This window comes from Telmatherina bonti (genome assembly GCF_933228915.1).
Source record: "Telmatherina bonti genome assembly, chromosome: 2".
NCBI classification, from domain to species: domain Eukaryota; kingdom Metazoa; phylum Chordata; class Actinopteri; order Atheriniformes; family Telmatherinidae; genus Telmatherina; species Telmatherina bonti.
Window position 1 is genome coordinate 27,118,220 of NC_136620.1, and position 144,179 is coordinate 27,262,398.

The following is a 144,179-nucleotide window of genomic DNA, read 5'->3' on the forward strand; positions in this document are numbered from 1 at the left end:
TTTGTTTTGTTTATAGCGGGTGGGTACACATGGCAGAGCACACTAGTCAGAAGGGTCATACAGCTGTATACCTTTTCTCTAAGGGCCTCTGGTGCTGTCCACTTCACAGGCAGCTTAGCTGTATCATCAGTGGAAGAAGCCTCTTTAGTCAAACCAAAGTCACTGACTTTGGCAATGTTGTCCTCCGACACAAGAACATTTCGGGCTGCTAAGTCTCTGTGCACAAAGTTGTTAGCCTCCAGATATGCCATGGCTTCACAGACATCTCTGTTAAACATGAATAAAAATAAGTGAGATCAGATGTGTGTGGAGCAAATGTTCTAATCAATATGAGCTTTACGTATTGTTTGCAAACCTGCATTAATTTCATCTTATTTATTGTTACAATACTGCGTTTTATCCTGAAATCAACCAAATATCAGATTAACATAACATGCTTCTTTTTGTCCCTCTACCCATGGGTGTTACATACTCCTTATTGGTCAAAATGTAAACTTAAATGCATAAAAACTTTAGGAATGGACAGTAGCTTGCAAGCTCTGCTTCAGCCTGTAACCACTGGATTCCTTAAACAAACATTTATAACAGGAATTTTAAGAATAACCATGCTGTAGTGATCTTTTTCTGCTGTACTACAACTGACACTGCACTGCTGGAATTACTGCCTCTGCACTAACTGCTAATGAGTATACTGAAACCAACATCTTCAAACTAAATGTATGCTACCCTTACTACAAACTATAAATGCATACATGTATACTCACAAGGTAAAATGAAGGAGAGCATCTCCACCAAGTACTGTACGGCCTCTGGAACGTAAGTAGTCTACCAAACATCCCTAAAGACAACAAAGGAGCAAACTCTTTATACATCCACAAGAGGATTCTGGGTGTTATATTTCCCGAGTCTTTGGTCTATCAGACAGTAAACCACCTACCTTGGCCATATACTCAGTAACTATAAAAAGACTTCCATTCTCCTCTACAATCACTCCAAGCAGCTGTACCAGGTTATTGTGCCGTAGCTGCCTGATGACAGAGAGAAATATGCAGGTTACTATGGAATCACTTGTGTTTTTCAAAATCCAATACCCCAAGATTTCCTTACGTCATGACAGAGGCCTCTGCGATGAAGGCTTGTGCTGTAGCATCATTTTTTATGCACTTCACAGCTACTTTAGTCCCATTGTAATCTCCCACCATGACATCTGGAATAGCCACAAACAATGAGCCCACAATGTACAATCAGTGAAATATGTAATAATAAATAAAAGGGGCAGGAACACATGTTCCTGATCCTGTTGGATGACGATAGTTTTTTGATTTTATGTGCTCGTACAAAGAAATAAAGGGTACAAGTTTTAATTCTAAAAAATATGATAAATAAAAATGTTATGTATAGGATGTGTTGACAAAGTCTGTTTTCAAGAAATGTGCTTTTAGATTTTAATGATAAGATGCTTCCACAAATCCTGCCTCTTTCAGCATCATTTTAAGATTCAGATTTTTTTTGTCTGTCAACATATTCACAGACACACACACACACACACACACACACACACACACATACACAGAAAGAATTATTAAACTACCTCCAAATTCTCCTTTTCCAATAACCTGCTGCAGCTTTAGGTCCTTTCTTTTTATTGCCCAGCCGCCTGTTGGCCAATAAAAGAGGAAACACATGCAGTTGAGACATAACAGCCACACAAACGCACACTGATGCAGAAGGTATTTAAAAAGAATACATATTAATAAGTAACAAATTAAGACTCACTCCTGGAGAACTCATCCTGCGCAGCCACTGTCCCCTCCTCCAACTTTGGCTTGATTAGTTTGGTACACAGGCCATCAGCATCTTTGGTGTAGTGCTGGAATGATGAATAAAACAAGTTAAGTGAAAATGTATTGAGTATGGAATTACAAAGTCAGGCAAAAAATGACACATAACATTTTTTCTTCCAGTCAAAGAGTACAATAATTCAAAGCATACCTGTATTTGTATTTAATAATTTACAACGTACGGACAGACAGAAATGTCTCTTGCTGATTTTATGTTCAGTTTTTAAATAAAAATATGTGCAAAATTTCCCATCGGGCAGAGACACCTGGTTCTGTTAAAAGATTAACCTGTTATAAAGAATTTTTCCTCCACATTGTTGCTAAAGTGATGTTTGCCTCGATGAATATCAGTGGGTTTCTTCATCACCATGTTTACTGGTGCTACACAGATTAATGTGAACTAAAATGTTTCACACGGTTGTTGTACTAGCTCAAAAAATGGACTGTCCGAAGAAGGAAGCCTTCTTCGTAGGGTTGTATATTAACAATATTTCTGTTGTCACACATCTCAAGTGTCAGTTGTTTTCCTGCTTGACAAGAAGAGAAAGAGGGGGAGGAGGCAAGTTGTTCTAAAGCATCTTATCATGATGGTCTTAACTATGCAGATTGTGATCTCTTGGTTTCCCACCAAACTGTGGTGATTTACTTAGTGCACAGTGTTGCACAGTTCAACCTCACTCCTTTTTCATTAGTTTTAAAGGTTTTTAATGCAACACTAGAATCAATTCTTAGATCAAAATACATAAAATCAGACATGATTTCTGCATTTCTGCAACTTAAAACTTCAGTTGTAATATTACAGTACGTATGTCCAATTAACTGAAATGAAAAAGTTGTGGACCATCTATAGCTTTATAAAAATGAATAACATTTTGCTTCAACAGTAGAAACCGCTTGCGCAACAAGGGGTTACTGTTCATTATATGTTCCAGAGCTATGTGGCTTGTCAGTCAGGCCCAATTAAAAAAGAATAAAGCTTTCAAGATTTTAAATTTGGCCTCCCCCCATCCTCTTTTTGAAGAGAATCTCAGTAATCTATCAGTGGATTACAAGATAATTCAGTGGGTCAGCTCTTTCTGGATTTAATTTTTTATAAAGTCATTGGTAAAGATCCTGATGTTTTTTTTAAATTATACAGAAACTCTTGTTTCTAAAACTGCAACATTTACTTGTGTCAACTCTGCAAATACTAACAAAGTTGCAATTGGAGCAAACAGGGCTGCAGCATGAGTTTGCAAACAGTAAGCAGTGTCAAAATTGGCCAACAGAGGGCTGTCTGGTTAAATAGTGAAAACAAAGAATTCACAAATTAAAAAAAAAAAAAAGAACTTGGTTATAATGAACTCATTTCCATGTTCTGCCTCTTTCTGTTCAAGCTGTAAGCTGCAGTTCAAAATAAGCTTCACACAGGAAAAGATGTCAGTTTGAGAGTAAAGCTCTCTTGTCTTTCTGAGGTTATAGCTCTGAAGTTCAGCATATTGTTCACTTCCTCTTTGACGCTTCCTGTTCATTATATGTTCCAGGAACTGCACATCATCTCTGAAGTTATACAGTTACACTGGGACTCAGAGGTCTGCACCCAGTGCACTTATGCTGTATATGGTACCTGATGAAACACCCCAAATGCTGTTTAATTTATAAAGCTAAGTTTAATGTTGTCTCACCTCAACCAGCTGCATCAGGTTCTCAAAAAACACATCATTATCTATGGAGAGCTTGCCGTTGTGGTAGATGATGCGGTAGTGCTCCACTTTGCCGTCGCAGCTAACACAGAGAGTGTAGTCACCAGGGAAGTTGGTGCTCTCTCGGACCAAAAACAGGCCTGTCTCTGGGGGGTTGAGTAGTCGCTCTGCCTGGTCCCGAGTTATCTTCCCATGAAACCATCTGGAAGTAGAAGAAAAAGAGGAAAACATCCTTTATAATATTAACATATATTTCTGTGGGATTTTTAACACTTTAATTCCATTTCACTGGGGAGTTATGGAGAGCTTAACAGGTTTTTTATTTCACAGGTTTCATATATGTATATATATATATATGTATATATATATATATATATATATATATATATATATATATATATATATATATATATATATATATATATATATATATAGATAGATAGATAGATAGATAGATAGATAGATAGATAGATCACTGATCATCCTGACAGTTCTATATTCGGAACTATTCAAGATGAGAGCAAAGGGTGAAGTATGGGACAGATACCATTTGTACCTTTCTAAAAGTGGAAAACAGGGCATAAGCCTTGGCAGATGATGGCCACTACAAGTGACATTTTGAACGTCTTTTGTGGGTTTTTTTTTTTAAAAAACTTTTTATATCAGATAAATGCAAATAATTGGAATGCATTGATTTCATGGGTTTTGGGGAAAAAAAGTCAATTTATTTCTACTCTCCAAACAAGTCTTCTTTATTTATTTACACCTTTGTAACTTCAAACAGCACAGAAAACCGTAGCTCTATATTCAGAAATCTTGACAATCATGGGGCTTTTTTCTGACATTCATAAAGTTACCCCTGATATTTTCAGCCAGTGCTGCTGGTTATTTCTAATAGCCTTTGAGAAATGAGAGTCTTTCCTTGTTTAATCCTCCTTATGATGTCATCATTAACCTTAAATTGGCCTTTGATGCAAATAATTCCAATAATACTTTCAGCATCCAGATGTATAGATAATTGTGATTTGCATATTCACTGACACCAGTTGTATTACCAAAGCTGCCACATATTCAAACGTAGCTTTCAGAATGTGCAGTAATACCATTTGCATGTGGCTCCATCAGAAATTTAAATATCACATAGAGAATCTTGTTGGAAAGCTGAGACAATGGCTTTTCGTCACAGAAACACAGGCCACTTCCTTCTGGCATGCAGGAAAAACTATGTGAAAAAGAGCTTTCCTTTCTCATCAAGATCATGGGAGGTCATTTTCTTCTAAACTCCCTTTAGTACAACCTTACATTCATTACAGGTGATACTTTGACTCACGTCTCTTCTTTAAACACAGCTTGACAGCTCAAATTTTGTTTCTGTAAAGGATATGGCTATGTTACCTGTAATGATGACTGAACTGGGCTACTGGGAGCAACAGTGGTGCATTTTCTATGGCAGATATGTTTTTTTTTAATTGATTTTCATATCACTTCACGTTGTGTGTGGGTATTGGTACTTGGCATGATAACTGCTTTATGCTCATGAAGTCTAACGAGACATAATTGCAATCAAAAGCACTAAAAATAAACTTGTCATTCATACACAAATATATTCATGCTCATGGAAAACCCATCACGTGTGCAAATGGGGAGATTTCTTTTAGATTACTTCAGTCTGAAATAGAAAAGAAACAACAGGAAACTCTGCTGAGTTCATGCAAAGCTGATGTGGCGGCAGACACAACTGCGCTGCAATTACAACACCGCCCGACTGAGCTGTGGTCTCATTCACACAGCCACAGCGCCAGTGCCATGACAAACAGGTCGTTGGCTTTCTACAACCACACAGTCCAAAGAAAAGGGAGTAGTTGAGCTATTTTAGTCATTGCAACAAATGCCACCCCTTGTGGTCGGGAGAGATACAGATCCATCAACCTGTCCCTGTTTGCATTGAAAGTGAAAGTTAAAATCTGTATTAACTTAAGAAACCTAGATTATCAGTCTACTTACGGCATGAGACTCAGCTTGCTGTCAAATTTCACACCCTCTCTTTTCTGCACATAGTTGGCTGGAATTGTTCCTTCACGGCCGGCAGCATTTTTAGCTTTGTACCAGTTTGGATCCTGAAACGCAAAATGGGAGCAATCGTTATAATAACAGATAAGTCGGTAAAAGATTACAATTTCCTACGCTCATATTTCCAAAATTCCCATGTTCTCATACTCTTATAATCTCACATATTCTCATATAGTAAATAAACATACTACATATAAAATATGAGCCTTGGTCCTCCCAGGACCCAAAGAATCAGTTTACCTTTGTGACAACAATGATGGTCAGCACATCGCCTTTGTTAAATGGCAGGTCCTGCTCTGATGTGCCTTTGAAGTTGTATCGGGCCACACACTCTGTGCCCTGTGGCCATGGACTCTGTAGCAATGTTAGCGAACACATATTAATATCTGAAAAATAAAAAAAAATTACACATAACAATAGTTGTACTCCAGAGGCCTTTCTTACCTGAACCTCTGTCATGGTGAGGTGCTTCTATCCTCTTATAGGGGTCGCTTTTTAGCTGCTACCATTAGAGCTTGTAAACAAATACACAGTACCTATAAAGAGAAACAGAACAGTCAATTGACTATGATTGCTGACAGCAAAATTAGCTTAATCGTAAACCAAATTCTCAGGAAGAGATCATATTTGTGGTTTTTCTCTGCACATGCAGGTGTGCAGTAAAGATATAGGTTAGTCATTAGCTGAGCGTACTAGAGTAACATCAGATCAGACAGTGCAAGTAAAAATAACTCACACATATAGAAAGCAGAACTAACAAGCCTTCCTTTTTTAATCACACTTTCACAACTTCTGCTGAATGTTTCCATGACGCAGGACATCAATGTGTACATACAGAGCAGCTTTCAGAGTGTAGATGGACCCAAAACACGCCAAGTTATTTCTATTTCAACACCCATTTTGGGAAATATAAACTAAAGAAAACTTGAACCATTTTGTATCTTGAATTACATATGGAAGGGCAGTTCCCTTAGGCCTTCATCGCAGCCCCATTTAGTAGCTCTATAGGAAGCAAGATGGTTCTCTTCCAATGCTGGAATGCAAACTTGTGGTCAGATCTGACCAGACTCAAGGGACTTGTCCAGCCCCGTGCTTCTTTATGCCAGCAAAGCAGCCACTACAACAATAACCTCAGGTTTGAATCACCCCAGGGACAGTATTTCCATGACACATACACAACAAATCAGAGCATAAGCGTCATGGTTAAATGATGACCTATCGATTAAGCCATGCTCACCCCCTCCTGCTGTCCTTCCTCAAAGAACCACTTCCTCTCTTCCTCTTTCAGTTCCCAGGGCGAGGTGGAAAGCCTCAATGGTCAGAACTCAGGGAAAATCCTGGCTCTGATAATCTGTCATTTTACATGAGGTCACATCCTTCACATGTCTATGTCTATTACAGCACAGCCAACTTCCTGTACGACATCCTAGATTTGGAATACTACAGTGATAACAGTGATAATGAAGGAAAACATATTTTCCTGAAACTAAAAAGCATAAACTAAAAAAACATAATTTCCATTGTTATCCATCTAAATTAAAGGGAAAAATGGCTTTTACAGACTTCAAACCAGAGACTAAAACACATGCGTGTCCAAGAGAAGGCTGTCATTACTCAGTATCGAAGAGATGTGACGGACGTTTCCCCTACGGACTTCTGCAGCTGTCTTCTGCATGAGGGACAAAAGTACAGTATCTGCTTGCATTTCCCACACCCATCAACTCCCTCTCTACTCGTCCCAGCCCATAAGAATTATACTTTAACATTTCTCACAGCACAGAGGGTCAAGAAGGAATATGAGAAAAAGTGTTTACAGACATGCTTGCAGGGCACTTTGGTTTTTTCAAACACTCTGAATGAATGCTTTTGAATATTCATATTCAATATGAATATCTGACCGACTTCTGTTGGAGACACTCCAACAGGTTTAAAATAAATAACGATCAGCTCAAAGATCATTACTTTATCTTCTCATGCGATTTTTTTCTAAAGAGAGGTTTAAGTGTAAGACACAAAGAAAAAGATACACATTAATTTTGTGTAAAGATACTGGATGCACGGCTCAAAAATTAGCACTTCATAGTCAGTCTGACTCAAGTGAACTAATCATTATTTGAGTAAATAAATAAATGGTGTTAAGTGAAAAAATTCTGAGCACTTTCTGTTACCCTCTGTCTTCCCCATTAGCTCTAACAACAAAAATAATTTTCTTGTAGTTCAGTAATATGATTAATAATTAAACATCTGCAACAAAAAAAATGCTGATAATTGCAGTTATCTTCAAGCACTGACACATATTAACAAACATTAACAGTGTAGTGCATGTGATTTAATGAGATCTAATAATGACACTGCAGACTGCACAAAATTAAATAGCATGTCCCTCTATGAGTGGGAGGGAAACTGTGGTGGTTACTAAAAAAATGCAACTCTATCTATAGAGCTACTGCTTAGTTTGTCCATTATGACTGTACAGCATGTAGGACTTGAAGGAAGATCTGCCCCTTCTGTAGATATAAAGGGTTTAATTTAAGGTAATGTGTACACAGTTTTTTTTTTTTATTATATATGATACTGCACAAATTAAAATATTTCCTGAAAAAAAAAAAAATAAATAAATTCATGAAAAAACATTTTCACACTACACTACAAGAAAAGTTTGGAGAGTTACAAATATTTAAAATACCTGCACTGAATAGTACCTGAATAGTACCATTCTAGCCAAACTCTGGAGGCATTTTATAGTGACCAGTGTGTAAACCTCCTTGTTAAGCAACAGGTTGAAGTCACTGTTTTACCAAAGTCTGCAAGTTTTCTCAAGTTTATATTGCTCACAGTTGTCAGAAATTACTGTTTTGTTGGCATTAAGATACTAAGCAGAATCAGTATTTGGATAGTTAGAGCCTTTCTGGTCTGTCATTTGACAAATATAATCTTAAATAGTTGGATGATAGCTGTTACAATTAAATGGCACATCTAAAGTAACTGTGAGTTTGTTGAAGTCATCATTAATGTAACTGTGAAACACATGGCGCATAAAAATGCTAAGTTTACAATTAATTTAAGGCAGCTATCAGAACGACTCTAATGGCTGCCTAGACAAAAAAATGAGGATTAGCTCTGATGAATCTGCTGATTGGTTAAAAACTATGGAACACAAGGAAAAAGGAAAATAAAGAACACTACACTGCACACCAAAAGGAGAGAAAAACTTAAAAGCATAACATAACCCATCCTCTTTAAAGGCCAAGAAGGTAACAAAACCTCTACAGGTTTGTCTGTGAACATTACTATGGGAAAGTTAAGTGTGGATCAGAAGCGAAGGAGGAACTCATTCTATTTCTGGTGCATTTGAAATGTTTTGGAAATATATCCACATGAATTATATGTTTGGATCAGGTAAATTTGGATTTCAATGATGGTTACATATTTTTGGCGCTGCAGAGGTCTGTGCTGCCAGTCTCTGCTTAGTTTCTTTTTTATATTAGTTAAGACTTAAAAGCGCTCTTAAACATTTGAGCGTGGAGAAAAACAACAGCTTCTGTGAAATGCATAAATGTTCACTGGAAAAAGCTGAATAATTTAAGCAATTCAGGGTAAATGTCTTTCAGCAAACTAATCTTCATGTACAACTGATCACATATTCTGACCACCTTTAAATAACCGACAGCCGACCCACACAGATGTCCTTAAAGCCACTACAAGGGGGAAAAAACATCACAACTTTGATCCATTACAATACAATTTACATCCTCAGACAGGAAGTCACGTTCACATTGCCAAAAAATGTTGAGTTTAACTGAAAGCGACTGCACAAATTTCATAATCAAGGATTTTGAATTTTGCCATTGTCTCTTGTGGGACACTGAATGCCTCTCAGCAACAGGCTCCTCAAAAGGGAGTGAATGGGACAGAATTCAGTCTGCCATGAAGTCACTGCTATTTTCAGAGAACTCTCCATAGAACCCCAGCTTTGCCACTTTCAGGGAGCACACAAGGCTGTCATTGTGACTTGTAACCCCTGTCTCGCTAAGACGCTCATCATCATCATCAGTCTCGTCAGTGAGCAGCTTTAAAGGCAACAACAATGCAGTCCAGCATGTCTGCAAATCAATAAAGGAATATTTCCTCTGACTATGTTCTGCAGGTGCAATAAATAATCTTGTTTATGCTCTATTATAAGAAAGCAGTTACAAAACATTTGCTTTCTGATTTTAGTCAGTGGCATCACACGGCATGTGAAAACTATTAAATGACACATCTAATTGAGACTTGATAGGGTGTGACAATAATTCCTGAAAGCAACAGAAAATCAATAAGCTCAAGAAAGCACAAAGTAATGCACGAAACCCAAAACTAACATTGCTGTGTCTCACAACTTCAAACAAAGCTCTGAATGTTTTGCGCTTTAGTTTTTGCGTTTCAAACAATAGTCGATCCTGTCATCAAGTCATCATTCCTAACAATTTTCGCTATTGAAACCAAACCTGGTAATTAGCAGCTGGCCTCCTGTTTAATGCAATCCAGTGGGGGTGTGATCTACAGGTTTCAGTGGAAGCTTGACTGCACAAAGCAAGACAGGACAGGAATGCAGAAATGTCTTCTCTGGTCTTTTGCGAGTCTGCCACTCCCTCATGTACCTGCAGAAAAAAGCCTGAAGTAAAGAATCCTGATAAGTGCCAAATGTGGCGAGACTAAATCAAGAAGTTTAGGTTGTGTGGAAGGATGTGGAAATTTCTATATCTTATATTTCAGTAAGGATCTAACATTACTTATTATAATGAAATGGTCATTAAGAGCGTCTTTATATGTAACTTTTAATTTAGGTAACCGTAACTATATTTTGGTGATAATTCCGTAAGTTTGCATTTTTCTGAGCTTTTTCTTGTAAGAAAATAAGTTAAAACACATTTACTAGTTTTATTAATTGCTTTCTGAGGAAGAGAAAATCCACATTTAATAGTAAATTTGCAAGAGTTTGTCAACTGCTACATCAGCAGTTCCTGGGAAGATTAAAAAATACTACAAACATAAAAATGAATCACTCATGCCCAGTGTCATTAAGAACTTGTTTTTTGGGAAATCACAGTTTAATACTGATATGTAGTCTTTTACTTACATGTACAAGACCAACCTTTTGGGTCATATGAAGCAAACAGCTTCATCAAATGACAAATGCTTATATAGGTGCAAGCTGGACAAATGGCTCAGCTTTACCAAGAGGGACCTGAGACTGATAACTGCAAGTAACTCTTCTCTTCCCTTCGCTTTCTGTCAGATTTTGGCTACGTATAAACAGCAAGGCTTCTTGGTTAGATTGAGAAAATATAATACCCTTAAAGCTTTTGAAAATGAAACTGGGCTAATGAAGTTAGGAAGTGAAATACCTTGTTGGGTTATGCCAGGAAAATTTTTTTGGTGTTAAACAGAGTTAAACACATCGGGCTCCTTTGACTGAGGAATGCACAAATGATACATAATTGTAGGACCCAGAAACATAAAATGGCAACATGATGCTTGAGACACTGGGCTTTAATTACTGACGGTGACACTAGTGCAGGTTTTCAGCAGCCTTTAACCAAGTCTTCAGACTATTTCAATAACTGAGAAACTCTCTAGTGTCTAATGTTTGTTGATATGGATTCCCATGAGATGGCAGATAGCCTAAAGGCAGTGCATGTTCATCCTCTGAGGGAAGTAGTATTAACCCTACAATGCCATATGTAGCATATTTGATACATACAGTTTTTAAATGTTTTGCATAATTTTATGGTAAAAATTTTGATAAAATAAAAACCTGTGATTCATTTCTTCTACCCCTTAGTACAATAATGAACTACAATAATTTTGACACATTACAAGGTAATAAATAATAAAAATAAAAAACGTATTTTTCTTTCTTTCTTCTTCTTTGCATTTTATTAATCGGTCAAACAAAGACATTAATTTTAAAGTTGGACTTTTCTCCTCATTTCTTTCTGGAGTAAAAATTTAAAGGTTTATATGAGGAAGAATTTTCAAAACTAATGCCAAATATGGTACTTTTTGTTGTTGTTGCTGGGATGCTTCTTGCAGTTACAGGAACTGGATATTTCTCCTAAAAAATTTATAAAACATCTATTGCTTTAAAGCTAAATCACCGGATGTGCAGCAATGGGGCTTAAGCTAATACAGTCCTCATCCTGACCTTTCAGGATGCTCAGCTATTATCAGTGGTACAGCAGCAGAGTAGTCCTAATAGATATGAAGAGGAGCAAACAGTCATTTATGAGTTTTCACCTGGGAGACACACACCAAGTATGAAATATGAATAATGTACAGATATGCAAGGGACACATGTCAACAGTTCAGGTTCAGGCTGAACACGTTTTTCGAAGGAAGTCGTCTTTGCCTCTGGCCTAACAGCTGGACTCTGTTGCAGGAGCTTAGCTCACTGAAACAACTGTCTGTAGGATCTGAGAGAGGAAGTATGAGTCCAGTACTTGGTCGTGCAATACAAGCCACCATTGTACCATTCTAATGCCCAACAGTTCATCATCTGTTATTCTATATTACAGTCAGAAAAGTAAATTATGGGTATACCCAAAATAGAGTCCAGTTTATCTTAAATAAACACAAAAACTAACCGTATGAAACAAGGTGGTTCTCTCAGTAACAGGAAGTGTAAAATCAATGATTGTTAGTCAGGGGCAATCCCCTTAAATTGACATACAGTCATTAGGCTGATCTTTGCATTTTACTGCTATCCAAAGTTCATATGGCATGCATGGTATTTTTTTTCTTTTCTTGGAACAAGTACACGTATCAGAAAATACCATATAAGTCAAAAAGATGGCATGCCTGAGCTGCAGACGGACACTTCCTTGCTACAGTGCTATGCACAAGCCATGCAGTGCAAACTGCTGTTGCTGCAGCTATGCTTTGCTGTGGTTTCTTGCACTCCCTTTTTTGTTTCACCAGCTTAATTTGTCTTCAGAGCTTGTCACACTCTTCTATAAAACAGGACTCTTTTGTGGAAAAGGCTCTGCAATGTATTTGGACACAGACTTCCGACTTTATCACGAGGAAGGGAATCCTTTCTCAAGCATGGGTCATCACTATTTGTTACCTTACTTCCACTCAACAAATGATCTGAACTGGTCTTAATTTCATTTGAGGCATTTAATTTGCTTAAGCACTTGCTTTTGCATACTAATCTTGCTTAAGTGCAAACAGGTTAAACAAACATCATACTCTATTAAGCATAACTATTTAATAATACTACATGTACACAATTCCAAATTTTGGCAAAATAAAAGTCTGCTAAACATGTTTTGAATGCTTACAAAGCAGATATTATTTATGTAATATAATGATAATAACAATAATAATAAAGTAACATGGGAGTATAAAATGGAGATGTGCGTGATAGTTTTTTTTCACCCCAGGAAGTCAGAGGTAGTGGCAGAACCCCTATATGTGTGTGTGTGTGTGTGTGTTTATATATATATATATATATATATATATATATATGTATATATATATATATATATATATATATATATATATATATATATATATATATATATACATATATATATATATGTATATATATATATATATATGTATATATATATATATATATATATATATATATATATATATATATATATATATATATATATATATATATATGAAGCATTTATACGATTAAAGAGCATTCCACATGCATTTATTGTATATCACAACTAAAACCGTACATGTTTGCACTTTAATTGATTCTGATTAATCTGCCTTTTCTAAAACTCACAAACTGAGATGCACAAATTTACAAACACACAAGCTGAAGGATATAACTCACCCTTTTGCAGGTAAAAGAAAAATAACAACAAAAAGAGGCTTTTGTAGCAACAGGTGATTGAACTACTTTGAGATGTCCGGTTTCATTTAAGCAACAGCACTTTCATTCACGCCATAAAAAAAGAGAGAAAAAATAACGTTGGGTGATTAAGAAGCAGAATAGTGCATTCCTGATTAAGAAAGCGTCAGATCGGTCTCAGGTAATCCTAAAATGTCATCAGTCCAACAGAGAATCAAACAGGACGGTCGCTGGTGCGCCTCCTGTCAACATTATTCACGCAGCGAGTTGAAAGTGTATTTTTCTGAAGTTTGATCCCAGCTTTCCCGGACGGCACTGCTTCTTCAAAACTCCCGCTATTATCGATGTTAAATTACCTAGACTAAAGTGTGTTAAAGGCAGAGAATAACTACGAGAGGCAGACTCATTTAGGAGCGCTCTGGGCTATCCTCCTACTTCTCTCCCCTCAGAAAAGTTCAAGTTTTTTGCCCCACCTTTCGGCAGCGCACATGCGCGTTACAGTCGTCTAGCTAAAAATACGCTTCAGTCTAGTTGGAGAAAGAACTTGATCAATGAGGCAATGTTTACAGGAAATCCAAACACACACACACACACACACACACACGCATATCCGTTTGGTGCATTTACCTTTATTGTTTTAATCTGAAGACAGGACACATGAAAACTGCACTTTCAGAACATGAGGCATGACAGTGAGCTGCAGTCTGCACATAAAACTGTCCTGTTCAGACAAAACTTCCATTGTCTATTTAATGCTGAACTGGGAGGTGATCTCAAACAACACCCACAGCTGATCAGGAATTTTTTTAAACTTACAAACTTGTTAAACGTGTTTCAAGAAATATTGCATGCCATTTTTAGAAACATATGTGCTTTACTGTAAAAAAAACAAAAAAACAAAAAAAAACCAAAACAAAACACGTTTTCTCCAACAATTACTTCCGAATAAGAAAGAATACAAAAAGCTGCCATCAGAGCAAAAGAAAAAATGTTTCATTGCCTCCTAGTGGCCAAAGACAAACAATTTGATTTCAAATTAAGTTACACTGGCTGAAGTTTCCAGGCCAAGCTTGTCTCAACAGATGTGACATTACACATCAGGCCAGAGGAATGTTGGAGAAAGGACAAAACCATTGCGCACAGTATAAACTTTCACTGAATATTCAAATAAATTCTGTACATACAACAAGTTTAAATGAATGTTTTGATTCTTAGATGATCAAATGTGGAATTAATACCATACTAAAAATATTTTTCAAAGAGTACGCGATTTTTAGCAAGACTGCATAAACATAGCATCCAAAATAAAAGCCCCCCCCCCCCCCCCAAAAAAAGGCACAGAAATCCAAACTAAAGGACATGTTAATGAGTATTATACAGGCCCATAAAATTAAACTCTGGACTTAGTTCAAATCTCCATGGTATTAAAGAACCAGCAGTTTGGATTTCATTATTAAACTGAAATTACAAGAGCTGTGCCAACATCCTGTCAAAGCCCCAAAAGGCAGCAGAATAAAGGCAGCTTTTCATGAGTCATTTTCACAGTCTATGCTTCAGTGTAATATGACATTTCCATTTCACACCCTTAAATACAGAAAAAGCCTGAATATGCAAACAGCAAAACAGTTATTTAAGGGCTATCAATTTGTATATGACCCAGCCTTAGTGATTCATAGAAACTACTCAGTGCTTTTAAGTGCAGCTTGTATATAGATCAGCACAAACCATTCAAAATGCAATGAAACATTCATCTTATTGTATTTGTCAAATGACACTCTTCATTAAACAAAAAAGGAAAACATCCTCTATAGTTAAAATTAAACTTAAACATTTAAAGGATTGTGGCAATGGTTTTAAAGGCCACACAATAAGCTGGACTTACTGTTCCAGAGATCTCTCTTTTATTGGCTTCAGTACAACACAAAAACTGTGAAACCTGCCACACTGATGTTATCAGATTCACAGCAATATTTCTTGTTAATCTGATGTAATGAAGACTCTGAAGTTGATATGTGCTTACAAATAACAATGCAACTATGAAAAAAAAAAAAATACAGGTTTGCTTGCCATCCTGAATTACAAGGTCTCAAAATCTGCTTCAACATCTTGCAGTATGAAAATTAATAGAAAAAAATATATATACATGTATATAGAGTTGCAGAAAAATGTAGAAAAAAAACATCTAAATTATACATGTGGCAGTCAACAGGCCAATGACTTTTAGTAGAACTGCAAGTTTTAAACACATTGGTATATTCGATCATCAAACACCATTTTACAAAAATAAAAGAGGAAAACACATTTTTCCCCAAATGAGCAATAAATGCAAGATTGGCTTCTGTGTGTTGAGTCACATTATCTGTCATCACAGCCCAATTTAGTACCAACAAACAAAACTGATGTCAATAGGAATTTTACCCATTAGCTGCCCCATTTAACATTTTGAAAGCATAGCATCATGTAAATGACTCCACATCTGCTTGGATGAAACATTGATCAAGCTTAAAAATCAGACATCAGCAACTATGTATTTAAAAATATACTAGGCTTTCAGCAAAACTAAGGCCAATTCACATTTCACACACATCCCAAGCAACTGGGATGTTGTGGGTGCACACAGGTCCCATCATCATATGGATCAAGCATATTGGGGAATTCCATGCATAAGTATTAGGCTGGAAGATGGTGACTTCACAACACCAAAAAGAACAGCTCCTCTGTTGCCAGAAAAACAAGAACCATCTAGAGGTAAATGTTATTTGCATGCTTTTGTACTGCTGCATTTTCAATAACAGACAACAAATGAATGTGCAGGTAATGGCTATAACGCAGCTCGAGTAATAACTGCACTTGTTTTTGTGGATCATGAGGATTCTGTGAGTTCTCAATCTAGTCCAAAAGGCAACGCTGCATCAAAGTCAAAGGAGGGTGTCTGCAGACCAACAATGACTGGTGGAGATAAATCCTACATTACGAGGATCTGTGCTTAAACCGTGAATTGTTCCTTAGAAGTGGTGGGGGAAAAAAAGTGAATGATGAATTTTTGTTTTCAAATCTTAATTTCTGTGATATTTAACAGATGGCTCAGGGACCAACAATACAATAACATTCAGATGATTTTTCTCTTTAGTCAGAGATTGCCCTTTTCATTTAAAACAAAACATAAGGTTCCACCATCTTTGACACTTTGGTGGCACTCATCTTAAACGATACTATCTACAACTTCAGATAGTTGAGATACATTTCTAAGTAAAGACTTAGAAATGTACATTTCTAAGACTTAGAAATGTAGACTTTTTCTTCTTCCATCTACATATTAATGCCTGCAGAACTAATGTATGCAACAGTATGCCTTCAGTATGAGGGAAAACACCAGTTCAAATGTCAAACTAGAAACTTCCCAGCTGAACGGAAAATCAGCTAAGACTCCGGAATATAAGGCGGCAAAAGCCAAATGGTCAAGTAAGGCGAAAGCTTTAATTTCATACTATGCAGAGTGCAAGGGGATGACAAACTTGCAGCCGAAGGGAGAATGGTATTTGATTCCCACTTCCTGGAAAACCTGGCGAGGAATACCTATGTCACACAGGTAAACCCTGCCAGCCCCTTCACCCAGAGGAAGTGGGAGGCAAAGCGAGAGGGACCACTTGGCCTCAACAGCATGCCCCTGCCCACTTACAGGGGGATCCAAGCTTAGCACTGGTGCTCTGTTCTGGTTTGCCCAGTCAGCAGCTGCACGGTACCAAGGCTGATCCATGAGGAATGTGTTCTCGTGGCAGTCAAGACAGTTTATGATTAGATCCACTGGGGTGTCAGGAAGCTCTGTGGAGTCAGACGGAAGCAATGAATAAGTATTTCTACGAATTATGTGATCATCTGAAAAATTGCACATACAACAACTTAGGAAAAAAATAACAATGAAGTTAGAAAGGAAGTGCACCTTTGATACTGGACACCTGTTTCCCACCAGTCTTGTTGAAAAGTGTAAGCTCACTAGTTACGGAGTCGAGCATCTTGACAAAATTTGGCAGAAACAAAATGACCTCCACTTCATGATTAGCCAGGTGACGTCCACAGCTGATGCCCTGAGCTCCTTGAACATGAGGACCACAGAGTACTGCCACTGTGGGATGCTGGTGTAAATTTTTGGGAGTGAATCTGAAAGAAATGTGATTTACAAATAAATTATATATTTTGCAGCCCAGATAAAAAATCCACTAGCTGTACTTGAAAACTCAAAATATTATATAAAATATTAAAGGAGAGATACACAGGAAAAGTGATGTTTTAACAGTGAGAATGAGTAATTAATTTGAGTCCATATATATTTGGATACTCTTTTACTATACTTTCTTTTTAACCAAAATGTATTCAGATTGCAGCTGTATTTAACAATATTATATGAGAAACATAGGCAGCTGTAGCTCAGGGGGAAGAGCAGTCAGCTTGTAACTGGGAAGTTGGGAGTTTGATTCCTGGCTTCCCCTGACTATGACTTAAGTGTCCTTGGGCAAGACACTGGACCCTAATACCCTAATAAAAGCATCAGCTAAATGACTGTAGAATAGAATAACTGCTGACTCTCTGCCTTAATTTGAGGATAGTAATATTCAAATTAAAGGAAATTTTGGAATTATAGCTCTTGAACATATTAAGGTGACTTTGCAAAAGAGTCATCAGAAGTGAGATAATTCATGGACAAGTGAAGACAATATGATTGTCAATTCTCCATCAGTAAAGCACATAAAAGATATTTTTTAAATGTATGCCTACATCATAATTACATGCTTACCTGTTTGGCCCTCCTAACAATGTAAGCGCCATCTGACTGGCACACACTCCAGTCATCTCAAGTCTTCGCTCCAGCGTGAGACCAATACGCTCAGCAACAGACAACAAACGCTTGTGCAGTTCATAGCAGATACTCGGCACAACAAGTCCGGAGTCTACATGGAGCAAAGAAAATAAGTATTAGCTAATGTTCTGTTGTTGTTTTTTTCCCCATTACAAATATGATCATGACAGTCACCCTTTACAATGTGAAACACGTACCAGTGCAGTATTCTTTGGCCCCAGGCTGTGGTACAATAATCTGTCTGTAGACAATAGGTTTGGCCTCTAGAATGTTCTCATCATGACGGTACCGTGAGGGTGTCTGGTCTTGAGGTGTCCCACGTGACCTTGCACCATTACGGCGCTCTGATGTGTCTATCTCTGAGAAAACAGCTGCCTTGTCAAAAAGCGCCAAGTTTCCTTCAAAATCAAAGTCTGTATCTAGGCTATCATCCACACCATCTCCAAAACACTCGTCATCTCTTTGTTTCATTTGACCATTCTTCATGCCATTCTTTTTTGGAGTCACTTGGTTCGCCCCTCGGCTACTAGATGACCCTGATGAAATAAGATTAGGTAAATGTTTGCTGCACCACTCTGATTTATACATGTCTGAATGTATATTGTCTTTTCAAGCAGCTGAACATCATAATACTTACAGGAATTGTGTCTTCTACGAAATCCTTTAGACGTACTGAGTGCCTCCAGATGACGCTCTCCATAACTTTTAGAGCATTGCTGTGGAGAGTTTAGTTTCTCCACAGATCTGGGGTCATTCCTTGGGACTGCAACTGGCGCACTGCTTACCTTTGTAGATGCATTAGAGTTTGTCTTTGCATTGCCATTTCTGATATCTAAAATCTTTAGGTCCTTTATGTCTATGGCACTGCAGACAAGAGGACCAAAAGGATAACTTAAGACCAAAATAAAAAGCCAAAGACCAGACCAAGGCTTGGGGGGTCTACAATGTAATTTTACCTGAATGTGACCTCGGGAACAGGGCACTTAATTCCGTTATGGAAAGGCTGTCTCAGGGAGATGGTTTGGCTGGACTGATCCACCGATGACACCTCTCCTTGATACACTCCTAGTGTTGGCCCACAGTTAATTGATACCAAACTACCCAACCAGTCTGCAGCCATATCTGGAAACAATTAAACATTTATTAACTATTACTTATTAGAAAAATAAGACTAACTCGCGACTTTGTCACAATGGCACTCAAGTTTTTATAAACATAACAGATATGTTACCCGGTGGATGTTAGCGCCACCGAAACAGCACACGTTAAGTTAGCCTCGGCCTGCTATCAGGCTAAGTAAGCATTTAAGGGGTAATTTTTTGAACGAAACACCTTTTGAGCAAGTACCTTGAAGAATTGAGACTATTCGGTATCAGGTTGACGCAGACCTTCTCAAACAACACAAGTGAATAACAGTCTGAATATAGGCTAAGAAAGATAGTCTTCTCGGTTAGCTTTTAGCCTTTTCACAGCTACTTCCTGTTTCCGTGAGATGGCGATTTTCAAAACAAGACGTTTGGGCTGATTTTTTTTTTTTGGTAGAAAACGGGGCTTTTATTTATGTAAATTTATTCTTTTCATTTTTTTTTAAAGCTCAAGTTCCAGTTTTATTTTCTGTTGAACATTTTAAAACATCCAGAGGTGGGTGACAGTATATAAATAAATTTAGAGAGAGAGAAGGAAAAACCAGTGTGGTTATAACCTCGTCAAATATCTAAATTTAGCGCAGAAATGATGGAAATTTGTGTCTACATAATTATTTACTTGTTGTAATAATGCTAATTGTCAATATATTCTGTGCCGTTGAAAGATTGTTTATTTGCCATTTAAACAAAGTCTCATTTGCAAGGAAAATTCATTTGGGGAACATAAGATAAATATAACGAGGCTGAAGTTAGCTTTCGATTCGTTGCTTCAGAGTCGCAATATGTGTAAAGGGCAATTCCACTGAATTTTTCGGAAACAACACCACATTAGACCAGGTCCTGACAAAAAAACTACAACACTTACACTCTTCAAACCTGGGCTAAAATATTCTAAATAATATGCAGATTCAATAAAACATAGTGTCTGATTTGTGAAACCTTTATTCTATTTGTGAAAATGCAAATAAGGCTCATTTCATGACATTTTTGGCATCTGGACCACATTAGACCAGGTCCTGACAAAAAACTACAACACTTAGACTCTTCAAACCTGGGCTAAAATATTCCACATACTATGCAGATTCAATGAAACATAGTGTCTGATTTGTGAAACCTTTATTCTATTTGTGAAAATGCAAATAAGGCTCATTTTATGTCATTTTTTGGCATCTGGACCACATTAGACCAGGTCCTGACAAAAAACTACAACACTTACACTCTTCAATCCTGGGCTAAAATATTCTAAATAATATGCAGATTCAATAAAACATAGTGTCTGATTTGTGAAACCTTTATTCTATTTGTGAAAATGCAAATAAGGCTCATTTCATGACATTTTTGGCATCTGGACCACATTAGACCAGGTCCTGACAAAAAACTACAACACTTAGGCTCTTCAAACCTGGGCTAAAATATTCCACATACTATGCAGATTCAATGAAACATAGTGTCTGATTTGTGAAACCTTTATTCTATTTGTGAAAATGCAAATAAGGCTCATTTTATGTCATTTTTTGGCATCTGGACCACATTAGACCAGGTCCTGACAAAAAACTACAACACTTACACTCTTCAAACCTGGGCTAAAATATTCTAAATAATATGCAGATTTATTAAGACATAGTTTCTGATTTGTGAAACATTTCTTTTTTCATTCATTTTGTGACAAGCGAAATTATGGAATTTTTTTATATCGTACAAACTTTAACCCATTTGATATTTTGTTTTGCAGATTATCATCTTGTATCCAATTACAGTTTTGTAATACAAGACAAAGTCATACTTTTCCTTTCTCATTTTTAAACAACAAAATTAAATGTAAATGTTTGCATTATGTGAATCTTGAAGCATGCTTTTAATATTTCCCCATTAGCCAGCATGTCATTTTTTATACAATAAGTAGTCTTTTTAATTCCACTGTGTAACACACAGTAGCTGTGTGAGGCAACTGATGTTATCACTCTCTTGCAGTACATTGAAGACACCAGTCTTTCTTGTAGTTAAATGTGTTTTAAAGTTATGACAAAATGATATGAGTCAAGTGTCATTCTTACTTGTTTGCCCCAGTATATCTGGAACCTAACATATTAAAACATCTCTTTTATTTATCTTTAGAGCTGCAGTTGGTGAGCCTATATGCTACTGGTTTATTAAATTTAAATTTAGATTTACACCTTTTCATTCCTGCCAAAATCCCACATTCTGACGTGACTTGAACTCCACCTGTAACGGGTCATATCCGTCAGTCACTGTGGCCTTCACAACGCAAACAACGGAGTCCTGGTTGAAGCTTAGTGGAGATGTGCAAAACAATTGCCATTGTTTTGCAAGGTTAAAGTTTAATGAACCAAACACAAATCAGAATGTGGGATTTGTAAGTGTTGTTGTTTTTTGTCAGGACCTGGTCTAATGTGGTGTTATTTCCGAAAAATTCAGTGGAATTGCCCTTTACGCATATTGCGAATCGGAAGCAACGAATCGGAAGCTAACTTCAGTCTCGTATAAATATATGGGTTTAGTGAAAAAGAATATGGGGGGAAATAATCCAATTTTGTCTGTCAGTTTGTTGTGTTATTGACTAGTTAGTTGTCTTTTATTGGTTTGGATGGTTGAAAAAAGTGACACAGCAATTCAGTTAACAAACAGTGGTTTCAGTGTGTGAAAGAACCATACACAGTCACAACAGCCTCTTTTCCTCATGTTGGTAACCAGCTTGGTCACACTGCTGTGGGTTGCAGTCTTTGACCAACATTTGTTGTTTTATTCAGTCAATGTGACAATGTAAGTCACTCTTCTTGTAGTGTCGTCTTCTTGGGATTTTAACTTTACTGCATGTCTCTCTAACATTCCTGATTACATGGATCTTGGGTGTGTGGAAGCCCCCAAAATAACAACTTTGAGCACTTTTAAATGCCGGAAACAAAAATTTGTTGACTGGTTTATTTCTACATAATTTGGATTACATTTGTTTTTCAGTTCTGCTTAAAACAATTCAAGTTTTAGGGGAAGCTGAAAAAAAGTTCAACATCACACATATCACAAAAAAAAAAATTAAACTTAGGTGGAGGACCATAGGAAAATTTAAGAAGTGAGGAAATATAAGTCTACACACTAGTAATAGCTTCCATAGCTAGTTTATACACCAGCAGTAAAAAAGTGACATTTCAGCCCAAGGCCTTTCTTCAGGCTTAAAGCACAGAGTGAAGCACATTCTTACAGTAAATAATTTCAGCCTGATCATTTGACTAGTAAGATGAAAGCAATCTCCAAAATTTATAATACCTATGTGTACATATATAGTCTTTCGCCCAAAGGCTCCAGCCTCCCTGCGACCATTAATCTGAATACGCGGTTAGGATAATGAATGAATGAGTGAATGAATGTGTACATTTACAAAAATAATACAACATACACATGAAAAACATTAAACATCCCTTAATTTGAGCATACATATTAAAAATGACTTAATTTATTAACTTCAGTATTATGTGTAAAAAAACATCAGGTGTAAAGCTTCATGATGAAATATAAAATAAGGATACAAATATACCGGTCAATCTAGATTAGAGGAGCCTCTGCGAATGTGATATGGTGTTTTCAACTCTTTTCTTACTTGGAGAAGCTGGAGCCTATTCCAGTAATTAGCAGGTGAGAGGCAGGGTACACTTTGGACAGGCCGGCAGTCCATCGCAATTTGTTATAGCTTCAATTACAGATTTGATCATTTATTTTCAATATTGCATAATAAAATAAACATTCTAAAGTCAGAGCATTTGTGGCTTTTAGATACACCTGTCAATGACAATACATTCTTAAAAAATACAAACAATGTATAAGTAGCTGCTTGGTGTTTTAAACACACAGTCCTTTATCTTGTATTGAAAGAAAGGTTTAAAACATTTCTTATTTTGAGGAATACAAACTGAATGACAAATCCACACATAGTCTTGTGTAGTCTGCTGAAATTCAGACTACACCATAACTCTTCAAGTCCTTTTCACACACTACTTAGACCTAACACGGGCTCTACTGAACAAACATTTGTTGTTCATTCAGAAAACATATATTTTTATATGATAGAAATATATGTAGCAATGGGACGCTCACTTTCCGCAAAGCTAATGATCTAGCTGTGGAATACCTTTGCATATTGACTACACCTGCTTATCTAGATACATAACTAGATTTAGTCAGTGACATGCAACATTTCACACTGACCTGGAGAATATTAACAAGTGTGCAGATGCTTTGTCATGATACTTATTCTTAGGATTGAAATAAAATTCTTGTGAGAAAACTTTTTTTTATGTATGCCAGCAAAGCCAGTAAATCACAACATACTTTCTATAATAAATCAATAAAATACAAAGCTATGTGTATTATGATCAGTGTTTGGAGGATCTTAATAACTCTTGTCAACAAACAAGCCCATCGGTGAGATCATGTAGAGACATTCCCAGAAGGGTGATCATGACACACTTACTCAACAATGTTTGTGTACTAAGGCTTCCATGGATACTCAGTTCAAGGTCTGATGACTGAAAAACTTCCTATCAAAGCTTTGCTAAGCTCACTGTAGGGTTGCAGCAATATGATGTGTACTTGAGAAAGGACTGCTGAAATCTCTTTTAATCTTTATCTGTACTACCATTCTATCAGGTAAAAAGCCAAAGAAAATGATATAATTAACAAATAAAGAGCTCAAACTGCGAGAGCTAAAGTGCTAAAACTAGCTGTTGACTTTGGAAATATTAATACGCATGATCCAAGAATAGCTGCACATCTCCAGCTACCACCTCTGTGTGAAAATCTGTCCTTGAAACTTGGGCTGAGGGGTTGGCAGATAACGTCGATCCTCTCCATTACAGAAGCATCTTGAATCAAGAAGACACTCCAAGATGTTTAGCTCTTCATGCAGACGTGTGGGTCCATTTCCTTTGACAGACCTTGACATGTGGGACACCAAATCTCACTACTCAGCCCAGGTAGGCTCCCTGAAATACTCTTCTCAACCTAGTAAATCAAAGAGTTGTCATTTTGGGAAAAAATTATTTTCTTTTTAGACCTCAGCATGGTGTGGTATGGCAGCTGTTTCTGGATCAGGGTTTCTATCAAAAGCCTCTGCTAGGTATGGGAGTCATTTGCAAGCAACAAAAGCAAGTGTAAGTTGTGTTTTTCAAGTCCAGCTAATTCTGGCTAATTTTTGTGTTGTCACACATCCTTCAGTCGCAGTGGCTTCAGACAGAGAGACACAGGCCTACGAAGGTGGCAGTCATGGTCCCATCTGGCACCTGAGAGAGCTTCACCATCCTTTTCTTCATCTGCAGCTGAATCAAGGCCTGGTCAAGCTGGAAGTAACTTTAGACAAAGTGAAGTGGTGCAGTGGCTACAGGATGCTCATGAGCAACTAGACACCCAGTTGGACTGGCTGGGTACCAGAGACATGCAGCTGGGCCGCAACACAGCTGCAGCAAAACTGTTTGACAATAAACTAAATGTAAGGGATTTTCATAGATAGTAAAAACACAGTTATGCTGCGTAATTTCTGTGCTTGTAGGTTTTGTATTTCTTTCTCCTGGTTGGCTTTGGTTTGTTTGTGGTATGTCTTTTGCTTGTACTGATCATTCTTCTTACCTGCACTTGTGTCACACAGCAGCTATCAAAAGCAACAAGTGTTCTTCAGCAGGATGCAGCTGAATTTCTACAATTCGAAAGAAGTCAACATTTTGAAGAGCTTCGTGAAAAGTAAGTGCACCAAATGACACTTAAATTAACTTAGATATTTTTGAAAGTATATAAGTTAATCATGTCTACTTCACTGGCAAGAGCCTTAAAGCTGGATAGTGACCTGTTGCAAATGAGATCTGCTTTGAACAAAGGAATCAATGAGCTCCCAAGCAGACTCCAAAGTCCTAGCTTGCTTGCCAGAACGTTACTGGAGAATCAAGATGACGTTAACAACAAGGTGTGTTAGCTTTTCATTTTTTTAATTTAAATATATTTTCATTCAAAATGATGTATTCCACTGTATTTAAGAAGTCAATTATTTAATTCAGGAGAAGTTGAAGGCTGAGTCAGAGCTGTGCAAGCTCAGAGAGGCTCTGAGAGAAGCCGAGGCAAGAGCTACAACCCATGAAGAAGAGCGAAACAAAGCCCTGCAGCTTCTCCAGACGTCTGCAGAGGTTGTCAAAATAAGTGATGGAAAATGAACTGTAAAAAGTCTTTCTGCTCTGTTGCACTGCTGTTTTATATCCCATTTAAAGTTTATAAATTAAATTTGCAATATGTTTTTTGTGTATGCAAACATAGAGGACGAAGCTGAACTAAATAATGGGGCCTTTACATGAACTCAGTCATGCCTTTTGCAGATTATGAAATTGAATTAAAATACTTTATTAACCTCCAATGAGGAGTTGGAAAATGTAACGCTGCAATGCTTTTGTTCAACAGACTCTCTGCTAGTGTTTCATCTGCCTAAAAAAGAATTTCTATAAATTGTAACCTTTCATGCCCGTATTTGCTGAGGTAATAAAACTGGTAATAAATTTCCTTCTCACATCAACTTAAGATTTATAAGATTGTAGGCCACACCTCTATTCATCATTGAAATACTTTTCATCTGACAATGATTACAGTGCAACAGCATTCAAGTTCATTTGAAAGTACATTTTACAGCTCTGCACCACATTACATGGTGCAGAGCTGTAAAATGTATCTGGAAATAAAGAAAAACTTAGAGCCTTTCAGAATACTCACTTAACAACAATGTCTTCTATCCCTGTGATGTCGGCTATAGTTGATAGATCGGACAGTAATGACGACTTTTAAATGAAATGTTTAATCTATGGCTATCAGGGGGAAATTAACTAACTATAGTTGACTTAACAACCATTTTCTAACTTTATAATATCAGTTATGTACCAATTATAAAAATCTAGCATATTGCATGTCCTTTTATTACACATTTTGTGTCACAAATAACTTATCTTAACATTAAAAAACATTTCTCCGTTCAGGATAAAACGGGCTTGTCGACACAAGTACTGAAATTGGAGGACAGTATTAAGGAACTGAAGGCTCAATTGACAGAAGTTTTATCTGACAAAGATCACCTGATGCAGGTATCATAAACCAGAATATGTCCTGAGTTTAAATTGCTATTTTAAATCATGTTTTTATTTTAATTTTAATTGTGGTTTGGTTTGTTTCATCTTGTCATATATAGGAGAAAAATGAGCTTCTCCAAACGGTCCTGGAGATGCAGCTGGAGAGAGCTACACATGACCCCCATGGCTGCCTTACTGATGGAGATTCTAATAACCATGACAAAGAAACTGTCTCGATGAAGGAGGAATTGAAATGTCTCCAACAGGTTTGATGTTTCAAGTCAATATACTGATTTTTTTCTTTAATGAGTTATTTGTTTGAGAATCCTTGCTGTGTCTTTGGATAAGGTAAATGAAAAGCTGAGAGAAGAACTGGATCGCATCAAACAGAGTCTTGACTTATCACAACATCAGCTACATGAGATAAAACAGGAAAGAACAACAAACTCCTCACAGATCAAAGATTTGGAGGCACAACGGTCTCAGCTGCTTAGAGAAAAAGAGGAACTGCTGAGTAGAATGAAGGAAAATTGCTGCCATCACAGGTGAGATTGTTGTCAGACCTGAGTCTGTAAAGATTATCTTTTTTTTCTTTTCAGCTGTGTGCAAATTTGTGTATTTAGTCTCTTTGCTTCTTTCTATTTTGCAGGGAATCAGTGCAAGTTCTGGAATTAGAAAAGCAGAAATTGCAAGAAGAGTGTTTGTGTTTTGAGGCTGAGACCAGAGCGAAGGAGGACATGCTGCACCTGCAAAAGGAGGAGTTTCAGAAACAAGATGCAATGAGAGTCCAGCACATAGAGGAACTACAAGCTGTGGTCTCACATTGGACTGACAAATGGCAAAAAGTGGCTTTGAGCCTGCAGTCTAAACATAACGAGCTTGAAGAATTAAAGAAAAACACCTTCATGAACAAAGTAAGATTTCCTTTCTGCTCTTTTAAAGATTGTCTGAAGAAATGTTTAATTTTCCTTTTTTTCCCCCTCAATACTAAATTTAAATATTAGATCAGCCATTATATTTCCTTCACAAAAACTCCAGCTTGTTCATGTTCATTTTTAAAATGCCAGACTTAGACACATCTGTTTCGTGGTAAATGCTGGAGGCCTCCTGTTTCCTATTTACCTGTGTGCAAAAGTTTCTTGCTGGAGCACAGCTGACTTTCAGACTAGCTATGTCACACAATCATGCATGGACACACAGGCTGTAAACTCAAGATGAGCAAAGAGAAGCTCCCTCCTTTCAAATGAAAATGTGATATCAGACTTCATTTGGAGCGAGAAAACAAATGAGTTTTTACTTAAAGGAAACTAAAATTTCACACAATTAATTTAGATATGTGATTTTAAAAGTTTAAAAAGTTTAAACTTTTTTTTTTTCATCAATCCAAAGTTGAAACAGAACTATAACAAACCAGCAGTATTTTGCACAATGATTAGCTTCATTTTGTCTTTTGTGTAATCACTGCTTCTTAAATTTGTACCTTAGAGACCCTCGATAAAAGATTATGAAGTTTTAGTTGATTTTGAAGAACCGTTTCTTCAAGATGAGCAAAAGCTTTCAATCTGGGGTTGTGAGTTAAATAGACAATTTTGTTTTAATTAGGTCATTTATCTTTAGGACAAAGTTGGTTAGAGCCAGATTAGTGCACACCTCAGTGACTTTTGTCTTACTGCATGCTGGCTGAAATAAATGTGGCTTGTAATGACAGATTTTTGTCATACAGAAGGATTGTGACTCTTTGCTAAGGCCTGAGCTGGATGTATGCAAACATGAGCTGGAGCAAGAAGGAGGCAGGAGTCGAGCTCTGTTTCAGAAACATAAAGACAAAGGTAAAAATGAATATGCCGATCAGAATTCTGTGACAACTTTTAATCTTCACATGGTGGCCATTGTTTTGGTACAATTAACCAAATTCAGAGAACAAGTGTTGTTACATTCTTTAAACACAAGAGGGCATCAAAATGCAGTGAGCTTGTACTTACAGGGGATGAAATGGAGCAGACTAATGACAGAGAGATGGAAAAAGAGTGAGTGGATTTTGAGGAGATTTTAATTTTCAGATTGCACGGTCAGAAATATAAAGTATGGGATTGAGTTATCTGACACTTCATTGGGTTTCTATTTATCAGCGCATCAGAATCCTCTTTCATATGTGAGTCTCCTTCAGACCCCCAGAGCCACCAAAACATATCCCCCAAGGTAACAAATTGATCCTGCTTCACTGAAAGAATTTTTATACATTTTTATAACATGTACAGGTACACTAAAGATTGATTAAAAAGAAAGTGATTATTTGTTTTAAATGGATGCCAAGTAATTATCAAATAATTGTTCAATTATGAGCAGGTTTTGAGACAAAGTCATGAGGTTGAACGACTGAGACAGAAACTTGCAGACAAAGAAAAAGAACTTAGTGAAAAGTAAGTTTTCTGAAAAAATAGCGAGGAAGTAATTACTCAACAGACTGGGAACTAAGTGTTTCTTTACCTTGTGTATTTAGCGAACATGCCTTGAGGAGTCTAGAAAGACTGAGACAGATGGAAAAAACTGAGGCTCAAGTAAAGATTGCTGCTCTGGAACTCAAGGTACAGAGACTAAAACTAATCCCTCTTGGAATAAAATACACACATTGGGCCAGACATGTTTTTAAATGGCCACCTCCTACATCTTCTTTGTCTTTATTGTTTTTTTGGGGTTTTTTTTTTTGTGAAAGTTAATGAAAAAGATGCCTGAAGATTGTCAAGATGACAGAGACCTGCATACAGACGTCTCAATCACTGACTCACCGAGAATTCAGCTGGATGGTATGAGCTTTCTTCTTCAGAAAGTTAGTTTCAGTAGAACAATGCATAGACTTTCCTCACTCATCTCTGCACCCTACATTTGTTTTCAGAGAGCAAAAGGAGGACAGAGCATCTGCAGCAAGAAAACATGTTGGCAGTCCAGAAGCTTCAAACACTGAGACAACAGCGTTTTCCAGTATAGTCAAATAAATAACTCCAGAAAAGCCTCGAATACACCAGTGAACACAATGAATGATGCACAGTTGTTTTTGCAGGTTAAAGATGAGAAACCATTTGTTGAAGACAGGAAGGATAAAACTTTCTGTACCGTTAATCCAGTGACAGAACAGCAAAGGAGAATGGTCACTGAGCAGGTAGAAAATGATGCCAACATGCATCAGTACAAATTTCCTTCCATGCTACAGCTGCAGAGCTTATACTGTCAACCTGGGAGTCTGCTGCTCAAGCCATATCAGCCGGATAGCCATTAGACTGTAGACAGTTTCCCGGTCAGCTCAAAATGAATTTCTTCAATGTTTTAAACATTGTATGGGCTTCTAGGAATCCATCAATACAATTCTTTTGTTTATACTCAGCCACACCTCAGGTCAAGCTATTATTTTCTCTATTTATGTAGTTTAAATTGTATGTCCAATCATGACATTCCCATCGGCCTTTGTCTGGTTTGTAATAATAAACAAATTTTGACAATGATACGACATATTTTCCTGTATATAGTTAAAAAGCCTGTTTAAGAAGCAAGAAGGAAAGGAAACAGGACAGGACACCAACACACCAGCAGCACATCAAACTGGATCCTCCTCAGTTCCTCCTCACACCCAGACTAACACATCTCTAATTGTAAGTATATATATATATATATATATATATATATATATATATATATATATATATATATATATATATATATATATATATATATATACATATATATATATATATATATATATACATATATATATATATATATATATATATATATATATATATATATATATATATATATATATATATATATATATATATATATATATATATATATATATATATATATATATATATCAAAGCATAGAAATGAATGTGAATATTTAATGATATATTCAACATAAATGAAAACTCTGCATTCTTTCAGGCCACAGTAGACAGAAGAAACTGGAAGCAGGTCTCAGGTTTGACTCCTGTCTTTGAAGAGGATGAGGATAACCCTGATTGGACAGGAGAGGAGGAGGAAGATCCAGCAGAGGAGTCTCAGGCTAAGGTAAAACCTTTGCAGTCAAAGACACATATGCATACCCTTCACAAAATCTTACCAAATAAAAAAATCTATAAAATAACCACCCAAAATGTGAAATGTGCCTGACCTGTGTTTTTGTTCAGTTGCAATTCCATCATACAAGATCAACTACATTTTTCTATATGCTTAAATGTTTAATTAATTATGCATTAGTAGCAGCAACTGATTTCACTTCATACCTTTAGTAGCAAAATTATGTCATATAGATTATGTATGAAATTGACATATCTGCCATCACTTTCATGAGCCATATGTCCATATGCACTGCCAGCACTAATCCCAGCTTCTGCATTAATCAGAATCATCCCATATGCGGGGAGGGGTGTCAGCCTGGCTGTATAACCATTTAAACTCGATTTGAAACAAATTCAGCAATAATTTTAAATTTATTTTTTTTTTACTTGGTAAATAATTAGATATGAAGCTGAGCCTGAACCAATGAACAAGAGCCCATCTGGCTCCAACATAAGAAAATGAGTTACAAAATGTCTCTGAGACTGTGATCAACACTATAATTACAGAAAATCTAAAATTTGGAAATAGTATCAATATATAAAATAAGTAACCATGAAAGCAATAATTAATTTTTATATTTATTGTTTGAATACTTGTTCACATAACTGAGTGTTTCATTGACAACACTTTTTCTTCTTTGCCTACAGAGATTTATATCTATAAAGAATTACTCAGAAGTGCAACTGAGTGTGTTCATTTCTTTATTTCTCAGTGTTCTAAACGCATTTGTTTGTGGCTTCAATAAAAATAAAAACAAGTGTTGTCAATGCATGACGTGATTTCCAATCAGCATCACATTTCATATCGCCTTCCTCAACCAGATGCATTTCTTTGCCCATGAACTCATTTTCCTTTGACATCTTTCTAAATTCATTAGTCCGTCCTCTCTTTTCTATGTTAAACATGATGACTGAAGACAGGATAAAATTTCAGCACTTAAGTTCATTAAGATACTCTTAAGTGATTTTCGTTTCATTTTAAATTTCATTATTTGATTCTGTGTAGCACTTTGGAGACTTTCTGTTTTTGAAATGTGCTTTATAAATAAAGTGGATTGGATTAGATTAATGTGGTGAAAGTAAAAATGTCCTGGAAGAAAATTATTTATTAAGACCTTTAAAATGTGTTGCAGAGATATTTAGGTCTTAGAGTGGTCAAACATACATTAAAAATGTAGATGTTAGAAAATGTGGCTGGAAACATCATATTTTGGAGGAAGACGAACTGGCCCACGCACTGTTGACTGTAAATCTGACAGACTTGTGTTTCATTGATTGTATGAAGAGTCTTCATCATGTAACTTCTGCCTTTGCCCCTCATCTTAGGACATAATGTTGTGGGTAGCCTAAAAACAGCAATTTATAGCAACAAGGAATGCACAGTGTTACTTGCATATCATGAGTGTGAGCTGATAAATATTTTAAAATCAAATCTTGGCATCAGTAGTTAACTTGCAAAATAAGGTCAGATTTGGTCTCTTTTTTCCTTCAGGTTTTTCACTGGCAGTGGATCATCAGTCATATTAAATAATGAAGCAGTTTACATTTTTACTCAAAAATATTGTTCAAGAATTTATAGAATGCTTTTCTTTTACTCTTTCTTTTCATAATTGTAACTTTGGGTTGTTACAAAGAAGACAAATTGTGATCATATATCTGTATCTGTAGTGGCAGCTGAAGTAGGTCAAAACTGAGTTGAATAGAATAAAATCAACATATCAACTATTTAAAAAATATATATTTTGTTTCTCTTGTCTGCATGTCTGAAGGTGAGTAGTGGATATGAAATCAGAGATGTGAAACTTTTTCTTTTCCTCTGCCAGAAGTCAGCTATGACTGCAGAAATCAGCTATCTCAAAGCAAACAATGGCAGTCTGCTGCAAGGTGAATTTATGCTTCGGCCAGTGTAAACAATAGGGTAGAAATGTGTGTGCAGTGCTGTGCTTGGGGTCTTCTAGATTTACGTATTTATTTCAAACAAGAGTATATCTACAGATGACCAAGTTTCCACTGACTAACAAAAGTATGAAGCATGCCTTTAGATCATGGAATAAATAAACAAACAAACAAAAAAATAAAGCATATTTTTCTGTAACACAGATCTTGGTCATTGGTAGATATATTTATACCTTGCTGGAATTCATCCAGCATCTTTGTGTGTTTTAGCCTCTACTTCATGTATGTGTAAAATGCACCTGACTTTTGTGAATGTAAACCTTGTTCTAATATTGACCAGTCTTCTTTTCTTTTTTTTAACAAGCCTTAAGGTGCAAGCAGCCAATCCCGCATCTACAAACTGCAGAAAGTGCACCACGACAGTCTTCCCCTGCCTTTCATCCTGATGAAACATTCCTGGCTGAAATTGTAGATATCTGTAGTACTGATGAAGGTAAAGATGAAGAGGAGGAAAAATTTTAGTTATGTGTTTTGTGAGTAGTTGCAAATGCAGTAAAACGGCTTTAAACAAGTCCATACATAAACTGATTGTCACAGCTTTTTTCACCAGCCAGCTATGTTACCTTATAGGAGCACTTCTAAAGTAAATTTTAGACTAAATCAATATTTTTAAAGCTTTAGTAAAAAGATTGTGATGTACTAAACCAAAATGCCAGAACCAATAAATATATCCTTTTGACAAAACCTTTTCTAAACAGAGTTTCATTTATTTAAAATAATCTGGTCCCACACATAAATTTTTTCTAACAGAAAATTTTATATGCATAGATGTTGCAAACATCTTTACAAAACTGTGATATTACAGACATACAAGAGACCTTAACTGCAGCATTTGTGTTTTATGTGTTACTCTCTAATAATCCAATAAATGCCAGTGTTCATCTGCAACTTAAATAACTTGAACACTCGTGTTTTTCCTTGTACTCTTCTACCGCTTCTTTATATGTTGTTTTTGTTTTTTTGTTGTTGTCAATTTCTTGTAGGCATGAAGAAATTTTTTTGGAAAACATACAAGAAGTTACAGATACATTTTTTTTTTTTAATTGCAAACTCCATTTATAAAGCTTTACTCTGGGTGTGGCTTTACAAAAGTCTTCTACGACAAGAATACTAAATCTGAATTTGCATTAAATTGCTCTAAAAGTAATTTGGCATTCTTTAAACAAGATAATTTATTGCCTGTTACACTGAAATAATAAATAAGGCCATGATTTCTTTTATAAATACTCAAGGGCTCATCAACTGGAACTGAAAACTGTGTGAGTAAATGCAGTCCCTTTTTAAAAAAAAAAAAAATTGTTTAACAGTATCTCTTCAGAACGTTTTTGATATCTTTCTTTCAGAGGGTAACGACACATCTGCACAGCTGGTCATGACAATGATTTTTTCAACATAGAAGTATTAGTGCCCTGTAGTGGTTCTGGTTGAACAGTGTGCCATTGTGCCTGCTCCTCCTGCAGGCTGCACATGTCCCTCCAGTGAGCACCTCCTGCATCAGCAGCCTCTGCTCCAATGAAGAATCGTCCAACAACTTTAGGAGCTGAAAGCAGTTGATGCTGTCAAAAAAAAAAAGTTAAAATGGTTAAATATTTTAAAGCTACATTATGTTTACTTTTTACTTGATTAAACTGAATGAAATAAAAGTTTACTTCTTTTTTTTTTTTTCATTTGGAGATCTCAAAAGAGGGAAGTACCTGCATGATTATGAACTCCAGCATGAGTGGAAGCTGACTGATGTCTCCTGCAGGCAGCTCAAACAGGAAGGATGTATTCCATACACTGCAGGAGCCTCCTGTAGCTTCTCTGCTGCTGATGGAAACTCCCTCATGGTGCAGACTGATCACTACCTGGTAATCTTGGAACAGATAAAACAGACAATAGAATGTTTGAACAACTGGAAGATGGAGCAAAAACAAATTATTTAAAGAAACTGTGCAGTCATCACACCACCCGTTCTACCTTATTGAAGAAAATCCCTAAAAGTTGCAAAATTCACTCCCCCATTGTATTTGCATTAGATATATTATCTTAGAATATTTGAATAAAAACAGAATCTGAAACAAAACAAAGAGAGATTAAGCATGTCATTCACCCGTGAAATTGTACATGAAACTTAAGTAATTCTGCTCACAGGTTGCATTCGTCTGCAATGAAAAACTGTGCTTAGACAGACTAATGCAAACAAAGATTAGATCTGTCAGATCAGAGTTCCAGTGGAGATTGGAACATTTTCATGAGGATTGTGAAGAGTGAAGGATTAAAAAAACAGGGATGATCTCCTGCTGTGCCGGGCTTCTGTAAGACATCATTTAATCCCCTCAACATTAAAAGCAAACATAGGGAATTATTATACCTTTGCCACTAAAAAGCAAAAGCTAGTTCTGCTCACGCATGCTTACATAATGTGCTAAAGGAATCCCAAATGTATATTTTGAAAAATTTCAGACTCTCCAAACTGGATTTACCTGCTCCTATTGATGTGGGACTGAGGTTGTTGAGGTTTTCAGCTCTGAGGATTGTGGTTTTGATGCAGTGGGTCAGAGCCTGATACTGAAGAGCAACAAAGATCTGTGGCAGTCGACAAATCCCCTTACGCATGAGTACATCGTGGGAGATGAAAGTCTGGAGTTATTGGGTTAAAGTTCAAAGAGCAGAAAAGGAAATACCAGTCAACAAGAAATGCAATGCAAAGCATTGTGGGATCATTATACAAAAAAGGAGAATGGATCAATTTTACTCTTTTTGTTTGTTTTGTCAAGAAATTTAACCTATTAAGCCCCAACAGGAAGTGCCCAGACGACACTTTGTGTTGGAGCTTCTAGCACAGGAGAGGAAGCTCCAGTCCTTGAAGACCGCAGTTCTGCAGTTGTTAGGAGTTTCCCTGCTGCAACACACCTGACTCAAATCAATGGTTAATTAGCAGACTAGTGCACTTTAATGTCAAGCTCTGCACCAGTCAGCTAATTAAATCTGATGTGTGTCAGGTGTGTTGCAGCAGGGAAACTCTGAACACTTGGAGACTGCAGCCCTTCAGGTCAGGAATTGCTCACCTCTGTTCTAGCAAAACATTAGGCCCAGAATAGCCAAGTTCAGTAAGAGGGTTTTTTTTTTAACACATATTTTCAGATTATTTTTTCCATGATGACAAGTTTAACCAGGAAATGTTCTGTTCATATATGAGCTACTGACTTAAACATCACAAACACCGCAACACAGTGAAAAACATTTAAAGACTCAAATTTTCCATTTCACAGCAATAGGATAATTATAATAAGTGTGAATATAACTGGATTAGCTGAATAAATGTTCTCTTTAAGTTATTTTAATACTTTTTTTTTTCAGACGACACCATGGCTAAAGAATCACCATATAATTAGAGAGAAGTGACACTTTGAAGAACTGCGAGTTAGACATGGTTACAATGCTGTCAGTCACCATGTAAGCATAAAAAGAGAAAAAAAAAATCTGAATAAATTATTCAGATACATTATAAATATTATAGAATAATTCTAAATGATAAATTAATTTATAGATTATTAGAAATGAAAACAACAAATTCTAGTTTACAGCGTTTAAAAATTAAAAGAAAACTCAGTCGATGGTACAGCTGGATGGAAGTTGGGTGGCAACTCTGATCCATGAGAACCACAGTCTGCAAGTGTTAGGAGTTTCCCTGCTGCAACAAAACTGACTAAAATCAGTGGGTAATTGGCAGACTTTTGCGAAGTTTGATGTCAAGCTCTGCAGACATTGGATCCAGAGTGTGATTTTATCATTTTTATCCTCATTTTGTGTAATGCTAAATGTTGCATGTTAAAATGTTGAAATCATATTTAATTGAACAATTCTGTTGCCAAAAATGTGTTGTGAAATTGCCATATATACACAGACCAAAGTAGCTTTTTGTAAATCATGCATAAGATTGTTTCCTCACTGATAAAACCTACAGAATAATGGGACAGCAACAAGAAGGGGTGGGGGTGGGGGGTATTTTAAACACTCATGGATACCTTATCATTATTACATCTGTTCAAGAGAAGCTCTTTCATGAAGTGAAATGGATGCTCTGATCTCCAGTCTCTTCCTCCACATCCGACTTCTACCTCACCCAGAGCTGTACCTTTCAGGCTTTGTGCTTCCCGTGCGCTCAGTTTCAATCTCAGTTTACACCTCTGGAGCTCCTTCACGGAGCTCACTTTGAAAAGCAGCACCCTGCTGTTGGTTTCAGGGCTGAGGGTGCTCGGAGCTGAGGCTTGTGTGGGACAGGGGTGCAGAGGTGGCAGACTGCCCAGGAGAATCACATCATCCAGTCTCTGAGGCATCCCAGAGAGGTTTAAGACAGTGATTGTTAGGATTTCCTGCTCTGAAGAGAAGGCCATAGTGAAATGGATGCAGGGTTTTGAAGTTAATGGCGGCCTCCGGTTTGAATTGGATCCATAGCTCAGTTGATTTAATGGTATTGGTTTTTCAGGCATTGAATAAGGGACAGCACTGGAGCAATTTAGTCTACTGTGCTCATTGTAAGATCTAGTGGCCCCAGTGACTGTGCAGCGCCTCTGTAGAGCCTTACATGTTTGGGTGAATAGCCCCAGTTTGGGCAGTGTAGGCAGGGAAGTACGACTGGGGTGTATGGGTTTGTAAAGGGGAGCAGTTAGCAGTGGTGAGCTGAGACGCCGCAGAGAAAAATAAGATGTTGCTTGTTCATTTTCTTCAGAGTCGGATTGAATCTGATTAGGGAATGGTACTGATGTAAATTCCCGCTCGGAAGGAGCAGGGCTGGTGAATGTGGAGGGATACTCCACTGTGTCTCCATCCAGCTCTTCGTACAGCTGCAGGGATGGTCCAGCTGCTCCTGAAGGATGTGGGCTCTGAGCAAATGTCACAGGTTCCCCGGGAGCTGCCGCTGATGTGACTGGAGCTTTGCCTGTCACTGAACAAATCTGGCTTTTCTTCCAGCACACAATACATCCCAGGACCAAAGACAGACAAAAGATGATGAGTCCGACAAGAAGAAGAATCTGGAGATGAACTGCAGACATAAGAAATATATAAATCACATCAGACAGGCTTGTTCTCTTGGCTTTAATAACACAAAACATGTACTATTTTACTATTTACAAATCTGTGAATAGTTTTGTGATTTGAAAATAGAGTAACTACAATAATCCCTGTTCTGTGTTGTTCATAAAGATATCTCGCCCTAGTATAATTTAAAAGGGGTAGAGATATAAAATCCTGGGTCTGTGTTAAAAAAAAAAAAAAGCATTCAGCATTCAAAGCTGTGCAGAACAGGTCTTTATCCTAAAACACTATTTTCCGTTTTGTTTTTCCAGTGTTTTAGTCAAACTATTGGCAAGGATCAGGAACATTACAATGGAAGGCTGATGGGAAAAAAAACAAAAAGTAAAAACTGGGACAGTACTCAACTTAGTGGTATCCCAGTAGTAGAGAATTATAATTGGTCTTTCTACTAAAACATGTTAGGACTATCTCACTGTTTGAAGGACAGCAGAAATATTGGAGGATCTCAGCGACTTTAAAATACTTTTGAATATGTGCATCTAAGATGAACTCCCACTAGTATTTTATTTATTTATTTAGTCATTTATTTCTGGTGAATACAAGTCAGGGTTGGGTTATTAAGAAAATATCCAAAGCACCATTAAATCCATTGTTACAAAATGTAAAGACCATATCGCACCCCAGCAGGCTTGCTACAGACTAGGTTACACACTCAAAACTCACAGACCTGGCAATATGGAGAGCAATAATCAGAAAAGAAACAGAAGTAACCTTGAAGGATCTGGAAAGCTCCACGGCAGAGCCTGTTGTGAGCTAAGCACTTCACAGAGCTGGATGTAAAAGAAAAGTTTCAAAGAAAAAATAGCTTATAGAAAAGTCTCTCAAATTGCATGTATGAGACCATCCGAACACATGGAAGGAAGTCATCTGGTCAGACAGACAGAGATTGAACTTTTAGCTATTAAAGAAAGCACTATGTCCAGCAGAAACACTGGTTGTCATCCTAAAAACACCCGCTCTCCAGTGAATCTAGGTATTGGCAGCATCATGCTGTAGGGATGTTTTATATAGGAAGGGACTTGGAAACTAAACCGAATTTAAAGAATTGTGATTAAAAAAATATTTTGAAGATTATAAGGAAAAGCTATTGTCTTCCACAGATTTCAGATGTGTTTAATAGCAACATTTCAGAATGTGTCAAAAAGACAAAAATCCACTTTAGAGTCTGTGGCATGACTTAAAAAGCAAAATCTATACAACTTGCAGGTATATTTTGGTCTGAAATAATGACAAAAATGCCAGTGTTTATATGTGCAAAGTCAACAAACAGATACTCTGAGAACTAAATAAAGGAAAGACAATGGGAAAAAACCAAGGCAAGCCACTGCCCTTATATCCCAAATGGGATATATAAGGTCTATGTTACAGACGGATAATGCAAGGCTTTATCAATGGGCACATTTTTGCCACTTCAACTGCTTCTGCATATTTAGACAAAATGTTGCACATAGGGTGGACTCAAAAGAACTCAAGTAATTAAAGCAATTACATTTAAAAAAGAAGAGATTGTGAATCCAGTATTTAGAGAATGAGAGATCATAGTTTCCCAGAGTGTCATACTGGATTTCTGAAGAACTAAAACTTGGTGGTTCATTAACCAAAGCATGTGACCTAAAGCATTAAGCAACAGGTAAGACTTTAAATAGTCCATTCAAGCATTTGAACTAGGTTTTGAATCTCACCTTATGCTGGTGGCTGCAGAGAGCTGTATAATGCCATGACAGGGGAAATATGTGTGTTTCGATAAGAGTGCTTGGCCTGGTGCAACTTAACTGCAGCTTTCAGGTTTTGAAGTAATGAAAGCACGAGTAATTCTTACAAATGGAAAAAAGGGTAATAAAATATTTCTAAAATAAACCTTTAATGCAAAATTGAGAAAATATTCCAACTAACTTGTAAATGATGTCATATTCATCCATTAACATAATTTCCAGGTCATTTTCAAGTCTTCAACTCATGATGTACAATATTAAGCAAACATCAACTCTGCTACTTTTTTTAAATTTATTTAAAAATTAATCAGTACAATGACAGACTGTCAAAGTTGTTCATGTGTGCTTTTCTATATAGGCCCAGCCTTTCAGTCCATACCTTCTAATTGCCTGGTGAAGAGGACCTGCACCAGGAGCCAGAAGAAAAGAATGACCATGATGCCTTCGATCATCCCCTTGCAGCAAAAGAGCAGCACAGACTGCCAGAGAGGCTGGCCGGGGTACTCCTCATCATTGTATGGCATGGTGTCAACAGAGAGGCGAAGGTTTGCTGGAGCCTATCTTAAAAAAACAAAAGTCCAAATGTAGGATTCCAGAAGTTCACTAGAAGTGCATCATTTTAGATTAGGAAGATGCATTTTGGTTTCTGTCTTGGATGGAAGTAAAAGCAGCGAAACAGGCACAAAAAACTGAATTAAAAATATTTTTGTGTAAACCACAGAAGAAAAAATGTCTTGTTACATAATGTCCAGAGGTTTCTTTGAAATTACTGGAGTTATAGGAGGATGGACTTTTCACCACTTTCCACACTTTTCACATGCTTCCCATGCATTCTCCAGGTCAAAGTTGGAAATTCCTCTCTTCAAACTCTCCTCCCACATTGTATCCCCAGCCTCCATCACAGAACAATGATGTCCTGATTTGCAGAGTGACTTGATGAGTATTTCTCCTCCCTGGTGGGTGGAGACTGTAAGCGGAAATATCCAGCTCATAATACCCTTGTAGCATCTCTATTCTGCAGTGTCCCAGATGCCAATCTTGAATTGTCACTATAGCATGACTATCATAGCAGTAAATCCTGCAGCCCATCCCCCAGCCTCATCCCTTCACCCATAAGCCCTTACTTCCATTAACATTGCCTGCAGGGAGCTGCAACACGATGGGATTACTGTGACCTCAGACTGTTTTTATATCCCCACCCTATTTGCATAATGTGAAGATTTTATCACGCAAGACTTAATGTGGCATAATAAGAACACACTTAAACTGTTTTTGTCAAAGTTTCATTGAGCAACAAAAGTTACCTGAAAACAAAACCATGAGATTGTGTATGAAAGTGTTCCTCAGTTTTACCACATTAGTTTTTTCTCAATATGGTGATTAAATTCTTATCAATCCAAATATTTGCTGCATGCAACCTTTGAGTTTGAATTAAGTTAATCTGGTCAGAAAAGGTTAAAAAATTGGTGTTGCAAAACTATTGTGTTTGTAGCTTATTTTAGCTTCTGCTTTCGATTGTCAAAAGTGTTCATTGAGCTTAAAGTGGGCTGTAGGAGTGCACAAGTGTCCTAATGTTATGGCTGGTTAAGAGTTGGCTGAAATATATTTTGCAGTGTGTTTGGCTTAAAACTGCACATCTTATTTGGATTTTGTTAAAGTTTAGACACATTTGATGTGATATCAATACCTTTTTTAGACCAACCAAAATTTTCTTGTTTTCCTGTTAACATATTGAAACTGCGACTTTTGTCCACATCTACAAGAAAACTTATGAGATGACAAAATGATGGAGATTTAATGTCAGGCTAATATTTAACAGTCCAGGCATTTCTGGTATGGTGGTGGTGTTATGTTTGTGTTGCCATGAGGATAACTGTCCTGGTGTAATACACAAGTACTTGAGCTATAGGTGAAAGGCTGTAACCTCAATTGATCAGATAAATGGAGCAAAAAGAGCATGTGCACATGACAATGTCTATGAATGTGATTCTGTGTTGAGATGCATAAATTAAAATCTCTCAAATTTCTATTCAGAAACTGGAAGATTTGACTGAACTTTAGCCATGTAAAAATGTTGTCATAAAAGTCAAACAAAATGTGTGTAAGCCCACTTATCTTACTCACAAAGACTGGCAGAATAATGTTCAATTTTCAAAAGTTTCCCATTTTTCTTCTCCTTTTTTGGATAACCACCATCCCTCTTCGAAAGAATTTATTTTTATTTGATATTAAAGTCAAATAAATGAATAAACTGAACATTCATAAAAATCTGAAAACAAAAAAAGAGAAACAATGAGTTGTGTTTAGTAAGTGTATGTAGAAGTAGGGGAGGCTCAAACAGAAATTTAAAAATGTGAAACGTAACACTGGGCAAAACAGACAATTGACAGGACAGAAGATGAGACAAGAGAAAAGACAAACAAAATGACTTGTCAAGAATAAAAACAAAACTTTTAAAAAAAATAACTGTACCGAAAAAAGATGAAACACCTGACTAGGCAGGGTGAATATAAAAAAGTGTGGTGTCTGTGTTTTGTGTGTATGTTATGATAATGTGAATGTAGCTCTACTGAGTCTGGAGGCTAACGTACCAGCAGTCACGAGCTTGGTAATAATTGATATGGCGATACAGATGATGAATATAATAAAAACAGCAACAGCGATGACATTTACCATCATTATCACAATTTCCTTCCTGTGTTTTTTTTTTTTTTTTTTTTTTTTTCTTCTCGGATCGCTCATGGCCTCAGACTCAAGTCTCTTTTCATTTCAATTTCCATTTTAAAAGAATTATTTTGGCAACATTTAGAGAAAAGAGGAGAGCTTTATTGTCTTTGACTGGAAGACTGTCTACTTCTCCAAGGTGACAGAGTGATGGGAACGATGGGATTCTGCATTTAAGAATAGCAGACTGTTTTTCCACTTACCATTTCCCAAAGTGAGTGAATGGATGTGCATTTCCATGTAGCGTGAAAATAATCATCAGTGCACTTCCTGTTTGCATTGCGTACAAATGTTGACTGTAAAAACCTGAAAAAAGCGCTCTCCTTTGATGCAGGATCTGTGGATTGATTTGTTTTGTGCAAGCTTGTATTTGTTATATTTTCTATATTTATTGTATATAAAAATGGGAAATGATTTGGTGCTTTAAATACTGCGTGTCTTGTGAAATGCAGCATAACACAACAGTCTACACCACACAATTGTTTTATTTATCATGGCTACATATCCAAGACACATGTCAACCCAAGATTAGCACAGAATTGAACAATAGTTTTCCTCTTTTTGTTAAGTTGTCAAGTTCACAGTGGCATTCATTTCGAAAGATACATCTACTTGATTGTCCACATACAAATTATTCAGCATACAGCCAAATGATGAACATGCTACATTTAGCATTGCATATTTCTTGTGGAATGAGGTAGCACTGCATCAGTGTTTATTTACCCAAAGCTTGAGCTCATCAACGATACATTCTCTGCATTTATACAAATATAAGACAGCTATATATTATGAGATATAGTATAAATCTGAGTCTGAAAAACTTACCAACAAGGGAAGTTAATTGAGGTAAATGTTGTATCAGTAATTTCAATTATACTGTAGTTCCCTGCATAAACTCATCTCTTGACGGGTCTTTGATTCACAGCTGAGTTGATATAAAAAAGAAGCCAAATGATTACATGGAGAAATAAAAAATTTAAAAAAAGGAAAAATAAACCAACCAACTTGCATCCATATTCTGTATGAGATGCAACAATTCAATGAACGCTGTGTGCATAATCCCTGATATCTCCTGTGAGAAGCAAAAAGCTGGAGCTTTCACTCAAGTATAACCAAATGATCAGCTTGTGGGATTCAAAATGTTTTCAGTGAAACTGTTCCAGACAGAACTTGTGTCATTGTGCTAAGGCGTTTTGGTCTTCAATAGCTGCACATTGGCAACCACATTCCTCCGCTGATGATTATAAAAAGCTACAACAGCTATAAATTAGCTATAAATGTAGCAGACACCTGAAGAGGCTTAGCATTGATTCTTTTCTGCTCCACAGACCCTTCTGAACAATCTTTGTTAGGTTCCCTTACACAAAAATGCCCCTACATAAAAACTCTAACAGGCACTAATGTAAACTGATCTCAACCTAGAAACAGTCAGTGTGTCACCTGGGAGATTAGATTCTATCGTACACTTGACACAAATCAGTTCAAATATTAAGAATAACTCAATGAAGATGGATGGCCTCCTGCGTTGCAGCTGATAATCCCTGAAGTTCATACAGTTCTCGTCGAACAAGAGATCTGTATGAAGTGAAGCAGGTTATTATTTTGCTCTGAACATATTCAAAAGCATCAGTTTGGTCCCTTTGATGAGGTGGAAGATGAAGAGGAGGGGCTGTTCGAGGAGGAAAGAGCACTGAAACCACTTGTTCCTGCTGGGGTCTGTGATGAAACTGGAGCAGCTGATTTTTGGGCAAACAGCGTGCCTGCAGCACAGATAACAGAAGAAATTAAACAGTCTGTGCTGAAATATGATTTTTGGTCATTCTGCATAGAAAAGTTCTGGTACATTAAAAAACAATTAAAATAAATCTTTACTTGGCCTGTACACTACATGTGTCCTTTTCCAGACATTTGAAAAAGGCCTGGAAAATGCCTGCAAAAGATGTGAAGGCAGCATAAGTTGCTGTAAAACCTCAATGTACCTTTTTGCTTTAAAGGGGCGCTATTATGGTATTTCAAGTATTCTGAGCTTTCTACAGTGTTACAGTGTTGAATCCTCATCAGACATGTGAACGGCACCGTTTTTTATCACCTAAACACATGTTTGAGTTTGAGTTCCAGCACGCTCTCCATTCAGTTTCAATGGCAACGAAAAACGCGTCATTTTAGAGAGTTTTTTCTGCTTGGAAATCCTTGTGACGTCCCGGGAGATAAGGTTCGGTGATTGGTTACCTTCTACTGGTTAACAAGGGCATGTACAAATACATCAGGCAGGTGGAAAACGTCGGATAAAGTTATTTCCAACGATGGCTGGTGAGTTTACCAAAGAGAGACATCCTGCTGCATTCGTTGCTGTGGGTTGCTGTTTTCCACTTTGTTTTCAGGGTCTGATTCAGGTTCCAACATGTAGGGTTGTATGCTATGTGTTGACATTGTATTTAGTTTTTTTTATTGAGTTCATATTAGCCTAATCCTTCTATTTATGAGATGTTACAATGACGGCGAAAGCAGTTGCGGTGCGCGCTCCCGATGTAGTGCAGTGGCGGGAGGCCACTGCTGATAACGGTTATTTCTGTCATTTCCTTTAGAAATTGTACGACTCACCTGAGTAGACCGTACCATTGACCTCCACAGACACACCGATACTGGCTGGTCCATTGGTAGAGATACTCAGTGACAAATCCTGTTTTCTTTCTGCAATACAGAGATTGTAATTAATGGACCTTTCCTAAATGACAACGCAGTTATCATTTAACAATGATCAGCAACGAAAAGGAACCAACTCACCATGGCCGTTGTTAAGTTTGAGGTTCATGGGATTAAAGTGAGAGGCCATAGCTATGAGGTTCTGCTGGAGGGCATGCTGCATGATGCGCTGCTGCTCTTCCGCAAACCGCATTATTTTCTCCTCTGGACCGTCTCCTGCAGCTCGATCCAGCCTCTCTCTGAGATGCTCTAATGTGGCAGCTTGTGCCAGCTGTTGCTGCTGCTGCTGCTGCCCTAGGGCAAGAGCTACAGGCAGCCGAGGTATAACAGGAGTGGAGGGCTCATCTGATTAAAAAAAAAAAATCATACAGGTGAGAGGACATTATGTCTAAACGATGCAGGAGATATAATCTTGTCAGTGCAGCTTGTGTTAAATGTTACATTCAAAACAACTATTTTAGGATCTATATATAAAAATGCATGTAACTATTTAAATCCCCAGAGATCCCAACAACCCTGCATCATGCAGGAAGATGAGTCATAGCAGCACTAAATTAGGACTCATAAGGACATAAATAGATTCATGAGTTAAACAATTATACTGTTACAATAAAAAGAGAAATGGACTGGTAAATCACTATAGATATTACAAGATAAAAGGTGAGTTCCAGGTTTTTCTTTGAATGAAAAACTAAATTCAACCAACATACCTGTACTCCTTTTCAGGCTTGTATTTGTGGACATGTTTAGGTCATTGTGTGTGGTTGGCGTGGTGTGCATCGAGGGTGGGGACAGGAGTGCGTGTGGAACAGAGCTTGGGGAGGGAGAGTAGCGGTAAAGACTGTTGGTGTAGCTGGGACGTCGGCCCTCTCTGCGGTTGCTGTCAATGGCTGCTTGCAGTTCACCTGGAGAGCTCAGACCTTTCTTCTCACATTCAAATGGGTACAGGTATTTCATATACCTGCAGGGTAAACATACACATGTAAATGAATACAAACATGCGAGGAAAAAGTAGATCATAATAAAAGGTCTTCTGTTACAAATCAAATCAAAAGAAAAAAAAAAAGAAAAAAAAAAAAAAACCCCCAACAATCTGACTTCTTAATTCATTCAGATGCATTGAGTTTTTATTTGCGCATTTAGCATTAATCATGGCAATTTTAGCTGTTTGAAGGGACATTATGTAACATTTTCTGTAGCTCTAAAAATTAATGTCTGCATTTATATTGGTGTCCTCATTAGTGTATTATGACCTCCACTAATAATCTGACATTGTTGTAAGCGAAGAATTAAAGTTAACTGTATTACCTGAAAAAGCCTAAAACTCTTTTTTTTTTTTTTTTTTTTTTGGTTTTGTTAGACAGTGTTGCTTGTTGCTTTAGGCAGCATAACAGAAGACTCTGCGACATTACACCAGCCTCGCTGGTACAGAAGTGTATATTTATGTGGTTTTAGTAGCTTTCGAAGTCGCCGTATACTGCAAGCTTTTTGTTACAGTAAATGCCAGCTTATAAAGACTCCCCACCAGCTCTTAGTCTCGCTGTACCCCAACTGAAAGCCCCTGTTAACTGTGACAATAAAAGCTAGTGAAACCGCGTAAATATCAGGGCCAGGTTTCTCTGTATGTGTAGTGCCTGTGTTGTTTCAGAATATGTGTACTTATTGTTCTGCTCATGCACTAAGCCAGGTGGTTCCAACCAGTGCAGTGAATTAACCTGGTTTACTGGCTGAGCAGAACAAATACACAGCATGCACTTGATTTGAAGTGTTACGTTTTTTTTGTGTTTGTTTTTTTTATATACACGGTGGCTCCTGTTGTTGCCATAGGCATTCAAAAAGGTGAGGGGCTAGAACACATTGTTTGGGTACAATACACAATTTCACTATTAGATGGAAGTTATTTTAACACAAAAATTCCTGTAAAACAATACAACAGGGGTTAACTCAATAAATTCGCGATTTTTTGCCAGTTCCTTATAATACTGTGTTGATGAATCAAGAAGACCCTGGGGATCTGACTATTTCCAATATGTCTAGTACTTGCCTGTGGGAGAACTGACGGCTAGCTTTTGCAAACCGGCAAATGCATAAAGTTGCTAACAACGTGCACAGTCGTGCCATGCAAGCGCCAGTCCCCCCTTATTATAGAGAATGAAAAATTTAAAAATATTACACTTTCAAATCACTTTGCAAAGTCCAAAAAAACAATAGGTTCACTGCAAACATCCAGAACATTATATTAAATTTATTGAGGACATTCACATTTTAACAGAGTGAGAAATAACTTAATTATAAATATCATGTGTTTCTGATGCCACTTTTGTTTCAGTTAGGACTCTCAGAAACACCTACTGAGTGCGCAGGGTGAAGGCTGCACTGGTGATGGATGTGGGGAGATTGAGACCTTTGGTGATTTCCCTCCAGATCTTCTTGTTAATAACCTCCACTAGTCCCCCTTTCTCTGTTACAAGCTTATAAAGCTTGTACAAGTCCAACACCTGTTTTGCCATAATGGGGATGCGGTTCACAGGAGTTCCTGAATGCAAAAACGAAGAAACACAACGACATGTAGTGACACACTGCAATTGGATTAGTCATTCTGAAGGGATGATACTATTCATGAGTAATCATGTTAATACATTATTAGGAGACCCCTCAAGAAGGAATAAAGGATGAGAAAATATTCTGATTTGCCCACTTGAAAGTCTAAGGTCAATGTTAGGTAATGAGGTTTAGCATGTATAATCTGTGTGAATGGAGTTGCCCAATGAAGCTTATTTCAGATGGATGGGGGAGGGGATAATTCCTCAACAGCAGCTTTTGTTGCTGCATTGATTTGAATGGAGGGGGAGGGGTGATGCTAGAGCTATGCATGTCTGCCAGTTACAGGGTTGACAGCTAACCCTTCCAATCCTGATTTGGAGAAAAGCCAATTGATGAAGGGGACTAAAAAGCGGCCGTAGAAATAAGATTACTTGGTGCTTAAATTAACTCATGCCTGGGACACAGCACATTTTCTGAGGCAGTGAACTTTGCTCACATGAGTAAAGAGTTCTGGTTGTATACCTTTGACTTGACCAGGAATTTGTAAATACCAGAATTTCCAGGCTATTGAGCGCACCTGAACATAAGCCGCAACTTGCGACAATTTACACACACACACACACACACACACACACACACACGTATATATATATATATATATATATATATATATATATATATATATATATATATATATATGTACACACGTGTGTGTGTGTGTGTGTGTGTGTGTGTGTAAAGAGAGAGAGAGAGAGAAAAGAGAGAAAAAGGAGAGAGAGAGAAAAGCAATACATTTTTTCAACACTTTAATGTTCATAAGAATCAACCAAAGTGTGCAAATATCGTTAAAAGAAAAGGAAGAAAAGTACCTCTTTTCTGCATGAAGACAAAGAGTTCATCTAGAAACTCCTTCCGTTGTGAGTCGTTATCCAGCTCATAAAGCTACAAGCCGGGGAAAAAAAATAAATAAATAACAGTACAAAACCAGTTGACCATTATTACTATCGGGGCATTTTTCATGTAAATACCCTTCAGGTTTACTAACCTTGGCAAAGTCCCTTGATGGTTCTCCTCTAACCTTTCCCCCATCACCGTCCTCAACCCAGATGCCACTCCCTTTCTGCACACACACACACACACACAAAAAAACTTGTCAACAAACAAGACTTCTTTTAGAACTAATTTTGTGACAGATATTTTTTTTTAATCCTTTTTTCTGTAAAGAAAAATATTTTTTTTAAAGAGAAATGTTATAAAATTAGACACTGTGTGTATTATGATCCACAGTGGGATTCTAGTTTTACATATATTTTTGTACAAAATGGGTCCTTTTAAAATATCTAAACCTGCTTTTCTCCTAGCACACTATCAGACATGACAATTTAAAAAAAAAAAAAAAAAAAAAAAAAAAGACATTTTAACGAAGAAAACAGCAAGAGCATGTGTCATGTCAGCAGGAGTGTGTATTACTGGGCCCCCCTGATTGGGTCCCCCCTTCCATATTGAATATTGATAGTTCATTGAACCTGGTCTGTTTGTCACAATCCCCTGTGAGATTTTTCTGCCCACTGACTGAGGTCCACGACAAAAACAAAGCTATCAGGTTGCAGGAACTTGCAGACAGAAGGCTTGAAGGCTGTATGAAAGTTCTGCTGCACTACAGCAGCCATGCACTGCCAAATAAATGCAAAAAAAATCAGGTGTAAAAACTGAAGTCCATTTAAAGAGTCATGCTTTAAATAATGTCCCGATCAGTTTCAGTAGCTTTTTGGTTCAGTTTCTTAGTGGTGTTCATGTCACAATATTTCCGGATAAGGTTTTTTGTAAATATTGCACTTGGATTTAAAAGAAACCATTGATCCAATGCATCATTTAAATCTACTAAAATAAAAATACATCTCTTTACTATGTTCAACTCCATGCTAAAAACTACCCCCTTACATTGATATGTGGACCCTGAAAAACAAAACAAAACAGACTGCTCAAGACAGAAACACAAAACTTTTCAGTTTACTTTCTACTATTAGCCCTCTGATGGACTGGCAAGCTGTCCAGGGTGTACCCTGCCCTTCACCCAAAGACTGCTGGAATAGGCTCCAGCTTCCCTGGCGACTCTCATTCAGACTAAGCGGTTAGGATAATGAATGAATGAATCAAGAGATATTATATGGACAAAATTGTAGTTAACATATTTCAATGAAAAACAGGACATGGAAACAATAAATACCAAAGGGGACTGGATATTCTCGGATGACACGCATCTTAAGGGAGATTAATTAAATGTTATTTCTCAATCACTCCCTCTATCCGCCAACCAGCAGGACATTAAAGGTTAAAAATTTAAGGGCAGTATGAGTGCAACTGTGCAGAAAAAGCCTGCTGGGAGGTTATTGTCCGGTTGACATGCTCTGAAAGCCGCATGAGGAAGCTATAGTGAAAATTAAAGTAGATTGGTAAGTAAAACACAACGACCTCTGAACAAATATGTTAATTTGATTATGATTTTTCCTCCTACTATCCCTGTTTATTCATCACATATTTTACAGCGGCAGTAGTTCTATTTGGAGGTCATGAACTCTCTGTAGGTTTGCAGTCTTAACTATTATTAGAGTCAGTGTCACTCAGTTCAAGCTTGTGTTTATATTCACATGTTGTAAATTCAAACAGGCATGTGTGTTTCAAACAACAAAAGGTGTTTTTGGATTTGACCGGATTAAAGGCTTCAGCGACCATGCTTATGATTTATCAAAATAATGGAATTTTCTCATTCCATTTTTGCTTTGAGAAAATAGCAGGTTATTGTATCAGTTTGTGACTTAAACAAATATTCCCCTGTGGCATGGCAACATGATCCAACTTGGGACTAATAACCACAACATTGCTCTCTTTGGGAACGGATAATCGGTTGGCTTATGGACCAACTGTAACGCTCCTTGTGTGTATAGTAAAAATACTTTTCTAACTGCAAAGACTGACTCAAAATTAGACAGCTGCATCAAAGTGAGATTCAGTCGGTCCCTTTCTTATCAGATGTACACCGATAGTGTTGATTTTTCTAACTCCAAGACATCAAGGCAGCCTCCAGTCCAGATTTTGCTGATTTTTTTCTGTTAAATGGAGTTTTTCTCTTCTGCTTTAGTGCTTAAGCTGCGCAAAGGTCAGCCACTTTGAGTATTTCAACCGTTTCCAGCAGTTCTTTGAGCTGATCATGGTATTTCTATTAAAGTCACATATCTTTTCTTTTTTTCTATAATTTTGGTAAAATAATTGTTAACATTCTGCTTATTCTTACATTGCTTGCTTTTTCTGTTTTTTATAAAAATCTGAATGACATTGGGAAAAGATACATTGACAAAGGTGACGACATCTCTGAATATGAACAAAACATATGAGTGTTGCTGAGGGTGTGCAAGTGTTAATGTTTCTCACACTTTCCATTAATGTTTGTGCTGACATCTGTTTGCCAAAGACATGTATCGGACGTTCATAAACACCAACAGTTTCTCAGTCTTTACTGGCCAAACTGGATAAACGGTCAACTGTATCACCTACACACAACACTTGCCCTTATGACTGCAAAGCTGTTGACTCAGCTGATGGCTTCAGCTTAGAATTTCTAATAAAGGACTTTTACTGTTTCCTGCAGAAGGCCCCAATGAAAGTAGATAAACATCCCAGTCTTTTCACCATCAAATCGAAATAAAACCCTTCCCCCCTTTATTGATGAGCAAGTGGGACCTACTGTGGATCTACTAACAAAGAGCTTTCAGTTAATTGCTCATGGAGCTTTCACACATCCTGGCCTGGGAATCCTTATAGTATTCAGTATGCAGGTCAAGAAAAGGTTTCAATTGTTTTGTAAAAAAGGTTACTTAATACATTGTGATTTTATGTTTTTAAATGACGCATCATCAAGTTAATGCATATTACTGCAAAGCTTTTCGGTAGCAGCCTGTCTCTTCATCCATGCATGACAGAAAAAGCATTAAAAAAAATAATCAAACGCTAACACCGACTAATTTTCTCTTATAATGAGCTTCATTAAAATTAATCAGTCACTCCCATGGAGCAGCCGTGAAGACTTCACCTTTTTCAATTAAATAAAAAAAAAGGGGGGGGGGGGGATCACATTTTATAATCTAAGTCAAATTATTGGGCCTTCAATCACCCCAGCAAGTCAAGACCATTTATCTGGCATCATGCGGTGCAAGAAGCTTGCACAAACTGGGGGCCCTGTTGCATTTAAGAGCTGGCAGTGGGACCGCACACAATCCTTAAACAAAGGCCGCACAGCATGATGAGGCCTGAAAAGCATGTCAGAATCTTTAAGGATGATTCATTAATGAACCGATCAAAAGAAAAAGCTGAAGACGCTGCAGCAATAGGCATAATTAAGAGCAACCATTTCAACAACCACCAATTAACTTGAAAAAAAAGTCAACTTATTCCAGTGGACATTCCCAATTTGTGCTTAATGTCCCCGAACGGTTTTACAAAAGGGGCTATAGCTTCAATTTCTGTCTAAAAAAAAAACAAAAAAAAAACAAAGCAATGCAGCTTCTGATTAAGACTAAAAAGAGATTTAACCTTTTGGCTTTGCAGGCAGTATTCATGTTCTCATCTGTGAGATCAGTGTTAGAGACTTCAGCTCAACTTCACACCAAGATTTACATGATAAAATTAAACAATTACAATGTTTGGGAAGGGAATTTACCAGTTTATGTTATTATATAAAATAGCATATGTTTCTGATTGGGTGAGCTAGTCTGATGGTGTATTCAATTCAAGTCAGTTCAGCTTTATCTGTATAGCGCCACTTCACAACGCTGTCACAGGGCACTTTACATACACATCATTTCAAGCCAATTCATACATGGCCTATAATAGAAACCAACTGATTGCATCGAATCATGACTTCAATCCAATCTTCCATCCGGAGCATGCACGAGGCAGCAGTGGGAAGGGAAAAACTCCCTTTTAACAGGAAGAAAATGTCAAGCAGAACCCAGCTGAGGGAGGGCAGCCATCTGCCTCGACTGGTTGGGTTGTATTTAAACAATCTCACTGCACCAACCATATAATGCATGCAGTAGAATTAAGCTGCCACTTAGTGTTGCCAAGCCGCGGCTAAATTATGCAAAACTATGCAACGATCTACAGCCACGTCAGCACTGAGATACTATAGCCCTGCTAAAATTCCTGTTTATCTAAACGATTCTTTTAAACAAGGATTAAAGACACTTGCAATGGCAACATGACTATATTACACTTACTATAAAGTCAGATAAATATGGAAGACAGGCTTGGGAAAATAACACAATATCTCTGAGAAAAATTAACAAAGAGATGCATAAAACCCCCAACAATCATGGCAGAAGCTCATTCTGCTCCAGTGAAACTACTGCAAGTAAACTTTACGAGTAGCTGTTCGCATGCTGTGAGGCACTAATGCAGCTGTCCCTCCACCCACAGCCCTCATTAATCATAATGTATTATATTGACATGGGGCCTTTTAAGGGGAGCATACACAGAAGAAGCAATCAAGCAGGCCTTCGTGAAGAGGGAAAGAAATCCATATGAGAAGCTTTGTTTCCTAAAAAGGTAGTCAAACACATTTTCTGGTGAACACATTGAACATTAGCTTTGGGTTTCTTATTTAACTTTTATTCAAAGCCAATTTGGTGGGTACAAGCTTACAGCAGTTAGCCCTCAAGGCCAGCCTTGTCCATAAATACACACCTGAGGCTATTTCATTAATCCCTTGCTCTCGTTTCAGCTCCATATCCTTTGACCTGAACTGGCTTCTTTGTACAGTGTGGACTGGATTGCAGCCAGTAACAATTAGCTAAGTCTATGGCAAAAAAGATTATGTTTAAAGCAAGAGACAAGAAGTCAAGAAGATCTCTAGTCTGGCCAGCAATTAAACACTATCAAAGTTTGGGGCTTCCTGCCAACAGTACACACTCCTTCCTCTGGGTGTGAGGAAACTAAACTGAAGTCAGTACTTTCTCAGCAAGAGAGGAAGTCAGTTAATAAAGAGAGACAGAACACACAAACTAGAACCACTTAGAGAGCACATACCTCTGCAAAGCCATTGTCATTTTTTCCCCCTCCAATTATTGTGAGCATTATTTTTGAGTTAGAAGCTCTAATGATCAAATTATCACCATGTCCCTGCAGTAAAAAATCCTTTAGGAAATGCCTGGATCCAGGCGGTGATCTGGATCCTTCTCAAAATCTAATCACGCCATTCTTTTTCCATTTCTGGAATTTCCTGAAAACTTCAACAAAATCATTGCTTTACTTTTTGAGTTATGTTGCTGACAGACAGACACAGACCAGTGTCGCCGAAAACACAACCTCCACTTTGGCTGAGGCAACTGTTCAGCAGTTACACATGTGCCTTTTCTGTTTCGACTGAGAGTACAAAACAAAAAAGAACCACCACAGATACTACAGCCATCTGCATATATTGTATAGTTCACACATTCATTCATCTATACTGAAATGTAGACTAACCAACCTGCTTAAATGGCTCGTTGTAGCTCCAGTCAGCAAAGCCGTTGGGTGATGTGAAGGCGTGTTGACCAGCAGGAGATGACAGCAGGTTCTTCTCTTCCTGCTCCTGTTTTATTGCAGAAGGTGGTGACTTGGACATTTGCTCCACAGCAGCTGACAGAGTTGCAGAATAAGGCTGGAAGCGTGAAACCTGCTGGAGATGTAGCTTTTTTGGCTGCCGATGAGGTCCCTTTTCATATTCTTCCTCCTCTTCTTCCTCATCCTCCTCCTCTTCATTGTTCTCATCTGGTTCCAACATCTCCTGTTCCTCATCATCCAAGTATTCATCGTCCTTTGGATCCACTCTGCTCAAATTGCTGTTTAAAGCTTGTTGGGCAGCTTGATAAATCTGTCCGTCTGTTTTTCTGAACAACGCGGGGTCTGGTCTGGAGCCGGAGGCCCTGGCTGCTGCAGCAGCTCGCTGAGCAAACAGGAGCTGAGTCTGAAGGTGTTTCTCTTGCAGGTTCATCTCCAGTTTGGCTTCTTGTTGTCGCTGCAGCTGCTCCATTAACGCTTCCAGCTTCATGCCTGCAGGACTGGACTGTGGACAGCTAGCAGAACTCCCCTCCTCTGATAAGCCCGACTAGGGACAGAAGTAACACATCACCAAAGCAGAACCTTCACAGGTAACTCTTAATAACTTATTTCCCCACTATTCATAAAGAATAAACAAACAAAAAAAGAGAAGTAAATATGCAAAAAAAGAAAAGATGGAGAGACAGAGAAAGCAGATTAATCTTTTACAAACCTGTTAATAAATTTATTAGCTGTTGCCTTTACTTAACCAAGGTAAGTGAAGTAAGCCATTTGAGGTGGATTAAAGAGACACAAAGTTTAACAAACAACTGATAAATACATTTTCGCTTAAACTAAATATTTACTGTATATATAGTCTGCGTGCTCTCTCCTCGTTGTAAGCAACTTATCCACGTAACGTGAGAACTTGTTTCTTTGATTTTATCCATTTAAAACGCACTTTGTTCCAGACAGCAAATGAATTCAGATAGAAAGTCTATATCGGTATGAATAAAAGCATATCGCCTCCGTCAGGAAACACGAACAACCTCACACTGAACGTGTTTGCTCTCAGAAATAATCGTCACTTGCTTTGTTACTGTAACGAACACGAGTGGGAGCGCTGCGAAAGGATCGTCGACACTCACCATTTGCGCCTTTGAGTAATTCATCGTCGCCAACAGGTCCTGTCTAGTTTTTCCTTCTTGCTTCCAGCAGAAACAAATCGCATCGCATGACCAGATTCTCTTTTAGTGATTCTTCCTTTGATCGGATGTGATTTTAAACCCCTGCAGAGTGGAGGCCTGAGTGATCGGAGCTGGAGGAGGGGTAATAATGCTCTGCGTTACCTCCCTGGTCACTGCGCATGGAAACTCAAACATCTTTGATTGTCTTTGACTGGTTGACCCCCTCACCCACAACTTAGCTGAATGAAAGGCCCGCCCCGTGCGTAAAAATCGTAAAGTGTTTTTTTTCTTTTTTTTTTTTTCCCCCTCTCCAACACCATTTTCCCCTTGCAGTATTAAGAAACCTCCCACCCATTTCACCAGGAAATCCCACCCCGAAGCTGGGTACAACATAATCATATGTAACATCTGTGTGTATGTATATATATAAGTTATTGTGAGAGGTCTCTTGCTTTTTGCAGTGTCGTTTCACATAGTATAATTAAAAAAGATTTTATACACACACACACACACACACACACACACATATATATATATATATATATATATATATATATATATATATATTGTGGGAGCAAGAGACCTCCCACAATAACTTAAATGACTATAATTGTACTCTCGGCGCCTTGGTAAATGAGTAAAGTGTTACTATTTAGGGCAGAAGAGTCCATGTGATAACTGTGCTTGCTTGGGAATAAGTGGTGGAAGTTCCTCCCACAAGCCTATATAGAGCCCAAGGAAGATGCCGTTGACATGAGATGATTGATTACAGGATACCAGTAAAAATTCTCACAGTCCAGCTAGTCAAAGGGAGCATTCATGAATTTGAAGGAAAATGTAAACACACAAACTGAAAACTTTTTGGCTTTAAATCTGGAGAGAAAAAGAAATATATATATATATATATATATATATATATATATATATATATATATATATATATATATATATATATATATATATATATATATATATATATACATACAGATTATATATATCAGATTATATATATATATATATATATATATATATATATATATATATATATATATATATATATATATATATATACATACAGATTATATATATCAGATTATATATATATATATAATCTGATCTAGTCATAAGTTTTAAGAAATCTTTCATTTGGGCTTTGTGATCTAAACACTATTATATGTGTGTGTGTGTGTGTGTGTGTGTATATATATATATATATATATATATATATATATATATATAAATATACATATATATATATATATATATATATAAATATACACATAATAGTGTTTAGATCACAAAGCCCAAATGAAAAATTTCTTAAAACTTATGACTAGATCAGGGGTGTCCAAAGTCGGTCCTTGTGGACTGAAGTTCTGCAGGTTCTCAATTTGTCCTCACTCCAACACACCTGACTTAATTAAATGGATTTAAAAGCCAATGAAGTCCAATGAGTCATTACTTTGAGTCAGGTGTGCAAGACCAGGGAAACATGGGAAAACTGTAGGTTTGTGGACCTTGAGGATCAGAGCTGGAAACCTTTGGACTAGATTATATAATCAACTTTGATACGTTGTGCATTTTAACTAATTTCTAACTACTTTATTTACTAACACCAGGTTGGACCACCCTTTGCCTTTAGAAATTCTTAATGTTTCAAAGATTCAACAAGTTGCTGGAAACATTCCAGAGATTTCGGTCCACATTGACATCATGCTTGAGAATTTCACGTTGTGCCACATCTCAATGGGGCTCTGTTGGATTATATGCCAGGTGTCACCAACTCCGATCCTCAAGAGCTACCATCCTGCAGGTTTTAGTGTTTCCCCTGCATCACACCTGACCCAAACCAATCAATCAAAAAACAGGAAGGTGCAGAAGATGATAAGAAGTTGCTGGAGAACTTTTTCATTTGAATTAAGTGGGTTGTACCTGGGAAACAGTAAAACCTGCAGAATGGTGGCTCTCGCAGACCGGAGTTGGAGACCTCTGATATAGGCTAGTGGAGTACAGTGAACTTACTCCGTGTTCAGAAATCAGTTGCATAGGATTTGAGCTTAGTGACAGAGTGTATTATCCTACTGGAAGTACGAGCATATGGGTACGATGTGGTCATAAAGACATGTACAATAATACTTCAGTAAACTGTCTGATGTTCAAACTATGTTCAATTAGTACCAAAGGGCTCAAAGTCTGCCAAGAAAAAAATCCCCCGCAGTATAACGCTGCCACCTACCTGAATAGTTGATACAAGTCAGGATGGAGTCATGCTTTCATGTCACTTCCACCACATTCTGACACAACCACCTGCATGTTGCAGCTGAAACAACCTCACCAAGCCAGGTACCGGTAATTTTTTTTCCCCCCAATCTTTAATTCTTCAGTTTTGGTGAACCTGTGTGAACTGTAGTCTCAGTTTGGAGTTTTCAATGTAAATGAGTGACACTAGGTGTGGTCTTCTGCTGCTGTTGTCTGGTTCTAAGTTGGTTGTGTTATGCATTCAGAGTTGGTATTCTGCATATTTTTGTTGTAATGATTACTTAAAGCTGGGATAGGTAATCTTGCTCAGATACATTTGTTTTTGTTATTTTTCTATAGTCTTCAACCAGTCTGCCCATGCTCATCCAATCTCATCTGACATCAGCAAGCCATTTTTGTCCAGACAACTGACTGGACAACTTTTCTTTTTCAGACCATTTTTAAAAATCAAAATAAATAAGCATTTTCTGAAACACTCACACCAGCACATCTTGTATCAACCATTTCATGTTCATCCACTTAGTCCCTGTTTTACTCATTATGGTGCTCAGTTTGAACTTTATCTTGGTCATGTCCACAGATTAAAATACATAGAGTTGATGCCATATGATTAGACATTTGTGTTAACAAGCAATTGAACAAGACTACCAAACAGTGTGGCCTGATAGTATGAACAAAGCTATTTGAAAATATCTACTGACAAGAATCTAAGACTTTACTGGGTGTGTCCATAGCTTCCAAAATGTTACCATAGCAGCATCAACAGCAGCGTTCGGCATCACTTTTATCTCATCAATATGCCAAATGTCTGTCCATAATAACATTAGACCAACTGTCATTTCAACAAATTTATTTTTACCATCAAGTAAATTTTCCCTGAAATGAAGACAAATGTAACGCAAACCTAATACAGTAGAATGATTTTTACATTCATGTGACAGTGCTGCCCCCTGATGGAAAAATGTCACTCTTACAAAAAAAAGTTAGCACACACTTGGATGAAAAGGTACCAAGTATTTGGTTATGCTCTGCTTTCAACTTTACACTGACTATTGCTTGAACAAGTCTTCAAACTGTTAAGAAAATGTTCCAACATACTTCTGACACTCAAAGGTACATTTCCTTTATTATGTTCATCCATATTTTACAAGTAAAAGAACTTAATAAAGGTCAAATGATATATCACACATTTGATGAGGATAAACGGTTAAATATGAAGGTTCTGCGTCCCGGGTATTTCTTCAGTCTTTTGATCTGTAACAAACAGTAAAATAAAATAAATCTTGTTTGACCAACCACCTTATTATCCACCTGAAGAGAAAGCATTACTTCTGAAAGAATCGTAAAGCTTACCCAGTTACACTTTGTCAATGCCAAGCTCTTCAGGTGTGGAAATGCCAAGCTCGTCTAGTATTGGCCGCAGTTCCTGGATTACGTATGGGTAGATGTCTTTGTGAGGCCCAGCTTTGTCCTGGGAAAATAAATGGTACAACCCATTAACTTATTGCTACATGACATGAAAGATGGTGGCTAGCAATATTCCCAGAGATACCTTTACTCTCACCTTCACAGCTTCCAAAATTCGGACTGCGCTGGCGAAATCATCTAATCTCCGACAGGCTCTCAATGCAGCCTCAAGAATCTTTGGCTCAGGTACCAGATCATACCCAATCAATGTGTTCATCCCTGAAACATTGAGTTGACACTTTAGTTGGAAAACAGAAACATTTCCATATGTATTCTACCAAACTTTTTTTTTTAGGATATAGTTTTAAACCTGTTTAAATCAGCAACAGAAAACAATGAAAGAAAAGATGCATTCAGAGTAAATCACTCCAAGCTACAAGTGATGGATAAACAAATGGATGATGTGATCTTTTTATGAGATTGTTTGCATACTTTTTAAATAAAAATGGAAACTAACTATTTGCAACAAGGGTTTGAAAACTCCTTTTTTTATTTAAAGACTAAACTACATGGACTTCCCACTGGGCCATTTCCTGAGGTTCCTGTCTATTCCATTCTAATCTGACAATAGACCTTGTGGTCTAATATGTTTGTGTCTCATCTTATTATTTTTTGGTGTTTTTGTTATATAAATATACATATTTCTAGTTACATCTATACAATGCTGTAAAGTCCCCTTATGTGATAAATAAGAACATGACAGAAAAAAAATAGGAGGATAGCAAGCATTCAGCAGTTTGGTTATTTTTTTCTTGGCCTGTGGCTTTAAAAAAAAATCCACAGTATATTCAGACATGATCATGTTCTCCTTTTTGTCTTATTATTGAGTTACACCTCAAGTAATGATTCCTTTTACTAGTCAATGGATTGCATATCAATGTTTAAGCTTCAACCTTTAGCATCACTTTAGTAATATTGTGACCCCAATAACGAGCCCCCCCCAAATAGTCGGTTGAGACATTCTGGCATCCTTCCGAGTTTTTGGAAACACAAAAAAATGCATATTGTCCCATTCCCAGCTGGAGCCCTTGGTGAAAAGGAGACTTTGGACACCCAATGAATTTTCATGCAATGTGGATCCAACTTTTATCATCAAACAAGAGGTTGGTTACAAATATGGCTGAGCATTAAAAGTTTACAACTTCTTTCTTGTTGATCCAAAGGAAGCTATCAGAAGATTACGTTGCGTTATCCCACTTTGGTCACTTAGAAAGACCAAACAAAGGAAGCTATGTGTTAAATTAATGTGCACTTTATAACTGCATGTAAATGTTACAGAAAAAGCAGTCTAAAATTATTGTTGGGTGTCCTGCGCAGTACAATTTTCTCAAAGCAAGGATTTTAAAAGGTCGGTTTAAGTGTTTGTAAATCAGCTTCCTTTAAGGTAACACTTCATCAGTTTGCTTTGTGGTAATTTTTATTTTCATTTTGCAGTGCTGGTAGATTTTGTTTATTCAGCTTCACCCTCATAAACAGACTTACCTTTCCTCAGTTCCCATGCATCGATGTCTGGCTTGCTGAAATACGTGACCCAACGAGCATCAAACTCCTCATCTGTTTCCTGTTTCCCATGTGAATAACACCTTGAGGACAAGACCGCTGTGATGCAAAACAAGAAGACTTTGCTTTACTCAAAAATGTTCCCCCAATAAAAAATTAAACACCAACAGTGGCATCTAGCGTTGTGTGTAATGGCAAAGCCAGGCAGTCAAGGATATATCTGCACTGACCGAGGTGGAAAAAAGACAGATGTTGTAATGAAACTTGGCTGGCTTACTGCCATTGCCCTGACATGATTTACCTACTTCATGTAACAGGCTGATGCACACTGGTACATGTAGAACACTAACCACTCTCCTTTCATTTTACATAATACAACATATTTTCAATCTTGGGTTAGTAAATATTTATGCTTCTGAAATTATAGTTTGAATTGATATGCAATCTTTAATTGTCCTTCAGAGAAAACTAATCCCAATGTAGGTAGAGATTAGGTTTAAGCATTCACACCAGACAAAGCTATGGTGGTGTGCATTTATTGCATAATTATTGGAAAGGTGTTTCAAATCCCTTTATTATTAAAACGCCAGAAACCGGTCGGTTAGACAAGAACTAAGCCGGTTAGCATGTTAGCATCAGCAGCACAATCACAGGCCCCAGTTCAGACCTTCCAGCTGGGTCATGGCAAGGACACAACCACTACATAGTCAAATGCAGGGACATTTTCATAACAGCACGATTTTAGGTTATATGGTTAGGGGCGTATTGCTAACATCTTTATTTCATAATTGAACCACTAACGTATTCACTATTTGTCGTGTTTTTATGAATGAAAACTACGTTTAGCTAATCGGTTACTAGCTAGCAACTAGCTTAGCTGAGTGAAGACGGCAATGTACCGTCACTTGATTTCTGTAAGAACTTTATCCTCATAGTTTGAGAAGCTACTACATTTTAAGAGTTGTGACTAAATGGATAAATACCTCGACACCCTGGTTGTGTACGGGTTAAGCTCCGGACACCGGAGACCGAAAGTCGGACGGCGGCTCTGAACATGTTGCTGAGACAGCTAGCTACACGGACCGGCGAGATTTGTCACAAGGAAGCTGCTCGTTGCAGGGGAAGAGCCGGTGCGTACGTGATCTCCCGCAACGCATGCGTAAACTGCATGTCATCTCTATCAGAAAGTTTTTTTTAGTCATGCGTTTAAGTGCGACACATAAACTAATAAAATGAATCGAATATCATAAACATTTTACTCAGATAGGTTGGGTTATTATAATTTATATGTATGTGTACACACAAAGTAATCTTTAGCACTTTACAAACATTTCATAGTTGTGTGTTGTGATCCAGTTCAAAAAATGTTCATACAAGCCAATTAATAACAATATCACCTACTTCATGAAAACCAAAGGATTGCATTGAATATATATATATATATATATATATATATATATATATATATATATATATATATATATATATATATATATATATATATATATATTGTTACATTTAATAAATTATCCATATGTCCACAAATGAATTGTTCACAATTAAAGATAATGTGTTACTAGTATATTCATAACATGACTAATTACTATATATCATTGCTGACACTAGTTTGTATACATGTATTAAACTCAATAGCAAAACTGCAAATATTTACAAACAGCCTCATTTGACAAACTACTTGACATTGCTCCATATTTACAAATTGAGACAGGTAATTTCTTACAGCTATTGAAGGCAGAGACTGCTGCAGTCTAGTCTTCTGGACAAAGTCTCTTTGCTGGATGCTGTGAGGAGGGACTGCCAGCTGTCCTGAGCATATCTTGCTGTCTCTCTGTGTCCAAAGTGGAAATACTGTAAGTTTGGGGGGATTGATAGCCAGGCTCTTGGGGATCCAGAGGGTCTTTAGAGAGCAGTATGCAGATGGCAGGGACAGTTTTCTCCACTGTTATACCTGATGCTTCCAGCTGTGGAGTCTCCCAAACCTCATTCACTGTCTTGTAGTAAAGTTTGGACACCTGATGTAGCCCGGCAATCTTACGTTTCAGGATTTCCACGCAGGTGATCGTCTTTGTGATTCCTCTGCCAGAGCCAGTGAAGACCACCTGTCTAACGGATGTCCCATCACTGTCTCCTTCTTGCCCTTCCATGCGAGATGTTGCAAATCGCAGTAAATTACGGATCTTGCTGCCTTCTTTGACTCGCATGTGTAGGATATTTGCTGCAAGGCCGGCGATGGGGTAGAGACTGTTGTCCTCCATGCGGCTGAGTGTCCTGAAGTTGCTCTGGCCAGGTTGTGGAGATGAAGTTGATGGAGCAGCGGGAGTGAATGAAGAGGCCTGATGTTCCATTGTAGAGCTATGTGCAGCATCTGAACTCTTCATATGCCTCCTTTGTTAAATCATTGCAGAGAAAAAAAAGAAGAAATAATGGTCGCTGTTTCTGAGCCTGCAGCCTCGGTTTGTTTACACATCTCCCCTGAGATCTGTCACTCACTTCTTTCATTTAGTCTGAGAAACCGATCAGCTTTGTAATCCAAACTTGTCACTTATCTCAAACGTCTTTCTGTCCTCTGTCCATTGTTGCGTTTCTATTTTGTCTTGTGAGCACTGAGATGACAGCCAGCAGACTGAAGAATTTCTTCCTCTAATCCCATTGACGTGAAGGAAAAGATGTCCTTGCTCTATTCAGCACGAGGACAGCTGATGCCAACAAACACATATGAGGCTCAGAAAGACATGTAGTGGGACATAGTGCTCTTAAAGGCACATGCAGCAATTTTGGCTCGTTTAATGAAATCTGTTACAATATGACTATATTTTTTTATGCTTGAGGGCTCAGATATTTATTTAATTTGTGTGGTTGCTTGAAGTAATTTGGATGAATGATCATGAGTTAATGAAATTTGACAAGTCATGCAGCTGAAACGACTCTTTGTTTTAACTGATCTGGACTTAATTGTTATTGTTTGACATTCTTCATGTTTGGTTTTGCAGATATTTCATTAAACTACAAAATCTCACTGGAATAAAGAGGCAGAGAAATATTACTGAAATGCAGTAGATGCTGGTTTCAACACGATATTTCTTCTGCGCTATCATCAGAGGGCCATATGGTGCTTGAAAAATGTCTTCCTTTGGGCAATAAAGCAACCTCACAATTCTCCTCCATTCAGTCCATCGCCTGCTGGGCTGACCCAGAAAAAGCTTGCTCCATCACTTGGGCCTCTTTGAATGACATTTAACAATTACATCTTAAAGCTGCAACTTTTTTTTTTTCAAATTAGCATAAAACCAGAAAAAAAAACTTGTAAAAAGTAAGAAAAAGAAAAATTCGTTTCCAGATGAAAAGAGGTTTTATCAGAGTAGCTTTCTCTGGTAAGCACCTCAAAGGGAGGAGATCAGGAGGCAGCTGCAGGGCTCATGTGGAACCAGCATCCTGTAATAATGGTGTATTTCTGCCTCACAGGATGGTATGTACCCCATGTTATTCACAGACGTGAACAATGAGCACACACATGTGGCTCTCTTTTCCACAACCCCCAAATGCCAGTCATTTATTGGTGATATGACATTTGAATAAATGTTTTAGTTGACCAGACCATCTGCATGTGCTGCTAACACTGTCTGGTGAGATTTATTTGAGTATTTTTGTTTGTTTTTTTGGTGTAAAATCAAACAGTCAAGTGGAAAGAGTCAAGAGACATGGGCTCCTGTGAGAACTCACAAAACGGTATGATGATGGCATCCTCTAATGTAGACATCTGTTAGTATTTGATTCATAAATATTTGACTTTTTTATGATTGTAACATTAAAGGATATTTATTCATTTGCCATAAAAATATCTTGAGTTTTATAGCATGAATTTCATCTCCATCTTGTGGTGGAGCATATCTATTACACAGTATCAGTCAATACTATACTGTTGTCCTCTAACGTATTCATCCCCTTTCATTAAAGAAAAGGCTGAATATGCAACAGTCACTCAACTAACTGGAGACTAAAAAAATGAACAGTAACTAAAAAAGTGATAAATCATAATTTAGTGATATAAGACGCTGTTTTTCATTAATTAAGTTGAGGGAAAAAATAAAACAAATAAACAAATAAGTCCTGGACAAATAAAAGCACTTTTCGGATGAACAGTGGGACAAAATATCTGTCAATAGGTGCAGAAGTCTGACTGAGAGGAACAGAAAACACCTGACTGTATTGGAAACATCAAAGGATTGTTCAAAAAGATATTAGATTACGAGTGATGTAACATATAATATTTTATTATATTTGTTTGCTTTTAAAAAAAACTTTAAATTGAATGAAAGTGAGAAAATAATATAATGATTTTCATAAAACTTTTATTTATTATTACTTTTGTCAATTTCAGCTCATTTCAAAGGCAGTAGTTTTTTTTCCATCTTTAATGGGATAGTACATGTATGTACAGTCAAATTTATTCATACCCTCCCATTAATGAAAGAAAAAATAGATATATAACTATATATGTGAGGAAAAGGAAAACCGCATCCATAAGCAAAAAAGCAAACATTTAGATCTGTTGAACTAAATATGAAATAAAAAAATTTATTTGAAAATTTAAAACAATAACAAAATATAATCTTACAGGTCAAACTTATGCAGACTTACATAAATAATAGAGGTGTGTGGATTCACAGCATGTATGTGCAGACTGGTTGTCTCAGCAGGGCTTTGAACTTATTACTTGTAAAATTTCCTTCTGGATATGTTCGTCTTGAGTGTTGATGTGCATGTCGCCCACCTGACCGTTTTCATACCTGTGCCAGACAAAAAATAAAAGTGCAAGAAAACTACCAGATTGGACATGTTTGTTTGAGCTGAGAGGCACAATAAACATCGTTTTAACTTTTACTTACACAAAAAGGAATCGTGTGCACACGTGGTCAGATACAGGACACACCCAAATGTTCCCATGTTTGTGAAGATTTTTTGAGGTAATCACTGTTAATTCACACAGACATCTCTGTAAGATATAACCTGGTATTATAAAATTAAGACTCTGTGTCAAAATTCTAATAATTCACCTTCACAGAGAGCAATGCAGTTTAAATTATGACTCTGCAGAAATCTGGTTTGGCCGAAATGCTCCTAAAACAAAAAAAAAGCACAAGAGAAAAGATGAATCGAACAAGACAATTTGTTCTCATACAGAGTGAATCAATACTGTGATCAGATATAAATAAATATTAATCTGACCTGTTTATCTTTGTTTATTCTGTTGTATTTCTGCAAGAGTTCTTCTTTGTTTGGCATTTGGTGTTGACCTTTACCCATCTCTAAACAAGAGGACAGGTATGTTCCAAATCATTTGTCATCAGCAAAATGATAATGTACACTATCAGTCAAAAGTTTGAACACATTTTTCCAGTAAATCCAATGCTCAAGTGTGTTTAAACTTTTGACTGGTATTGTAGTTTCTATCGAAAGAACGGAAGTTTGTTTCTCACCAGAATATCCAAAAGATATGCTGGACATGGGACTTAAATAAATGCCTTTCCCATACGCAGCACCATGAAGCTGAAAGAAAGAAAAGAAACGTTTTCAGATGGTTTCATGTTTGTTTGTTCTCTGAAATCTACAGGCTCAAATAAAATGACAACTCAAGAGGAATTTAAAACTATCACATTATACCTGTAATTTTGTATACGAAGCATTAACTAGGCCTTTTCTCAAAATTGAGTGCCAGTTTTCAATGTGGGAACCACTGTAAGAAGAAAATAAGGGTCCACAGAGGGATTTTGCTTTATATATCAGTCACAGTTGAAATTAAGCTCTGATTTTACCCACTGAAAGGCAAAAGTGCTGCCGTAAAGTTTCCTGGCAGTTTGAAAGCGTGCCTCTTTGGACGGAGCGCTGCTGATCAACAGAAACTGGTGGGGTGTGTGCATAAACTTCAGCTGCTGTTAAAACACAAGGGACACAAATAAACTGTGATGCAACAGCAGAATAAAGTGTATATATATATATATATATATATATATATATATATATATATATATATATATATATATATATATATATATATATATATATATATATATATATATATATATATGTACATATATGATTAATCCAGAGATCCAAATAATGACACAAAGTTGCCTGCAATAAAACTACTTTTTGTGATATTTGCACAGCTCTGAAAACTTTTTTCTTCTCCAAAGTACCTTCTTTAGTGGAAGCTTGACAATGTGCGATCTGTTGCTGGCTAAAATCCTACAATGAAAGCAATAAACATATATTTGAACATTGTTCCACATATCTTTGGATGTTAATGAAATTTGATATTTATGTCATTGCACAAAAACACAAATAAAATGCAGATTTCTCACCACTGTAGTAAGGGATGAGCTAAAGGGTCTATCATATCCATCTGCTTCTTTATCTCCGAATATGGACCCTGAATATGATGAATAACAATAGCATAATCTAAACCAGCCAGTGCATCCTAACTGGGAAATGTTAACCAGCAGAATCACATATGGATTTTGAAAATAGCAACAACTGTGGAGTTGATTGTGAAATTAGTCACCTGTGCCATCCTCCTGATCAACAATACACTGTCCAACGCTCTCTGCAGTCTTTCATAGCTCTTCCTCTGTAACCAAAAAAAAAAATGTGACGGCTTCATTGTAACAAAATCAATAAATAAAAAACACAAAACAGTCCATCGCAAATCACATTAGCGATTAGATCTAGCTGATACCTTAGGACTAAAGGCAAGAGTTTTGGGGTTGGATGGATCAATAACGCATGGGTACGGTTCAAATATGATGCTCTTGCGTGATGACTGAAGGGCAGCTCTGCACATGGCTACCAGCAGGTCAATCACCTGTAACAGGAGAGATTACTGAACTCAAGAGTTCTACTTGCTGATCATTTTAACAATACGTGAAAGTGTTTCTGACCTCTGCACCAGTTGCAACATCGTCAGTGGCTTCAGACATAACCCCCAACATGTGAAATGAAAACACACACAGCTCCCTGGTGCAAACTGCTGGCTATTCACACACAAAACAGAATATCAGCCATATGTGTACAAATATCTGCATTTACACTAGTTACACAGCCAGCTGATGTCTTTGCTACAGCTCATACCTTAAGCATCGGGCCATTTTGAAAGACATGCCTCTCATCGCAAACGACACAGTATTCGTTCAGCGTTGGGATTCTCTGCTCAGCATACCTCATTATCTGTGTACATAATGAAAAACACATTCTAAAATTTACATGTACTGTCTTTCTAACCAAATAAGTAAATAATTTATGTGTCAATTTAACTTTAATTAACCAACAAACAAGTTTTTTTTTCATAAAGTTTCTCCTTCGTTTGGGAAACCATTGCAAATAAAACATATCTAAAATGTGAAACCATCTGTGATGTCATTTAATGTTCAGCATAACTGATTATTTATATTACATGAGTTGCCTTTTGTTTTAACTTTACAAATACACCGTTTAACAGATTGTTTAACCAATAACTTTCAGGTTTATCACTGCAATAGATTGTTCCTTGTATTGTTTGTATTTCTATTCTGAAGGAGATTCAATAAACACTTCAGGGAACCTTTAGTCGAGGTGTACAACAGCACAGTTACCTATTTTCAAAGGGCATAATGATTTGGTTGCCTTCCCTTCGATCAGGGCTTTACCTGTACCAAGAAGCCATGTTGAAGACTTGGTGTTCCTTTACAGTGTCCAATGGCCTGGGAGGCAAACAACAGCTCTACCAGCTGTTTGGTGCTCAGCTGTGCTGAAGATTTGACTGCAGATACCATTACTCTCTGCGGATGAAGGAACATAAAATCGGATTTAAACACATCAACCAAGTAGACAAAACCTCTGAAAAGGTTTCTTTGAAAGCAGTAACTTCATAATAGTAGAATATTTTCTGAAAAAAAATGAAATATACCAGAAATATGTTTGAGATAACTTTATCCAAATATCACTGAAATCCACATCCACATTTAATGTATATTTTCATATGACCTGTGACTTTCTGATTGAAAATGAGAAACAGGCGATAGACAATGTTTCTATTATAGACATTTTAAGCTTCTTGCTTATGAAATATTTGACAAAATGCACTTTGGCTTTCTGTTTCCTTTAAATTTTCTGGATTGGATTCAGGTTTGGACTTGGACTCGGCCATTGCACAGAGTTGACAAAGTTCTGACAATTAAGAGTGTTTTCACATTTTTGTTAGATGGCTAAAAGCCAACAACCTTTTTTATGTCAATTTTGAACAAAAGTCTTGAAATTGTGAGTCCACCATGGTTGTTCCAATGGAGATCCTGCTCAGATATATCAGGGTGTTATTGATGATAACCCTTGAACTTTGGACCATCTGAGGAAATTATGGAAACCTTAGGCAGTTTTGAGAAGTTTTTGTGTTTCTTTACAGCAGCGTACCAAAGAGGATTTTATCTCATTGAAACAGGGTCACAAAATATTGCTAAGCCCTCAAAGAACAGGGCAGGATTAAGTTGCTGGAAGAAAACATCAGTCTGCAGAAAAACTTGGCTTGTGAAAGACTTTTTTCAAGCTGCATTAATAATAAAAGTCAAGCGCTGACATTGCTGAGGTGGAGTATGAGTAATTACAGCCATGTCATTTTCCTTTTAAAAAAATGAAGCAGTAAAATGAATCTTTAGCATTTCTAACATAATATGTAGTTGGTAGTCTATCATTTAAACAGTTCCAGAGCAAATAAAAAAAATCCTACAATATGGTTCAGTGTGAGTCATTTTGAGTTCAATGCTACTATTAGTTTCATTTTCCAAACGTAACTAAGAAGCTGTATTGACCTTCCCACTGGGTGTGTAAGTAAAAAGCTCTCCAGCTGGGTTCTTGATGGTGTAGGAAGCCGTGTGGTTTGTGAAACGATTTTGTTTCATTGATGGCACACTGGTCCTCCCCCTCACAGCTGGCTCCTCATGTGGTCTGCTCATGGTATAAAAGAGGTGGATAAACAGAATAAAAAATAAATCCAATCCATTCATCAGGAAGGCTTTGTTTTTAAGCTTTATCATACTTTGAAAGTGGTAGCCAGATGTTGAGTCTTGCACGAAACTTCTTGATGGTTCCATTTGGTCTGAACCAGCTTTGTCTGCTTTTCCTTCGAACTACGACGTTGTCATTTCTCAGATGTTTCCACTCATGAGATATGAAAACTGTGAGAATACTTTAGAATAAAACTTAACAGTTAGTCTCTGATCAATCATTAAGTAGACCACAAATAGCATAAATACATGTTGATGGAGCTTATCGCAGTCTGTAACCAACTACTTTGAAGTCACAATTATTACAGCTAAAGCAGTAAGACTCACTTCTGGAGCTGCTTTCCAATATTGAAATGATCAGTATTAGATTCCTGAAAGACTTCAACTGATGGTTCTGTCACAAGAAATATCATTAAAATAGATGTCACGTTCATCTATAGTGAGTTCTGTTTGCATCATCATTGATGGTGCTCACCAGGTCCATCCAAATACTGAGATATGGAGAAGTGCAGGCGAATAATGACGGCCTCTGATGGCTTGATGTGCCAGGCTTCAGCCACTTCATCCTGCCAGACACCAAAGAGTGTGCTTATAAACATATAAATATAAATATAAATATAAATATAAATATAAATATAAATATAAATATAAATATAAATATAAATATACTCTGTGAAATTGGACTTACACCCAAAAAGCTGATGTTAATCTTTAGGTCAACATCCACAGCGTCAATCAACTCATACTCCCTAATAAAAACATAATAATTATCAAAAAAAATAAATAATTTGAGAACATGTGAAATCACTATTCAACGGTTCATTTTCAGGGAAGTAATAGAAACGTTTTTTAGGAGCTCACCTTAGAGCAACTGCAGAGTCTGAATACAAAGTCCTGACTGCCTCTATGTCTCTGTCCAGCTGGGGGTGGTGATACAGGTCAGTGGCACAGCTCTCCTGCTGAGACAAACACTAATACGCTTACCGGTAGTTGAATAGCTCAGCCCAGCAGGGGGCTGAAGGGTTAAACTGCTCACACATTTTTTCACTACTATAGCTGTGAATAGCTGTCACTCTCATAATGACAAAAAAAAATCTTTTCTTTTGTTTTGTAAGTTTAAAAATTAAATCTAATGCTTTGCTTAATTCTGACGATTAAATTAATTTATTAAACATGTGAAATTATAAGTTTACACAATGAAATCTTTCTTAAGGGGTAAGTGACTAATCTAAACACGTGTGTAATAGTACCTACAAAAGCGGACACATGGCCTCTCATTGGGTGGTATGAGTTTCCTTCCTTTTATGAGTTAATTAAGTTCATGCAGGAATTTAAGGAACTGGTTATGTGCCAATGGTTTCCTGCTAATGTGAGCCTAGAGATTTTATTTGGTAATGTGGAAACACTGGTCCATTTTAAAGTCACCTAATTATGGCAAGTCTACATGTTCTTTAATAACATTATTTATTGGCCGGACAAGCGTCTTTGAAGGAAAAAATCATCCACAAGTCAGCATATACAACCTCTCCAGGCACTGGAGTACACACATCTGGAGGCTGAGTGTAATCACTCATTCTTCACTTGTTTATAGAACATTTCTTGATGCTTGAAATGCTAAACTATAACACCTGGCGCACATACTGATGATTTTTTGTTTTAAAATTTGTTTTTAAAATGGCTTATACTCCTATCTCACACACGATACGGCAAAGGAAGCCATCTCTGTTACAATGACAGTCTCATAACAAGATGCTGAAATTCATATTTACTTGGTTTCTACACAGATCTTCCTCTGAGTCGTAGTCTTCATCACTCGAGCCATCTGTCCATTGCTGGCAATCGGTCTCCTGTGGACAGAAGCTGACAATCAGAAACTTTACATGGTTCATTTGTCTGCAAAGAAAAAATACTTTAATGAACATGGTCCATCTTTGCAGACAATAAACAATGCTGGGAGTAGAAAAGCAAGACAAACATCACTTTGTCTTTAAACTGAAATGGCACATATAGCAGACAGTGTCAAAAGTAACGACCTAATCTTAGCTTTAGACAAGTTTTTTTAAATAAATATATAAAAAGGGATGAAGTAGAGCTTAAAGGCTCACCATGTGTTGAGTTATTTGGCTCCTCTTCTGTAATAATCAACAATGTGTTCACTTCACTGTGATGGAAACAATTACACCCAGTGCTGAGGAAACACATGCAGCTTGATTAGTTCTGTTTTCACTGCAGTAAACATGCAAACAGATTTGTTTTTTTCTCCTGATTGCCAGCACATCTCTGTATGTGCTGGGAATTAAATAAATAATTTAAAAAAATAAATAAATAGACGAGTTGGGTAACATTTAACAGTATACCAGAAAAGGGAAGTACTTACCTTTCTTTTGGACAAAAAGTAGATTCCATTTTTCCAGTATGACCATTTTAAAACTGTTCAAATAGAAAAAATGAATTAGAACTCACATGCCAGCAGCTCTGTTAGCTGTCTGGGCTTGTTTTGTCCTCTCTGTCCTGTTTTGAACAGTCTGACTTCTGGGTCACATGACTTGCTGAAAGTTCTGGTCAGCTGTCAGTTCTGAAAGATACAAGGCTGGAGCAGAGATCCATGACACTCCAGGAGTCTTACTGCATGTTTCCCAGTCAGGATCCCTGTTCTGCTTGTGAGATCCCCATAAGTAATAGTTTATAGTGGTCATATTTCACATTTGGCTACAGTACGGGGTGAACCAGACCCCCGAACCAGTTTCAAGATCCTAAAGAGAACAAAGATCCCTGATGGCAGAGTTGAAGGATGATTATTTGGACGATGTTTGGCATCTATTAGTCACTGTGGCTGTCTGCTACGTCGTGACCTGACCTTAATCAGTTGTTAGCCTTGTTAGTGGTTGCCTGCTGCTTTGGAGTCTGGCCAGATTAGACACTTCTAGGACTACATACATCTGTGCAGCTCTCTTCTCTCTACAAGTGCTTTTTTCAGGATAATCCACTTAGACATTAGTGGGTGTTTGTGTAGCGAGGCACGGACAATAACATGAATCCATCAGATGCAAACCTGACAAAAATTAAAGTGATCAAAGACAAAAAACCTGTTGTTCCTGCTCAGATGAGCTTCAAATAAGTAAATTTATACAGCACATTTCAAGATACAAATGACAAAGTGGTTTACAATAAAAAACTAAGAACAACATAAAACACAAAAAAAAAACAACAACAGAAGTTTGTAGTGTATTAATTTATAGTGCCTGATATGCAGTTTCTCTGTTACGTCCATTCATGTCTTCATTTGTATTGTTATGTCAAAATTATCAGGTCATTTATTGGATCTTCAGAGAAAAATCTTTTCTTTCTTTTAACTGATACTAAAATATTGAAACCATTATAACAAATTAAAGGACAGGGAAATAGATGGCGGAAATATATAAGTGACATGCATTCAATCTGAACCCCTCCAGAGAGTGAGAGCTCTTAAGACCTCAATGCAAGAGTTGCATTGAGATAATACAGCAGACATTAAGAATTCACATCAATTATAGCAATAAAACAAATCCACTACTCTTAATATAAAAAATGTTGAAATTCAATAATCTGGTTTGCTTTCAGAACTTCACAAATCATGTTTAAAGCAATCCATCACCTGCTCCCTAAACATATTTAAAAAATTATTTTTTTTCACTGGGATAGTGGGCATAAGTTAAGGAGAAATTTTCATTCAAAACATTTGTGTGCTTGCGCAACATTAAAAATGTTTTCTCTCTATGTGTGTAGTGAAGTTGTGGAACAGAATGAGTTGGGGGCTCAAGCAATGTCCAAGCATGAGCCAGCTCAAGAAGCAGTACAAATGCATGATTTTCACATGGTACAGGGAAGAAGGGTGTTAACTGTTCATGGGGTTTTACACTTGTTACTATTTGATAGTTTTGTTTTATGTACATTATGCGAAAATCCTTTCGAGTTGTATCTGTGTACATGTTAAAACAGGAAGTGAACTGTTTTATCAGCAGATAATTTTGCTGTAAAATGGAAAAGCGGTAGGATCATACTTCTTCCTACTCCTTTTCGAATGTGTTGGTTAGCAATACATTTCTTTTTTTTCACAGTTCTGATTCTGATTCATGTGATTCCATCTAATATGTCAACATGTTTGAAATAAACAAGGATTCATTCATTCATTGAAACTGTTTAATGAAATGTGGAGAACTGTCAATGGCACAGCGATGTAAGCAGTTCACATTAATTCAGCTTATTCCTTTCATCCTGCAGGTTGACATAGCAGACCTGTAGGATACATGAGCCTAACATAGTTCAGTTGGTTGACCACCAGAGAGAGCTGCAGGTAAACTACTGAAACAGAAACTCACATGCATGTGAGTGTCCTAATTCCTGCCTTTACCACACATGTAACTTTACCGTTTTATCAGCAGAGTGAAGAGTCGCTTCACTGTCGATATTTTCTCTATGTATTTAAAAACGTTTTTCATTGTTCTGTTTTTCAGCAGTGGTTACAAACACTGTTACCATTTCCAACCATAAATTCAACATCATTCTTCCTTTTCCCAATTTTCAATCCATTTTAGGAATATTTGAAGGGTGAAGATACTCAACAGTGGTGACATACAACTCATACAACGGCTTTGTGTGGCTTTGTGACACAGCAGGTTGGAAACTATCACAGAAAAAAAAAAGAAAATAGAATAAAACCAACAAACTACTGACATTACATCATGGGAAATAGAAAGGCACACAAGTAAATCTGCAGCAATATGTTTTACAACAATAAAGCTATGCTCAGACATTTATTCTGATTATGAAAACAGAAGATTACTGGCTACATGTGCATTCAGTTCAAACAAAACAGAAGTATGATGACATTACTGGAGACAATATTGGAATATTTAATCGTTTCTTTTTTTTTTTTTTCAACCTTTCATCCGCCTCAAACTAAAAGCAGAACCACATGTATTTCATGGCAGTGAGTGGCACCACATCCTCATTTCCCTCTTGGGGTTGTAAATGTATCCCTACTTAAATAGGAGCTCAGTGACTGACAGGTGGAGTCAGTTTTCTTACTCTTAAAAAATTACAGCACTAACATGATGCATGTTCTGAAAAACTATCTAAAATATTTTGGCTTTAAGGGGTATAAACATTCTGATAAGTTTATGCTTTCTCCATATGTCACTTAACAGCCTACAATTTAGATGAACCAACTGTGTCCATTCAGCAGATAAAGACTGGGTTTGGTGTTACCACTGGGCTTTTTTTAAAAAAGCTTGCAACATGAACCTTTTTATTACAGCTGCACATAGTCACAAATATTTTAGATGCATTCTTCTTCATCCTATTCTTCTACATAAGTAGTTAGAAAACCATGATAGATAAAATAAAAAAAATATGGGATAGATGAAGAACTAAAAGGGAACTACAATCAGGAACACAAAACAAAACCAAAAAAGGAAAAAGAAAAAGAAATACATAAATGGAAGAACTCTTTTTAGCAGAAAATAATGATTGCATTACCAGATCGGGAAGAGACAGCACGTTTCTACTATATTAAATGACAGTGAGAATTTTTGGGATATGTTGAAAACAGTTGGAGAGGATCTTGTTTTATGGGCTTGGACGGTATGTTACTAACGCTGCATGGGACCAAGAATGGCTCAGATCTGCATAACATGATTTACCTTGACAGACTGACAACCAGATATGTGGTGGGATGGTACATCTATAGTTAACTCTATTTTTGATGAAGTTGCGTCATGTGTTACTGCCTGCATATAACTGATTTTGTTCATTTAAATAATTTGCAAGTAGGTTGATATTAAAACTGCTCGGCTGCTGGAGTCTGCAGTTACACTTGAGTGATAGCTTCTCATAATTATCACAGCATGTGATATTTACTTTGGTATCATCTTCTCTACAGAGTATAACTTTATTAGTTATTGAGGCGCTATTGCACATAAAAAATTTTTATGAGATAAATGATGATTATGAAAGGAATTATTGGGTGTGAACACAAAAAGAAAGATGATAGAAATGTGGAGGAAATGTATTCAGAAGTAGAAATGACAGGCTAATGAGTGTTGACATTCAGTGCAGTGCAGAAACTCAACTTGATGAAAGATGAATCAGATAACGGCATGAACACTCCTCTGGGAACTTAAAGCTTCTGAGATCTGAGATTTGTAAGAGTTAGAGTTCAAGTTAACAAGTAGGGCAATAGGCTTGCATGTGTACAGTGTTGAAGGGTGAAAGGTGCCAAAGGGCTTAAGCATCCCATTACCCACTTCTTCTTCTTTTTGGTAGCACAAAGCAAGGTGCCAGCCCAGTGTCACCTAATATTGTACAACTGTATGCCATCAAAGTTCCCAGATAATTAATAATTTTAACACTTATGAAGAGAAAGAAGACAGAAAATGTCAAACTATATCAGAAAAAGGCAGACAATTCAAATCATAACCTCTAATCAAATCTGATTTTCTTCTATTTGCATATAAGAAAGAAGAAAGTCCAACATATTTTAATATTATGACACATGAAACTATAAGCATCGAGTATCGCTTGCTAATAGCTGACGACGTCTCAAATCCGAAATGAAGACAGGCTCGCGCTCATGTTTCAACGGAAGGTTTTATGATTGGTCAGGCGAATTAAACTTACATCTGCTCTCCACTTCTCCGTGTTTGGACAGTTGGCTAAATTTCTTTTAAAAATTTGATACTGACATAGTCTAAGAAAATATAATTCACTATGAAGAGGGAGGGGGGGGGGGAAGGTTTAAAAATGTCACCAGCGGGGGACTTTATGTTTAAGAGTCCCTAAATAAGGCCCTTCGGTGTCACCAGCTGTTGCGCGCACAAGAAAGTAGTCCCGGCTAGAATAAAAACCGGCGCCCCTTCAGTAAGCGGTGGCGCATCGGTCCCTGCAAAGTTCCCCCGCTAGGTGAGTGACATTTACAAGGTTCAGCGAAATAGAAAGCAAATTAAAGACTGTTGTATGAAATTTATACATGGGGACACTTGTTTACGGTCTTTAGATTTATTTATTTAAATATTTAAATGGCTGATGCAACATCGTTTTTCTCCTTTGGGTTAATATAGGTTCAAGTTATATCTGATAATTATGTTCATAACTCATCTGGCAGTGAAAGTCCATATGCAATTCTGCAATTTTCAAAAGAATTTTCTTAATCAAATAACAAAACATTTCATAATCTTTGTTGTACATTATGTTGCGGTGTTTAAAGGTGGAGCATGTAAGATTTTCAATAAAAAATTTTTTTAAAAATGTAACTGAAAAATAACTACAATCATAATTAGATAGTTTTTTTTAAACATGTAGGTTCCAGTCTGTCCATATTTGATGTGTTATTAAATTACAAGTTTATTTAATGACAAAGACCCTTCTTAAATGTTTGCCTACCAGTAAAAAAAAAAGTGCTTTTTGTCATTTGTCATTAATTAAACTTGTAATATAATAACGCATCAAATATGGACAGACTGGAACCTACATGTTCAAAAAACTTTCTAATTATGATTGTAGTTATTTTATTAGTTAATTTATTTTGAATATATTGAAAATCTTACATACTCCACCTTTAATATTGAGTAGTTTGTGCTGTATTTATTAAAAGCACTCTGAGCGAAATGCAGATTCATGGCATTAAATGTTTTACATACTTGGACAAATGAATTATTTAGATTACTTACTTCTGCTTAATCAAAATGCTTCTGACTCAACACAAAATGCATATTTTGGCTTAGTGGAAGTATGAATGGAGTATCAACACACATGCACGTGTAATAAGGACTGGCAACATGTATTTGTCAGGCATGTTGTATTCCTGCTCTGCAATTAAGTGTCAGCTGATTGCCACTCAATGTTGCACTTGAGCAGCATAATATATGTGTGGAAGGGAATATAGCAGACATCTGTCAATAAACCCGTATAGCTGAACCTGCTCTTTGCACAGGCTGTTCTGCAAGCCTACATGAACAATCTGCACTGCATGAGACCAAAAAAAGTAATCCATAAAAAGGCCGCATCACAATTATGAATGTGTACTTCTCCAGTCACATTGGTCTTTATTTATTGTTTTTATAGCTTTGTGGCGTTCTGCTGTTTGCATATCTTCCCCTTGGATTAAGTGCAGAATCCATTGTTTTAATCTTTTAATGACAACACATTTTATGCATGCCTATCAAAGTACAGAGATATTCATCCATCCTATACCTTGTTCCTTTTCTGTCTCATAGGACTTTTCCTGCAGACACGGATCCAGTCATGTCTAAGTCAAAGGATTCAGGCTCTTCCATCATGCATACCCAGCAGCTGCATGCTGCCATGGCAGACACTTACATTGAGCACATGTGTCTGCTCGACATTGACTCTGAACCTGCAGTGTCTCGCAACACCGGCATCGTCTGCACAATCGGTCAGACATATTACCAACACCCACTGTTTTTTTTTCTGATTATATGAAAGTTGTAATGCTTGCCATATTACAACGTTTTAAACAATCATATGATGACGTTAACCTGCCTGTCCTTATGCAGGACCTGCCTCCCGGTCTGTGGACATGCTGAAGGAAATGATCAAGGCTGGGATGAACATTGCAAGAATGAACTTTTCTCATGGTACACACGAAGTGAGTGAAGGGAAAGCGATATCATTGTGCCTGCATGCCTGCTGTAGCATTAAAGTATTAAAAATAAATATGAAAACCGAAGAGGTTTCATTCAGACTGACCAGTTCAGCAGCAGCGCGCTTTTTGCCCTCTGCAAGCAATTCTATGGTGATGATTTACCCTTTACAGTTGGAAGCAACAGTCAGTGTGACATTTCCTGTGGCCTGGTAACTTTCTGTAATGTGAGCTGTGAGCTTGTGCTTGACCATTCAGTATTAGATCTGTTGTCGCTCAGTGGCCAACTGTCACTCTGTGGTTGACCTTATACCACTGACCCTTTGCCTTTAAAAGTCATGACTCTTTCAGTGATACCTGAGTGGACATGCATAGCTAGTACCTGGATCTTTGAGTATTTTGAGTTGCATGTGTGACGGAAGCTTTGTTCTGATGAATGAAAAATGTGCTTTTGTAGCGATAATTCCAGAAAATCGCAACCAAGTGAGTAGAAGATTTGTTCAGAGAGGAGAAAATAAGTGTGACCTCTGTCATTGGTGTGGCAGTTGTCAGTACGGCTAAAAATAGGAGTCACCCTCACAGCAACAGTAGGAGAGGAAGGCATGTAGGGAAGAAGCAGTGTGTGTCAATACAGACCGAGAAGTGCAGTTGGTGTTGACAGCATGTTTCACTTATAAGGCTTTTTTTTGCATGTCATATTCACCTTATCCATGTAAGGAGCTGCCAGACTTTTGCATTTTTGTGATATTTAGCAGGAAACAGCTGTACCTTAAAGTCTATGCCACCTATTTTTAGCCCAAGGAAACTGCAATTCATGTGCTAAAAATGTGTTGCTGTTATGCATATGCTGTATTTAGTTTTGCAGTCAGTGTCAAGCTCTCTGTGTGGCCACCTGTTGTTCTGCTAGCTTCAGTTTACTTTCTTACAGGGTGACGCATTTAGAGAAAACCTTTTGTCTTCTGAAACAAAATCACAAAAGAAATGTATAATGCCTTAAAGGTAGATTTAAACAGAGGTTTGATGAGATTTGTTTATTTTACAGTACCATGCTGAGACCATCAAGAATGTCCGTGAGGCAACTGAGAGCTTTGGACCAGGATCTGTTGAGTACAGGCCTGTGGCCATTGCTCTGGACACCAAGGGACCAGAAATCAGGACCGGTCTCATCAAGGGCGTGAGTTCATGTTAAATCTGTAATCTGCTCTGACATTAGCCATTTGTTTTTATTTATGGAGAACAAGTAGCTGTATGGGGTCTCTTTTGCTCTTTTTTAGAGCGGCACCGCTGAGGTGGAGCTCAAGAAGGGTGAAACCATCAAGCTCACACTGGATGACCAGTACAAAGAGAAGTGCGATGAGAAGACTCTGTGGCTTGACTACAAAAACATCACCAAGGTTGTGCAGACCGGAAGCCACATCTATGTTGATGATGGTCTGATTTCCCTTAAAGTCAAAGAAATTGGTAAGCACATCAGCAAACAGATGGTTTGTTGGGAATTTGGTTTTTTTCTTTCAAAATAGTCCCTTGTTGTTTCTTTGTAGCTTACTGGGAATATTTCTGTGTTTCTTCTAAGGCAATGACTACTTGATGTGTGAGATTGAGAACGGCGGTATGCTTGGTAGCAAGAAGGGTGTCAACCTCCCCGGAGCAGCTGTTGACCTGCCGGCTCTTTCTGAGAAGGACCTGCAGGACCTGCAGTTTGGCGTGGAGCAGGGTGTCGACATGGTCTTTGCCTCCTTCATCCGCAAGGCTGCTGATGTTCAGGCTGTCAGGAAAGCACTTGGTGACAAGGGCAAGGATATCAAGATCATCAGCAAGTTGGAGAACCACGAGGGTGTTCGCAAGTGAGTGATTTGCCAGCTGTCACCTCTGAACCCATAGGAAAGTTTTTACAGGTGCTAAACAATTATTTTTCCCTTTCTTTGTTAGATTTGATGAGATCCTGGAAGCTAGCGATGGCATCATGGTTGCTCGTGGAGACCTGGGCATTGAGATCCCAACAGAAAAGGTCTTCCTTGCCCAGAAGATGATGACTGGCAGGTGCAACAGGATTGGCAAGCCCATCATCTGTGCCACACAGGTCTTTGTTGTCATGTGCAGGAGTACAATCTTGAAGAGAAGGAAGTCTGTTTGCCGATATCAAATGTTATCTTGTTTTTCTCATAAAAGATGCTGGAGAGCATGACCAAGAAACCCCGTCCTACCCGCGCTGAGGCCAGCGATGTTGCCAACGCTGTTCTGGATGGCAATGACTGCATCATGCTGAGTGGTGAGACCGCCAAGGGAGACTACCCTCTGGAGGCTGTACGCACACATCACATGGTAAGACTGGCTCTGTACGCACTTTTTAACATTGCGTCCATTGTTAATAGCAATAAAAGAAGAGTTTGCTGATGGTTTTAATTGCTTTGTCAGCTTGATGTGAAAATTATTCATATACTGTTTGATGGTAGTGCAGCAGCCAGTGTGCAAAGGAAACTTTCATCATCAAAGCATTCTCCTTTACAAGGACTATATATCTTTATGTGCTCAGAAATACACAATGTCAAATATAGTCATATATACTAAATGTTATCCCTTGCTTTAGTTGAAACTCTGATGCCTTAAATGATAATATTGTGGATATATTTATAAGCTGTGGTGTTTGGAAGTTTGAGGACTTAGCATAACTTACCATATTTCTGCATAGATATGCCCTGAAACACCATCAGATTTTCACAAAGTCCTAAAGGAGCATAAAGACAATACAGTTAAATAACACAAATTTTCTGAAGATTGGTTGCATTTAGTGTTAAACATATTATGCAACAGTAACTACAGCTAAATATTTCATGGCTCATTGCAGCCCAGTTTTTTTTTTTTTTAACTCTGGGATATTGTTGAATTTAATCTCCCAAACTGTTCTTTCTGAAATATTTGTGCATAAATTCAGGACTTTGATGCTGTCAAATCATACAAATTTCTCCATCATTCCTAATCATTCTTTGGTTAAACAACATCTGATCCTATAACCATCATTGTTTCATGATACGCTTTACACTACACAGACAGATGTGACATTTTCTTAACAATTCACAGGTACTTTCTTTAATGATGCCAACACACCATGTAGCAAACCAGGCCCAAATCATGACACTGCCACCACTCTGTTTCGCAGAATGGATGTGGTGTTTTCCAGCAAGTTTTGTTTTACCTTCTCTTCCCCCAGAACATTTTTACATCAGTCTTCTAGCTTATCCATTTGATTTTTAACAAGTACCAGGCAAGTAGTAATAGTCATCATAGGCAGCAATGTCTTCCTCCTTCCTACCCTTCCATATCCATCTTTCTTGTGGAGGGTTCTCTTAATGTTGGAGTTATAAACATGTATAGTTGACAATATATATATCAGAAAACAAATGAGAGGCCTTTTCTAACTTGCTCTTTATAACCTTTTCTCTTCACATAAGAATTTGCTTATTTTTCTCCAAAGGCCTCAAAAGTATCACTTCCACAAAAATAAGTGTTGTAAACACTGAACTCTAGATCCATGCATTTTAAAGAAAACATAGCACCCACTCACTATTGCTCATCATCCCACAGACTGAAAACACCCGATGCTGAGCTTTTACTTCCACATGAGAGGTTTACAAATGGTAAGGACTTAGAATTATGCAAATTTGGATAATTTTTCCTCATAGATAAATGAGAAGCCTTTATATTTCAGGTAAACATCATTCTAAATGGTTCTGTAAACTTTCTATCACCACATTACATACTGGTGGTTGAATATCTCAAGACTGGTAGAATGAAGAGAAAAGTAGTGTATTCACTATTTTACAAACAATTTCTTTATTTTGTGTACGTTTCCCCTCTGTTTGTTTTTGCTACCAAATAGGCATATTTTGTGCCTTCTGGATTGTGCCTTGTATGATGCTATTCCTAAATTAGTGTTTGAATGCCTGCTGTGCACAGCAGCAGCTCCTGGACATGATGGCTGCAGCTGTTGTTTAGTTTCATGTCTCAGTGTGCTTTCAGGGATAAAAAAAAAAAACTCTGCACTAAGGTTAATTATCACTTTCTTTCCTCCTTCAGAGTACAAACTAATAGTTTGAATTCGCTATGTGACCACAGTCTTTCACCAATGATCTGTTTTCAAATATTTAGATTTCCCGCGAAGCCGAGGCCGCCATGTTCCACAGGCAGATGTTTGAGGAGCTTCGCCGCACCTCCCATCTGACCCGTGACCCCACAGAGAGCGTTGCCATTGGAGCTGTTGAAGCTTCTTTCAAGTGCTGTGCCAGTGCCATCATTGTTCTCACCAAGACTGGAAGGTATATCCATGCTGTAACTCTTCTCTGTAAAGCTCTGAGTAATAGTATCCATACCACCCACAGAGAGCGATGAAAGTGATGCATTATACTGTACATTTCTATCCCGCCGCCTCCGCTCCTTCCCTAGGACAAGCCCTCAGCTCACATGAAGTGTGCCAAATTTTCCTGCACTCGCAATCTGCTCTCCACTTATGACCTTTTGAAATTTGAACCCTAACATTTTGGGAGTTAATTTTAACTCCCTGTTCATTCCTGTCAGGTGGACTTATTTCATAATTACTGGAGTCCCACTAAACTAGTTACCACTCATATCTGATATAAGTGATTGATCTATAGCCTGCTGTTTGTGAATGGTTTTCATTATTTCCCTTGTCATAAACATTTATTTGTTTTTTTCACTCCAAATAATTCACTTTATCCTCGCAACTTATTGATGTTGGTCTTAGCTATAGTTAGCAGCTGGCTCGCTGCATGCCATGTGCCTAATGAGCAGACGCCTAGTGTGGAGCTTATATGCTGAAAATAACATTGTTACCACTGCAGAAAAAAACAACGGGAGACTGAATGTGTGATTTTAACTCAAAGTGTTGTTCTCTATATTTTTTTTATTAAGAGACACGTAATGTTAGTTTTACAGAAGTTTACACCATAGGTGTAACTCTGTAATAAACCTCTTCTGCTGCCCACAGGTCTGCTTACATGCTGTCAAGGTACAGACCACGTGCTCCCATCATCGCTGTGACCCGCTGTGGTCAGACTGCCCGCCAGTCTCACCTGTACCGTGGTGTCTACCCTGTGTTCTACAACAAGCCTGCCAATGATGTCTGGGCTGAGGATGTTGACATGCGCGTCAACTTTGCCCTGGAAGTTGGTGAGTGAAAATAGATTTCTGATATTTTATTTGGGTAAAACAACTTTACTTCATAGTTATGTCAATCTGTTAGAGGATTCATCTCAAAGTATTTTTTTTTAACAATTTTCAGGCAAGCATCGCAAATTCTTCAAGCCCGGTGACGTAGCCATTGTTGTGACGGGCTGGCGCCCAGGCTCCGGTTACACCAACACCATGAGGGTTGTGCTGGTGCCTTAAATTACATTAAAGGACAATGAAAAACACTTCCTCTCTCTTTTTTATGTGACCTTCCTTCCCCCCGTTTTGGACATTTTTCACAATAGAAAGTCAAACCAGGCTGCTCCATCAAAAGACTTCACAGACATGATTCCTTTATCCAACATGTCCCCTTTATTGACTGAATCCTGCTGCTCTTCTTGTTTTCTCCCATGTTTCATGTACACCTGTCAGTTGATACATTATGCTATTCAGACTGACATGATCCATTAAAAGGAACTGTTGGATCGACTGTGTTTGTTTCACTCATTACGCCGTCACCAGGTAGATTTAATGCTGTTTGGGCAAATAAAAATGGAAAGTATGTTACATTAGGTTATTAAACTGGAACCAGGGAATTAAAACTTTCATGTTGGTTGTTGAGATGACAAGTGAATCACTTTTTTTCAAATTGCAATGTGGATGGAACTAATATCTTGTAGCCATGAACATTCAATCAATAACAACATTGTAAGATAGACAATCTCATTGAAAAATATTAGAACAAATGTAAATAAATCTAAGCTTAATATAAAATAAGAAATTAATTCTAAATGATCTGTCAGCTAAAAGTTTAGTTTTGTCTTTAAACATAAAATTTCACTTCATCGCTTTTTATTTTTCAAGCCATTCAGATTTTTTACATATTTCTATTTGGTAAACCAAAGGAGGAAAATAGGAACTGAGACATTTCTTTATTGACTGTTCTGCGGTGATTGTGCACGAGGTCATTTTAACAGACTTCACTTTGAACGAGCTGCAACTTATTTTTAAAAGATCAAAAAACATATAAGCATCAATTAATATGTAATAACAATGAAAAAGATCAGTGAAATGCAATTAGTAGGTTTCTTATTATTTTCTTGTTTAATTTTCTGAATTTTCTAATAATATACATCATTTACTTGCATTTCAGTTGAACATATTTTAAATGAAAAATAGTTTAAAGTGATTTTCTTCCCACTAGTGTAACTTTTATTTGGGAGCTCACAACATCTTTTGTGAAGCTGAAACAGCAGTTTACATGTGTGCTGAATCATCTGAACAATCTTACATAGCATTTGCAATCCAAGGAGACCAGCCGGTGTCTGAAACAAACTTCAGCATGATATTGAATTTCAGCTTTTTAATAGTTCAAGACCTCTTGGTGATAATTTCACCATGTGCTAGTTATTTTGAGTACACACTGTACTGATTAGCCCCTTTAATTACAGAGTTGTGCTGTTGCAATGCTTAAATAGAACATAATATAAATGTATATATGCAGAATTTGGTTTGATCTTTTTCTTGCCGATATGAAATAAGGCTTTCAAAGACATCTCAATCGGGGTATCATATGTTGCATTAATGGGGATTTCATAAGAGTTCCTTGCAATGTTAGTTTTTTTTTGTTTATGGTTTGTTTGTTTTTTGTTTTTTTGTCTTAAATGACTGCCAATATTCAAAACACTCAAATGATTTGTCAGAAATGTTCAGAAAAATTAAGCAAAAGGGCCACAAAAAAACAAAAAAAACCCCAAACTTATTAAAAATGTTGTGATAGTATGGGGACTAGTTGTCCTGAATGGCCTGCGCATTTTATTTGCTTTGTGTTGGCTTCATCTCAACAACAACAAGATAAGTTTTTCTACAATAACCTTTAAAGCAGCATTAAATTAAATGTATATTTACTTACTAATCCACAGTTATCGATCTATGAAAACGGCAAATAAGTGTCATTGTTTTGAATATCTGGCAGATTATAATTCTGGCTGTTTTAAATCTTGGCACCGAACAACACAGCAACATTCTCAATTTATAATCCAGCTTAAAGTCTGAGATTTTCCCATCATTTTTATCAGCTTTTCCTCCTCCTGCTGTTCGCTCTCAATAAGAAATCAACAGCTAGAACAAACATCATTGACCATATGTTATTTTATTGCATTGAATTCAATAGCTAAAATAAAATGTACCTAACATACAGGAGATGAAATCATCAGTTATGGTGGTTAAAAGGCAACAAAATGAAAAAGAACTAATAAATGGTTGAAAATCTTACATCTTGTCTTCTTAACACAACTTTAAAGTGAATTCACTCAAAAGAATCCTAAACTTAAGTCCAGCTGATGCTGCTGGTAGGTGGTTGGAGGAGAACAATAATAATAATGAAGGACTGATTGAGCCCACTAGCAGTGACTGGCTGGTGACTGAGTCTCTCCTCGTGAAATGAGGTGAAGAGTCACAACAAACCCAGGTCCAATAACCACTGGACAGGATCCTAAGACGGTCTGACTCACTGACCGGCTTGTTTGCTCACAGTTTGTCACCAGCCGCGGGTTCACAAAGAGAGACTTATCATCTAAAGACATTTACATGTAAGGTTGTAAGAATGGTTTTAAAAAGCGGTGTTTTGATTCAGCATAGCATTACAAAGCAGCAATTGTTCAACAACAGATGCTAAAATTTACAATCAAACAGTGTACAATGGAAGAGGTAAATATGCAGCAATATGACCCGTCAGGGTTTTATGTTAAACATGTGTCCAAGTAACTGCTTTTAGCCCTTTGACTGGTGCAAGAAACATTCACATCAATCTTAGTGCATCGCTGGTTTCAGGATGTTTGATTATCCACAAATGCTTGATCGCTATATAATTCCCTTATTTTAATGAGTTCTAAGTAAATTCTGAATCTCACTTATTCACACAAGTGCTTCAGTTCACAGTACCTTTATATGCCTATAAAAAAAAAGAAAGAAAAAAAAGATTATTGCATACTATGCTAATGGCACACACCCCTCGGCTTAGGTGGATTTTCGGTACCAAAGTTATTGCCAGACTGAAACGAGTTGGCATACGTTGTGCAGCTCGCCTGGTTTTCCTACAGATAACCATTATCACCTTCATGTTTGACACATTCAAATGATTCTCGCTATTTCCTCCCAGACAGACAAACATTACGTTACATTCATTACATAGTTCATAATGCGATTGATTTGTGTGACCCGTTTGGGTGTGCAATATTGCTGAAAAGCTATCTTGGAAGACATGCCATCATCAAACTTTAGAACTGGGCTGATTTCTGAAACAAGCAAAAGTGCACAGTCTGTCCCACCTCACATTTCTGACGACACTTCCAGCTCTCCTCAGAAAGGATATAAACAGAAGACAGCAGTTTTTGGTATCAATAATAAATCAGTACAACAATCGAAAATTTTCTAACTAAACATATGTAGCTAAAATGTAACACAAAGAAGCCTGGACAAGGGGATTAAAACAAAAACAACAAAACACAGTGAGGTTGGAATATAATATATAGAACAAGTAAGATCCTTATGAGTTGTTTTATATACTGTATACCCATCAACAAATATAAATCACCATGTTCAAAGACTCATTCATTTGTAGAAAAAAAAATGTCAGTCACCAACGACCAAACATGATCCATTCGTTCTGATTACAAATAACACCAGACTTTCGATCTGATTAAAATAACACACCCTCCTACAGTAAAATTGGAAATTGTGTTCTTTAAGAGAAAGCCAGCAAGGAGGTGATTCCCTAATCACCCTCAGGAATTAAAGGAGGGTGTGTCTGAAACTCACAAGTTGGAGGGAAATTTGTTTTGCTTATGTTCGTTCTCTAACATGTTACTAGGAGATCCAACAAGAGGAGACTGAACATCAGCAGACTGATTCAGAGGTTTAGGCCCTGAATGTGTCCGACTGACAGGAGTGGCTTGACCTGGGATTGGAGTGTAGGGTTTACCGACAGCTACGGGAAAGAAGGCCCCTGCTGCTTCCTCGGAGGAGCCACTCATGACCAAAGGCCTTTCCTGGTGCATATAACTGTAAGAGCCTGAGATAGTCTTTATTTCCTGGGTAAACATATCTGCAGAGGACACAGCCGTCTCTTTCAGGGGAGATGCCACCCTGGCAGGGCAAGAGCTGTGAGCGCTCAGGGGACTGGGGAGCTCACTGTGGTAAACTGTCCTTCCCCTCACAGGGCTCTGTGTGCTAGGACTGTGGACAGGAGGGGTGTAGCAAGGCGAGACCTCGGCTGAGCCATATTGAGCCAGGGAGGCAAGGGCGGAGTGTTCGGGAAGAACCTGTGGGAGGAAAACAGAATGGAGTCCAGCTAGGGTGTGCTGGGCCAAAGAGGCTGCAGCTCCAGATCCACCTGCAGATGTTGGCTGATTAAATCCAGTAGAAGACTGGGTGTTGGTGAGGATGGGAAAGTGTGGGAGGCTCACGTAACTCGATGTCCTGCTGACTCTGTTGTGAATAGACCCCATCTGCTGAATGGAGCCATGGGAGGTCTGCTGCAGCTGGCTCAGTATGGGGTTAACAGAGCTGCAGATCAGAGGGCTAATAGTGGGAGCTGGGAATCTTCCTGCCAGCCTCCCTGGCGCCCCCTGTTGGAGTAAACCTAACGGTTGAGGTGGAGTGGTCATTGCACCATGGAAAGGCTGAGAATGAAGCTGAGTGGAACATGTGTAGGAGACGGTGGTCTGGCTGATGGGAAAAACTGTGCTCATGCCACAGTGAGAAGGATAAGCAAAAGGCAGGTGTGTGGGCTGAGGGGTGACTGGCTGCAGGCTGCTGGTGAAGATGGGCTGGGATGTCAGACTGGGAGACACAGGTCCAGTGGAGAAATGGGGTCCGGGAAACCCCAAGGTGGGAGTCTCAACTAAAGACCTAAATTTGGCAGGGCTGGCAGGAGAACCGGCCCCTGAACCACAGCTACTGGAGTTGTTTGCTCCAATGTGCACCCTCTTTGAATGGGTGGTGTGGTCCTTCACAGAACCTGAACCTGGAGCCAGAGGATTGTGGAAGAGGATGGGAGGCAGCTGGGAATGATGGGCCAAGGCCAGAGCAAGGGGGGTCGTTGCAGCAGCAGCCTGAAGAGGGGCCTGAACCAGCGGGGTCCAAATAATAGGGGTAGGTGATGGAGGACCAGGGGCCAGGTTTAAATTTGGTGAAGTGCTGGTTTGGATTAGCTGCGTACATTGGGCCATGTCACGGTCATGCTGCACAATTCTTTGGATCATCTCTGTTTCGTGAATGTTTAGTGTGCCAGAACTTTGGTGATGCTGGACTTTATGCTGTAGGACAGAGTTCCTCTTTCCTGTGAAGAAAAGAGAAAAGAGGCCGTGCAACACATGAATGACTAATACATCTTAACTAAAGTAATCAAAGCTTTGCCTCTTGAACAAGGATACTAAAAAAGAACTTTAAAACACTATCTATATAGATATAGTGTTTATCATATCTATTAATCTTTCAATGCTAATTGTTATGCCTTATTAGACATTATTAGATGCTAAAATGTGTACCTGTTGCAGTTTTTAGACTTGCAGGGACAAAGTTGTAAGTTTTAATTGTCTCAGTACAAAAAAGAGGCTTTTTAAGGACATCTATTACTCTTCCTGCTGGCTGTGCAACAGGCCTGTGTTTGCACTGCTTTGGCTAGACTTTAATTAACAGGGTTACATCGTTTTATTTGAATAAAACCTTTACTTTGCTGCAGTCTTGCTGTGTTCATGGGTAAAGTTGTTGTATTGCTTAAAAGAAGATCTTGCATACATTAAGGTATGTATAAAGCCCAAGGTTCCTCAGTTTGACTACACAGCTATGGAGTTGTTAATGTCCCATTTTGATATGTTTTCTTGATTGAAATTTCTCAGAGGATTGTGGCACATTTCTCATGCTTCATTTTCTCAGATCTGGAGGTTTTGTCCTTCTGTCATGCAAAAAAAACTCACCAATACGATCCAGGCGGTCGAGAGCCACGGTCTCAAACGCCCTCCTCATCATAGGAAACTCCTCCAGAACTTCATTGAAGTTGTCCACAGACAGAGAGTAGAGCCGGCAGTAGTTGTCTGCTCGCACACTGGCTGTCCTCCGACCTCGGGTCAGCAGGCAGATCTCTGTGAGGACAGGGGAAAATCAAAGTCAAAAAGGTTTGTTTCATGTCTTTAACAGATTTTCCTGCAGAGTCTCAGACAAGTATTACCAGCAAGTATAAAGGAAAAAAAAACATAATTAATATTAAATGTTATATAACAATTTGTCCCTTCTTATACAAGATGTGAAAACACATACATAACACAGAACCATCTTTTAGAATTTTTTTTTTAGATCCATTTACAAAAGAATGGTGAGAAATAAAACTATTACTGTGAGACGATACAACACGAAAAGACTGATGCCTCTCAACTCCACAGATGGTGCACTTAATGCAATTTCTGCAGCTTACGGTTTGTCCTGACCTCATCTGTCGTGCCAGATCAGAAAAATAAAATAATACGCCATTACAAAAAAGCAAGGGGAGGGGAAGACATATTTTTTTCAGGACAGACATATTGAGGATATACAAACACACTCACACGCTCCTGCTTTTTACCGTCTTTTTGATTGATTTAATTTATTTATGACACATAACAGAATGACTTTTCTGACATTTTGTTGTCAGAATCGCTTTTGGATATTTTCTATCATCACTAATCATTTCTCTGCGTGTGTGTGTGTGTGTGTGTGTGTGTGTGTGTGTGTGTTTAGTGGTGTCCAAATACGTTTCATAATTGACTTTTCTGTGAATGAATGTGTTCTGTGTTTTTTCATATAATCTTTTATTAAAAGGTTTCTTTGTTTTAACAACTTTTTGGTGACAGTCTGCTGCACAGCCTTTTACAGTCAGCAGGTTCAAATGAGGCAAACAAGGAGACAACAAATGGAAAGTTCTGGATTTCAGCTTTAAACAAAGGGGAAAACCCACAAATGGAATCAAAGATCACAAAGCTTTGCTCCTCTTATTTTTGAGCCCTTTTAAGGAGATGATGAGGACGATTTTTTTTTCCAGCTGTAATGGTCAGGCAAGTTAATCTGCTGAGTGCCTGAGCAAAGCAAATCAAAACAAATCTTACATTCATCACTCCTTCACTTACATTAAAGCTGACCCACTCCCCTCTACTGAATATATTGCCGTGAGGGCTTCACCTCCAAAATAGGAGCCATCGGTCAGCTTGGTGTCTTTACTGCTCTTGGTCTGGACGCTGACAACACCATGCTGGATGAAGTACATCTTCTTGCCAATAGTTCCCTCCCTGATTATGTAGTCGCCTGGCTGGAAGACCTCGAAGCGCAGTTTGGTCAGCATGGAGGTGACAAAGTTGGGATCAGCGTTTGCAAACAGGGGCATGGAGGCCACCAGTTTGCGACAGTTGAAGTTGATGATCTCCTACAGAACATACAGAACAGTGCTGTAAACTTTTTGTCCTGGAAATGCTTTCACAGTGTCCGTGCTGCTACATGTGTACATTTCAATCATTATAAAAGCAGCTTAGTGCCCTGTTAATAAGGTTCTCTGCCCTCATACCACCATTACTAATCAGATTACATGACTATTAACATTATCATGCAGAGTAAGACAGCCATATTGGATTATATTAATCATTTTTTGTGAACCACTTAGAACAAGCAGACACTCTTCATGTAGTCCCACATTTCCATTCATAGGCCAAAAAACTAAAAATGTATAACATTGCAGGTCACATTTTGTCTGCATGTAGCGTGAAAAATGAAATAAGATTAATGCAGCAGTTAAAAAATATAAAGACATAGTATATGACTATAATGGTGACAAAAGCTGCAAGGATGGCAGCTGACCTCTCGCAGTGGCTCGTTCAGCTCCTCCAGAATGCTTTCCTCATCAAACATCTTGCCCTGATATCGATGTTCGTAGTAGTCATGGATCCTCTGGCGCATGTCTGCAGGGAGCTTGTGGAAGGACATGTACTGCTCCACTTGTTTATACTGCAACACGACAAGAGCCCAGCTTTTAAAAAGTGAACAACTTGCACTGAAACACATATAAGTGTAACTTTAATGAAACTGCATTTGTGACAAAAAGAAAAAAAGAAAAATGTAACCTCATGTCAGAGTGAATATATTAAACTGATTGATGTGTTGGCTCAGAGGTGGACTATAATATATCTCATTAGGTTAACAGTCAACTGTCAGGCCATCTGTGAAACCTGCCCACAGTGCAGTGTTGTGACTCTGCCCCATCTGACAATTACAGTTGCGCTCTGCAGGCTGCAGCTAATGACATTAACTACTGTGTCCTTCAGCGGTGTACTCTACCAGCAAAGCACAATGCTCCCAGCACCCAGTCTATGTATGATATTTCCTGTTATAAGTCTCTGCTTTTTATCTCTGCATGTTTTATTAGATCTGTGTTATGTCTGTCTCTTCTTAGGGGTCTGAAAACCCTTGCAGGAGGGAAAGAAATCAGTTTCTGGGGTCTTTTTACACCTAAAAGCCCAGCAGAGAGTTTGTTATGCATTGTAAATACTGAAGTCAGTTGTAAACAGCTGTGTAAAGGATGTCTATGCATCCAAAGCAGTAGATTTTCTCATCAGATCTGTTTTGGATGTAATCATCTATCCCTTGAAGGAATTATTCCCATTACTTGCATAAAAGTGGCAGTAAGACTACATGAAGCTAAACATTTGTGCAGAAAAAACAATTTGAAAATTAATTTAATATTAACTAATACTATATTGTGGAGCATATTATTGAATTACTATTTTCAAATTAATATGAAAGTATGTGGTTACTCTAGCTTGTTAAAGTTTAATCAAAAGTCGGAAACAAAAGGTTTTTTGTTCACAATAGTAATCTAAAACTGTTGGAATTAAAGTTGTTAAATAAGACCACCCTCTGAGACTTTTTGGATGTAAATTGTCTGAAAATTGTACAATGTCAGAGTATTTGTGTGCAATTTTAAGTCCTATTTATGTTCAGGTACCAACCTTTTCTTGATACTGCCTCCTGGAGGAATCCAGAGACTGAATGAGAGCAGTGGCATGCCCCACAAACATGGCAAAGCAGGTAGCGCCCACGATCATGCTGAGGATGGTGAGCCACACGTCAGCCATGCCTATAGGGGGGTACAGGCCGTACCCAATGCACAGCATGTGACTCATGGCCTTGAACAGTGCATAAGAGTACTGTTGACCCCAGGTGTCATTCTGGAAGGGACACAGAAGAGGAAAGAGACAGTTTCTCTGCAAGTATCTGTAAGAGCTTTGGAAAGGAGCACAGATAGTGCGCCCTTCGTTCTACTCGGGAGCTCTGACCTATCACATAATATGTTCATTTGAGGATCTCATTCCTGTGACATTATCTGAATGTTTTGCAAAGTCTACTCTGGCTTTTGTTCAATCAAAATCGGTACAAGTTTACTTTATATCAGCAGTAAATATACTGAAAATGTCTAAGAGTGGTTTAGAAAGGAATAATACAGAACAACCAGAATGTGCTTGTGAATTCACAGACTTTATAAAATGTCTCTTGTGATGACATGTCCTTTGACATTTATTATCTGGTAATAGAAGTTAAATGAGTTGCCAACACCATTGATAAATGTTAATACTTAATGTGTGAGACAACATCAGTTTGTGTCATGCTTGAAAGTGCACAGGAAGGTTAAAGTGTTGCTTGATAACTCTGTTGGCGTTAATGTAAGCGCTTCAGCCAAACTGATAACTAATTCAGCCTTAATATGACTATTGTGTGGATTTAATAGAGCACACATTTGGCTGCTGCTTTTTTTTTTTTTTTTTTCATTAATATTCCACTTACCACCATCTTGTTTCTAGTGACCCAGCAGTCTGGAGGGAAGTCTTGCAGCATGGGAACCAGAAACTGGAGACAACCGTCCCAGTGACACAGCAACAGCATCATTCCAATCAGATTCATGATACGCACCATTGCACTGGCAAGATCATACGTCATGTGGAAAACCTAGGCCAGAGGATTTCAGTATTAACAGAAAAAGCACAATGAAACACACATCTCTTATAAACCTGTAATTTTTCAACTGACTCTGAAGCAGGCAGGGGATTTGAAATATACATTAAGAGATGTTTGAACAAGTGACCTATACCAGACCATGCTTAATCTTCTATAGAGCAGCAAAGGCCATTTCCGTGCTGAGTAACCATCTGCACCAATAATCTACGAATGGGATGGAGCTACTGTTGGAATTATAAAAATAAGATCATGCAGGAAAATATCTGTTATTTAGTACACTGACCATGCATGAGTGAGTGTGTGTGAAAGAAGTAGCCAACAAATTAACAGTGAAGGAGCATTAGAGAATTTGTCAGTACATATACACGCTGGGAGAAATCTCTTTATCCAGGGTGCTTTCACATGCAAGGATTTCAGAGCAAGGCTAAAACTAACAATCTTCATTAGCAATTATTTCATATGGATTTGCAGATTTGTTGTAGGCACTACTTTAAAAATCTAAAACTTGAAAAGCAAACAGCAAAAAATATTGATTTTCAATGCCTTAAAACAGGCATGTCAAACTCCAGTCCTTGAGGGCCAGTGTCCAGTTTTTGGTTGTTTCCCTGCAACAACAAACCTGATTTAAATCAAATAGATCCAACATCTTCTTGTCAACCTATTTGTTCATTTCAGTCAGGTGTGCTGGAGCAGGGAAACAACACAAACCTGCAGGATACTGCCCCTCGAGGACATGAGTTTGACACCTGTGCCTTAAAATATTATTAACATTGTTTCCAACTAAGCAAGTCTTGACTAAATTCTTTTTAATGTCAGCTTAGAACACTTAAGCAGAGTTTAAATTAAACTGTCCTCATCTACCTCTTCCCATTGGTGGATATAGCGAATGAGTCTGGAGAGGCGCAATAACCGCAGCAGACTGAGGATCTTTGTGAAGCGGACGATCCTCAGGGCCCGAGCCGTCTTGTAGAAGTCTGAATCGATGCGTGTCTCCACGATTAGAAAGATGTAGTCCACAGGTATGGAGGAGATAAAGTCCACCACGAACCAGCTCTTCAGGTACTTGATCTTAATCTGCTGCGGGTCCAGGATGATCTCCGTGTTGTCCTCTTTGACGATGCCTGTGCGAAAGTTGAGGACTAGGTCCATGAGAAAGAAGGTGTCTGACACCACATTGAAGACAATCCATGGTGGCGTGTGCTCATCCTTGAAGAAAGTGATGCCCACAGGTATGATGATGAGGTTTCCCACCATCAGCAGCAGCATTGTTAAATCCCAATAGAACCTGTATCACAGAGCAACCCACACATGGCAAAAGATTAAACTAGTTTCTTCAATGACTTGACAAAACAGATGGGACTCAAGGTCACACGCAAGAAAATACCAATACTATAATAAAGTGACAATGAATAGCTTCAAGGTTTCAAATGACGTACAATGTAACTTTCAAAAATGTCCATTTTTTCTCATGATGTGATCAGATAGGCAATTAGATAACATTTGTTTAAATGTTTCTTAAACAACATATAAACACATTGCTGGCAACATCCAATCATACCCTTCACTCATACTTTTAAATGAAGAACTTTAAACAGTGTATTTTTCTCTTTTTTCTTTAATGGGTTGATTTTTTTTTAATAAAAGATCAGCTAATTATTGCCTAATTATTCACTTTAATTTGGTAAACGTTAATATTCACATTAATGCTTCAGACAAAGTGCAAGGCAATTTCAACAAAACTAACTTTCTGTTTTGTGTTTCGATCTTAAATAAGAGGCATCTATTTATAACAATGTTTTGAAGCATAATAACAGGTTTTGACAGAGCTGGGATCACAACAAAAGAGCAGAGGAATTCATATAAATGTGCAATTCAGAAAATCCCAAATCAAATTCAAATCTCAGCCCTGTTGATGAAAAAAATAAAAAACAACATCTTTCTTTCTGTTGTTTTCAAATGAAAGGGATTTATCAATGCAAATCTCCAAAATATGACATTTTTTTATCCATTTATTTTGGGGTTTTTTTCACTTAAATGAACATTCCTAGTTTTCTGGATTTCGGACTGTTAATCAAATCACAAACTCAGCAGATGTTTCCTGTTAACCTTTCTACTTTTTTTAAATACACAGGATGGTTTTAATTGTTCAGGTTAAATTGTAATGTAAATATGAGCATCCATTTTAAGACACACTGCTTGTCAGTAGTTTGAACTTCGTGTTCTGCAGTCTTCTTATTATATTGACTACAAAGTCAAAAAATTTACACAGGTTATAAACCAGGCCAGTTCACACCTGTAAGATTATGCGAGCTGCATCTGCTTGTGTGCAGGTTTACAAAACCAATTTAGCCTGTGCAGTAAATAAATATAAATGCATTTCTTTGCAATATGCGTCATCCCACTGACTCAAAACCCAGAAGATTGATATCCAAAGAAGCGTAAACAATGAACAAACACCACGTGAACATAAAAAGTGAAAGTTGTTTGATACTGCAAACTGCACAACAGGAGATTATTTCATTGCAGTAAGGGTTAATGCACACAATAAAACAGACATGTAAAGTATAGGAAGAGTGTGTTTTCCATACTCATATTGCATTCATACAAGCGAGTGTGAGACTGCATGTCTGGTCCATGTCAGACACCTAATTAACCTCTGATTGATTCAGCAGGAATCTGACACACCTACACCCCAAACAACAGGACGATGGGAGCAACCTGCAGTGGCTCCTTATTAAGTATGAAACATACTCGGGGAAAGAAGATGGAATTGAGAGGAGATGAAGCATGTGAATGCGAATTGTGTTCCACAGGAAAACACCTGAAAGTCATGGACAGCTGAAAAGTGGTACTGGCATTGTCATATTTTGCCTGTCTAGTAAAACACAGACAGCCATGTTCTAAGTCTTCCATTAGCTTACTGTCACAGCTTTAAGTGTTCCTGTGTTATTTAAACTTTACATAAGAGGCATTTATCCCCATCCACTTATACATTTTTAGAATGCAGAGAAATTTTGCATATCCTAGTTGAGAGGGTGGGATCAACTCACAGGGTCAGCATTGATACAAAGCTGATAAGGTTATGGGCCTTTTTCAGTAGCCCAACGGTGGCAGCTTAGTAGTTCTCAGGGTTGAATCCTTGACCCTGGAGATCAGTAACGAAGAGCTTCAGTCATTAAGCTACCACCACTTTTCAATCACAAAGTTTTGCACTTTCAAAGAACCAATAAGTTGGTGCAGAAACAGGCAGCTGCACATCCTACATTTCGACCAATTCCAGATACTTATTCCCAGCCTTTTCAGTGGGACAAAAATGATAAGCAGAATGAGCCGGGTGGCCATTTGTTATAATCAGCTTTCTGTTGTTTTCTGCTAAACAAAGCATTTGCATTTCTCTGTGCATCTGCACTGACACACCAGTCCTAATTGCACATTCCCTCTCTGACTAAATCCACAGTTATCTCCTGGGAATCCATGTCATCTCCAGAAGTCAGCTCCCATCAGCACAGATGTTGAGTAGTTAGCATTACTGCCCTGCACACGTCACGGTGCTGCAGAACACTGGAACAGCTGGATATAAAAAATAAATAAATTAAAAAATAAGGTCTACAGGGGACAGTGCATTACTGGCATCCCCTGTTGGCTCATCAGCCGACTGTATCCACACCATGCAACCCACCCACACCGAGTGACGTGCTGGTGTAATCTTTCTCCACCATTAAAATGCGGCGAACATCTGCAGGATATGTGGACCTGGTCTGGTCCAGATAGGAACTGTGCACTATTTGGGTCAGAGTGTGACTATGCTAAAGAGCATAAAAGCACAAAGAGAGGGGAGTTACAAGCAAAGTGAACACAACGAGGCTTAAAATGGTGAAAGGAGCTTAGATCAATCAGGACAGCTGAAAAAGGGATCACATTTGTACTAGAGATACTTATCTCTTGCTGCCAGAGCGCAGCTGAAGCACAACAGCCTGTATGCAGCTCAGTGGCTTAACACACACCTGTACTGTGGCACAGGCCCACCAGCAATCATATTAACCATATTTACAGAGCGTGCCAGTTCTGCATGTCTGCTCCTGTAGTTAGAGACAGTCTTAATAACAGTCAGCAGCTACATCTGGCATGAACAACATATAAGATACAAGGAGATGTGTGGGGACAAAGATGCATTGGTTAAATCATGCTGAGCTGATGCATAACGATGGAATCACACAGTGTGTCTATTCGGAAAGTAAATAGACACGTTTGCAGGATCAGAACCAGCAATGCTTGTTCTCCCAAAAATATAAAAAAAAAATCCCTGAATAATCTTTAGTGCTCCAACTTAAAACGAGATCTTAGGATAAAGCATTCACCCTAAGAGCCACGCACTCTTCACTAAAACCCCACCCCTACTCAAAGTGTGACCCCAACCGTGCATGAAGTAATGATACCTCATACCTCAAGCGCAGAGTTAACAGCTGGACACCCTGGATTCCTCACATCATATTTAGTCCAATCTCTTTCTCTGTGTCTCTCTCTATCTCTCTGTGTTTCGTGGTGTCCCCTCCCCGTCCACACCATCTCTGCTCCATTAGACTAATTGTGTTGTAATAATCTCTAGTGATGTGTGCTTCTAATATCTTGAATGGTCATGTTACCCTATTTTGATTACCCCATTTCCAAGCCCCTGCTGCACTCTCTGTAATCCACTGCCCTCACTAAAATCATATAAAATAAAAAAAAAAGTGTAATTCAGATGAGTGGAAAAAAATTGCAGTGACACACATCAGCATACAATATGATGACAGTGAGCCTCAAGGTTATATGTCATGAAAATCCCTTGATGGCTGTGATACACATCCCGCGTGGATGCATGCATTTAAAGAAACAATACAACCTATAGGCAGTAAATTAGGGAATTTCAGGTGGGTTTGGAGGTCTGGAAAAACCTCCAAAAAAATAAAAGTGGACAGAAAATTACTGGGTTTTATGTAGATATGCACTTTTCACGTGTGACTAAAATAACGCAGGCAAGCAGACATCCTAAGACTGAACAAATGAGGGGTTTATACCCTACATATGTATTTTAAAAGCTCAATGACAATTGAAATGTAAGAGGATTGTGCGTGCCAGTGAAGTGCTTTATGGTACATCAAATGTCTGCATGAGAGAATGGGAGCAAGGGATGTGTAGGCTAGTTAGAAAAAACTATCCAATTCAGGAGTCAAACTCAAGATGCATTGCCTACACATGCAGCATATGATGCATCTAATCTGCATTAACAATCAATACAACAGTCACAGTAAAGAGGATGTATGTCTCCTGTTTATGCTTTTTTTTTAATCATCAGTCTTCACACCTGAAGGCCAAATGAGCCCAAATTGTGTGACTGGACAGTGCAAAGCTACTTAATAAGTCACCACAGCTTGTAAATAAAGCTTTTGTGCAAATTAATTACCTAAAATCGCTGTATGGGTGGATTATCCAGAAGCCTGCAGACTTTACACGCTCCCTCTCGTGCTCCACGGCCCTCTCACTCCCCAGCATCCGCAGGGAGAACTTGTTGACTCCTGGCTGGAGCATCGCTCCAAACTGCCGGTGCATGAAGCCGGCTTGGTACAGCCGCTCATCTTCAGGTATTATTTGTTCGGTACCCTCCAACTTGATGAAACTTGTCTGGTCAAACACTGACGGCTGCCCGACGGCGCCAACCAGCCCTCCAGCTGCCCGTTGCTGGGCCCCTGGGCCGTGCTCACTGGGCAAACTCTCACTGACACCTGCATCAATCTCGGGGATGAGGCGCCGCTGCTCCGCTGAATCTGACCCGGGAAGATGCCGCCCGGTGATGGAAGAGATGCTGCTTCTGAAAAAGCGACAGTCCCCATTCAAGTTGGTCTTCACAGTAACGTCCCTTTCCAAGTCTTCGCTCCTGGCCTCCTCTATGCTCCTGCAACTGCTTGCAGGGGATGGAGAGGATAAATGTTTTAGTCGAATACTTTTCTTCTTAGTGTCCTTGTCGCAGGTGTCTCCTTCGCTGTCAGTTACAAAGGGTTTTTGCGCAATGTTTTGCGGCAAGCTGTAGAGCCTTTTGCGCATGGAAGTCTGGAATCTTTCCATTTTTGGGGGGTGGGGGGTGGGGGGGGGGTGGGGGGGGGATTTTTTTAAGAAGACGTGTAGCTCTAAGAAAAGCCCGTGCAAACAGAGGGATGGATCATGAAGCTCATTCAGCTGGGGTACCGCTGGAGGCAAAACAGTGACGGCGCATCCGCAGGACGGGTCGTATCTTATCTGACTCTTGGGACGTGCTGCACTCCTGCGGCTCAAACATTGAGATGAGTCAACAATACGCAGCCGCTTCAAACAGACAGGCGGAAAACAGCGAGAAACAAGAAATGCTTGTAAATCCAGGTAAGCTCTGAGAGTGCAGTCGGGAGCGCATCAGGATGCAGCATGCTGAGCGTCGGACGTGCCGGAGTGGGAGACTGCTGCTGCTGCTGATGCTGCTGCTGAGCTCCTCAATGACAAAGCATCATCTCCACCTCCCCCGAAATATCTGAGCTGTCTCTCAGCGCAGGGTGAACACGCACATGCATGCAGCTGGCACTGGCATCCACAGAGAGCTGACATCACTGATCCACGAGCCTCCTGCTTTCTAATAACGTGAATATTGATGGAGCTAATCTATCTGGTTGCCATAGGAGCCAGGATGGAACGCGCGCGCACCCCTCCCTGTCAGGACAACTGGATGGGGTTTAATTCAAGGATGGGATCTTGCTTTGAAGTTAGTTCGTTATAGTTGAGAGAAAGCGGAGGGATGGATGCTGCTTATCGTGCTGAAAACGCAACACTAATACTCGTTAACTAAATAATTATGCGCGTGGGATCCTGACCTATGCGTGACGAACAGGAGTTATCACACCTGCATAATGTGCTTCAGCAAACACCGTGGCTTATAGGGCTTTTTTTTTTTTTTAATTTGTTTTGATTTTCAGTTTTATATAATAAAGTTTTATATTACTGATGACACAGTTGCATAAAGTCTCAGGATGGCTTGTCATTGTTCTATCAAATTTGCAACGAGGATGCCTATTATGGTGTTTTCGATTACACAAAATGGATAAAACGGTCATGCAGAGGCGCCCTTGGCACTCCAACGACCGCTTCAAAGAGCATTTACTGTATGAAGGACGCTAGACTGCATTACAGATATTACAGACATGAGTTTAGTAACTTCGGGCTATTGTAGTGATACACACTGGGCTAAGTAAAAGACCCAAACATTATACAACATGGCGAACAGAAGGCATCCAGCAGTTCTGTGTGAAAAATGTCAATACTAACTTGAAAGTTTCGACATTATAAATCATTGTCAGGTGTGTGTGGAAAAGATGATATTCTCTTGGCAGAGCAACGTGGTAAATAAGTTTGGTGAGAGGTTAGTTGCTGACAGAGGGCGGCATGAATCAGTGCAAACTTCACTACAATGACTTAAACCGCAAGGCATTTTCATCTGGCATGTAGCCATAGAAACTGTTTATTCAGGATGAAATATTTCCAAATGACACATACAAACTAACTTAAACGTAAATTTATCAGACTTCTGTTTATTTTGTACTACTTAACCGACTGAAAAGAGATAACTTTTTTTTTATTTGCCTAACCAATGACTTAAGGGATACATTGTGTTCTCTTGACTGAAATTCCTTGAGATACCAATAAAAGACATTGGTATTAAACAAAGACTGAAACAAACTTAAGAAACAGAATCACAAAATAATGAATTTATTATAATGAACAAACAGAATGATATATCAAAGCACTTGTGAGATCTAACAAAGCAAAGATCTATGTACTATGTCTGTACAGTTTAAGATTAGACAACATTTGGTTTTGGTGTTACTACTTCTGGTTCTGATCAAAAGAACTATTTATGCATCCCATTAGTCATTTCTGACGATACAGTGATTTTAGCTTCATCTTACTGAAAAATGTAAAAAGATTACAATTTTTTTAACATCTTAAATATCAATGTTATGTTACTGAAAGTGATGTTTTAGTAAACTGTGGGATATTCCAAGTGTTATTTCTTTGTAAATTAAATGTGTCAGGATGACCTAAACAAGTAATGTAAAATGTATGTAGCTTTATTTACTGAACAGTATGTCTTAATGACACCTTTTAATGCAGTAGAAATGATGTATTATATATTTAACAAATTCAATTGGTCTTTCATTTCTGTACATCATAACACAGAACACAAACATAAAATGTTTGTTTATGATTTTTTTCTATGGTAATCTTTATTAATGTGATTTTTTTCTACTTATAAAAAAAAAAAATAGCTGAATTAATTTAAAGTAGAGCATGAATCTTAAAATTACAATATTAAGCCCTCATGAAGTCTCTCAATTTTTTCTGTAAATCAGCCATGGGCCTGGTCAAATAGTACATCAGATTAATTTGAACTTCACTGGCATTTCAGAGATTAAGCCACATAAAGAGAACAACAACTCATTTTTGTTCAAAGTGGCTTTCCCTTCCTCCAGCTGTATAACCTCTTTAAGGGTTCACAAATGTCACAGATGTCTCTTTGCTTTGGACACTTTGGATGTTTTGTATGACATCGCATTCAGTTAAGACCAAGCTTTACACAGCAGAAATTTGTTTCAGACAATTGTTCTAAAACGTAAACAGAAAGAACACGACTCAGTGTTGTTCTGCAGGTAGTTTGTGAACATGCTGCAAAACCCATCAGCATTTGTGATCTGGACAGTGATGCCATCATGTTTTTGGTTGTGTGGTATGTGTACTGCTGCAGACAGGAGGAAAACTATATTAATGTGTGTGTGTGTGTGTGTGTGTGTGTGTGTGTGTCTGTGTATAGACCCTTTTTGTTTCATTTTAACTTTCATCCCGTCTCCTCTCGGTTGTGACCTGCTCGTGATCTCACTAGATGGCGCTGTTCTCCACATGCTTTCATTCCTCCTCTATCCCGTGGGTGGCAAACTGTGTGTCTCCATGAATGAGCTTGTGCAAGGAAGCCAACAGAACAGACACAATTTTTTTCTTTCTTGATATATTTATTCTTAAAAATGACTCGAGATCTTGGAATTTCTTCACATGTGTCAGCTCTGACGTGGGCTTTCTTTCACGCCTTCCCACGCCAGCTGTTGAGAACTCATGCAGCTGTGTAGTATGATGCTCTATGGTGATCCTACTAGTTTAAAGCTTTGTCACAGAGAAATCAGAAGCTGCAATGACTTTCAATATATTGATATGGATAATAATTGCATAGGATAATAGCCATGCTGTACAATACACTTAATTATAAAATAATATGTTCAAATGATTAATACAGATTTTTCTAAAGTGGGTTTATACAATATTTCATTCTTCTCAACATTTAAGTGCATCATATAATATGAATAGTCTTTATATCTATAGTGATCTGATACATAGCTATGGTGATTTAATACATACAGTACATACATACAGTAAAGTAAACCTTAACCAAATTTAGAGGGACACTGCAAAGCCCTTAAATGTGATATATATACTGTCTAATAAAATGAATGGTACGCAGCAGAATGATAAAACTGTACACATCTGTCATACCAGATTGTGATGATCTTCTCTTTTAAATTGCTGAGTTTTGTTTTTCACAGTACAGATTTTCTACATGAAGTCACTCTCATAGGGAAAAAAAAAGCCATTTCTGTATCAAACAGAAGGTCAACATCTTGCATGCATTACTTTAGAAGTAGTAAAAATCTGAAATTAGTTGATAAGAAGAAGAACAAAATCAAAAACGTCAACAACTGCATGCAGCAACAATGGATATAATGTTAACAACTCCATAATGGTTTAAGTACCTCCTTGACTCACATCCTCACACAAATAAATCATAAGGCATGCCTCATTTAAATCCCCCACAACCACAATTTTAATGGCAGATACATCCAATTAACAACTGGTAATGGAGTCCCCTGTTGTTTACCTTCATATGGTCAATACATGTATAATGAGACCTGCAAATACAGAAAAATGTCCTCATTAACACACTGACAGGATATTGATTTAGCTTGAAAAGAGATTTCATGTGGTATTCTCATGTGTTGTGTTAAGTGTTCACAGGTCTGTAACACACATTCACCATCAAGATGAATACTTACTCAGCAGACAGCCTGCTCAGTTTGTGTTCCTCTGACGGAGATTCTTGTCCTTGTGATTGTTGGTTGAATTAGTTTTCCTTCAGCAGAAAATGAATGACACAATTAGTTCCCATCTTAACTTTGCTTTATCAGCGCTGAAACACTGCATTCATATTGCTAGTTGGTTTCTGGACAGGAAAATAAAATGAAAGCCAAATAACTATTAAATCATAGTCATTTGTCATATATTGAAGCTGCAAATGTTTGATCCTCTTGTTTCTTCAGATTATAAATAGATGGAAAATTTAGGCGTCACCTGAGGTGAAACAGGGAAAAGTATCCCCACCTGGGTTTTATTTTTGCTGTGCCTTATTCCTGAGGCTGTTTAAGATTAAATATCTTGTTGCATGACATTACATTAATTCAACCTTTTTTAAAAAAAAATTTAGGGTTGTCCTTTTTTTTTTTTACTTTTTTTAACCAAGGATATAACATCCTGAGCAACAGCTGTGTCCTACAGTACACAGACTTACTGTAAACAACAGCTTAATTTGTAAAAATTAGGTTAAGTTATAGATAATTAGAAGTCCTAAGTAGTTACCTTCACAATGAGTTATAATTTCTGAAGATTGTGCTTCTATAGAATGAACAACAAAACTAAAAACATGTAGATGGTGCCCCCAAATATGTACCAAAATCTACTGAAAGAAATTCTTTTGTTGGTATTCACTCATGTTTTCAGACTAAAGTGATGCCAGGGGTGTATCATTCATAAATGTATGGTAGGCACCTGATTGTTTGGTTCAAATGAATAAAGAGACATATTGAAATACAATTATGGAGCTAGTAGTGGTCCAATATAGTTGGAAAATAGGACCTAACTCCATCTTCTAGGATGGCAAAACACTCACAGCTACAGAGCCAGGATCATCACTGAGTACGTCAAGGATGTGGGGGTGGAGAGGATAGAACTGTGGAATCATTTACTGTGGAATGCAATCCCACAGAAAAAGACGACAGAGTGGATTCTCCACACGCTACTTAAGAATCTGAATATGTAAAATGAATAAGCTGTTAACATGAACAGTATATTCTAATTTCTTCATTGTTACTGTGTTTAATTGCAACCATCAAATCCACAAGTTAACTCAGTCCAAGAATAAATACAAACAGGAGAATGCTGCAGGTGATTTTTGCACATTTTTGGTGACCCTCTACCTATATTTAGTTACGTCGTTCATTCCATAAAAGCATTATTCTTACAAGTTATACTTTGTTGTAAAAGTGATAAATCACACCTTCCAACAATATTTGATAAAAAAAATAAAAAAAAGTATTATCAAAGGGAAGCCATACTTTTCCTTTTTTGTTATTTACCTGAAGCACTTCAGACTAATTCACTATCACTGTTGGCCAAATATATATAAAATTTCTCCATATTAATGTATCAATAATGCATAAATAACCAGTTAAATAACTGATAGACTGTTTGACAATTTTTTTGTACTTTGTAATGAAACTTTGTTCTTTTTTTGTTTTGTTTTGTTGTTCTGCACAGGAACACCTACCAGGGAGAAGTTTTGCAAAAACATTGGAGATCACTTCAGGTCTCATCTAGATGAGAGGAATTTCTGCTGACTAAGGTGGCACAGCAGGTGACCGAAGTAAAGCTCAGAGCGCTGAGGTAGAGCAGCTCATCCACTAATCAGAAGGTTGAAGGCCAAATAACAATATGCTAAAAGCTTATTATGAATCAGTGCCCCTGCTGTATATAATTTAACTGCATCTTCCAGCTTTTATATGTTTAGTACCTATATTTTTATATGGACAACATTATATTCAGATTTTAAAACTAAATAAATATTGTTAAATGTCTGTGATCTAGGCTCTACACACAATCACAACAAAACACACAAAACTCTACCAAGCTAAACAGTGACAAGGCAGTGAGGAGGAATGTTTGGACTTACACTGGTCCAGCTAAGTCATCATCTGTGGCAACAAGGAAATATGAGGGAAATGAGGACCAGAAAAGATCAAATAAGATAATCACAAGAAAACACAAGATGATGAAGTAACAAGTGTTTAGTTTGTAGCATTTAGTGAAGTTGGATTGGAGGTTTTCTATGGTTCATCTGGACTGTTTTTGCAGACTGCATCATGGAATGAAAATGCAGCCTAGATGAGGCTTAAAAACACACACACACACACACACACACACACACACACACACACTGAACACATCATGCTGAAGAAAAGCCATCTCGTTTCATAAACAAAAGGTTTAACAGCACATTTAAATGCATGAGTGAGAACAATTGCACACAAGCAGAATTGAAATTGGAAAAAACTCTGTCGTCGCGCGCAGACAAGCAGCGCTCACAAATAACATCTGTTAACTTAGAGAGATTAGTGAGAAGCAGCTCCATCAGAATCAGCCCTCTACTGCAGGTAACAAGTCAATGAAAGCCGTGTGAAACAGAAACAGAAGAAATGATTGAGAAACACAAAATATTTTCACTTCATTACAGTGACGTGCATGCCGTCTCACTGTTGCGATGGTGCAAAGATATGGAGTTTGTCATATCACAAAGTAAAACATAAAGTTCTGGTCTGCACTTATGCTACAATGAAGAAGACGCTAAACAGGGGCTATTACTGAGCTGTGAACTGGAGGAAGACAAGGCTTAATGCTGATTGAAATTCAGGCAGCATGCAAAGTCTCACACTTACCACAAACATGGTTTAGGTAATGCGATTTGGAAAAAGGGGAGGATTGGAGATATTACAACAATCTCAAAATAAGCAACAACTCAAGCTCATTTAATTCATTTAAATAGAAATGCATTTTTTTTAAAGAAAAATTCAATTTAATCTTTGTATCTCAGAGTCTGCAACTATTTCATCTTCCTGCCGAAAAGCTGTGAGAACTTCTCTGCTGATCCATAATGACAATATAGCCCTGTACAGTGATTACTGACAGTTTGGAGCTTTTTACTCATTCACAACATGATGCAACTTATCACCATGTGGCAACATCAAAATTCTGTTTGAGAGGAAAAGGTCACTCAAATACCACTAATGCATAATTTATGATGTATCTAGACTCTCAAAACTAAACTCCTTAGTATGGAAAAAAATCACAAGGTAGTATTACTCCAGCTGAATAGTTAAATGATGGATCTCTTGGTTAAGCTGGAAGAAGCTTAGGAACACCACAAGTTCCCTGGAAAGCCATTAATAATTTAAAATGTCCACGACTGCAGTATCATATTTCTCATTAATATTAAATGAATGAAATTGTTCTGACAAGGTGCAGCCTTCTTGCAACAGTGTCTGCCTGTTGGGTCAAGCCCAGCCAGACTGAATTATTGAATGTCGGCACAACATAGCACTGACTGACTCCAGTTGTGTCTACACCACAAGACTTAAAAAAAAACTCATAGCAAAAGAAAAAAATAGGCCACTGTTGGATTCATTGCCCAAAATAATATGGACAGAAATCCCATGTTTAATCATTTGAGATCAAAGTGAAGAACTAAAACAAAGTCCTCCCCAAACACCCTGAAAATATTGATGTATTTATGTAACAAAAAAACACTTAACATCACAACTCACCGTCTTGTAAATCTTCTGGCTTCTTACGTTTCTCATACACAACAATGATGATGACCAGGATGATAATCTCAGCCAAAACTCCTAGAAGAGGCCACAAGGGGGCCAACTGGCTGCGAACCCGCAGCACAGACTTCTCGGTGTGGGTGCCGATCATGTTGGTGGCGTTACACACGTACTCGCCTGGATCCATGCTAATGTCCAGGTTGACAATGTGGAGCTCGGTGTAGTTGTCCCTGCTGCTCACGATGAAGCGCCCAGATGAGTTATCAATATCCTGTCGAAGGGAAAACTGCTGTTTTCACAGGTTTCCTTCATATCCATACCCTATTTATATCAATGTTAAATATCCAGCATTTGGAAATGTAGAATACTTCATGACACAGTAACGCACGCCATTGGATGACCTTTTTTTTTTTATCCTTCTCACTTTTACATTATCGTGAATAACTCTGCATAGTTGTCAACATAAAGAACTGACTGTGAAAGTAATATTGAGGTCAAGAAGGAAGTTTCTTTTTGAACATTGTCAGGTACGGTATCTCAATCTGAACACTGAATTCCAAAGAATCCCTAAGAACACACAGCATTACACCACAGTCGTTAAACAAATGGCAGCTTAAGCCAAAGCGGATTTTGACCTAATAACCTTCGGTGTTCTGTCCTGCTTAGGGAGGTAGTGCTACATTTGCATTTGCATTTGCAGCGACAAATGAAGGTTTTTGGATGTTCTCATATCGCAGGCAACAATTTCTATTTCAGTGTGTCTGAAAGCCACATAATATGGTTTTCCAGTGAGCACATACTTCCCTGGATTCTCCAAATCTTTTAATGACATTATGGATTGTAGAAGGTGAGACTCAGGTGCAATGAACCACACAGTCACCTGCATGTGAATTGCAGCTCTTGAGGATATACATGTTAAGTTAACTGGCTGTTCTCCATGTATTTGCTGTGTCTAGCATTGGTGACCTGTCCAGAATGGAGCCTGCTTATTACCTCAAATCAAACGGGTCACCTTCCACAAGATAAAACACACACAGCAAATGATGAGTGGATGTACTACAAATGATGAAATCCCAAGAATCTTTTCAGTTTAACATTATTCTTACATTATTTTACTATTAAGACTCTTTTTTGGCACTGGACTGTTTTGTCACTCGATTTTTGGTTTAAAAAAAATTATTATTATAAAAAATGTATATATTTATATATTACCCAGGAAAGTGTAAGGGCTGTAGCTTTGGCGGAAGAGCAGTCTTGCATGCCAAAGCATTCTTAGGCAAGACACTGAACCCCACTGAGCCTCCTGATGTGGCGGGTAGGAATGTGTGATAGTGAAAAGTATATCAAATGCAGAAATGCTGTATGCATGTATTGTGTCCATCAATGTGACATGTAGTGTAAAGGGCTTTGAGTGGTCAAGATTACTAAAAAAGTGCAACGTAAGTAAGTCCATTTAACATATATTTCAGAGATTGTAGAATTCTGTAATATTACAATGTAACCTTTATACATTATCCATAATTCAGCCCCAATACTTGTATCTATTAGGACATGTCAGGATATTTAAATTATATGTCATAAAATCACATGTAATGAAACTAATGCACTTGTGACTATATCAAGTCAAGATTACTAAAAACGTGCAACATAAGTAAGTCCATTTAATTTCGGAGATTGTAGAATTCTGTAATATTACTATGTAACTTTTATACATTATCCACAATTCAGCCCCAATACTTTTATCTATTAGCACATGTCAGGATATTCAAATAATATGTCATAAAATCACATGTAACAATACTAATGCAACTGTGTATCAATGTATGTATGTAATGTATGTAATGTATGTATGTAATGTATGTATGTCATGTATGTATGTAATGTATGTATGTAATGTATGTATGTCATGTATGTATGTCATGTATGTATGTAATGTATGTATGTCATGTATGTATGTCATGTATGTATGTCATGTATGTATGTAATGTATGTATGTAATGTATGTATGTATGTATGTAATGTATCAAGTCATTACCACAAAACCTTCACTCATATTCTTTACATACCTTAGAAGCACTGTTGTCCAACTTGTACCAGGTCCATACGGGGTGAGGGTAGCCCACAGACTTACAGTAGAGCAAAGCACGCTGGCCCTCATTCCTATTCTCACTTCGCTTGTGGCCTGTGATTAAAGGAGCAGCTGAAACAAGAAAAGATACATTTATAGAATTAATTTTTAAAATTCTATGATAATTTGTTGCTTTGTCTTTTCATTTTAATTGTAAAAATCATAGTCATAATCTAATCATTGACTTTATTTTATTAATATCTTTTAACTGTGAAAACTGATCAGACCACAAAAATCCTTTCTAATAATCTATTTACCCAGCACATTCAAGAAATAGGAGCAGAAAATGTTTCCTTTTACAAAAGAACCTAAAGACATGCATCGCCTTATTCATTTTCAAGTATCCACTTATTATTTTTAAGTCATTTAAAATTGAGAGAACAAGCATAGGAAGCTTTCTAATCAAATGAAACATCAAATATTTCCTTACACTTTATCCAGTCTGTCAGGAGCATGTGATTAAATGTAACATCAAGCTTTTATTAATCTGCAAAATCTGCGTATTATAAAACTGCTTGGCTTAAGTCTTTTTTTTTTCTGTCTGGATGCATAGAAATGCCCCATCAAATAATAAGTAAACTGCCTCAAAATCCAATTTGCTTCCATAGCGATGCATGTGTGACAGCAGAAAAGGCTGACCGGATTTTACCGTTGAGACATAATCCCCTGCCATCAGACAAACAAGACACCATCTGCTGCCACTGAGCCGAGCATTGGCTGGATGGAGGTGTCAAGGGCGCGGGCTGCCCCTGAGCGGCCAGCAGAGCTGTTTGAAATCACAGGTCCTCGCACAACAGGGCTGCAAATGCTCAAGGCCAATTTTATTGGTGACAAATCTAATATGGCCTTGAAATGGCAAAGCTGCCAGCAGCTCATAAATCAACACCTACATTTCACTTCAATGGTGGCATTGGCTGAAGGAGCCATCTCGAAGGTGTAGACACACATATATATTCCGGCATCCTCTTTTCTTGGTCTGTTCAGTCTGCAAAACAGAAAAACACAGCTCACGTTATCATGCACTAGGCTGCAATGCACTGTTACAGCGCTCTCACACACACACACACACGCAAAAGCTGCATGCTTTAGTTCCATACTTGTACTCAGTGTTCTTGTCTGGGCTATTGGTGTCTGGAATTATTTCCCCGTTCTTCATCCAGTAGCTTTCCTGGTGGTCACTGTAGGCGCTGGTCAGGTTGCACTGCAGTGTGAGACTGTCGGCATCCCCATTAAGCGTGGTGTGTTCAGAGGCAGAGATTGATGGCTCTGTAACAGAGAAATACCTCAGTAACAACACAAGGAATGCCTGCTAGCATTTGTGGGTGAGACTGTTCTGGAAAATGTAAACAACACAACACTAAGGAACGAGTGAGGCACTGCAGCCTCCAAACACAATATAACACAGGAATACAGCTGCACAGCTGGAGGAATTATAATGGTCATCCCTACTCCCTAAAGTAAAGGTTCATTCATTTTCTGTCTCGGATAGATTTAAAATGTTTCAAAGGGAAATAAAAAAAAGTTTTTTGGGAAACAATCTGCAGCTTAAATTAATGCACTTCAGGATTATAGCTCTGCTTTGAATAAACTCTGAAACAAACACAGTTGCATCACCAAAATCACAGAAATATAGCAAAAGCAAAGAAAGAAAAAGTTAACTTAAAAGGTTTAATTTGAAACTAACCCTACTATAACTGATTCAGATTTTAGGTCAAGGCTTAAAGCTGAAGGAAATTACCAAAATCTGCATCCAGCAGTAAGTGACTGAAACTCAACCTGTGGAAATGAGCCAGTACATTTAACTTTAAGCACAATCTTCAAGATAAAGTCTTTGTTCTGTTTTAATCTAATAAGCTGCCTCTTGTCCCTTTGCACATGAGCACGCCAATGAACTTCTTCACTTTAAGTATCAAGTTTCCTTTTTTAAAAGAAAATAATACGAAGTGAAAAGCCATGTCTCAGTTCAAATGCTCCTCTCTGAAATATAATAATCTGGTGACAATAAATATTGTGTGACTTTCTTCACAATATAAAAAGGTACGAAACAGAAACAATAGAAATAATGGCATTGTGGTAAATTACTTGACTAAACATGAAAAAGGGAAAAGATTAACAGAGGAAATTAAGAAAAATAAGCCTCTACAGGTTGTAGTTTTGAAGGATCTACTGAACTAAGGGAAGAGTAGAAACAACAAAAGAATCTACTCAACTCTGCCCGGGGAAAAAAAAAAAAAAAAGTATCATTGACGATGAGATGATGGTGTTTTTTCTTCGTTTTCCAGGTCTGTAGGGGAGGATGGAAGCTATGGAGGAAGCTAGCGATCCACTGGAGAGGTTTCAGGGAGGCTGAGTCACACAGGATCTGGGGGTGGGTTTCTCTACACTGACCACTCACTTTGCAGCACAGTTACAGTGGCCTGAGCACGGATCCAGGTGGTGGCTGGATTTTGATGGAGGTCGTTACGTCGCGGGTCATTGCTGGCTCTGCACTCATACGTCCCAGCATCATCCAGCGTGAGATGGGAAACCCCCAGCACGCTTACTGAGTTGACGCCATACGCTGTGTTGATTGACACCCGTCGTTTACGGGCACCGTCCCACAGTTGCCTGAAAGAGTCTGCTCTGTTGATCTCCGAGTACCACCACTGGATTTCTGGGGTGGGGTTACCTACTACGTCACAGTACAGCTCAAAGGTATCGCCTGTGAGCTTAGTCTCAGACAGAGGTGACTTCACAAAGCCGGCTGTTGGTAGTTGTTTAGAAGGGCAGCATGTCCACAGGGCGGTCAAAGAAAGAAAAAGGAGTAGGATGGAGAAGCAAGAAAATAAAAGGTTAAATTAAAAGGTGTCAAACAAGAAAGGAAAATAACTTTAAGTAAAATAAGATTAAAAAAATGAACACATAAAAAAACAGGACAATCAAAACAAAATAAATACTGACACATAAACCTTTGATTGTGACTCTTTTTTTTGTCATTCAAGGTCATGGCCTATAAATACCTATAATTTTCTCAAGCAGTCAATCACTGCTTTAGTAATCTGGACAATTGACACAATCAAAGTGATTCTGTTTGTTGTTTATTGAGTAATCAGCAAGACTCAAGACAAAACCACATGAAATCATGTTTTTTACACATCAGTAAACACAAAAAAAGTCAAATCAAACTGAAGGGCCAAGAATGTATCATTTTTTTTTCTAAGAAAAGGAGAGATAACCTCAGATCTATCTAAGCCATTATTGCTGCTATTCCTGGGAAGCTTTCATTTAATTCTGCTGGGACGTCCCTGCAAGGCTGCTCTCTCTTGATTTGTCTAATTAATGACATCATATAAATGTGCGCCTGGCTTGCACAGCGCTCACATGAAAAAAAAGTCATACTTGTGACCTTGTCATTTGCAGCGCATCTTATCTGTTTAATGAAAAAACAGTTCTAATGCTTCGAAAGGCTCATCTAAAGAATCATGACATGATGAGGACGCATACTAGGCTAGTGTGGAGTTGATTGTAACCCTCTCGGAAGTTAAAGCAATAAATGTGAAACAATTGATCATGGCAGCTCTGTGAGGGAGACGAGGAAGAGGAGGAAGGGGAGGACAAGGGTCCGTAGTCATCGCATGTTCTATAGGCACCATGGAGAGCTTGAGACTAAGAGAAGATTTATACAAGCTGTGCAGCTCTGGGGCTCTGGGGAGAGTGTGGGCGCGTGGTGATAGACCCCCTCCGTTTCCATAGAAGCACTCTACGGCAACAAAGCAAGAAGATGAAGAAATAGCCAACCAGATCAGGTAGACCATCATGAGACAGACAATCACTTTTTTTTTTTTTTATTCATGCTGACGTCATAAAGCGCTGCTGTGGAGCCTCCAGCTAGTTCCCTCAAGGCCAGCTCATACAGCACAACAACATTCCTGCATCCACTGGAAGATACGGTAATATGACCGGGACTGAAAACCAAAACCTCAGCTCTCAGCTGGAAAGTGCTGAGAGACAGACACTGCCACCTCAAATTCAATAAATGTGTTAACAGTGCTGAGCCGGCAACTCATCCCCAAACGTCATTGTATTGTATGTGTCCAAATGATGTTGCTCAGATCACGCTGACTTCCTTTCAGTTTTGGCCTGTGCCTACGTGCATCTCGTGCGTCTGATTGTAGTCCTACGACTTCAAGCAATTAGCAATAAGTGTGTCACTTACAATACCTGATATGTTGTACATGCTGATGACATAAGGTTATTGGTTTGGTCCACAAACCAAATTATATTAATTTTACATCAGCATAAGACCTGAAAAAGCAAATAAAATTCCAAAGCAATCCTGCCATGGTCATAATTAGGCTTCCACTTCTGAGCTAGTGTAGTAACACTGACCATGTCACATATAACAGGCAAGGAGGAGGGCACACTGTCATTACACACAAATTCATCAAATTTTAGACAATGAAAGCCTGGATTTTCCATTTCTCCACAAATTCAGCCCATTAAAATGTACCAAATATTATGTTGAAAATTTAGTCCTCCCAGAAGATTGCCTTGTTACAAACATGAAAATAGAACATTTTTTCTAATGTTCCTCTTTATAGCTAAATTTACTGATCACTGCTGTTAAGCAACACTTTGCATATTCATCTCCATTTTCTTATCACAATTCCTAATAAATATGTAATAATGACATACTCTTTATACAAATTTTAAAAAAAAAAAAGCTTTCAATTTGTCTTCTTAACATCAATTCATAGTTATATTTTCCATCAAGTATTTGTGTTATAAAGGTGAACATGGCTGAAAAACTGCATTATTTTCTACCTTTTTTGTGACATAGTGGAACTTACACAAGCTGGAACAGAAAAATTGGAGTTTGAGCTACAAAACATCTTTGAAATTAGCTGATGGAAGTAGGTTATAGCTCATTTCCGCATTGGCTCCTATGGCTTAAAAAACCTGAGTCAGAAATTTTAAAGGACTTTTCATACCTGATAGACATTTTATCAGAGACAGGGAAGAAGGTAATGATTTCTGGCCCACTTCCATCCCCACACCACGGGGATTTCATGTTCCACCTGTGCCAACTGCATATGTGGCTCAAACAGATCAATTCTCATTGGGATATTCCACACCGGGCGCTACGTCGGCTTGGTCTGCTCCGGTGATAACCGTTGTCTGATTGGTTGGAGGGTTCCTGCACTGCATCCTAATGGTTGTGGCATGGAACCCTGCCTGGCCGTGGTTTGGATGGTTCCTGTGGTAGCCAACCCTTGGGAGGCAAGCTCTCATCTCGCTTCCTCACACCAGCATCAAACCTGATATTACTGACTGGAGATTGTCTATAACATAGGATGGGTGGGTTAGAGGGGATAGGGAGGGTTTTTTTTTTATCTGTATGAGTGTTTGAAAGACAATGAATGATTAGGTGTGTGATTTAATTTGGTTAAGATGAAAACTTATATGTAAAAGATTTACTTTGCAGTTCTGCAGTTCTTAATTTGATTTTTAAATTATTTTAATTGTATATGTAATCATTGCTGTAATTGTGCAAAACCCTCTGTGTGGTATGAAAAGCAATATAAGTTCAATTTGATTGATTGATTGATTGATTGATTGATTGATTGATTGATTGATTGATTGATTGATTGATTGATTGATATTCTAAAAAGTTATCTGAGTCCTTTGAATCATATTCTGGTGTCAGTGGCCATGAGGATCAATACAGTGACTGAATTGCGAAATGGAGAATAAAACAACACTTTACACCATATCATTCCACTTTGATAGAAAGTTGGAGTCACATTTAGCATTAAACTATATTAATTTCTCGTTGAATTATCAAACCAGAGTCACAAATGTGCGCTCTTGCAAATATTTTCTCAGCTTTTTCTAAGATATGACAGTTGGAGCTTATCAAATGTCAATAATTCTGAGAACAGCTAAAATTATAACCGAGGTATTATTTTATCGGGGAAAGCACAAATATGGTTTACGTTACATACATTTATGTGTATCTAGACTCTATTAACGTTTCAACATATTGAGATTCACAAAGCTTTAAAAGGCAAAAACTGATGACCTGATCTGATAACCACATCTTAAAGGTTTTATTTTGCGCTGTGTTTTCCTGTAAATGATGTGTCAAAGAGAAGTTTCTTTTAGCCTGTATACCAGAAATGCAGAACTGCTTTTTGGTCACATACAGTCCCTGATCAACCAGCTACATATCAGAACCCAATCAGACTATTGTTATACTGGAGACTTCTTCACTAATGCTTTACTTGCTATTGCTATAACCAACTATTTCCTCCACAACTGCAACAAGCAGTGATTCTAAACTTGAAAATTTAGACGATTAAAAACTATTCGTGTGATGAATTGATGTTCCAGGAGTTTTAGGTTTTAAATCCAGTGAGCTTCTGAAGCCTCTAAGCTTCAAAGATGTCCCCAAAAGCAAGAAACTGTCTTTGATGTTAAATAAATCACAAACTCTAATTACAGCTCAAACAGTTGATCTATAACCATAAACTCATATATTCATGGTTAATATTGGCTAAGAGTTCCTCCACACAGAAAGTTCCCAAGAATTTCACTTCAATCTATCTATCTATCTACACACACACACACACACACACACACACACACGTATATATATATATATATATATATATATATATATATATATATATATATATATATATATATATATACACACATATATATATGTGTGTGTGTGTGTGTGTGTGTGTGTGTGTGTGTGTGTGTGTATGTCTACATATATGTAGATATAAATAACCTGATGCTCATTATTTCAAAAAGGCAAAAAATCAAAATGATCAGCTCGGTCCATTATTAATTGTGGTTCAGCTCATGTAAGACCTCAATTCAAGCCTCTGGTTTTTATAAGATTCACTGAATCAAGCCTATGTTGAAAAGTTTGATTATAGTGTCAGAAAAGCCAAACCAAACATGTCTTTTTTTCTGTTTATTGTTCAGTCGTGTTTATTTTTTGTCTTCTAACAAATTCAAAAGGAGAATAATTATTGTCTGTCTACACTGAAAATCAAAGTACCATCAACTCCACACCACTAATCACAATAGTTAAGTGAAAAATGCTCAGGTCAGGACCCCACCAGTCTTAACTGAATGAAAGCAGAACAATCTGACCACTTTTTACAACTTCACAGCCCTTTTTTTGTCATTACACAATATTATATGAGTCACTGGCAGAAATAAAAGCATGATCTGAATGAACTTGTTAACTTGTTAATAAGCCATCCTACTTTAGATGCACCACACATCCATAGGAAACCTTCATTCGAACAGCTTGATGTATGAACAACCATTATGCAAATTGCCTCTGCACTGGTTCCCTGCGTAATTCGACTGGGCAAATATATCAGAGAAATAAAAAAAAATTACTGTGTGATGATAAAGCTGATTTTTTTTAAGCTTGTGCTTTATAACCCATTTCTTCGAACTGGAGAGGAGAAGTTAGGAGTGGGTGAGCAGTATAGGAGATGTGTAATGCAGACCCACACATGGTTCACCCCAGGGAAGGCCAAAGCTTCTCACTCACTCTCACACAATGCTTGTAAACGGATACAAGCTACACTGTACACTTAAAGCAACAGATACTCAGCTAAGAGAGGGTTACGCTGCCCTAATCTGTTTGGTGGGGATGAGATTTATGAGCAAAGGGTCATTTAGACAAGCAGAACAGTGCTGGGAGATCAATGCCATTCTGTAGTGCACTACATCTCAGTGAAGAGTTAACAGATTCGCTGTTGCAAAAGGACATTAAAGCCATGGTTCCCAGTGCAGCATCTCCGCTCTAAAAATAGAAGCATGCAGCAAAATGGACTGATGCTATTTACAGAGCCACACTCCTGAAGTCCTACATCTAATTACACAGGCCTACATGTTGAGCACTGCAACAACCTGAACTGGTGCAGAGTAATCTCAGCTTGCAGGGGACTTTGACGTCTACTAAATGGAGAATTCCTGAGCCATACCCTCACATGTCTGGGCAGACCAATGCGTGACAGCATGTGTGCATGTATGTGAGAGTGTATGCGAGCTCAGAGTGGGTTATAACCTTCCGCAGCACCTTTTCTCTGTGCACCTTTACCTATTCACCAACCTAATGAGCGGAACTTGTCCTTGCTGATTGCAAACGCTCATGTTTCGACTCAGTATTCAGCTCCACACTTCAAAGGACGTTTTAGGGACATCGCTCGGGCCTCCGTGTGGCCCATTTCAGGCTACGGAAAACAGATTGGAGCCTATTAATCATTTATTGGCTCTTCGTTGCAAACGCCAGGGAAACCAAATCCAGCTCCGTTCGCCTGTTAGGTTCCTGTGTGTCTCTCTTAGAGTAACGTTTGGGGATTATCTTGCTCTTCTGTAGGAGAGAAACGCTACAGCAACGTTCATCATAACACAAGTCTTCATTAAAATGCTTCTAAATTAACCAGTGCAGACATCTATCCCACTATTAACACCCTTTTTTCGCCATGATGTGCGGATTCCATCATGCATTTTCTGAAAGGAACCCCGTTTCCTACCGTTTTGAGAGGAAACTGATTGCAGCATCAGTGTTCCAAAAATCGCCATCGAAAAGGACATGACTGCAGCTCTTCGTTTGCCAAGTATCATCTTCGGAGACGGTGGATGAAAAAATGCCGGTAGGGAAGCGCTAAGGTGACCTGAGCGGGATATGATGATGGTGATGATGATGCAGGATGGATTCGCCGAGGCTCCGCACACACACACACACACACACACACACACTCCTGTCACGTCAAGCAGCGAAGGGGAAGTGTCGCCAGATAGACTAGCGGGAGCCCGCAGCGGTACTGCTGGCTACCTGGGCAGCTCTGCTGTCAGCCCGGTGCGGCGAGGGAATCACCTATTTTTTTCCCCAGCCAACCATTAGATCTTAAGTCCCGCGAGATCTTGGAGGAGCGCAGAGACAGTCCGGGACATCATAGGCTAACAGAACGTCCTATCACAAAGTGGAGCAGAAGCAATTATATGTACATAATGGACAAAATGGATACTGTTTTTGTAATTCGTTCATTTCTAGTTACACTCCAGAATTTAGAAAGTAGGCATGCATCTTAAGATTTATGTATACACTTCCAGTTCTTTCCCTTTTTCTTCTTTTTTTTACAACTCCATCCACCGCCAAATTTTGAAAAATGACAGAAATGACAGAAGGCGAGGTGCGAGATCAGGGGGTAGCGATTAGAGACTCCACAAACAGAAACTGTTGAATGAGAAGCAGCAGCTCAGCCGCCACTGTATATATGGAAAGATGCAGATTAACTAAGCACGTATACACCACAGAACCGTCTTTGAGGTGGAAGACTTGTCCTCCTCCAGAATCCCCTCAGCTGACAACAAGGTGGTGGAGGAACAAGGTGGTTCTGAACCGTATCAGTCCGAAGCGTCAGCGTGTTGCGCTGTGACAGCTGCCCCGGCAGGCTCTGGCTGGCGGCAGGTTGTGGCAGCTGCCAGAAGTGCCGCTGTATTGCTGCTGGACCGATTCCAGTCTGCTCTCTGTCGCCAGATGAGGATCAGTGGGTAAAGAATAGGTTCGGTGTTATTTTTACACCCCTCAAAAAGCCATAAATCAGTCCCACTGTAGCCACGTTTGTCAGAAAGCTCTAAAAGTCTGAAACTAGTGAATCTACGTCAGATGTACACATGCACATGCGTGGTGTCAGCCTGCAAGCGGCGTTATTTGCATCTGGAAATGGGGGCCTTTTGAAATTATCTCCTCGTGTAGAGGTGCACAAACTTTACCTCTATATCACGAAATTTGAGGATGTTTGGAGTCATTTTTGAGTCACAAAATCCCGATTTTTTAAGAAATAAAATAAATAAATAACAGTAGCCTGTAGGTGTTTTTCATACCGAGGTAAAGTTAGTTTGATGTTTGATATTCAACAGATATTCGGACACCCAGTCTCCCGACCCGAAGCCACCTCGTCGTGGGGTTAAGATGCACGATGCAACGGTCTTCTTAACTTCATACCTTCCATCTATATTTGAACACCCAGTCTCCTCGTAATGAATTGCCGACCCTAAGCTGCTTTGTCGTGGGGTTGTGACAGCAAATTTCACCGCAGCGGTCTTCACCACCGGCGGATAGTTAGGGACCGTCAGTTATCCAGTATACCTACAATCACTTCTCTCTACATCGCTACTTTACTCAGCTTTGACTCCTCTGGTGAAAGGATCCAGTGACCTTCGGCCTACTGTAGAGAGCCTCCTGCTGTCTCTGTCTGAGTTCCTGTCACTTTACACAGAAAGGACACAAATAAAATCAATAAAACCCACTGATAGACATTTCAACTTTTATTACAGTGATCTCCTTCAAGATGATAATGCGTAGAACATGATGTGTCAATGAATTGTTTTAAGAATGGAGGCCTTTTTGATGTATGTATAAAATTTTGCTTATCAAAGTGCAATTGCTGCCTTGTCAGGCTGTAGACCTACACAGCTTCAGCAATAGAAAAATATTTGTAATTTCTGTAATTCCCTATATTCAATATTTAACCCCATTGTTATAAATAAATTAAAACACACAGAGCAACTAAATTTTGAATGCAAACATAGCAGATCAAAATCCAAACATAAAAATACAGGTAAACTAATAAACTACATTCCTTACATTAGTTTTCTTTCCTCTGAAAGGAATCCTTTATGATCTGTGTCTGCTTCTGTTTCAAAACATCTTCAGCGTAGAAGTATCTCTTCAATCCATTCTTCCACACTTGAAAAAAATATATATTTTCAGAACCTCAGCTCAAATTTTGGACCACTGTATGTCAAGATTAGCTGCAGTGCATTTGCACACATCCAATTCCGAAGCAGGTGAAGATAAGAGTCCCTTGCCAACCTGGCCAACACTCCAAGGTTTTGCAGTAAGACTAAATGAAATAAATAAATGAAAATAAATTAAATAAATTAAATAAATAAATGAAATAAAATAAATAAATGGCCTCTAAGTCGTCTTCATCCCTATAAGAGATGGGACATTCTGAACTTGCGACCGAAGCGTTGCCCTTTCCGGCCATGGGGAAATCCAGTGGACCAGTGTTTGATCAGTTTTGCATACCTGATGAGAATAGCAAACTGGAAGTTCATGTTTATAGGCATATTTGTCGGTTTAGGTTGTTCTATCAAAACAGTATACCAATTAACCAAAAGGCAAGGCTTAACCTAACGGTAACCCAGAAAATACGAAAACTATAGTGCTGGTAAAATGTCATATGCATCATGAACATTTTCAAAGAAAAGCTAGAGTTATTCAAAAGATGCACTTGAGTAATGTGCAATGAACATGTCTCCTGCACAGGTTTCCCAGCTGCAACACATCTGACGCGCATTACATTTAATTAGTAGACGTGTGCAGAGCTTGATATCAAACTGCTAATTACCCATTGATGAGTCAGGTGTGTTGCAGCACGGATGCTGCTAACACGTGCAGCACTGCAGCTCTTAAAGGAATATAGTAGAAAACACTGAATTTGCTTTAACTGTAATATTAGCATGCATCTGCATAGATTAAATGGCATTTCACAATGTAATAACAACAATAATGACATTTTCAGTTTATGTGAGTTTATACCTATTCATTCATTCATTCATTCATTCAAAATGAAAATATTGTCTTTTTTTTCTCATAAGGCTTGGATGCCTTATATTGGCTGTGTAATTTGATTGATTTATAGATGATATAAATCAATCACATTAAAAACTTTAAGATTAAATGGCTGTTTCTGTTAAAACGTCAGGAATGATCAACTCCAATATCTGAATGTGAAATATTTCCAGCGTAGCTTTGCTACATTAAGTAGGAATTTGCCACCAAAATGTGTTTGGCTTGATAATATTTTTCAAAGTCATAATCAATGTTCAATCAAATTGCATTTTAATGCTTGTAGCATTTTTCTTTCTTTCTTTCTTTTTTTTTTTTTTTTTAGCTGTTTCATGCTTGTCTTTATCGTCTTTTATATCTGTGTGTTATTTAGTCCCCCTTTTTTATTTCTAATTTTGCTTTCTATTTGTTCTATTTTAGTTGTACAGCATTCTGGTCAATATATGTAGTTTTTAAACGTTTTTTGACTTGACTTATCTTTATGTGCAGTTGAATATGAATACTTGTATTGCCATCTAGTGTCAAATGAACACTTGCAATTAAGCCAGTTAAACGAAACAACAACATCACATTTGTTTCATCTGATTAACTCCGTATGTACTTATGAAAACAAACTTTATTCGGAGTAAAAGCTTCATGTGAGGGAGTTCTCTTCTCTCTATACAAAAACTGCTGGACCAAACATGCATTTTTATCTTTCCACCTTTTGAGGCTAATATTCATGTACCAGTCTCTTCTTTGAGTCATTGAAAACAGGATATTTTAGAGTTATAGGGAACAAAGGTGGCCCTGTTAGGACAGATTTTAATCAAATTACTGATATTTAAAAATATACAGAAGTTACAGTTAAAGTTGAGACTTTCAGATTAAATTGATGCTATTCTGATCTGCATGTCTCCCTCTCTCTCTCTGACCTCATTTCTTGTCCACTGACTGCTCAGAAAGGCCACTTGAGCCACAAAATCTAAAATAAATAAATTTCAATTTTTAAAGGTTTGGCATCTCTACTTGAAATCTGGAGCCAGTTAGGACCAGAAGAATTCTAGTCTGCCTTTGTGATGCTGAGTCAGGTGTTCACTGCAGCTGTTTTAAGTTGATAATTATATGTTGATCTCTTGTCTTTAGTTACATCTTCAAGAAGAAACAAGGTCAGCTGGATTAAGAACAGGTTGTGGGCTCCAGAAGGATGAAATATTTCTTTCCTTCCCTTCAAAAACTTCTGGGTTGCTTTTGTAACATTCTTTGTCTGTTTGTCCTGTGAAATTTTCCATCATTTCTGCATTATAAGCCCACTTTGAACAGTCATTTGTTTTTAATCAACAATTTTTATCCATTCCAATTAAAGTTAACGCAATGCCCATGATGATGTTTCCTGATTCTGGCTTATCTTGTCTTCAGAATTTCAGTGAAAGAAGAAAATCTGCTATGTTTTTGTGGACTGTAGTGTGTGCAAAACTACACAAAAGTCACTCGTGAAGGCTTCAGCTGAAGTTTGAAACAGGAAACATCTTACTGTGAGTTGCTAACCACAATGCCGTCCACATGAAAACAAACATGCTGCATTATGTTATGTCACAAATCATAATGAGTTGATGCAATATTTTGTATATAGTGTATGATTTGTACAACTGTGTTACAATGTTACCATATTATGATAATTAATAAATTGGCTGGATGTAAAGTAAGCAAAGTAATAAACACGTTTGTAGTCAATCATTAGCTTAACTAGCTAAATGAAGTGCAAATTCATACAGTGTTTTGTTAAAGTATTTACAGAATCAATATTTGTTCATGTAGCTATTGACTTTTGATGCTTGCTAGCGCCAGAAGTGAGCCGGGTGATATTCACTCCAGTCTCAGCTGAGGCTTCAACTTCAAACATATGATCCTTTCGTTTACCTCACATCATGTGTGTTGTGCTGTTGGAATCTTCTCATCAGGTTTTTTTTTTTTATCTTCATCTCTTTGTTCTCTGTTATGAACATAAAATTAATAACAATTTATGTAAACTTGAAATGATCGGAGAAAGGACCCAAAAGCAGCACAAGAGATCTGGGCAGATTAACAGTTTTTATTTCAGCCACTTGGTGAGGTTCGGTGCTGGAGTTGAACTCTGGTTCCCAATGAGTAGATCAGAGCAGGGCAGAGTAACTTTCCTCTGGGCCGACAGAGTGGACACCCAGCACAGCAAGGTGAGTGAAGATCCACAACTCACGGTTGGGGGTCCTCCAGGACAGAAACCCAGTAACCACTGGGGAGCAGGCTCCAAGGGCAAGGCAGGAAGCAGAAGTCGGGGACAGATCAGGTCGGTAACGGGCAGGCAATTGCGGTCGGAGTGCTGGAAGGTCAGGCATGACAATGACAATCTGGCAGTGAGTGAATGGTGGAGGCTGCATATATGCGCAGGCTGAACTGATGGGGATTGTGAACAGGTGGCAGAGGCAGGTGAGAGCAGTGAACTGATTAGGGGTGTGGCAAGCAGCAATGCTGGAAGAAGCAAGGCTGATTGTGACATAAACTACTAAAAGATGGTGAAGTTCAAAGTGCATTCCTGCTCACCTTCCTGTGCAGGGCAAACCACAAGGGAAGAAGAGGGTGACGGGCTGCAGAGTGACTGATCTAACATAGTTTTAGTTTGTGTTGTTTGGTCAGGGTATCTTCTAGAAAACTCCAGATCTATTTCTTTGTAACAGGGCACATTGTTTATTAAATTAGCATTATTCCAATTAAATAATGAAAAAAGGTTACGAAGTCAAATGTATGGACACGCCTTCCTTTTATATTTAACGGAAAAGTCAGTCAAACTTTTGACTGGAGTTCAACAAACATGGTGTGGAAAGCTGAACAGTCAGCAGAGCTCGACTAATCAGAGCAGAAATCATCATAAATTAGAATGATTTTAAGGGGCTCTTGTTTTTTAAGTCTATTTATATATCAAATAAATGGGGTTGGCACATCTAACTTTAATTGCCTTTTAATTGAACAGGACTGAAGCTAAGACGACAGGCCAAAAGAGGAAATGAATAAAGCAGAAATATGAGACACCAAATCTTGACAGGGAAAGAGGAAAACGCAATCACATAATTAAGAGCTTAAAGTTTGTTACACATCAAAGGCAACCTTTATTATCTAATGGTAGCACAAACTCAGAACAAAGCTTCATCAGTGTACAGTATAGCATATGACTGTCAGGGCTCTAGATTTTTTATTGTGTTTTATTTGTTCTGCTTTACAGTTAGGGCAAATTTCAGAGTGTGGCTATTTTGTATTCATTTTAAGTTGTAAAAACAAGCATGAGCAAATTCTTTTTATACAGCAAATTTTATTTGTCTTAACTTTAATTTGAAAGTTATACAATTATTTATTAAATGCATAAACTTTGGGGTCTGGATATATATACCTGATATTTGAAGATCTAATGAAAATCTACTCACAGTTTACATTTTTGTGTGTATTGCACAATTTTCAAAAAGGTTTTTTGGGGTTATTGTGGCTTTTTATTTGAAAACTGGGAGAAAAGAGACATGTATCATGACTTTAACCTTGGCTAGCTTCATCAAGACATTTCAGCCTTTGTGCATGCCTGCCTAACCAGCTTTGCTATTCATCACCACATGCACATGATTTTAATGTCTGCTGCTTACAGCTCACCTGCACAACAAATGATCTGAAAAAAACAGGAAACATTTTGATCCCTTTCATGTTGTTGTGCAGTTTCTTTGTAAGAGTACATTGCAATGAAACTGCAAGTGACATCCTGTGCTGCATGATCACTGAACAATTGATACATTTCTTAATTTGGTATTGTGAGGCAAAAAGGAGGTTTAGATAGGCTGGTTAGAGAGCTCCCCAGCAGTTTCCTGAGTATATAAGGCCATACAAGTGAAGGAGATAGAGAAACTTAACATTGTTTGAAACAGGTACATCAGCTTCTTCCCTTTACATATTTGACTGATTTTCTGATATTTACTTCATGAATAAAATAAAGTAGGCTCCTTAGACCCACTAAAAAAGCAGCAGACCCTTCTTCTCTTTCAGTCTCAATTGTATGGACAAAAAGTTTTCACTTCAGGTAAGACTCAGTGTTTTCTTCATCTTGTTTTGTAAAATATATCAATTTCTGATTTTGTTATGTATGTACATTTGTATACATACATTGCATATTTGTATATATACATAGCATTTAATTGCTATGTATATATACAAATATACAATGTGAAAAGACATAAAAAAGGGCAAAAATAATTCACAGATACCCATCGTATTAAAATCTTACCCATTATTTAATGTGTACTGCTGAAGTGTCATACATTTTTCCATTGTGATAGGTCTATTAAACTATTAGTATTTTATCTAAATATATTCCCTAAGTTGTTATGTTCATCATGTCACCTTAATTTTATTTTTGTAACTTTTTTGTCTTCATATAGGAATAAGAATGGCTCCAGGTAATGCATGGATGTCTAAAGTCAAGGAAAAATTGGAAAAGAGTCATTTTGCATCAAATTTTTGTTTTGGATTACTCATAGTGTGTTTGGAGAAGATTGTGGAGATTGAATTTGCATGTCCTTGCCAATCTTCAACAAATGCTTCCTTTGTTTCAGCATTTTTTTTTTAGTTCCAACCATTATAGTCTTTCTGCTTATGTGTAGCATCCAAGGATGGCAGCAATTCAAGCAACATTGGTGCTACACTCTTTGCAAGAGTCTAGTTCCTGGCACATGGTGGGTGATTATAGTGTTTATTGACGGCCGCTACTATGCTTGTGCAAAGACAACCTGGTCAGGAGCGTATGAAGTTATTGACAAAGCTTCATCTCAGAAATGGTGTAATCCATTCAACTCAGCTCAAAAGTCATTGACCCAGACTCAGCAATGGTACTCTGAGTCTCAGGTAAGCTATGGTTTAGACATTTAGAAACATCTACATTAATCAATAGTTTGTGTGATTATTAATTATGTTGTAGAGCAGAGCTGATAAAAGTCATGTTTCACATTTATTTCTTCATTTGTTGGCCTAGACCATAGGAATCTTTATGGCATTAGGGCTGACTGTCTTTTACCTGCCTTTTCTCTGCTGCTACTCTGAGATGGAAGAAGTACATCAGCCAGAAGCAGACACTCTTAACCAAGCTACTCCAACCACACCGAATCCCTGAATCTGTCCACATTCCACACATGTACACTCAAAAAGCCATAATGGAAAAAAAAATGCTTTGTTTTGCTCTAACAATGTTTTATTAAATAAATTTAATAGAAAATCCTAGCTGAAGCTGGATTGAACTTTGATTTATACAAAAAAGGTCTTGCTAGCTTTGAATAAGTCTAAATAGTCTATTTTCAGAAAAGCTCTTTTTTTTTTTTTTTAACTCTAACGGGCTGTTTTTCCTCCCCAGTGCAGTAAAATTTCTGTTTGAATAAATGTGTTATACAAGTACAATGATGTGAAAACAATTATATCATTTATATTATCTATTTATCAGTTATATCATGTATCAGCCACTGTTTTCTTCATTATAACAGTATAATATAAAGCACCTGTTTGTACCTTTAGCAGAACAAAGGACTGTGCCTGGTGCCCTAGTTACACTGTTGAACCCATAACAAAGGACAATTATTTCAATTCTTACAGTTTGTACCTTATAAGAGTTCAAGGCCCATTGTCCTGCAAGTATCAGATGTTTTCCTGCTGCAACATTAAAACGTTGAAAGTCTGTAGGACAGTGGGCCTTGAGGACTGGAGTTGGGGATCCTATAATTAGGTACAAGACCGCCCCCAGAGGTGCAATACTGGTATAACAGCAGTACCTCTGAGGGTACCACATTGGTATGCAGTCCCCTGTTCCCCTAAAACTATAATTAGGTCATTTATGTTATGTATGTAGTTTATGAGTGTGTATTGTATTCAAAGTTGTTTTCCACTGTCTTTGCTGTACTGTAAGCAGGTTTGTAACAAGGTGTGTTTCACCTGTCTCGTTTAAGTTGTGTGAGTCTGTGCAGCTTGACAGTTCAAAATTACATATTTACTTCTTTTTAAAAACTTAGATTGCTTAGATGACCCATCCTGTCAAGTAAATGGCAAGTACTGCTTAAAAAGATAAATAAAAACTCAGTTTTGTCCATTGTGTGATTATTCTACTGCTTAATTCAGTGATTTTAGGCCAGGCAGCTGGGTTTTTTTTGTTTGTTTGTTTGTTTGTTTGTTTTTTTCAACTAATGGTACTATTCATAAAGGTATTAACTATGATGGCGACTGGTATACAAACTAATAAGTTATGACTAATCAATTACAGCCAAGGGCCAATGCACCCTGCTTCCTGGGCCAAGGTTGTCATGTCAGTCAATCAGTCATTAGAGAGAGAGAGAGACAGGCGATCAAGACGGAAAACAAAAAACGGAAAGAATTGTAGAATATTCCATTCCAGGTCTCCAGAGTCTAAGTATTACAGTTTTTTGTCAGGACCTGGTCTAATGAAGTCTAATTTTCCAAAGACTCTGTGGAATCACCTTTTACAGATATGGTGAATCAGAAGCTGCGAATTGGAAGCTAATTTAAGTTCGTCCAACGTAAAGACATTTTATTTGGTGTTTTCATTCGTTTTCATACCCGTCAGACCATACACTGCACATATTGTTATTACTTATTTTTTTTGTGTATATTCTTTTTTATGTCACCTGCATGCTTCTGCTACTGTACCTGTACTTTTTCAACTATGGACTGTTAAAGGTTTCTAAATCTTATTATTCTTAATTTACATTGTTAAGTGGTGATCATAAAATTCTATTTTTAATGATGTACAGAGATCCAGGTGTGGAAGTTTTATTGTTGAATTTGCTAAATTTTTGTTAGTTACCTCTATTGATTTTAATCATTTTATCCAAATTGGTATTTTAATATACACATAGATAATATGATGGATGGTAATGCCAAGCAATGTCCCACATTTGGTTTCCACTAAGTTATAGAATATGACACCTAAATTATAATATTATTGTCTATTATATAGAATCGAACAACCACAGATTCTTGCCTTCTCCAACTGGATAAGTAGCCTGATATCTGCCTCTTGTTATGACCAATGCCCACCTACCACATCTTTGGATTTTGGATTCCAACAGCTTTTCAGGAGCCAAACACAACTTCCTGCTGGACTGGACCATGTCTTCCCCCTGAACTTTACCTGTTTTAATATTTAAAAATACTTTATTCAGATCTTTACCATTTTACGTGTGTGGCTGAATTTCCGGGTCACCAACACTCATTAAAGCCTTCCAGTGTTTTACAGATGATGAGTATGAACAGTGTCATCTGACCAAAATAAGGCTTTTCCAGATCTGGCTTTGATAACTAACTAAATAAATAAATAAATAAATTTAAGTTTCATCTGTTCTTCCTGCTGCTGAATGTTACAACAAAATGTCTCATCTTTATGATAAACTGGGTTTGTAAATGTTCTTCCCTTTTCTGAATGTTGTCATTGAGTTTTTCTTTACTGTGTAAAAGATCCTGCAATTTTTCTCCACTCTTGACTTGACGGGACAATTTTTTCTGCTCATGAAAAAACTTTATAGTCAACTGCTCAACTAAATTTAGTCACTCATATTTATACACGGTTGGAGAAAAACATGGTTTACCTCTTGTAAAATGATTGTAACAATGTGATTTATGATTGATGAAGTGCATATGTTCTCAATAACTCCTTGTTATAAGTAGTTAAAGATGATAAAATGCATCGATATAAACAGGCATGAAAAGAGGAAGACTTCTGAATAAAATCATTCCAACTTTATGGGTGTGATAAGACAATCACTCAAGGATTGTTTATTTTTTTGGTTTTTAGAAATGACAAGACATGCTTTATATTTATATTTATGACAAGACAACCTTTATATTTATTGACTGACAAAAGTCTTGAAATATAACAAACACTTTCATTCACATTTAACTTTTCTCCCAACAAAAATCCTCCTCCACAGCAGCCTAACAACAGACATGCATATGAATGTGACCAGCAAAACAATGGTCAGCAAAGTTCCAACGACGTCAACAGAGTTGTAAACAAACCAGGACATTTTGTGAGATTGAGTCTGCAGATGGCGGGCTCCTTTATGTCTTATGACATACTCTATCCAAAACACTGCCTGATCCAGAGGTTTCATTGGCTGATCTCTGTGCAGCCTTGAGAGAGTCTGCATATTTGCCCTGTAGGTGGAATTATAAAGAACTGCTGTCAATGCCTCTTTGAAGACCTGCCTATCAAGCATGGCAATATCCACAACCACAGCTGCTCCCTTTGCTCGGATTCTGGAAAGATTTTCAGGCTGATCATAAAACAGAGGAAGTCCAACAACAGGAACCCCATAGTAAATTGCCTCCTGGACTCCATTAGTTCCTCCATGGGTCACAAAGACTTTGGTTTTAGGATGTCCTAGAAGGTCCTTCTGTGGCAGCCATTTAACCAGTAATGTGTTGTTGCCCAGGTTCTTTGGTCTTTGTCCCATATACCTCCAAATAACCTTTTGAGGCAGTTGTGCAAAGGCTGCAGCAATTTCCTCACAGATATGCTGGGGAAGCTTTGCAACTAATGTTCCCAGAGTCATCAATATGACCCCATGATCTCCAGAAGCCTGGACAAACTCCTCCAAATCAGCAGGGAGTGGATTTGGGGGCTTGCATTGAAATCCACCCATGTAGACAACATTTGGCATTGTTGGACGTGGAAACTCAAAAATAAAATCATTTCTCATCAGCCATATGTCAGCATCCAGAAAAAATGTTGAATAGTCTGCATCAGGGCCAAAGTATTGCCTAACTATCGGCTTGTAGGTCGGTTCAGTGATGCATGATAGAGTGTACATTCCAACAATGTAACTTAAAAAATTCTGTACTCTTTGAAGGAATGACATTTTATCTGTCAGCTCTGTAGCAGTGAAGGGAATGTACGCCAAAGGTGAAGGAGCAATAAGGAAGTGAGCTTCACCTTGAATGGTCCATCTGACATTGTAAACCAGAGGAACTTTTAGCCAACGTGCCAGCAGCGCACCTCCACCAATGCCGGGGTCAGTCAGGACCATGTCATATTTGGCAGCATGTAAAGACTGCATCAGATTGTCATCTTCAAACATGTGAATGATTGTTTCACCCACTTTCTCATGAAACTTTGAGAACTGATCTAAAATCAACTTCTCCATCTGGATATGAGTCAAGATGCGGGACCAAAAAGTTGTCGGCTTCCTCTCGAGCCGAATCTCCAGTTGTCTAGTTAAAAATATTTCAAAGTTCTCCTCAAAACCGCCGTGACAGGGCAGTGTTACAGAGGTATAGAGAGGAGATTTTTCATGGATGTACCAGCTATCGGACTCTCGAATAACTGTGATCTCGTGACCTCTGGCATGCAGTGCCTCCACAAGCACTTTCATGTTTACCCAGTGGCTTCCATCCAATGGGAACACCAGAATCTTGCCCCCTGATGTACTGGATAGTTGCATAACCAGAAGAATAAAGGTGAGCAAAGATGACTGAAGCATGTTGGCCAACAGATACCTTTAAAACACACAAAATCAAGTCAGAAAAATGCTCTGTATAACTGGTTTTATAGGTTTCCTTTCAGCATACAGTCATATTAGGTCTAAAGATCATACAATATGTTACATATTAATATCTAACTTTTCAGTTCAGGCAAAATGACAAGCTGTTTATTTTCTCCCTGAGCAGTAGTACTACTTATTTACAGACTAAAACTTTGCAAACAGACATCAGTGACTGTCAAGTTTCACAAGTCAGCAGTTTCTTTCTCTTTTCAAAGACTCATTGATCTAATCCAATTATGAACACAATAGGGATTTAAAGTTGTTGTTTGGTTGTTTTTTTTTTGGTTTTTTTTTTTTACTAAAACAGTTTAAATAATAATATCATATAATGGCATTAAATCAAAATTTTCAAAACATAAAGCAGCAACCGTTTCTGTAAACATCGGTTAAGGTCGGTCAACTGCAAGACCGGCACACAAACCTGCAAATTAATCACCGACTGTATTCATTGATGTTTTTATTTTGTTTATACTCATTGGACCTTTTCACTTTATACTTTGCAATATTCTTACCCGAATCAGGAAAAGCGACCCAACCTCTGGTACTGCAGCTGTAATGTCACTAGAATTTGACAGTTATGTGCTGCCGAATGCACTTTGTAGTCCAGTCTTCAGTGTTGTGACTAAATAGGATGTTACCTGTCATATAACCACCAGATAAAGATGATGTTGTAAAATGTGTGCAATGGTCAATGAACTGCCATAGTAAAGTCCGACATGGATTTTAACGTATAACAGGTTGATTTTTTGTGCCATCTAGTGTTGAGTCAGTGCAGAACATTGAATTGCTTGTAACTGTGAATCTGAACAGAACAGTGATGTTTAGAGCTCCAGCTGCTGCACCACTATCCTGACATAACAAACTACATTGCAAATTATTATTTTATTATTGTATATTGTTCTGAATCAACTGAAAAGCTCTCTGTATTGAGGGAAAAACAAGCACAGAACTGGAAGGATTATTTATTAAGTTGTGTTTTCAAACTTATGTTTGTATGCATGTGTGTAGACAATGATGCAACCCAATTATAAATATAAACAGGCAGTCTTTCATTATTTAATATTTGAAATATTATGTTGATGATTAAGTTTTTTTTGTTTTGTTTTTTTACCTGACTGTATAAACCATTTGAAACAAATGTTTACTGTTGCACATCTGACACCTGCAAGGTGACACCAACCCAAACTACAGATAACATCTGTATTATATTTATACAATTTATAATACAGCGGCTCAGGGGAAAAAAACATCATCAAGATGTCTAAATAATTTTAACACTTTATTTAATAGAAAATATAGTATGCTCATTTTGAATTTAATGTTAACAACATAAATGTAATCACATCCAAGTGATTTATGATTAATGTGATCAGACCAACCACAAATAAACTGTTTAATACACAAATAGACAAAGGAGGTTACTCAAATACATTAACAAGCTATACAAGTGAGTCAGGATCTTTTTGTGATTTTACAAGTGTGCATTCTCATATGCAAACCAAAAAAATACCTGCCTTGTTTTATATTCCCACAATAAATTTTCTCTGTTTGAATCAGTATCAGTCTTATGATACAGTCTTATTGGATTGTGGTAAATATGAAGCATAAACTTATACTGTGTAAATTCTCCTCTTGCTTCTCCCAAAGAAAGTTCCAGCTACCTTCTCTTACTAAATTTTCCTAGCATAGTTCTTTACTGTAGCAGTCAGTCTGTAGGGCATTCTTGTGATATAATCAAATCAGGTTGTCATCTTCAAACATGTGCATTTTTTAAATGTCTTCTTAAATCTGTGTGTTACACATAAGACATTCATTTAACAGCATTATGCAGTTCTACTGTCTCTATGCAATTTTGATTTAAAAACTGGTGCAACAGAGGTTTCGATTAAAGACTATCTAGTTTAATTTAATATTATCTGATCTTTGTGAGGGGAAGAAAGAAGAACCCAATCAATCAATATTGCCCAAAAAATTAACTAAAGTTAGATCAAACTAACTTAAGTTGTGTCCTGACAAGTCTGTAAAGACCTGCTGACAAGTGCACACTGTACTGTAGGTTTATATAAAGCTGAGTCTCCAGTCCTTTGTTGTTGTTCTCACGCTAACATGCGAGATCCGAAGACCCGACTCGACTGCGCGGTCGCATTCCGCCCTGACTTCCCCTCTGCCAGCGGCCTGGTGCTTTGAGATGCACAGAAGATGTCGGTTTCGGGGCTGAAAGCCGAACTGAAGTTTTTGGAGTCAATTTTTGACCCAAACCACGAACGATTCAGAATAATAGACTGGAAACCCGACGAACTGAGTTGCCAGTTCAACGTAACAGGCGAGAAGCTGCTGATCATTCACTGCAACATCACGGTGAGTCCAGGCCAGCTCTGCGCACGAGCTAATGCAGCTTCTGACTACCCACTGAAACCAGTCAACGGAAGATACCGTGTTTACAGATGGAACTACGAATAAACTGTTCGCTTTTCTTTCCCATTAGTATTGCGCAGTTACGACTGGAGACATCCTACTGATTAAAGAAATCGACATACACCTAATGTTAAATTCACGTCAATAAGTACACAATAAACATCGATTAGTAACGACGCTGCGGTAGCTTCTGCTAGCCTTGTAACTGAAAGTAACGCTAGCTTGCTGTTAGCCAAAATAACTGCGTTACTACTTACAGTACAAGAACTACCAACTTCCTAATTACTGAAATGCATCTAATTAAATCGCTACGTGTTTTTTATGAAGGCTTGAGGCCTTTCGCCCCTTCAGTTTTCATAAAAAAAATATTTTAATCATGATGTTTGTTCAGTCAGATGTAGCACGAAAGTCACGGTGGTGTCTGTATGGAGGCGATTTAATGGAATGTGGATCATTGTTTTTTACCTTCTCAATCCGCCTGCAAACATAAATGCAAAGTCGTCATAATAACGACGCTAAAACCCTCGGAAAAGGCTAAGCGTACTTTTTGCCCTCCCCGCAGTACTTGGTGTTTTTTTATGTGCTTTAAAAAAAATTTTTTTTAAAGAAAAAAACCCACGAAAGATGGCAAAGTGCAAGGCCCGTCAGTTTTCATCACTTATACATCACGGATGGTTTTAAATCACATTGAAACTTGATCTAAACACAGCTTAATTTTTACAATGTAGATTAAATGTGTTAAACCTGAAACTCATTGTTGTCATCGCACTTGCTTTTGCAATGATTCAGGTAGCACGGATGAAAACCCTCCCTGCCATCCTGACCACATCCTCCTCTTTCTGCAGAAGCACACACACATAGTTCCACTTTGCTCATGCTCGGAGATATGAACCAGCTGATTAAAATCTCCTTTAGAATCCATATAATAATGTACATGTTGAGAATGGAAGATGGATTTGCACTAGACCTGGTTTAAGCCTTTTTTTTTTTTTTTTTTTTTTTTTTTTTTTTTTTTTTTTTTGCATAATGGGCAAACTATGTCATTGTAACTTTTATCATCCTTTGACTTGAAGTTGCATGGTCTCAGTTGTTGCAGCTGGAGAGGGACACTCGAGGACAGGCTGTACAGTCTAATACTGTTCTGGCCTTTTTTTTTTTCTTTTTTTTGGGGGGGGGCGGCGGCTTTGTGTGATAACCAGATGCTGGTTTTGAATGTGGTGTATCTTTCTGTCTAATGCAGCCATAGTTAGAAACCCAGAGTTTGGCTCTATGTATTCTGTTTGGAGGCAGCACAAAAGCAAATTCTGATAAATGCATGTGACAACACAAATGTCAGCAACATTCACTCTGAACCTCTCGCAGTTATCTGGCCAGCTGCCTAGTAAGAAGTGCAAAAAATCCTCTGCAGCATTTTCAGCAAGCAAGTGTGTGTGTGTGTATGTGTGTGTGTGTGCTGATAACTTTTGCTGCTTCATTCTCTTTTCTACCTACCTGTATGCTCACTCAATTATGCTGTAGATGGGTTTGAATATTTGGTATGAGGTATTGATTTTAACATAAAAACAGTTTTCTGGGAGGCTCTTCTACTGCAACAAATCTGTGGTTTCTATAGTATATATTTTTTAATCATGTCCTGTACCTTCTGCTATCAACCGAGGGAAAACCTTTTGGTATTTCCAGTTATGAGAATCCATCTCCTGCTGTGAGGTGCTTGTTGGATAATAAACAGCAGCTGCGGAGGAAGTCCAGGCCAAATTCTCGGCTCTGTCATGTGTGGAAAACTGTCTATAGATGATTAAATATGCACAACATCACCGTTGTCAGTCTTCATTCTGTGAAACATAATTTTGTCTCGTATTAATATTTGAAAGGAAGCAGTCAAACTATTTATGTGGATTTAAAAAAATGTTTATTTTTAAAACTGAAGAAAAACAAATCCAAGTGACTTGAGAGACAAGTATTTTACATAGTAGCTACTCTGCAGTTATTACATAATATGAGAAGGCTTCAAATCCCGTTGATGGAGCAGATCTTTCCTAAATTAATGCATTTGTCCTCATTAAAGGCCCAAAATTAATTACCTTATTTGTTTTGTTTTTAATATAAAAATGACTTTTAGAGGAAAGAGACCAATGTTGGAACCATTGAAAATTGTTGTTGATTATTTGTTTCAGCAAAGATAGAGAGGCAGGCTGCAATTATTTATGTCATTTTCAGTCGATCTGATCAATAATTTTGGTTTTAATTGTTTAGTGCAGTGTTTTTTCAGCCACTGTGCCGTGGCACATGAGTGTGTCTTGTGAGATCACCAGGTGTGCCGTGGGATATTATCAAATGTCACCTAATTGGTCTAAAAAAGAGCTATGTGTTGATCCAAACAGACCCAGGATTGCACACATCATAAAAGGCCTTTTTCTTTGTGTTTATTTGATTCTTACTCAAGACATTTTGACAAGAATTACTTCATGTTGCTAAAACAGGCTACAGATTTTAATTTTTCAACATTTTTGCTTTGTGGTGTGCCTGTAATCTTTTCAATGAAAATAATGTACCTTGGCTCAAAAGAGGTTGAAAAACACTAGCCTGGTGAGTTATTTGGTCTTTCTTTTCAGTCTGCAGATGTCTTGTTTAAACTGATCAGCTATTCAAAGTCTGTCATTCAATTGTTGGCCTTAAAATAGAAAATCCTCTCCCATCCAAGAGCTGCTTAAGGTTTTGGTGGCTTGCATTATGTTCACATGATATGTAGTCTAGTGCGTCTAGCCTGGAATTGTGGTTTTTGAAAACTCTTATTAGATTTGAGCCTGGTAGGCATATCTCAATTTAGTATAAGGTGTAGATAGAGTGTAAACGATGTACCACTGTAATCCTGATTTCCCCATAGGCTGGTTTTGTTTTGTTTTTGTTGTTGTTTTGTAAAGGGGTGGGGGGTGTTGATGGTCATAAAATGGAAATATTGTTTAACTGTATCATAGATTCCTTTCTAAACATGACTGTAACATCACTATAGCGCTGTTAGTCTCTACAATACCTTCTTCCCTGAGGATTAGATGTGGTGTGCTCACAGATGCGGCACATCATGTAGTATTGCTTTACATGAATGACTGCTTTTAATTGCACTCAAGGCATATTCTACATTATTCATTCAGGCTTTAAACTGGTAAAGAAAACAATTATCCTTCCTAAACTGTGTGAAATAAAGTGGACTTGAATTAAAATTTGCTCTATGATCTAAGTGAAGCATCAGAGCAGCAACGCTTGTCATCTGTGCTCAAGGTGTTGTCGCTCTACAGCCGGTGGAGGAATGTTTTCTGTTTCCTTCAGTGGAGTGAGACATTTTGTTTGAAGCCCCAAAATGAACTTAAAGGATTTTATGTACATGATATTTTTAACTTTTGTGTCTTTTTTGTGTGTGTTTAAAGCATCATTACACCATCTTTCAACTGTGAAGTTATAGAATTAGATCTGTGAAAAACGCAGGCGTTGACACAGATGCAGCTAAATATCCTTGTGTTATTGTTATCTCTGTTACAGGAATCTTATCCCTCCACGCCACCAATATGGTTTGTTGATTCTGATGATCCTAGTCTGGCTGAAGTGTTGGAGCGCTTGGAGGATGTGAGAAAAGGCAGCACATTGGTAAGTTGTCTAAGAATGATCGCTTCCCCGAGAGCACAAAACGAAAATGTTCCCACTGTTGACCTTCACTCCATAGGCTGCTTAAAGCACGTGGGTAATCCTGGCACTTAAAGCAAATGACTTAATGCCTTATGATCACAATGAAATAAGGAAGGTGCAGCGATGCTTTCAGAACAGGGTGCATATTCCACGGATTCCTCCCAGCGACACAATTGCTTGCAGTGTTGAGAAATTGCAGAAACGGCTGAAGTGGTGCTTGTAATTCCAACAGAACTGATGTTCAGGTTTCAGCACAAAATGACAATAGTCATGCTAAGTAGTGTGGTCGAGTCAAACACCAAAAAAACACAACAGCCGTCTTCTCTGCAGCTGCCCTTTGACAAACTATAAACCACAATTTACTTTGCAATGCGTCTCTGTAAATCAGGAAGGTTTGATGTCAGTTGAGGCAGTTTTAGTTTATTTATTGAAAGTTGTTTAATCTGTAATGGTATAGTTTAGTAATAGTCCTACGTTCATGTTTGCCTGTTTATGGTTAAGGTTCCTGACTTTGTTGGGTCCTCTGGTCTCGCTGTGGAGAAATAAAAGAAGAACCACGTTTAGTTATTTTATGTCATGTTGGTATGAAAATGAGGGCACAGTCAGTGTTAAAATCTAGCAGTTTCTGTAATTGAGCAAAATACTATTAAGTAGCAAAGGTAGGTCCTAACTAGGGTGAATAGGAAATTAAATTGACAGTTCATAATATACATTTCTTCTTCTTCTTCTTATCCTAGCCAGTAGGACAAAAAGTCTAGCTTGTTTTCTAACTCATACTGTGGTTTAGTGGTTCTTGATTTGCTGCTGGCTGAGCACATGGTTTAATTTCCACTTGAATATATTAATTTGATTGTGGGAAGCCTAAACTATGTTAGAAATTTAAATGTGATTCATTGTGCATCAGTATAAAGCAAATGCTGAGTAAAAAATAATAGTAACCTGGTCAGTTTTGGCTTCAGAAACTAGGCGTTGCTGCTTGCTTACTTGAAGGTCTCCCCACCCAGTAAGCTGTCATTGCATCTGGTTGTTTAAGGGCTCCAGTGGGATCTGTTCTGGAAGTACGTAGGTGTTTGCAGCTACCTGTCCTGCCTGTGACCTAGCGAGTTGAAGCTGCGGCTGTTGTGAAGAGTACTCCTGCTAAACTACAATCCTAGGCTTCACTATCCACCAGCTAACCTCGCTCCTATCAGCCCACTTAAAGCGCATTACAGTCTTGACGCTGGGGATGTTGATTTATTCAAAGTATCCCTCACAACTTCACCTCACACCAGGTGATACCACACAGTGTACTACTGAGCTCCTCTCTGCAGCGCTGCTGCTGTAAGATATCATTTAGTTACCAGCTCTGTGAAACAAAGAACACCTGACTGTGTTCAAATTGGACAGTAAGAGTTATTATGAATTGCATTGAACTGTTTGTGCACCTTATGGTACTTTCACACGGCAGATCCTTTTTTTTTTTTTTTTTTTTTTACTGAAATTCAAATTCTTTGCAGAGTCGTTCACATTATCATGTCACTGCGACCTTCATCACGCTGAAGTGTGAGCAGTGTGTGTGACCCTGAAGCTACACACACTGCTTACAGGATGAAAATGAGGTTGTGTCATGTGTTTTTATTAATTTGGAAGCACTTACATACTGGGAACTGACAAATTTGTGCCCAATTGATGGATGAAATGTGGAGACTGAGAAATAGGAGAGCGCAGACGTTAACAGTGGCCTTTTGTTCAGAAGTGGCTGTTAACGTTTTGCACAACGCCATGTGTACAGACACTGCAGCCTGCAGTCTGTGCAAGTCAAACTTTACCAACCCATACACGCCCAAACCCGTTAGGATTGTTACCAAACACGATACGTCATCGGTGGATATCCCCCAGTGAAATCTGGGCCCGACCCGTTGATGTATAACCTGCAACCCAACCCGCCTCTCCCTTTGTTGCATTATTTTACTTATTCATTCATATATTTAAAGTGATTCTGTCGTGTTTTCATCTGTTTTATGTAGAATTTTAAAAAGGGAAAAACGGCAGCATAGTAAATATATTTGAAAGTTAGGGAAGTGTGTCTCACCTCTGTGACATCAAAGTCTGATGAATTGCGGCATGAGCGTTCAGACTGAGGTCACCTCCACACAGATCAGATATGCATCTGACTTAGGACCACTTATAAAAGTGGCCAGGGTCGGATTAAAAAAAAAAAAAATCAGATCTGTGGCTTTCAGAATATCATTAAAAGATCTGATATGAGTAAAAGATAAATCAGTTGGGCTGCAGTGTGAATGGAGCCTTAGAAAGTGGAGATTAAGTGCTTTTAGTGTCATAACAATGGAAAGTTTTAAAGAATTGTTGAGCATTTGTCTTCCTGTTTGTTAATATTTTTTATGTTTTTATTTTTTTTTTTTAGCTTCTTCAGCAGTTGAAACGCCTCATTTGTGATCTCTGTCGGCTTTACAACCTGCCTCAACATCCAGATGTAGAAATGCTGGACCAGCCTCTACCTGCTGGACCAATTACCCAAGAGCGCAAGGTAAGCGCCAGAAATGAAAGCTTACACTCTTATTAGTTGACTGTGTTATCGTTATGTGTTATTTGCAATGTTTCTCCCCTCTACAGCACGGGCCAACAGATGAGGTAACGTCTGAAGAGGAAGAGGAAGAAGATATTGTAGAGGTAGCTACATTTTTTAATTCATTCCTGTAATAGATCTTTTATTTATTGTTGTTGTTGCTGTTTTACATCTTGTTCTGAAATGTAATTAACACACGGTGGCAGCAGGACATTGACCTGGACCCAGACCTGGACCATTATGACATGAAAGAGGAGCCACCAGAAGGCAAAAAGTCAGAAGATGATGGAATAGAAAAAGAAAATCTGGCTATCTTGGAGAAAATACGAAAAAACCAGAGACAAGATCACTTGAATGTAAGTGTTTGTTCTCTTCTTGTTCTTCCCTATGAAACTGTGTGACTGTAATCTTGTCTAAAGGGGAGAGATTGCTTCATTTTGTATATTAGCTTTACTCAGCACAAAAATGTAGCCGCATGATCTCCTGGACAGACTTAGAAATCTACATGGATCTCCAGATGACAAGCGGCTCATTGGGTTTATTATCTGCTTGTTTTGGTGCTGTGTGATGAATATTATTTACATTGCAGGGTGCAGTCTCTGGCTCAGTCCAAGCCTCAGATCGCCTAATGAAGGAACTCAGGGAGATCTACAGGTCACAGAGTTACAAGACAGGTGCATAAACAGAAAATGTCTCTCACTTTTATCGTTTTCTTCTGATCTCAAAAAGGTTGTATTCAAGCGTTGCATGTGTCACTGATTTTTCAGGTATTTATTCAGTTGAACTAGTCAACGACAGCCTTTATGAATGGCATGTCAAGTTAAGGACGTAAGTTCTGTCCAGTGATTTCGAACACGTTTCCAACTTCAGAAATATTTGATGTATTGGATTTGACTTGTTGATCTTCATTTCAGGGTAGACCCGGACAGTCCATTACATAGTGACTTGCAGGTTTTAAAAGAAAAGGAAGGAGTGGACTACATTCTGCTCAATTTCTCTTATAAAGTGAGTTATGTGGAAACATTCCTGTTTTTTTTCTTCAGGGGGGAAAGTGGGTTGAGTTTTTAACATGACTGACATTTTTGGTTTGTGTTTTTCTCCGTATGACAGGATAATTTTCCTTTTGACCCACCTTTTGTACGAGTTGTCTCACCTGTGCTCTCAGGAGGGTGAGTACCTACTTGCTGCTTTTTACCCCGCTCGCATCTGTGTCATATTTGTAGAGTACAAATACAGGCGGTCATCGGGTTACACGGTTCTCGACTTACATTATTTTGACTTTACTATGCTCATTAAATAAATGTAAATAAACAGAGCAAGTTTCAAAGTTACGAGGGTTCGTATAAGCTCATACGACTGGTCCCGTGGAGGCTGAGACGACGCCTTAGTGCGTATATATTTATTTTATTTTAATTTTATTTTAATTGAAATGTATATTTTAATTGTCTGTACTGTTTTTCCACAAATATGATGTATAATATGTGTATTTAGATAGTTATTTTGTGATTAAGGGGGCATTTAGGGGGTATTGAAGGATAAAAACTTGACTAATGCAGAATTTCGGGTTACCCTGCGGTGTAGGAACGGAACTTGTTTGTAAACTAAGGACTGCCTGTACTGTAGTGCATCCCTATGAATAAAATCATATTAATTTTTGGCCGTAACAGATGGGAGTCACACTGACCTGTGTTTGCTTACTAAACTGCAATCAAATCCTTCAATTGCTTACTGTATGTCTTCTAGGCACTGTGCAAACTAGACTATGTGTTATGATACATTTGCTTATGGGTAAAATAATCTCAAGCCTTAAATAAGCACGCAAATAAATGGCATACATCCGTGAAATTAGCTAGTCAAATGTAATTTATATGTAGTTAGACTTTTTCAACGATATTAAAAACGTTGACAGCATTGCTGTACGGTTCCCTCGTCCTATTTAAATAATACAAGTAAATGAAATGTTTTATATTATAAAAAGATTAAAACTAAACTGGCTTCAAAATTACTACTTGATCTTTTTAATACATTGCCTTTTATTTTTCTTTAGTTATGTTCTAGGAGGAGGAGCCTTGTGCATGGAACTTCTCACTAAACAGGTACCTGCAGAAGTTATGCACATCTTTTTGCTGTTTTCTTTGTTTCACACAGCTGATAGTTATTTTGTTTGTTGATGTTTTTTAGGGCTGGAGCAGTGCCTATTCCATAGAATCTGTCATTATGCAGATAAATGCAACTCTCGTTAAAGGCAAAGCCAGGGTGCAGTTTGGCGCCAATAAGGTAAAATAACATCATTTCATGATTGCTGGAGCCAAAACAGACTACATTAACTGGCCTCGGTATCTACTTTCAAGTTGAGTATTTATAGTCAAAATGTGAGTTTTCACACCGCTTCACTTTTGATTCAGGTCGATGTACAAGTAGTCATTGACCAGTAGCTGTACACTGCCTGTGCAGTCGCCCCTTGCAGAAATCACAATTTAGTGTTCACCTGAGTCATATTGAAGCCCTGTGCACAGATCAGAGCTACTGTCCAGCCAGGACACTGACCCACCTTTACTCATTTATAAATAAACCAAACAAGCTGTCTTTATCATCTGCCAGTATGTCCTTCTAATAAGCTGTTGCTGTATTTCAGAATCGTTGGACATTAACTTAACCAAGTTGTGTCGTTGGGCTGTGATGATATGCTTCTGTCCCAATTCGATTCGATTCTGGTTTTGATTTGATTTAAATTGCAATTCTCATGATTCTTTGATATGGCTGATTTTTGTAGACAAAAAACGAAAAAATACTAAACTTTTTTTGCTCGTCATTTTTCTTCATTTCAATCAGAAAAAAAACACAGTAGCCAGACCATCATTCTGCTGCTAAAATGCCCAAGAAAACAAGTAAAATGATCAATAAAAACATGAAAATTTTATAATGGATCATTTGTATTTATTTGAAAATAAATAAAATGGATTTTTTTAACAAGAAAATTCATTCTTAAAATTTAGAAGGAAAAAATCCCAACATTTAATTTATTTCAATTCGATTTCCCACCCATATTGTGTAGTGTCCTATCAAATAGCCATCTGATAAATCCACTTCATCATCTCTCCAGTTGGTCACAAGTAGCATTACCCCTGATGATCACACGGTGTGAAAATGTTTTAGACTTGTTGCGGTGCTGTAAGCATGATTTAGTGTCGATGGATTATGCTTCTAAATCCTATGTCGTATAAACATGGTTGCAACTTCACACTCATGCCATGATTACAACTTGATGCCCTGTTACTCCAGCAGAGCCCAGCTGTCACGTCTTGAAAAGATTTGTGAAAGGAGCTTTCGTTTATGAAGTTCTCTTCTCCTTCGCTTGTTTTGAGCAGCTATATTACAGTATGTTTGCTAGCTTTTCACTATTCCTCCCCGTTTCCTCAAATGGAGAGTGCTGGGATCGGTCTGCTGGTCCTCAGAAATACATTTAACTGAAACCACCTAAGAAGAAAAAAATCAAAAATACAGAAAAACTGCTCCGATTTTATTTTTTTCCCCCCAGAAACTCTTCTTGTAGACGGTTGTGTGTGCTCGTATCAATGTTTTTAGAACAAGTAATGTATGCTGACTGATCAATTTATGTCTTTATTTTCTGTCTTTTAGAACCAGTACAATCTTGCAAGAGCACAACAGTCATACAAATCCCTGGTGCAAATTCATGAAAAGAACGGTATGTTTTTGTTTCAAGAATGATTGTCTTGGTGGAGTCCTGTATCAATGCAAGCATAAGGAAAGAAGTCTCTCTGTTCTTCCAGGCTGGTACACACCACCGAAAGAGGATGGATAAGGAGTTGCCACCGCTATGCACTGGGAACATGTCTATGGGTCATCTTGTTTTCTTTGGAATATTTCCCCTCTCTGACTTACTGGGAATATATCTATTTCTCATCGAAACCATCTCGTTGGCTCATCTGACAAGTATTTTTTCGCCCCTACTCCAGGAGAGACTTAACTCTGGTCTTACTTCTCCCCCCCCCCCCAATGTTTTAGTGAGGAAGAGGATGTGAGGGTAACACATCCATGTTTTTCTAAATATGCTCATTTGTCTTTTTGAAAAAAGAAGAAAAAACTGAGCCTTTTCTCCCTCTTAAATGTGGGGAAATGCTTTTTCTTTAGCTGCTTTGACAAATGGGGCCCCACAGTCAGTTGCCCCTCTTTAAATGGGAATTTTAAAGGAGATCAATACTGAAGCTCTTTAAGTGGCACCTAATTGCACCTGTTTTAAATTGACTGTGATTTTGTTTTTTTGTTTTTTTTTCATTGTTTTCACTTTTTTCTTTTGGAAATTAACAGGTACATAAATGCAAATATTGTTTTAGAAATTGTTTGACAATTGTTTGTCATTTGAGCATCCTAGACAATAAAGGAGACAGTTTCTTATGTTGGAAGCTTATCTTAAAGTTAAGATTATCTACTACTCAGTATTGTTAGCTCTTACCTTTTTAAAAGTGTAAAATAAAATAAAAAATATTTGGCCACAGAGAATCAGAATGCTGCAATCCGAATGAAGATCATTGATCAACAAATCAGTAGAAGAGGATAATTGTGACATTTTGGAAGTTCTAACAGACCTAATGTTGAAGCTGAAGGGCTCTTTTTGCCTTATTTCTTTTCAATGGCCAGTGCTATTGGTCTTACTGTTGGTTATAGCTGTAGGGGATGATGCTGAACGTGAAGCCCTTTGTGTGCAAAGTTAATAGCATGCTGAGCAGGAGCCTCATCTCAGCCACTATTTAGAAAAAGAAAAAAAAAAAAAAAGAGTTGGACTTGATTTCAGTCATTCTGTTAAGCAGAAGTGTTGGGATGGGTTTAATAGAGGAAATAAAGTGGATGTGCGGTTATTGGTTCCCATCATTCTGCCCATACTTAAAGCAAATATAATATTTTTACATAATGAGGTGTGGCTAATGAGTGAGACTAATTAAGTTTTTGATGAAAGGTAGGGGGGTTGAGAAGACCAGAGGGCAGCTGTGCACCACTGCATCCTAATCTGCTGATCAGAGCTGTGCAGTAAATTCTTATTGGCCTAGCTGTCTCAAAATTAAAAGCATTTTGGTATCATCCTCACAA

At 37.8% G+C, this 144,179-nt stretch overlaps 10 protein-coding genes across 13 annotated transcripts in view; 2 read left to right on the forward strand and 8 right to left on the reverse strand.

Moving 5' to 3' along the window:
* LOC306761638 (tyrosine-protein kinase CSK-like) overlaps positions 1-13,812 on the reverse strand; it is a 14,782-nt gene extending 970 nt beyond the window's left edge. Inside the window, exons 1-11 of one of the 3 annotated variants that reach the window (XM_079247889.1) lie at positions 13,434-13,812; positions 6,038-6,129; positions 5,834-5,947; positions 5,528-5,640; positions 3,506-3,725; positions 1,777-1,870; positions 1,592-1,657; positions 1,108-1,207; positions 938-1,028; positions 765-838; positions 72-267 (exon numbers count right to left, since the gene is read on the reverse strand). In XM_079247889.1, the coding sequence (XP_079104015.1) occupies positions 72-267; positions 765-838; positions 938-1,028; positions 1,108-1,207; positions 1,592-1,657; positions 1,777-1,870; positions 3,506-3,725; positions 5,528-5,640; positions 5,834-5,947; positions 6,038-6,052 (1,083 nt within the window). In that variant the 5' untranslated portion in view covers positions 6,053-6,129; positions 13,434-13,812. Of the gene's footprint in view, positions 1-71; positions 268-764; positions 839-937; positions 1,029-1,107; positions 1,208-1,591; positions 1,658-1,776; positions 1,871-3,505; positions 3,726-5,527; positions 5,641-5,833; positions 5,980-6,037; positions 6,148-13,433 lie in introns of those variants that run through there. The other 2 variants (XM_079247888.1, XM_079247890.1) reach the window with 2 other exon arrangements.
* A 2,938-nt stretch (positions 13,813-16,750) lies between these two features.
* edc3 (enhancer of mRNA decapping 3 homolog) lies at positions 16,751-19,786 on the reverse strand. Its single transcript, XM_079259193.1, has 7 exons — positions 19,654-19,786; positions 19,263-19,428; positions 18,944-19,170; positions 18,504-18,842; positions 18,244-18,397; positions 17,392-17,609; positions 16,751-17,273 (listed from the first exon to the last, which is right to left on the reverse strand). The coding sequence occupies exons 2-7, from the start codon at positions 19,424-19,426 to the stop codon at positions 16,939-16,941; spliced, it is 1,437 nt and encodes a 478-aa protein (XP_079115319.1). The 5' UTR covers positions 19,427-19,428; positions 19,654-19,786; the 3' UTR covers positions 16,751-16,938.
* Positions 19,787-43,769: 23,983 nt separating this feature from the next.
* On the reverse strand, positions 43,770-55,135 carry LOC306762018 (AT-rich interactive domain-containing protein 3B-like; the record flags this gene model as incomplete). Its single annotated transcript, XM_079248370.1, has 9 exons — positions 43,770-43,903; positions 44,745-44,834; positions 44,928-45,191; positions 45,557-45,807; positions 47,199-47,382; positions 48,260-48,332; positions 48,436-48,510; positions 53,914-54,531; positions 55,112-55,135. The coding sequence occupies 9 exons, from the start codon at positions 55,133-55,135 to the stop codon at positions 43,770-43,772; spliced, it is 1,713 nt and encodes a 570-aa protein (XP_079104496.1).
* Positions 55,136-58,242: 3,107 nt separating this feature from the next.
* Positions 58,243-61,500, reverse strand: cox5aa (cytochrome c oxidase subunit 5Aa). Its single transcript, XM_079259850.1, has 5 exons — positions 61,360-61,500; positions 60,359-60,475; positions 58,974-59,095; positions 58,763-58,880; positions 58,243-58,663 (listed from the first exon to the last, which is right to left on the reverse strand). The coding sequence occupies exons 1-4, from the start codon at positions 61,430-61,432 to the stop codon at positions 58,767-58,769; spliced, it is 426 nt and encodes a 141-aa protein (XP_079115976.1). The 5' UTR covers positions 61,433-61,500; the 3' UTR covers positions 58,243-58,663; positions 58,763-58,766.
* Positions 61,501-65,087: 3,587 nt separating this feature from the next.
* LOC306768741 (protein mono-ADP-ribosyltransferase PARP6-like) lies at positions 65,088-71,318 on the reverse strand (the record flags this gene model as incomplete). The annotated part of the gene is made up of 21 exons (XM_079257160.1): positions 65,088-65,184; positions 65,284-65,368; positions 65,452-65,515; positions 65,624-65,703; positions 65,875-65,944; positions 66,059-66,131; positions 66,215-66,327; positions 66,595-66,643; positions 66,760-66,827; positions 66,960-67,025; positions 67,134-67,259; positions 67,336-67,428; positions 67,526-67,621; positions 68,080-68,211; positions 69,235-69,370; positions 69,462-69,611; positions 69,757-69,823; positions 69,905-69,995; positions 70,118-70,178; positions 70,291-70,385; positions 71,199-71,318. 21 exons carry the CDS (start codon positions 71,316-71,318, stop codon positions 65,088-65,090), a joined length of 1,932 nt encoding a protein of 643 aa, XP_079113286.1.
* A 4,908-nt stretch (positions 71,319-76,226) lies between these two features.
* On the forward strand, positions 76,227-83,741 carry LOC306763374 (pyruvate kinase PKM-like). Its single transcript, XM_079250160.1, has 11 exons — positions 76,227-76,368; positions 77,682-77,860; positions 77,982-78,073; positions 79,110-79,241; positions 79,342-79,528; positions 79,641-79,911; positions 79,997-80,147; positions 80,237-80,389; positions 82,214-82,380; positions 83,070-83,251; positions 83,364-83,741. The coding sequence occupies exons 2-11, from the start codon at positions 77,710-77,712 to the stop codon at positions 83,468-83,470; spliced, it is 1,593 nt and encodes a 530-aa protein (XP_079106286.1). The 5' UTR covers positions 76,227-76,368; positions 77,682-77,709; the 3' UTR covers positions 83,471-83,741.
* Positions 83,742-87,066: 3,325 nt separating this feature from the next.
* Positions 87,067-99,385, reverse strand: LOC306770608 (potassium/sodium hyperpolarization-activated cyclic nucleotide-gated channel 3-like; the record flags this gene model as incomplete). The annotated part of the gene is made up of 8 exons (XM_079259495.1): positions 87,067-88,592; positions 89,230-89,394; positions 90,464-90,704; positions 91,133-91,279; positions 92,281-92,499; positions 93,113-93,274; positions 94,145-94,568; positions 98,727-99,385. 8 exons carry the CDS (start codon positions 99,383-99,385, stop codon positions 87,067-87,069), a joined length of 3,543 nt encoding a protein of 1,180 aa, XP_079115621.1.
* A 4,071-nt stretch (positions 99,386-103,456) lies between these two features.
* On the reverse strand, positions 103,457-117,808 carry LOC306763904 (neuroplastin-like; the record flags this gene model as incomplete). The annotated part of the gene is made up of 8 exons (XM_079250863.1): positions 103,457-103,517; positions 105,390-105,411; positions 107,038-107,311; positions 109,107-109,240; positions 110,059-110,153; positions 110,266-110,434; positions 111,564-111,911; positions 117,718-117,808. The coding sequence occupies 8 exons, from the start codon at positions 117,806-117,808 to the stop codon at positions 103,457-103,459; spliced, it is 1,194 nt and encodes a 397-aa protein (XP_079106989.1).
* Positions 117,809-128,755: 10,947 nt separating this feature from the next.
* LOC306768748 (UDP-glucuronosyltransferase 2C1-like) lies at positions 128,756-130,351 on the reverse strand (the record flags this gene model as incomplete). The annotated part of the gene is made up of 1 exon (XM_079257172.1): positions 128,756-130,351. The coding sequence occupies one exon, from the start codon at positions 130,349-130,351 to the stop codon at positions 128,756-128,758; it is 1,596 nt and encodes a 531-aa protein (XP_079113298.1).
* Positions 130,352-132,589: 2,238 nt separating this feature from the next.
* LOC306762077 (ubiquitin-conjugating enzyme E2 Q2-like) overlaps positions 132,590-144,179 on the forward strand; it is a 13,229-nt gene continuing 1,639 nt past the window's right edge. The window contains exons 1-13 of one of the 2 annotated variants that reach the window (XM_079248460.1): positions 132,590-132,772; positions 136,364-136,468; positions 138,912-139,034; positions 139,121-139,177; positions 139,280-139,429; positions 139,663-139,747; positions 139,841-139,901; positions 139,988-140,078; positions 140,184-140,242; positions 141,121-141,169; positions 141,255-141,350; positions 142,713-142,779; positions 142,865-144,179. The exon at positions 142,865-144,179 is cut by the window's right edge and continues 1,639 nt beyond it. In XM_079248460.1, the coding sequence (XP_079104586.1) occupies positions 132,614-132,772; positions 136,364-136,468; positions 138,912-139,034; positions 139,121-139,177; positions 139,280-139,429; positions 139,663-139,747; positions 139,841-139,901; positions 139,988-140,078; positions 140,184-140,242; positions 141,121-141,169; positions 141,255-141,350; positions 142,713-142,779; positions 142,865-142,896 (1,134 nt within the window). In that variant the 5' untranslated portion in view covers positions 132,590-132,613 and the 3' untranslated portion in view covers positions 142,897-144,179. The remainder of the gene's footprint in view (positions 132,773-136,363; positions 136,469-138,911; positions 139,035-139,120; positions 139,178-139,279; positions 139,430-139,662; positions 139,748-139,840; positions 139,902-139,987; positions 140,079-140,183; positions 140,243-141,120; positions 141,170-141,254; positions 141,351-142,712; positions 142,780-142,864) is intronic. The other variant, XM_079248461.1, reaches the window with a different exon arrangement.

Coding starts and splice junctions, on each gene's coding strand:
- edc3 (XM_079259193.1), bottom strand. CDS start 19,426: ATGGCTGCAGACTGGTTGGGTAGTTTGGTATCAATTAACTGTGGGCCA. Junction 18,843..18,943: donor TCGTAGAAGACACAATTCCT/GTAAGTATTATG, acceptor TTATTTCATCAG/GGTCATCTAGTAGCCGAGGG. Junction 18,398..18,503: donor GGCCAAAGAATACTGCACTG/GTACGTGTTTCA, acceptor TGCTCCATGTAG/ACTCCGGACTTGTTGTGCCG.
- LOC306763374 (XM_079250160.1), top strand. CDS start 77,710: ATGTCTAAGTCAAAGGATTCAGGCTCTTCCATCATGCATACCCAGCAG. Junction 79,912..79,996: donor AACCACGAGGGTGTTCGCAA/GTGAGTGATTTG, acceptor TTTCTTTGTTAG/ATTTGATGAGATCCTGGAAG. Junction 80,390..82,213: donor CTGTACGCACACATCACATG/GTAAGACTGGCT, acceptor TCAAATATTTAG/ATTTCCCGCGAAGCCGAGGC.
- cox5aa (XM_079259850.1), bottom strand. CDS start 61,432: ATGTTCAGAGCCGCCGTCCGACTTTCGGTCTCCGGTGTCCGGAGCTTA. Junction 59,096..60,358: donor TGCATGGGAACTGAGGAAAG/GTAAGTCTGTTT, acceptor TCAATGTTTCAG/GGATGAACACATTGATTGGG. Junction 58,881..58,973: donor GAATTTTGGAAGCTGTGAAG/GTGAGAGTAAAG, acceptor TTATTTTCCCAG/GACAAAGCTGGGCCTCACAA.